General features: G+C 55.8%; 11 protein-coding genes, 3 long non-coding RNA genes and 2 other non-coding genes across 42 annotated transcripts in view; 10 read left to right on the top strand and 6 right to left on the bottom strand.

Moving 5' to 3' along the window:
- The window catches only part of Pwwp3a (PWWP domain containing 3A, DNA repair factor), a 17,528-nt gene extending 5,699 nt beyond the window's left edge, over positions 1-11,829 (top strand). For 4 of the 8 annotated variants that reach the window (XM_087909400.1, XM_087909399.1, XM_087909403.1 and 1 more), the window contains exons 5-14: positions 291-1,076; positions 2,055-2,162; positions 3,871-3,941; positions 5,376-5,452; positions 5,895-5,955; positions 7,150-7,225; positions 7,615-7,845; positions 7,979-8,415; positions 9,528-9,616; positions 11,506-11,829. In XM_087909400.1, coding sequence (XP_087765526.1) covers positions 291-1,076; positions 2,055-2,162; positions 3,871-3,941; positions 5,376-5,452; positions 5,895-5,955; positions 7,150-7,225; positions 7,615-7,845; positions 7,979-8,415; positions 9,528-9,616; positions 11,506-11,563 — 1,994 coding nt within the window. In that variant the 3' untranslated portion in view covers positions 11,564-11,829. Of the gene's footprint in view, positions 1-290; positions 1,077-2,054; positions 2,163-3,870; positions 3,942-5,375; positions 5,453-5,894; positions 5,956-7,149; positions 7,226-7,614; positions 7,846-7,978; positions 8,416-9,121; positions 9,433-9,527; positions 9,617-11,505 lie in introns of those variants that run through there. The other 4 variants (XR_015738633.1, XM_087909404.1, XM_087909405.1 and 1 more) reach the window with 4 other exon arrangements.
- A 3,706-nt stretch (positions 11,830-15,535) lies between these two features.
- Positions 15,536-15,608, bottom strand: Trnaf-gaa (transfer RNA phenylalanine (anticodon GAA)). Its single transcript has one exon. It is a non-coding gene; the product is annotated as a tRNA-Phe (tRNA).
- A 121-nt stretch (positions 15,609-15,729) lies between these two features.
- Trnan-guu (transfer RNA asparagine (anticodon GUU)) lies at positions 15,730-15,803 on the top strand. Its single transcript has one exon. It is a non-coding gene; the product is annotated as a tRNA-Asn (tRNA).
- Positions 15,804-15,925: 122 nt separating this feature from the next.
- On the top strand, positions 15,926-22,283 carry Ndufs7 (NADH:ubiquinone oxidoreductase core subunit S7). 3 transcript variants are annotated; one of them, XM_085692513.2, is made up of 8 exons: positions 15,926-16,067; positions 18,598-18,634; positions 19,170-19,238; positions 19,460-19,583; positions 20,264-20,443; positions 20,514-20,560; positions 21,506-21,594; positions 21,773-22,065. In XM_085692513.2, exons 1-8 carry the CDS (start codon positions 16,049-16,051, stop codon positions 21,919-21,921), a joined length of 714 nt encoding a protein of 237 aa, XP_085548639.2. In that variant the 5' UTR covers positions 15,926-16,048; the 3' UTR covers positions 21,922-22,065. The 3 variants fall into 3 exon arrangements, with proteins under 3 accessions (XP_085548639.2, XP_048315999.2, XP_048316005.2); XM_048460042.3 differs by having other exon boundaries at positions 15,927-16,067; positions 21,776-22,065; XM_048460048.3 differs by lacking the exon at positions 21,773-22,065 and adding an exon at positions 22,122-22,283 and having other exon boundaries at positions 15,945-16,067.
- A 1,417-nt stretch (positions 22,284-23,700) lies between these two features.
- On the bottom strand, positions 23,701-26,293 carry Gamt (guanidinoacetate N-methyltransferase). Of its 2 annotated transcripts, XM_048460056.3 has the most exons (6): positions 25,990-26,208; positions 25,073-25,218; positions 24,911-24,974; positions 24,580-24,647; positions 24,380-24,490; positions 23,701-23,964 (listed from the first exon to the last, which is right to left on the bottom strand). In XM_048460056.3, exons 1-6 carry the CDS (start codon positions 26,168-26,170, stop codon positions 23,824-23,826), a joined length of 711 nt encoding a protein of 236 aa, XP_048316013.1. In that variant the 5' UTR covers positions 26,171-26,208; the 3' UTR covers positions 23,701-23,823. The 2 variants fall into 2 exon arrangements, with proteins under 2 accessions (XP_048316013.1, XP_085548640.1); XM_085692514.2 differs by lacking the exons at positions 23,701-23,964; positions 24,580-24,647 and having other exon boundaries at positions 24,381-24,490; positions 25,990-26,293.
- Positions 26,294-26,767: 474 nt separating this feature from the next.
- On the top strand, positions 26,768-52,655 carry Dazap1 (DAZ associated protein 1). 4 transcript variants are annotated; one of them, XM_087909397.1, is made up of 12 exons: positions 26,768-26,885; positions 38,421-38,461; positions 38,847-39,013; positions 39,222-39,287; positions 42,422-42,532; positions 43,146-43,194; positions 45,775-45,857; positions 47,863-48,016; positions 48,949-48,978; positions 49,126-49,266; positions 49,825-50,001; positions 51,801-52,655. In XM_087909397.1, exons 1-12 carry the CDS (start codon positions 26,881-26,883, stop codon positions 51,971-51,973), a joined length of 1,197 nt encoding a protein of 398 aa, XP_087765523.1. In that variant the 5' UTR covers positions 26,768-26,880; the 3' UTR covers positions 51,974-52,655. The 4 variants fall into 4 exon arrangements, with proteins under 4 accessions (XP_087765523.1, XP_048316037.2, XP_048316042.2 ...); XM_048460080.3 differs by lacking the exon at positions 26,768-26,885 and adding an exon at positions 31,107-31,281; XM_048460085.3 differs by lacking the exon at positions 26,768-26,885 and adding an exon at positions 31,109-31,281 and having other exon boundaries at positions 42,425-42,532.
- A 5,091-nt stretch (positions 52,656-57,746) lies between these two features.
- Rps15 (ribosomal protein S15) lies at positions 57,747-58,540 on the top strand. Its single transcript, XM_085692511.2, has 3 exons — positions 57,747-57,947; positions 58,076-58,310; positions 58,401-58,540. The coding sequence occupies exons 1-3, from the start codon at positions 57,856-57,858 to the stop codon at positions 58,512-58,514; spliced, it is 441 nt and encodes a 146-aa protein (XP_085548637.1). The 5' UTR covers positions 57,747-57,855; the 3' UTR covers positions 58,515-58,540.
- Positions 58,541-59,859: 1,319 nt separating this feature from the next.
- Apc2 (APC regulator of Wnt signaling pathway 2) lies at positions 59,860-80,548 on the top strand. Of its 3 annotated transcripts, none has more exons than XM_048460114.3 (15): positions 59,860-59,963; positions 65,403-65,561; positions 65,677-65,767; positions 65,861-66,041; positions 67,150-67,258; positions 67,362-67,475; positions 67,601-67,678; positions 67,811-67,909; positions 68,360-68,747; positions 69,221-69,316; positions 69,671-69,810; positions 70,263-70,340; positions 70,427-70,543; positions 70,890-71,104; positions 73,668-80,548. In XM_048460114.3, the coding sequence occupies exons 1-15, from the start codon at positions 59,910-59,912 to the stop codon at positions 78,676-78,678; spliced, it is 6,930 nt and encodes a 2,309-aa protein (XP_048316071.2). In that variant the 5' UTR covers positions 59,860-59,909; the 3' UTR covers positions 78,679-80,548. The 3 variants fall into 3 exon arrangements, with proteins under 3 accessions (XP_048316071.2, XP_048316070.2, XP_048316078.2); XM_048460113.3 differs by having other exon boundaries at positions 67,359-67,475; XM_048460121.3 differs by lacking the exon at positions 59,860-59,963 and adding an exon at positions 62,731-62,900 and having other exon boundaries at positions 67,359-67,475.
- C8H19orf25 (chromosome 8 C19orf25 homolog) lies at positions 71,470-82,633 on the bottom strand. Of its 3 annotated transcripts, none has more exons than XM_048460219.3 (3): positions 82,249-82,633; positions 81,629-81,785; positions 71,470-71,929 (listed from the first exon to the last, which is right to left on the bottom strand). In XM_048460219.3, exons 1-3 carry the CDS (start codon positions 82,376-82,378, stop codon positions 71,815-71,817), a joined length of 402 nt encoding a protein of 133 aa, XP_048316176.1. In that variant the 5' UTR covers positions 82,379-82,633; the 3' UTR covers positions 71,470-71,814. The 3 variants fall into 3 exon arrangements, with proteins under 3 accessions (XP_048316176.1, XP_048316184.1, XP_048316192.1); XM_048460227.3 differs by lacking the exon at positions 71,470-71,929 and adding an exon at positions 80,503-81,070 and having other exon boundaries at positions 82,249-82,620; XM_048460235.3 differs by lacking the exon at positions 71,470-71,929 and having other exon boundaries at positions 80,503-81,785; positions 82,249-82,617.
- Positions 82,634-83,485: 852 nt separating this feature from the next.
- On the bottom strand, positions 83,486-91,755 carry Pcsk4 (proprotein convertase subtilisin/kexin type 4). 3 transcript variants are annotated; one of them, XM_048460157.3, is made up of 15 exons: positions 91,444-91,633; positions 91,079-91,183; positions 88,752-88,844; positions 88,543-88,671; positions 88,195-88,271; positions 88,008-88,096; positions 87,634-87,806; positions 87,335-87,547; positions 86,233-86,333; positions 86,053-86,156; positions 85,863-85,980; positions 85,387-85,569; positions 85,121-85,245; positions 84,311-84,384; positions 83,486-84,136 (listed from the first exon to the last, which is right to left on the bottom strand). In XM_048460157.3, exons 1-15 carry the CDS (start codon positions 91,615-91,617, stop codon positions 84,044-84,046), a joined length of 1,851 nt encoding a protein of 616 aa, XP_048316114.1. In that variant the 5' UTR covers positions 91,618-91,633; the 3' UTR covers positions 83,486-84,043. The 3 variants fall into 3 exon arrangements, with proteins under 3 accessions (XP_048316114.1, XP_048316089.3, XP_048316099.1); XM_048460132.3 differs by having other exon boundaries at positions 84,262-84,384; positions 85,863-86,156; positions 91,444-91,755; XM_048460142.3 differs by having other exon boundaries at positions 85,863-86,156.
- On the top strand, positions 86,333-90,559 carry LOC148121255 (uncharacterized). The gene is made up of 2 exons (XR_015738631.1): positions 86,333-87,016; positions 89,506-90,559. It is a non-coding gene; the product is annotated as an uncharacterized LOC148121255 (long non-coding RNA).
- Positions 91,756-92,374: 619 nt separating the features above from the next.
- Positions 92,375-98,961, top strand: Reep6 (receptor accessory protein 6). 2 transcript variants are annotated; one of them, XM_085692510.2, is made up of 6 exons: positions 92,375-92,555; positions 95,587-95,680; positions 95,768-95,906; positions 96,809-96,977; positions 97,439-97,523; positions 97,736-98,961. In XM_085692510.2, exons 1-6 carry the CDS (start codon positions 92,441-92,443, stop codon positions 98,640-98,642), a joined length of 1,509 nt encoding a protein of 502 aa, XP_085548636.1. In that variant the 5' UTR covers positions 92,375-92,440; the 3' UTR covers positions 98,643-98,961. The 2 variants fall into 2 exon arrangements, with proteins under 2 accessions (XP_085548636.1, XP_048316164.1); XM_048460207.3 differs by having other exon boundaries at positions 92,379-92,555; positions 97,439-97,519; positions 97,736-97,913.
- Positions 98,962-100,436: 1,475 nt separating this feature from the next.
- Positions 100,437-109,621, bottom strand: Adamtsl5 (ADAMTS like 5). 5 transcript variants are annotated; one of them, XM_087909392.1, is made up of 14 exons: positions 109,017-109,616; positions 108,334-108,396; positions 108,137-108,221; positions 107,166-107,359; positions 106,981-107,072; positions 106,729-106,789; positions 106,514-106,622; positions 105,449-105,576; positions 104,852-104,963; positions 104,243-104,329; positions 103,991-104,154; positions 103,681-103,879; positions 103,523-103,594; positions 101,793-103,377 (listed from the first exon to the last, which is right to left on the bottom strand). In XM_087909392.1, the coding sequence occupies exons 4-14, from the start codon at positions 107,295-107,297 to the stop codon at positions 103,076-103,078; spliced, it is 1,458 nt and encodes a 485-aa protein (XP_087765518.1). In that variant the 5' UTR covers positions 107,298-107,359; positions 108,137-108,221; positions 108,334-108,396; positions 109,017-109,616; the 3' UTR covers positions 101,793-103,075. The 5 variants fall into 5 exon arrangements, with proteins under 5 accessions (XP_087765520.1, XP_087765518.1, XP_087765517.1 ...); XM_087909394.1 differs by lacking the exons at positions 108,137-108,221; positions 108,334-108,396 and adding an exon at positions 100,437-100,679 and having other exon boundaries at positions 103,322-103,377; XM_087909391.1 differs by lacking the exons at positions 108,137-108,221; positions 108,334-108,396 and having other exon boundaries at positions 109,017-109,613.
- LOC148121254 (uncharacterized) lies at positions 107,237-108,032 on the top strand. Its single transcript, XR_015738632.1, has 2 exons — positions 107,237-107,374; positions 107,646-108,032. It is a non-coding gene; the product is annotated as an uncharacterized LOC148121254 (long non-coding RNA).
- Positions 109,622-117,555: 7,934 nt separating the features above from the next.
- On the top strand, positions 117,556-126,236 carry Plk5 (polo like kinase 5 (inactive)). 3 transcript variants are annotated; one of them, XM_087909389.1, is made up of 16 exons: positions 117,556-117,741; positions 119,800-119,907; positions 120,070-120,186; positions 120,585-120,714; positions 120,797-120,884; positions 120,966-121,061; positions 121,570-121,768; positions 121,852-121,978; positions 122,122-122,198; positions 122,693-122,797; positions 122,909-122,978; positions 123,248-123,325; positions 123,494-123,650; positions 124,721-124,850; positions 124,927-125,037; positions 125,850-126,236. In XM_087909389.1, exons 1-16 carry the CDS (start codon positions 117,634-117,636, stop codon positions 126,039-126,041), a joined length of 1,893 nt encoding a protein of 630 aa, XP_087765515.1. In that variant the 5' UTR covers positions 117,556-117,633; the 3' UTR covers positions 126,042-126,236. The 3 variants fall into 3 exon arrangements, with proteins under 3 accessions (XP_087765515.1, XP_087765514.1, XP_087765516.1); XM_087909388.1 differs by having other exon boundaries at positions 122,678-122,797; XM_087909390.1 differs by lacking the exon at positions 122,693-122,797.
- Positions 126,237-126,922: 686 nt separating this feature from the next.
- LOC146894025 (uncharacterized) lies at positions 126,923-129,677 on the bottom strand. The gene is made up of 2 exons (XR_015002896.2): positions 129,530-129,677; positions 126,923-127,780 (listed from the first exon to the last, which is right to left on the bottom strand). It is a non-coding gene; the product is annotated as an uncharacterized LOC146894025 (long non-coding RNA).
- Positions 129,678-130,696: the final 1,019 nt, after the last annotated feature.

Raw genomic sequence — 130,696 nt, 5'->3', positions numbered from 1 at the left:
ATGTGTTTCTCCACGGTGCTGCTCTGTGCGTGGGGGGTTAAGTAGTCATCCTGTCAGGCGGAGGTCATTCCGAGTGTGTGTGTTCTACAGTCATAGCCCAGAGTGAACATATAGTCACATCCTGGCTTTGTCCTCTTTTTGCGGGGCACACATGGCAGGAGTAGTGCCGGGCCTGCCTGTGGCTCTATAAAGGCACTTGATGTGGTCGTGGAGTCTGCTGCCGCCTGGCTGCAGTGACAAACCCTAGGCACCCGAGTGCACTCTCATTGTGCGGATCTTTGTCTCCACAGCATCTCAGAATGAGGTCGCAGCTACTCCCCTGGAGGAGCTGACCTATCGACGCTCCCTGCGAGTGGCCCTGGATATCTTGAATGAGAGGACAAGTTTGAGTCCTGAAAGCCATGTGACGGAAGAGAAGCCCCACGCAGATGCGGCCTTGTGGGTGCCCAGCGCTCGCTCTCCGTCCTTTTGCAGTGAGGACGGTGACAGTGTGGCTGCTCAGTGCACACCCAGGAGGGAGTGGCTCCCACAAAGTCTGTCGGGGCTGTCTGCAACTGAAGAGGACCACAGGACAGGCCTCACAAAGAATGGAACCCTGAGAGCAGCATTGTCTTCCCTCACTGGAGATGGGTCTCAGGATGGTTCTGGATCCCGACTACACTGTGAACAGGACACTGCCAAGAAGAGGCGGAGGAATTTGGGAGAGAAACCTACCCGGCGCCGCAGAACAGCGTCTTGCCTTTCCAAGGGAGAAAGTGTTGGAGAGAGCGAGGGACAGGCAAACAGCTGTGTGACCCCGGATTCACCTGGGCTACTCGCTCAAGCCTCAGAAGAGGACCCCTGTGCCGGGGTCAAAGGCTGTGACCCGGTTGTGCCATCAGGCAGCAGCAGGCTGCTCCCAGCCTCTGACAGAGGCAGAGGACGCTCCACAAAGAGGCCACGCTTGGATGGAAACCAGAACCCACCCGCTAGGCAGCTGGCAACTGGAACTGTGGGGGCAGCACCCTCCCCTCAGAACTGGCCTGGGGAGAATATGGTGCTGCTCAGGTCTAGTGACAGGGACAAGCCAGAGGAAGGTAACCATGGACAGGGACCCGGGTCTGTCTGTCCCCTGAAGTATAGTGACTTTGTCTTCTCCCACATAGTTCTGTCTTTGTGTCTGAAGAGAGTGGAAGCTCGGGCAGAACTGGGGGTAGCGGTTAGTGACCCGGCAGAGCACCCAAAAGCACATTCGGAGTAAGTGAGGGGTCTGCTGAGGGGATTAGGAGGCCCAGTGTCAGGAGCTGTCTGGGGGTCCTTCTGAGACCTGTGTGTGGCTGCAGCCAGGGGCTGGGCCCGTCTAAACCTGTCTTGACCCACTGAGCTCTGGCAGGGGATTCAGGACTTGTGTGTAGTGGTAGCATGACACTCAGTGGGGTCTTTCACAAAACCACCGTCTGCCTATCCACGGGCTACAGCGAACAGCTGGTCCCCTCCACCATATCTTGGGGAGCAGGAGACTGTCTTATCTTGTTTTCAGTCACCTTTTGGTTCTGGGGGCTCATTCTCTGTGTAGCCACATGTCAGGGTCTCTATCTGAAGTCCCCACATTTTGTTACCGAGGGCTGCGCTTGATAGCCTTTTTTCTTCCTGTTTTTTTCTCTCTCTTTTTTTTTTTTCTTTAACATGGACTTAAGGCTGGCACTTAGAGCTGGAGCCCGGGCCTGGCCAGCAGGACGCCCTTTGTCCCTGGTCCCAGAATTTAAGCAAAACAGGAGGGGTTGGTGATACGGCTTGGCAGATGAGACAGTGACACTAAACTTGGTGACCTGAATTTGCTCTCAGGAGCTCAGAGTGTAGTTGTGATTTCTATGTGTGCTCGTGTGCATGTATGTGCATGCACAGACACACACAAGTACATGTAGAAAAATGTAAAGACAGACAAACACAAATCTGACACAGGGTGCACCCTTGTTGAATTCTGTGTGGCTCCGTCCTTTATCATAGATGGTTCTTTGTCCCTAGCCCTTTTTGTAGGGTGAGGGGTAGCCATCAAGTGGTGTCCCCTGTCTCAGCAGATCCTGTGTCCTCAGAAGAGTTCACAGGGTTCAAGTCCATCCATTCCCTTCTGGAGGAGGAAGAGGAGGAAGAGGAGGAGCCACCCCGGATCCTTCTGTATCACGGTAAGGGTGCTGCACTTGAGAGCAGTGGGCGAGGGTCCCTGCCCTGCGAGGCACTCCATAAAGCCATCTTATTGTTTGGCGCTGGTGGGGTTTTTGTTTTTAGACTGGGTCTCACTGGTAACCTCTAAATAGCCTGGAACTTGATGTGTAGACCTGTCCCTTTCTGGGCATGCCGAGTAAAGACATAGGCTCTTTTGCCCTCAGTTGGGCAGAACCAGCTTTGCCATTTGTCCAGGGACCTGAGTCCATCCTCCCAGAAGTACAACATGAATTGGGTGTGCAGGTCAGGCTGCTGAGTGCACAGGGACGGCTCAGCCTCTCCTGAGTCGGCTGCACATTGGGATGCTGTACTATGTGGCCCGTCAGCAGCCTCCTGAGCAGGTAACGCCTGCAGAATACCAGGGTTCTTAATGAGGACCAACCAGATTTCATCCCCATTTTACCTCCTGTTCCTCTTAGTGCACCTGAGTCCTGGGGCCCAGTTGTTGCTGAGTTCCTGCTGAGTATCTAGGATGGTAGAAGGGCCTGGGTGCTGGTGTGAGCTATGCCTTTAAATCCTCATCTTTGGGTCAATTTGAAGATCAGGGCATACTGGTTGTAGAGAGACCTCAGCTTCCAGACCTTAGCGTCTTTGGCGTCTAGTGTTCTTCCACGGCAGGCTTGAGCTGATGGCTTCCTTAACCCACCAGACCAAGCTCATGACAATTGCCAGTTCCCAGCCAGGGTATTTGAGGTTCTTGAAGCCTCTCCTGGATGAGCTGTGACCTTCCTCAGATCAGAGCCTTGTCACCCCCCCTCCCCCACCCCCCCAGTCCCTGCTGGCCCAGCGAGCCCTTCACAGCTTTGGATTTCATGTCTCCACTCCTGATAGCTTTCCTGACGCTAAAGCTTTAGTGGTCTACACAATCCCTCATCCTGGGTGGGATTCTTTTGTTTGGTTGGTTTTGGTTTTTTTGAGACAGGGTTTCTTTATCTAACAGCTTTGGCTGTCCCGGAACTCAGTTCGTAGACCAGGCTGGCCTTGAATTCACAGAAATCGGCCCTCCTCTGCCTCCCGAGTGCTGGGATTAAAGGTGTGCGCCACCACTGCCTGGCAATCCTGGAATTTTTGGTGAATAGAAAATGTTAAGTTTTATGCAGCAAAGCAGGTGAAGGCAGAGGGATCCCTGCAAGTTGAAGGCCTGTGTGGCCTACACAACACAATCCTGCCTTAAAGAAGAACAGCACAGGGGCGGAGGCAGTGGATCTGAGGTCCAGGCCTGCCTGGTGGACATAGAACCCTGTCTCAAAACCACAGGAGAGAATGACTTTTCTTCCATCTTGTTTTCTGTCTCCAATTCCCGGGAGGCAGTTTATTCCGGGAGCCATGTGATTGTATATCTACACTTGGTGCAGTGCTGTGCCTGGTATGGGTGCAGTCATCCTAATGTCTGCTTTGGGAAACATGTTAGACTTAGAGGTGGAGGTTTGGGGGTCCTACTGCTGGACTCATCTCTTGTCGTTTATCCTGGGGACACACACAGTCATGGCCTCATGGCTCATAATGAGTCTGTAAGCCCTATGTCCCCAACTCTCTGGGTTTCCTGGTAGATGAGGAGGTTAGAGTTGGGTTTAAATGATGCCGTGATGAATGTGGGTTTCTTTTTTTCTGTCTGTGCTGTACTTGTTTAAAGTGTATCTGACTCAGCCTTTTCCTTTTGAACCCTAGAACCACGATCATTTGAAGTAGGGATGCTGGTCTGGCTGAAATACCAAAAATATCCGTTCTGGCCAGCCGTGGTAAGTGTACCTGCCACCTGCTGTGTGCGCCAGGTCCCTTCCCTCAGTTCCCATTCCCCCTACTCAGGTAGTAGTTTGGCTCTGCTAATGCTGGAAGGCTCAAGCACTGATAACTCTGACGTGGTGCACACAGCCCCCTCTAGCCGGGGCCTGGTCATTTAACATGGCGTCTTAAGTGAAATTCATACCACATTTCCTCAGGGAAGCTGATGTGAGCAGCGTGCTCTGCTGAGCTTTGGGAATGGATGCTTCAAGTCTCCTCCATCAGGCCCCTGAATTTAGTTCCTATGATGCCGTGGTATGGTGGTGTGTGCCTGTTAGTCCCTGTACACGGAAGGCAGAGGCAGGAGGATGAGGAGCTCACAGTCCTCAGCTACATAAGAATGTTGGAAGCCGGGCTGGAGAGATGGCTCAGAGGTTAAGAGCACTACCTGCTCTTCTAGAGGTCCTGAGTTCAATTCCCAGCAACCACATGGTGGCTCACAACCATCTGTAATGAGGTCTGGTGCCCTCTTCTGGCCTGCAGACATACACACAGACAGAATATTGTATACATAATAAATAAATAAATATTAAAAAAAAATGTTGGAAGCCAGTGTGGGCTACATGAGATCTGTGTCTAAAATAATAATAGTAATAAAAAAAAGGTGTCTCAGTCCCACTGAAGGTGTGTCATGTGACCAGTGAGCTTGCTCTGCCAAGGACAGCCCTAGGTACAGTCAGGCACGGGCTGTAACCCTCCCTAGGTGGAGACTCCCCCATCATCACCCCTCGCTCTCCTGTCATGGGATGCTATCCTCGCACCTAGCTTTAGTGGTTTATGTCTTGTTTTGGATCTTTTTTTTTTTTTTTGATAAAGGGTTTCTCTGTAGCTTTGGTGCCTGTCCTGGAACTAGCTCTATAGACCAGGCTGGCCTCAAACTCATAGAGATCCGCCTGCGTTTGCCTCCCCTGTGCTGGGATTAAAGGCGTGTGCCACCACCGCCCAATTTGTGTAAGACTAAAAACAAGGTGGGCCAGGTGGGCCGGCTGGGTGGGTAAAGTGCTCACACTACACTAACACTAGGCCTGGGTTTAGCTCTTAGAGCACAGAGCCAGACTCCAGTGTGCCTGCCGTCCTCTGTGGGCTGGAAGGCATTGACAAAGAGACCTTGTTTCAATCAAGGTAGATGGCAAGGACCAGTATTTGAGGTTGTCCTTGGCTTCCATACATGCACTTCTGCACTTGTAACAAAAGATTTACAAACAAGACCCAAATGTAAATCGCTGGGTTCTGCCTCATAACACCACAGAGCCCCAGGAAGCAGTGGGGCCTGAAGCCTGGGTCATGCCACAGCACAAGACTGGCCAGGCCCAGGCCCAGAGGGCCTCAGCAAAGGTGGAAAGCGCCACCTCCACTCCTGGTCATGCTGTGCTGTCCCCATTTGCCTACAGGTTAAGAGTGTCCGGCGGAAAGACAAGAAAGCCAGTGTGCTGTTCATTGAGGGCAACATGAACCCTAAGGGCCGAGGGTTAGTACTCTAATGGTTAGGACCTGGGCAGGGGCAGAGACCTCTGTGGTACCTTGACTGCAGCTTCTGACACAGTCTGGCATCCACCTTGCTATTTGGTGCCTTAGCCAGACAGAGCAGCAGCCACCCCACCCCACCCAACCCTGCCCCGCCCCGCCCCACCCCCACATGCTGCACCACAGAGAGCTTCAGCAGAATATGCTTCTTGATTGAACTGGAGCCTCCCCCTAGGCCTTCTCATAATGACCTCAGTGGCCTCTCAGGCACCTTCTAGAAGGTGACCCTGGACACTTGTGTGACCTGAGGGTGGCTGGTTGGGCTGGGGACCTGGGCCCCCAGTGCCATGGAGGTGTTGCAGTCTAGACCAGGGTTAAGTCTCGGAGGAGGGGGTGCTCCCTGGGATGAGGCTGCCCGTGCTGACCTCGGCCTCTGTTCTGTCAAGAATCACCGTGTCACTTCGAAGGCTCAAGCACTTTGATTGTAAGGAAAAGCACGCACTGCTGGTAGGTGGCGGCCTGTGCTCTGTGTGTGCCCGCACGCCAGCCATTGTGTTGGTGTTGTCACCTTTGTTCTGTGTGCGTGTGTGCATGCTCGTGCCTGTGAGGGTGTGTGATGGTCAGGATGTTCTGTGTGTGTGTGCGTGCGTGTGCATGCTCATGCCTGTGAGGGTGTGTGTGTGTGTGTGTGTGTGTGCACGCTCATGCTTTTGTGAGGGTGTGTGATGGTCAGGATGATCTGTGTGTGTACACGCGCGCGTGTGTGCACGCTCATTCCTGTGAGGGTCAGAGGACAACCCTGGGTGTCGGGCCTTGCCCCATGTTTTCCATTGTTCTGTGTACCCCAGGCTGGCTGGCTCTCAGACTTTGGTGTCTCCCATCCTGTCTCACCATAGGAGTGCTGGCTCACACTCCACTGCCATGTCTGATTTTACATGGGGATTTTAACTTGCCTTCCTGAATGAGCTTTTTCTCCTTGGCCAGGAACACTTACTTTGTTCTATTTACTCAAAGCCCAAAGCCCCGGGCTGTGGGGCGATGGGCTGCACTGGGAGACAGTGGGAACTGTGGGCACAGGTGTGGATGGGTGCTACCTGCTACAGGTGCACACCAGGCCCGGGTCTCCTCACTAACATAGAGTTGGTAACGTACCAGGGTGAGGGCCTGAGTGTGACTCCCAGAGCCCACTTGAAGGGAAAGGCATGGTGATATGTGACTGTCACACCAGCACTGGGGAGACAGAGACTGGGGATCCCTAGGTCTCACCACAGTCTAGCTGAGTCAGGAAGCTCAGTTCAGAGCGAGACTGTCTCAACAGAGACAGAGATCAGTGAGTACAGGATCCGGCCTCCATCTCCGCCTCCACACAAATCTGGGTATGGGATCCAGCATCCCCAAGGTGATGGGGAGGGTTGGGGGGCGGTGCTGGCTAGAAGCTGAGGCAGGAGGATTAGGAGTTCTAGGGCCAGGCTTGGTTATTATATACAAGGCCTGAACTACATGAGACTCAGTCTAGAAAAGACTGAAAAGCCCGATTGTCTGTCGGGTGGCTTGCTGGATGCTTCATCTGAAGGGGCTTGTCTGTCACCCCCCTGAGAGGGCCAGGCTGCTGTGGAGTGGATGAGAGCCCGGGCTGCACAGCACCTGCCCAGGCCTGTGTGGCTGCCGCGGCCACTTGGGCCCTGCTGTTGGGTTTTGTAGGACAGAGCCAAGGAGGACTTCGCCCAAGCCATTGGCTGGTGTGTGTCACTTATCACCGACTACCGTGTGCGGCTGGGTATGTGGGCTGTACCCCAGGGAGCGTGTGGGGGTGTACCATGGTATCTCCTGAGGGCAAGATGGGGGACTGACGTGGATGTGGTCCCAGTCCTACATCCTGTCTTGGCCTGGCTAACCTGTGACGATACTTTTTCTGTGGAAGGTGGGAGCAGGTGCAGCCCTCCTGACTGAAGGCCCAGTTCCTCTGCACAGCACTGCCTCTGTGTGGTGACTTGACCATCCCCTGAGCCCCGGGCAGCTCCTTCCTAGGGCGGTGGACAGACTTAGCACCCCACAGACCTGCCTCAGGGTCAAGCACAACCCAGAAGGCTCCTGAGCAGAAGCCCTGAGCCACAGGACCTGGCAGGGTGCAGGTCTGAGCATGGCCCTTTCCTGTGCCCTCCACAGGCTGCGGCTCCTTCGCTGGATCTTTCTTGGAATATTATGCTGCTGATATAAGTGCGTATAAGTGTTCTTCACCATGGGGTCTGCCTTTGGTCCCCGAGAGGCTCATCCTGAGTCTCCTGTTGTCCTTGGTGCACGCACCAAGGTGCCAGTGCCATCCTGAGCAGAGTTCTGTGACCTCAGCTGCCCTCAGGGATGCTCTGCATCCTTGTCAGGTGGGCAGCTGTGTGCCAGGTGAGGGACTCAGGAGTACTGGGCATCTAACTGGCACACTCAATGGTCCCCAGAATGAGGATTTTCCTCATGGGCATAGAAGCTCTGGAGAGAGGTGAAGGGGACATGAGCTCCTGATGTGTTCCCCTTGCAGGCTACCCTGTGCGCAAGTCCATCCAACAGGATGTCCTGGGGACCAGGTTTCCTCAGCTGGGCAGGGGAGACCGTGAGGAGCCTGCAGGGGACAGCCGGCCAGGACAGTGGCGGCCGTGCAGGAAGGTGCTGCCTGACCGCTCCAGGGCTGCGCGGGACAGAGCAAACCAGAAGCTGGTGGAATACATTGTAAAAGCCAAGGGTGCGGATAGCCACCTGCGGGCTATCCTGCACAGCCGCAAGCCCTCACGCTGGCTGAAGACATTTCTGAGCTCTGCCCAGTATGTGACATGCGTGGAGACATACCTGGAGGATGAGGCACAGCTGGATGAGGTGGTGCAGTACCTGCAGGGCATCTGCCGAGACATGGACGGGGAGGTGCCTGCTCATGGCAGTGGGGACCGCATTCGTTTCATCCTGGACGTGCTGCTGCCTGAGGTGGGCGCCTGGGCCCCTATGCTCAGCACTAACGAGGTTTTGTACTCTGACCCTGGTTAGGGTTTCTGGAAAAGCAGTCGCAGGTCAGTTAGCCGTCAGCCCCTGCCCCCGACAGACCTTCCTGCTCACAGTCGCAGGTCAGTTAGCCGTCAGCCCCTGCCCCCGACAGACCTTCCTGCTCACAGTCATGTGGCCTTATTGCTATGGCTGGGACATAGTCCACATAGAATGGGAAAATAGATGTGTGATGGGGCTGTGTGCTGGCCTCAAACTGGGGCTTCTCCTACCTACCTCGGCCTCCTAAGTACTGGATGACCTCCACACCTGGCCCCTGGAAGTCACCCGTGGCTACTTCAGTGTGTAACTTAAAACTGGGTGACTTTGACTGTCTCAGGGCGTTGTCGGGTGTGACAGCCCCAAGTGGAGGACACTGCTGAGCATGCTTGCTGTAGTCTGGGACACCCCACAAGGAACAGCTTCATGCCCTGTCAGTTCTTAAGGGAAACCTCAGGAAAGACCCTGTCACCAATGTGTGGTTGCACAGGCTTGTCACACAGCTACTGAGGCAGGAGGATGCTGACTGACAGGCCAGCCTAAGCTGCACAGTGAGACCATTTCTTTTTTCCTTCCTTCCTTCCTTCCTTCCTTCCTCCTTCCCTCCCTTCCTCCCTCCCTCCCTTCCTTCCTTCCTTTCTTTTTCCTTCAGTTTTTCCAGATCAGTTTTCTCTGTGTATCTGTCCTGGAACTCACTTTGTAGAGCAGGCTGGCCTTGAACTCAGAGATCCACCTGCCTCTACCTTGCAAGTGCTGAGATTAAAGGAGTGTGTCACCCAGCAGAGACAATTTCAAACAACAAACATGTGTTTGCTGAAACCACAGTGTGACTACTGGTAGCTCCCCAAGGCCCTGACTTCAAAACTGTACACTGAGACAAGGCTGCCCTTGAGCTTGCCATAGAGCTGAAGGTGACCTTGATGCTCCGGCCGACTCAATGTTCCTGGGGGCTGGGCACAGCAGGTTTGTGTGATGGTGCTGGGAATGAAGCCCAGGCCTCATCCGTGCCCGTCTAGTGCTTTGCCCACTGAACCACGGTCCTTCCCATTCTTCCGTAGGCGGTCATCTGCGCCATTTCCGCAGTGGAGCGCGTGGACTACAAGACGGCTGAGCAGAAGTACATCCGGGGCCCTACTCTGAGCTACCGGTAGGCCTCCCTGTCCTGTGCTGTGCTTCCTGCAGCAGCTCAGCTGCTCAGCCTTCTCCACAGGTGGTGCAGGTGCTGTCTGTGTCAGCAAACAGGTGCTGGACAGGGGCAGCAAAGGCCCAGGTCTGCAGGCTGTTCTCTGAGCCAGGCTGGATGCAAGCCAGGGCCCTGCGGCTGGGAGGAGCCTCCTCTGCCTGAGACCTCTATATCTCCTTGTGCAGGGCAATGTGGACTCTGCCCCGCCTGCTCTGGTGCAACTGGTAGTGGGCACAGAGCTAGATTAGATTAAAAGGTAGTATAGCCGTCAGCAGGGCAGCAGGATAAAGATGCCTCTCCTGTTGGCCTGCAGCACTCTTGAGATGTGTGGCCCCAGAGCCTCTAATCCACCTCTGGGCGTGCTGCCAGACCTCAACAGGAGCCACTGCAGTGGGGTCTCTATCCAGAGCCACAAGCCCAGCCCTAGTTTGTTGGGGCCCATTATCCCTAATGATAAGTCGGCATCCCCAGGCCAACAGTGGGCCACCAGAGCAGCCAGGTTAGGTGAGAGTCTGCCCAGGCCAGCAGTGGGCCCCAGAGCAGCCAGGTCAGGTGAGAGTCTGCCCAGGCCAGCAGTGGGCCCCAGAGCAGCCAGGTCAGGTGAGAGTCTGCCCAGGAAGTGTGCAGCTCCTGTCGTTTTCACAGTTCTGACTCTGAGTAACATGGCAGCTGGGGCCTTGGGACTGGCTTTCAAAGATGCTTCCAGTCCCCAGCTTGCAGCAGTCAAAGGTGCCTTAGTTAATACACTAATCCGTTGTTCTCCTGCCAGTGCTGGGAGGTGAGGAGGAGCCTGAGGTCCAGGCCTGGACTGCCCGGCCTAGAGGATGTCTTATTCAGTCAGTACAGTTACCACCAGCGCCTGTGTAAGAAGCTGGGCGTGGTTGTGTATGCAATAGTTTAGCCCTGGAAGGCAGAGACAGGAGGATACCATTTATCAAGGCTGGCAACCTAATCAGCAAGGACCAAGTGCAGTGGGAGACTTCGTTTCCAAAACCCAGATGGAGGGTCAGTGCCTGATGTCTCTCTGGTCTCCATATTGTGAGCATGCGTGCATGCATGTGTGGTGTGTGTGTGTGTGTGTGTGTGTGTGTGTATTTGTGTCTGCTGTGCATGTACTTGGTGAGCAAGGCCTACCACAGCACTGTCTTCTGATGTTCTTAGTATGAGCCCAGGTCTTTGGTGCTACAAGGCTGTGCTTATGCCAATCATGCCCCAAAGAATCCTCTCTTTATTTTTAGATGTGTCTATTTTTATGAATATGGGTGCTTTGCGCGCGCGCGCGCGTGTGTGTGTGTGTGTGTGTGCGTGTGCACGCCTGGTACCTGCGGATGTCGGAAGGGGGCATTGGATCCCCTGGAACTGGAGTTCTGAATGTTTGTGAGCTACCATGTGGGTGCTGGGAACTGAACTTAGGTCCTTGGCAAAATCAGCAAATTGTCCCAACACCTGAGTCATTCCTTCAGCTCCCAAAATAACATTCTTCAGAGTGAGGCAGGAGGATTACTGTAAGGCCAAGGCCAGCCTGGGCTATGTGAGACTTTTATCACACACATTAAAAAAAAAAAAAAGCCAACCTGGGGCTGTTGCTCAATGGAATACTCATAAACTCTTGCTTGAGGCCCTGGGTTTTATCCCAAGCTCACTTGGCAAAGTTGAGGGTTTTTTATGTTTTTTTGTTTTGTTTTGTTTGTTTTGGTTTTTGAGACAGTTTATCTGTTTAGCTTTAATTGTCCTGGGACTTGCTCTATAGACCAGGCTGGCCCTGGACTCAGAGATCTACCTGCCTCTGCCACTTGAGTGCTGGGATTAAAGGATGCTCCACCACTGCTCAGCCCATCTCTTGTTTCTTGAAGGGAAAAGGAAATCTTTGACAATGAACTCCTGGAGGAGAGGAGCCGTCGCCGTCGCTGACGCTGTAACCTCCACAGCCTGCCAGAGGGCTCTGCAAGAATAAGAATGTACTAGAAGCAAGAGGCCCAGAAGTGTGCTGACTTTGAACTGTGGGTCTTGCATCTTCATTACTGAGTCCGGGATGTCAAATGTCGTTGACACCAGAAACCTGCTGGCAGCTACGGACAGAGATATCTGGAAGTTTCTGTGCGTGTATGCGCGTGTGTTTGTTTTTTGTTTGTTTGATTTTAATATTATTGTTTCGTTTATAAATGAGTTTGAATGCACATGTGTCATGGTCACTGCAGTGTGGCCGGCATGTGGGCCTGGGTCCTGTGTTACTTGGAAAGACTGATGGGAACACACAGCTCACAGAGCGTTGACGTGTTTCCCTGATGTGTTCTGCAATCTTTTCTGCCACTCTAGTGTGGCGGGCGAGCAGGAGGTGGGGACCTGCAGCTACTGTCTTTGGGAGGTGGGGACACGTTTGCTCAGTGGCCTCTGTGTGTCCCTGGGAGGGCAGGCTGGTTGGCTGACTCAGCCTCGCACTGAAACCTTGGCAGTGTACTCAGACAGTTGCCACCAGTTTCCAGCATGGCCACCACCCCACCTAGAAACCTCTTTGGGGCTGAGGGATGTGGGGATGGCAGCAAGAAAAGGCAGCTCCCGGTGCGCTGGCCACCACGCTGGATTCCATGGCCTCAGGTGGATGTGTGGAAGCTGTATCCAGCAAGGGCAAGGGCAGAGCCACCGCCTGCACACGCTGCGGGAATGCTCAGCCAGGTACTTCCTGGATATGGGACATATGGGTGTCCTCCACACTGTGGCCACCCCAGGATGAGAGGGGGACATGGGTTTGATGGGGACATGTGAGCCTAGACACCTGCATCTGACGGCACAGTGCTGCCAGGATGGCACAGGACAGCTGGGCTGCCATGGAGACCAACAGCAAGGCAGGACTGTGCAGACCTTGAGGCTCCGAGACTTCCCTCCCATCCTTTGTCAGAGGCTGGGCCAACTGGAAGGGACACTAGATTGAATTATTTTGTCAAATGGCCAAAAGAAATCTAACAGCGACTCCTGTTGGTTTGGGGAAGGGGGCCTGCCCTCTCCATGGGCAGAACTGGCAGGGAGTGGGGAGCCTTTCAGAACTGCAGGAAGTGCCTTTGTATGTTGCCCGGCCTGGCAGTGTCCCAGGATTCTCACTGCCTTGGTCCTGACCTTATGGCCTTACTGTTCTGTCTCAGGTCAGGGTCAGTTGTGTGGTACTGACTGAAGTGCTGCCTGACAGGGTAGCCTGGAGAAAACAACACCCTGGTCACGTCTTGGGTTCTGAGCCCTGGCAGGCGGGGAGAGAGATAGAACCGGTCACAAGCTGGAGAAGGGCCGGCAGTGTTCCCATCCTCTGCACCTAAGGCCCTGTGTCCTGTGGGTTTTGATGGCCTGTGTCTCATCTTGTCCTGTAGCCACATTTTCCTCTGCAGTTGGGGTCTTATACCTCAGGTTTTGACCTAGTTGTCTTAAAGAAGCCAGAGAGGACTCACCCCTGCCTTGCCAGTGCCCCATATCCTTCGTGGCTCCTAAGTGTCCTGTGCTCCGGGCCTTTGACCTTCTGACTCCAGATCTTATTCAGGGCTTCCTAGGCCACATGGAATGGAGGGATGGGCACATTGTTTGCCCCTGCTGTGATGGGGTGTCCTGAGGCCTCTCCTGCTTCAGCACTGTGATGGGGTGTCCTGAGGCCTCTCCTGCTTCAGTACTGTGATGGGGTGTCCTGAGGCCTCTCTGCAGCACTGTGAGGGGGTGTCCTGAGGCCTCTCTGCAGCACTGTGAGGGGGTATCCTGAGGCCTCTCTGCAGCACTGTGATGGGGTGTCCTGAGGCCTCTCTGCAGCACTGTGAGGGGGTGGTTCTGAGGCCACCAATCCCATCCCTAGGCTCCCTGGTGCCAACACCACCTATACTTCAGAGACCACAACCCTATGTCACCTGACACCCAGACCCTACATAATGAAGACTCAAATCCCCTCAAGAAGCGACAGGTGGCCAGCAGATAAAGGCATGGGTGAGGATCCTGACTCTCACACTGGCAAGTGAACTGTGGACCATGATACTATGCCATGCTAAGAGAATGGGAAGTGTCTGTCCTGCGTGGCATTGTCTCCTGACCCCTCTCCATCTGCCAGGCCACCAAGCCTGTTGGTGACAGGAAGCAGATTCCCTCTTGCCTGCAGATCAGGTCAGTAGTGGGCAGTGATCAGAGGCTGAGGACTTGTCAGCGATGAAGATTCTGCTGCCAATAGTTGCTCTGTCTGTCTGTCTTCCTTTCTCTTGAGACTGCTATAACCTCATCTAACCCCGGCACTGCAAAAGGTCCACCTCAGATTACAATCAACATAGGACTGCATGCTGAGTTTCCAGCACCTGTGGAGCCAGCATTGCAAGGGTGCCAGGGCGACAGTGAGGGGCGGCTGTCCAAACAGCCTCCAGTTAGCTGGATCCTTCCTTACCAGGGCACAAGCTGCTGTTGCAGGTTTGGGTGTGGCTCGGGCAGCACCAGACTAGCCTGCAGAATGCCTTAGCTATGGGGCTGGGGGAATCTCATGATATAGTATGGCTCAGCTGGCTGTGGCCTACCTAGGACTTCTCTGAACTCTTTGCAGATGGGCATGGTAGAGTAGAGGCTGGAGGATTACCTTGAAGGCCAGCCTAGGCTACAGAGTGAAGCTCAGACTCAAAAGCAAAAGAACAAAAGAACCTTAAAGATTTTTCTCCAGACTATAACTCTCTCCTGGCCATACCCAGCATTCACACTGCCCCCCCCACACCTCTGCTGGCCATCCCCACCTCTGCCTGCCCTCCCCACAGCTTGCCAGGTGCTGTCACCTAGTAGGAACTCCGTAACTCCTGTGGTTTACCCATTTGTAAACTGGACAGAATTGTGTAAACAGCACATTCCCTGTTAATTTCGGTTTAGTCTTAAGATTTATTGATTTATTTATTGTGTGTGTGTGTGTGTGTGTGTGTGTGTGTGTGTGTGTGTGTGTGTGTAAGTGCGAGGCACATGGTGGTACCAAGGCAGAGGAGAACGTTCAGGAGTCAGGTTCTCTGCTGCCATCTTGTGGAATTAGGCGGTCTAGCTTGGGCTTGGTAGCAAAGTGTTTTTAATCAGCTGAGCCGTCTGCCCACCTCTGGCCTTGAAACTACTGTGTGGCCAAGAACGATCTCCCCTGTGCCAGAGTGCCTGTACCGTGTCCAGGTCGTGGGGTGCCAGAGTGCCGTACCGTGTCCAGGTCGTGGGGTGCAGGAGGTGGTACCCATGGCCTTCCACATGATAGTGGAGAGTGAACTTCATCTTCCTAGATTTGATTCATTTTATGTTATTCATTATTTTTAAAGTTAATTGACTTATTCATTTGTTTAGTTTTTCAAGACAGGGTGTCTCTGTGTAGCCCTGGAACTAGCTCTGTAGAGAGAGGCTGGCTTTGAACTCACGGAGCTCTGCCTTTCTCTGCAGATTCTGAGTGCTGGAATTATTATGATTTTATTTTATTTTATTTTATATATGTGGTGGTTTGGCTGCTTACATACCTGGTTCCTGAAGAGGTCAGAAGAGGCATTAGAGACCCTGGAGCTGGAACTCCAGATGGTTCTTAGCCACCATGTGGTTCTTGCTCCTTTCAAAGAACGAATAGGTTGTCTTTGCTTGCTGAGCCACCTTTTAAAACGTTTGTTATTATTACTATTATCATGATTGTCTTTTTGAGAGGAAGACCTTCCTGCTTCTCTGAAGTGCTGGAACGACAGGCGTGTAATACCTCACCCAGAAATATTTAGATTTTTAACCCTACCAATTTAAAGACTATTATGTTGATCTCCAGCGTCTAAAACAAATTTAAAAATTAAATGTCGGATTGGAAGAATTTAGCATTGTGGGTGAAAATGAAACAAAAATCTCAAAAACACCAGATACATTCAATGACGCAAAATAGATTGCCGAAACCCGGGATCGAACCAGGGACCTTTAGATCTTCAGTCTAACGCTCTCCCAACTGAGCTATTTCGGCACGCTGGACAGGGCCGTTCCTGCCCAGACTCCGCCCCATGTGTAGCTACTGTGCGCAAGCGCACGTCACGGCCCGTGGGCATAGCCTTGTAGGGCTATATTAGAAGCCACTTTTCGGTGCAGTCTCTGTGGCGCAATCGGTTAGCGCGTTCGGCTGTTAACCGAAAGGTTGGTGGTTCGAGCCCACCCAGGGACGCGCACGACCAGACTTTTTTTTTTCCCCCCTGAGACTGAAAATGCCATTATTTTTGTTGCAGTTCACTATCAAAGGAGGTTGGAAGCTCGCAGTGCGCGCGCGCGCGCGATCACAGGCAGTAAAGTAAGCGCGTCGGAACGACTCCGCTTCCGTGTTCAGGTTTCCGTTAGTGCCTATTTGGGCTAAGGACCAGACCCGGAACGCTTTGGAGGACGGACCGCAGAGGTTGTCTGAAGGCCGATACCATGATGGCGGCGCTGGCGGGTGAGTGAGGCCCTGAGCTCCGGATAGCGGGAGAGTCTTGGGCTGCGTGCTGGGCAGTGGGGACCTTGGGGCCCAAGCGCCGCAGTGAGTGACGTTGGCGTCTCAGACACCTGTAGGTCAGGTCTCAGCCTCGGTAATGTCGGGGTCCAGGGTCGGGCCGAATTGCGTTTTGGTCCACTTAACACAGTTCTGTCAGCTGTGAACCTCCTCCTGTTATTGCGGCAGATTATAGTCAGGGCCGTTGAGGCCTGTTTGTCTCCCAACATCTGATTACAGGAGCCCGCTGATGTCCTTGAAACACAGAGAGCTGGACAGGGAGGGGACCCAGAGCGATCAGGCCACAACCCGGGCTCTAACGCCTCCTTCACACCCTGGACAGCCAGTCAGGGCCTCTAGCATTGCAGATGTCTCGGTTTCTTTCTTGAAGCCGCTCTCATTATGTACAGGGATTATCCGCGAATGCAGTCTGGCGTGCTGAGCGACCCTTGATAAGTTTCCCTGAGCAGAACGTCTTAACCCCTAGACGGTGGCACTGTTAACACTAGGAACCGGAGATCTCAGGCGGTCGGGTCTCACTGCACCCGAGTTTTGTTGTTGCTTTGAGACAGGGTTTCATGAAAGCTGCTAGGTTGGCCTCAAACTCACTATGTATCCTGAGGACGAACTTGAAGCCTCCAGCCCTCGAGGGCTGGGTGACCGGCGTGCACCGTGCACCCTCGTGCCTATTTCTGCAGCGCTAGGGAGAGAACTTAAGGGCTTGGTGCCTGCTAGGCAGGGAGTCTGCCAACGGAACTCCAGCGCCAGCCGTTTTGTTTTTGAGACAGAATCTCTCGCCTGTGGGAGGCTGACCTTGAACTCCTGGTCCTCCAGCATCCCCTCCACCCCCAAGTGCTAGGATGACAGATGTGGACTTGAACTTTTTTTGGTTTTGTGGGTTTTTCTTTTTCTTTCCTGCCTTTTTTTGGGGGGGGGGTTGGCTGGTTGGTTTTGGAGACAGGGTTTCTCTGAAGCTGTCCTGGCTGTCCTGGAACTCACTGTAGACCAGGCTGACCGTAACTCATAGAAATCCTCCTGCCTCTGCTTCCTGAGTACTGGGATTAAAGATGTGTGGCACCACGGCCTGGTAGTTTTGTTTTTCTTTAAGATGGGGTCTTTCTGTGTGGCCTAGGATTATATCAAACTAATGTTCTGCCTCCGTCCCCCATGCTGGGTACAGACCTGGGCAGTGTGCCAGGCCCAGCCGTGGCATGGACACGGAGGAGTGGAAGGAATGGGTTCCTGGCTTGACTGCTGCTTCCCGCGCTCACTCAGGACTGGCTGTGCACTTGCCAGTGAACAGTCGATACACCTTATTAGCAATCGCTGTGTTTTCCTACCCACAGTTGGATTTGAAGGAAAAACTAATTTTCGTTAATACTTTAGGGACAGCAAAGATGTTTGCAGTAGAGCATTGTCAGGTACAGCTGTGGTCCTAGTCCTGTGGAAGCTGAGGCACCCAGCCTAGGCTAGACGCTGAGACCCTGCTTTAGAAGAAGGATACTTGGGATCCCTGTGAGTTCTAGGCCAACCTTGTCTCTCTAGGAAGTTCCAGGTCAGCCAAGAATGCATAGTGAGACCCTTTAAAAACAGAAGAAGAAAGAAAGCAGGAAGAGGCAGAGGCCTGGGATGTGACCCAGTATTGAAGCACTCACTGAGCATGTTCAAGGCCCCACGTCTGATTTGCAGCATGACAGCACAGAAGTCTGGTCCAATCCAGGCTTGGTGCTACCTGCTGCAGACCTGGCTGCTCAGAAGGCTCTTGAGGTCAGAGTTCAGAGCTTGCCTGGGCAACACAGAGACCCTGTGGCACTTAAAACCAAAGCCTGATGCTGGCACCCCAACCACTTAGCAGGGCATTTACTTCACTGTTAGTTTATTCAAAGCCTTAAATTTTTCATCTAGGGAAACCAAGGCCGGTGTGTGCCCTCAGACAGGAGTCTAGACCCAGCAGTCATCTTCCTTTGGTCCAAGCAGTAGGCCACAGTCATGACCTTGGAAAATGGTATCACTGAACAAGGTTGAAGTCAGAGTGAGGAGAGCTGAGGCAAGAGGGAAAACAGGGAAAGCAGCTGTCAACCCTAGCCCCAGGTTTAGAGACAGAATATTCCCCAAGTCATTGTGGGGGGCTCCCAGTCCCCCCTTTCCTCACAAAGAGCACCCACTCCTGCTACCTCAGGGCACATCTTAGTGGCCTCTGGAGGGGCTCATGCAAACAGGCCCCATTCCCGGGTGCTGGTGCAAAGGGGCCAGCACATGCCTAGCTTCATCCTCAACGTGCCCCTGGACTGCTGCCCCCGGACTGCATCCTGCTGTGTGGAGATGTAGGGCAGGTTATTCAGAAGCAGCTGGCTGGGGTCCTGGTGTGGAGCGGTGAGGCATGGGAGGCAGAGGGAGGCTTAGTCAAGACTCAGAAAGTGCTGGAGCTCTCCAGGGAAGGGCCATGACCCAGAACTAAGCTGTTGGACCCAAGGTGCTGTGCTTCCCTCCCCAGCTCCTGGTCTCTTCTGTGTGCGGATCCTGGGCCTACGGTGAGTATGCCTGTCTGTCACAGATCCAGCCTGCCGTCAGGGAACAGCACGGAGCTGCAGGGCTTGAAGCCAGGAGGGCTCCTCTGTAGTGTCCAGGGAAGGAACTACTTAGTGAAGGTTTCCCAGCAGGTTTAGGGAGGCTGACCAGGTATCCTCCTCACATGGTGTGTGGGGACTGTCTGGAAGGCCAGCACTGTCCACACACCTGGGGCCCTCATAGCTCACACACTCCTGTCCCAGCAAGGTGTTCTGTGACTGCTTCCCCGGACCTCCGCAGGCTGACTGCCTTGGGACAGGTTAAGGGCTTCAAGCACAGCAGCTCAGGACTCTCCTGGCGAGGACATTTGACAGCCCGTTGACCAGCTGGTGTTCTCAGACACCAAGAGCACAGCACAGGTCACGTCTAAGAGAGCAGGATGGCCCATAGATGAACAAGGGACCGTGGGTGGGCAAGGAAGGCACTTGTGGGTGGGGATAGTGGGAAGGAGCGGCTGCTTGGGTGCTGGTGGCCTTTCACCACTGTCCCTGTTTGCAGGTCCAGCATAGACACAGTGGCCCAGGTTCGCAGAGTCCATCAGAGTGTGGCCACCAAGGGCCCGAGCAGGTAATCCAGGCTTTGGGGAGAGGCCCCAGTGCTGTCTTCCAGGCCCTCCACTGAGGTGCTGCCTACACCCTGCCCCGCCCTATGATCTCGCCTCTCTAGTGTGGCCACTACTCCTTTCCTGTGTGTCCCTCCCTACCGGGAAGCTGCTCTGGCTGGGTCCCAGACAGGGCACTGGGGTCACCTGGCTAACTCTCCGCCATGCTCATGTGTTCTCTCCTTAGCACACAGTCCACTGTGCCCAAGGCTGGAGGTGGAGCTGTGGTTCCCAAGCCCTCCCATCTTCCCAGAAACCGGGCTGAGTATGTGGTGGCCAAGCTGGATGACCTCATCAACTGGGCACGCCGGGTAAGTCTCCTTCTCAAGGGTCCGGCTGCCCGCCCAGCTGTCACTCAGGATGGCTGGATGACTAGGCCTTCATCAGACCTGTCTCTCGAGACAGGCTTTCTCTGTGTGGTCCTGGCTATATAGCATTTTCAAGTATGTGTCTATGCATGCCTGTGCACCACAGCATGTGTGCAAAAGCCAGAGGACAGCTTGTAGGAGCCGGTCCCCTCCTTCTACCATGTAGGTCCCAGGGATCAAATTCAAGCCACGCCTTAACTAGGTCCCACCTCTTAAAGATGATTGGTTAACAAAGCTTGCCCATCCCAGGCTCTCTGACTTCCTGGCAAGTCCTTTACTCATTGAGACATCTCGAGAGCTGATGCAAAGGCCTTTTTAATTTGTGAGACAGGGCACTGTGAGCCCAGACACATCTGCCGGGTCTCAGGTGCAGGCGCAGGGAGGCTGGATCCGCGAGGAGCTTACGCACTAGTGGATAGAGGACAGCCTAGTCCTTGCCAGTCCAGAGATTACAAGAGTGGGTATTCCTGGTGCCCAGCACAGCAGCTTGACTTAGATGCCATCCAGAGTCCTGGGTCTGCAGCAGCCACTAGCCTCATGACTGTCAAGCACTCAGTGTCACCGTGCCCACAGGGTGGAGGGGCAGTGTCCAGGCATGTGACCGACTCTCCCTGCCCTCACAGAGCTCCCTGTGGCCGATGACCTTTGGCCTGGCGTGCTGCGCGGTGGAGATGATGCACATGGCCGCCCCGCGGTACGACATGGACCGCTTTGGCGTGGTGTTCCGTGCCAGTCCGCGGCAGGCCGACGTGATGATTGTAGCTGGCACACTTACCAACAAGATGGCCCCTGCACTCCGCAAGGTACACCTGGTCTCCTTGGTTCCTTCTCCTGCCCAGCCCCCCACAGACACCTGACCTGAATGTCTTTTAGGTGTACGACCAGATGCCTGAGCCTCGCTACGTGGTGTCCATGGGGAGGTGAGTATGTGCTCGCTTGCCTGGGGGATTAGGACCCACTCCGGTACCCCCACTGTCACGGTTCCTCCCAGCTTGACTCTGTAGACTTGAAGCCTCTTCCTCCCATGTCCCGCTCCTCAGCTCCTTCGGCAGCTGTCACTGGCTCATTGTCCTGGCGTGGGACCCAGGGCCGTGCTGTTTTCCAGCCCAGCTGCTTAGCTTGCTTAGGAGGCTGTGGAGTGTTCCCCAGGAATCCCAGCTGTCTGTGACACTAGCTTTAGTTACTCCTGTCTTAAAAAAAGAAGTCACTGGGTGTGGTTCCAGCTTTCTCGAGGCAGAGACAGCCCGCTCATTGAGTTTGAGGCCAGCTTGAACTACATAGTGAGATCCTGCTTCAAAAGATAAAACGTAAAGGGCCACAGCTAGGTTAGAGATTCACCCCAACGTGCAGGAACTGGGTTCCATCTGCAGTGCCAGGTAACACAGTGTGGTGGCGTGTGCCTGTCACCCTCAGGTAACACAGTGTGGTGGCGTGTGCCTGTCACCCTCAGGTAACACAGTGTGGTGGCGTGTGCCTGTCACCCTCAGGTCACACAGTGTGGTGGCGTGTGCCTGTCACCCTCAGGTCACACAGTGTGGTGGCGTGTGCCTGTCACCCTCAGGTAACACAGTGTGGTGGCGTGTGCCTGTCACCCTCAGGTCATCTCCTGTGCAGTGAATCCCATCCTAGACCCCACAGGCCCACCCCAGTCCAGCAGCAGAAATGCTTGGTTGAGGGCACTTTTCCATATGTTCATCATTGCCACTTGCATCCCACATTTCCCACAGAAGGTTCTAGAAGCCCCTTTTACTGATCCCAGTTCTTACCTGTCTGACCCTTGCATTTTCTCCTCTCCTAGGGCCAGGATGAAGGGTGTGGGGTGGGCTGGGTGGACATGCATCTGAACTGCCTCACCCTCTCCCTAGCTGTGCCAATGGTGGGGGCTACTACCACTACTCCTACTCGGTGGTGCGAGGCTGCGACCGTATTGTGCCCGTGGACATCTATGTGCCAGGTGAGGCCAGCCACCCTGCCCCACTCCACCAGACACCGTCTCCTGTGTCCTGGAGGGCAGAAGGATAGATGTGATGTGCATCGTCCTCTGTCCCGGTCCCCCGAGAACACTGAGTGTGCTGGCTTTCCCCTGCTGCCCAGTCTGCCTTACCTCCGTGCTCACTGGCCACTGCCCCCAGCAGGGCCCTCTGGCAGCAGACTGCAGGGCAACAAGGGCCAGCTAAATGGAGGAGGGGGTGCAGCTCCAGGCTGCATTCCTGAGGCCCCTGGCATTGAGACCGGGAATCTCAAGATGCCCCTGGCCCAACCTTCCTGCCCGTCTCCCTGACCCAGTGGTCCAGTTTCTGTGAGTGACTCTTCCTGAGGATCCCGCTGGTCACCAGAGTCACAACCAGGGCCCTTTTCTGTGGGGAGTGGGTGTTGGGAGGCCCAACACAGCAAGGACACTTATCCCTTCAAAGCCAACCCCAGGGCACCCCGAGAGCCCTCCATGTGGGCTCATGGGGTCTCAGTGTGTGTGTCCTTCAGGCTGCCCGCCCACAGCTGAGGCGCTGCTCTACGGCATCCTGCAGCTGCAGCGGAAAATCAAGCGTGAGCAGAAGCTGAAGATCTGGTACCGCAGGTAGAGCCGCCAGGCCGAGCACCACAGCTCCGGAACCCCAGTGTGAATAAACCCACCCTAGTCCTGTGTGTGCTCTGTGTGGACTGTGGCCCAGTGGGAAGGCATCACACTGGGCATGTCCTGTGCCCTCTGTACAGACTGCGGACCCTGAGGGACTGCCATAGGGGAGCAGGAAACTGGTGGCCCCTCGGTCTCAGTGGCTTGTCCGCTCACATCTAAACCTTGGGGCTCAGTCTGCGACTTCTGCCCACTGTGCAGTCACGGCCGCTTCTGAGCAGTAGAAGACATCCCTGGCCTGCCGTCTGCCCTGGGAGGAGGAGACTCGGCTAGATGCCCCCTGTATGAGCATGAGCCTAGGGTCTGTTTTCATGGCTCAGCCTCTGCAATGCAGATCTTCACTCTGTGCCCAGCTCGGTATGTGCCCACTGTGCGACAGCAGTGGCTCTGGGATCTGGCATTTCTCTCTTTAAAAAGAAAGATTCATTTATTATGTATACACTGGTCCTCCAGCCTGGACACCTCCATGCCAGGAGAGGGTACCAGGTCTCATTACAGATGGCTGCGCGTTACCATGTGGTTGCTGGGAATTGAACTCAGGACCTCAGGAAGAGCAGCCAGAGCTCTTAACCTCTGAGCCATCTCTCCAGCCCCAGGATCTGGCATTTCTAGCTGATGGGCTGGGGTGATACCTCTTGGCAACCCAGGACATGGAAGGGGCAGGTGCCTGCCCATCCCAAGGGGAGTTTTTTTTTAATTTATTTATTATGTATACAGTGTTCTGCCTGCACATTAGAAGAGGGCACCAGACCTCATTACAGATGGTTGTGAGCCACCATGTGGTTGCTGGGAATTGAACTCAGGACCTTTGGAAGAGCAGCCAGTGCTCTTAACCTCTAAGCCATCTCTCCAGCCCCCAAGGGGAGTTTTTTGTGTTTTGAGATAGGGTCCCTTTGTGTAGCCCTGGTTGTCCTAGAACTCACTTTATGGACCAGACTGACCTCGAATTCAAGAGATCCGTCTGCCTCTACCTTCCAAGGACTGGCGTTAAAGGTCACCACACCATGCCCTACTCCCAAGTTTTTAAGACAAGACTCTGTTAAGGTTGGGACTCTCCAGGCAGAGGGACAGCTTGCTCCCTGCTGTAAATGCTGAACCTGGCCTTAGTGCTGGGGAAGGGGTTGCGGGGAGGATTTCTTGTGATAAGGGCAGGGTGTGAGCAGAGGGGTCTCTAGGAGCTGGGTATAGGCTACAGGCTGAGGCATTCAATGTCAGACCAGGCAGGGGCTGCAGTGTGGACCTGGTTCGTACATTTGATACCAGAGATTTGCAGAGTAGGGTGTCCCGGCTTGGTGTGGGCTGGGCTTCCTGTTGAAAATGGACAATGGTTAATTGGTCACGTCTGGGCAGGGCAGGGGGCAGCAGTGATGGACAGCTGCATGTCCTGCACCAGGTGTGCCCTCCCCCAGCTCACTGTTGAGCCACCAGTCCTTTTGTTAGAATTTATTTATCCCTGAGCTCTGGAAAGGAGGCTGGGCCAGCAGGTGTCACAGCTGCAGTCAGCCAGGGCACTGCAGAGGATGTGCACCCATTCCAGCCTGGGCCAGTCGCTCAGTGCTTGGTGACCAGGGGAGTGATCATCTCAGGGAAGGCGTAGTAACGGCAGTCTGCTGGCGGCACCAGTGCCATCACCTCTGTGCGAATGTTCTCTCTCCGGAAGCCCGCCTCTTGCAGCGCAGGCACCTGTGTTTCCTGTAGGGAAGGGGCTCAGGTCATCCCCAGAGTGCGTGGGACAGGACGTGGGGGTGGGTGTGACGTAACTTTGGATTCTAGTCCCTGATGAGCATCATTGCACAGACCCACTGCCAGCCTCCAACAAGAGAAGAGACTCCTGGTCCTGTTGGCCCTGGTACAGCCTGCAGGTTCAGGAGAGCATCAATCTCTAAGATAAGCGTGGCCACACAAGTAGAGGGCAGTGGGTAGGGCTGCACCGGCACTGGGGATCCACGGGAAGCTTAAACTAGTGAGGGCTTTCCTCATTTCACAATGGAAAATCGCAGTGCTGCCTGACCCACTGAAGACCTCTGGCCTCTGAGGCTGGAAGAGGTCAACCACAGTCACTTCCAAGGTCACTGCTCCAGGCTTCGGGGCTATCAGGTAGTCGCACCTCAAACATGGTGGTGATGTCCGTGTACTTGGACTTCATGAGTTCCCCCCAGGATGTGAGGTTGCAGTAGGTGAGGATGCCTCCAGGCTTCAGCAAGCGGAAAGCATGGTTCTGCAAATAGAGGCCAGTGGACGGGGTAGGAACTATGGGAAGAGAGGTGTCCCTTGCCCTGCCCACCACTCCTGGCCCCATAGCCCAACCTTTATGAAGTTGAACTGGTGAGTGTGCCAGGTCTCCTCAGACAGTGGGTATGTGTCATATAAGATCCCTGCAGAGAGAACACAGGCCTGGCAGCCTCGCCCACCTCGTCTGACCCGGCCCACAGCTGCCCATTTCTGTCCTCTCTGTAGTCTGTCCCCAGTGCAGAGGACCTCTCCTTACACCACGTGTGTCCTGGGACTCCAGACTCGGGTCCTCATTCTCGACAGCAAGCCCCACCAATCTAATTATGGTGCAATAGCTGCCAAGAAGGGTCTGGGGTCAGCATTTTCCCTGGAGCTTCACCCTTTGCTGGGCTCACAGCTTTCTCACCATCAAAGTGGCCATCCGGCAGTGTAGGCGCCACCTCCTCCCATAGGCCTTTCAAGGGAACAACCTTGGAAAGAAAAGGGACAAGAAAGAAGATTGGGGGTCAAATGGCTCCCCAGGACCACCTAGCCCCGGGGTACTCCCAGTTTGCCACCCCAGTGGTACCTTGTGTGGCTGTTGCAGGGCCCAGGCTTGTAGGCGCTGGAAGACCCCATCATTGCACTCAATAATCCAGTGTTCTTCTATGGGGGCCTGTTGCACCCTGGAGGCCGCAATGGCCATACCAAAGCCCACTTCCAGGACACGACCCCCTGGGAGTACAAAACACAGGAAGGCTGCCTTGGCTGGGGGAGGGAGACATGGGAGTGGGGCCCAGCTGCCAGTCACATGCCTCAAGGACAACCAGCCAGCAGGACTATGTGGGTGGACAGAACAAATTAACACAATGGTGAGGGCCCTGGACAGCTGCCAATCAGAGTGGCTGGCCTGGGAGGCTACAGGACAAGCACAGCTCTTGTCTTGGACCTGGTCCCAGGGATCCCTGAACTCTGAGCCCCTGCCCACACTGCTGTTTGTGCTATGGCCCTTATCTGTGGGGTTAGCAAGAACAGACCTGGAGGCCTGACACCTGCAGCCCCCTTAACCCGTGTTTCATTCATCACCTGACACTAGGTCCCCATCTGCCCGGGGTGAACTTGAGGCTCATTGCCCAGCAGTTCCGGACCACAGGTCCAAGACAGCTGCCTCTCTGCTCAGTTTTCCCAAGCTATTCTTAGCCACAGTCCAGGGAGACTCCCGATCAGCCCCACGCCCCTCCACTCAGTCCCTCAGTTCCACTCAGGGCTGTGATCGGAAGACCCACCCTCCAAGCCAGCCCCGGGGAGTAGAAGTCTCTTCCCTCTGCAGAGAGGAAGTTAACAGTTGGAGGCAGGCGCCTCTTATGTGCGTCCACATTTGGCAACACCCTCCCTTCCCGGCCAAGGTGGTCCCGGGGCAGGCCCAGGTAAGGAAACTGAGGCACGAGCACGCATGGGAACTCCCGCACGCCTGAGCTGCAACCTCAGTTTCCTCGAACAGGGTACCTCTGGAGGCGGCTGTCGCCGCTAGCGCATGCATGTAGGGGGTCTCCCAACGCTCCATCACCGGCTTGCCCAGGATCTGCAGGTGCGTGTCGGACGCATCATAGGCCGCGGGAGCCGCTCGCCACGCGGGGCCGCAGTCCTCGCCGGGCGCGAAGAGCGGGCTGGCAGCGGAGGAGCTCATGGTGAGGTTCTGCACACCAGGCTGAGAGGACAAGGCGGTGGAGCGGCAGGGCTGCAGGAGGCGGGGTGGGGCGGTGCCTGTGAGTCCAGAAGGAGTTCAGTCAAGTCCTGGGACGGGGGCGGGTCCTGAGGCCCTGAGGGTGTCTCGCCAAATGAAGGAGCACGCTGGCGGGGCGAGGCCTACTGGCTAGGGCTGAGCCTGGGGAAGGAGCCCGGCCCAGGGTTGGGGTGGGTGGAGCCATCAGAAGGGGTGAGGCCTTGCTCTGGGAGGTTGTCCCTCCTACTGCCGGTCTGGACCGGGTAGTCCGAACCTGAGGACGAGATGGAACACGCAGGCTCTGCTTTGCGGGGGGGCGGGGGGGCGGGGGGGCGGGGGGGCGGGGGCTGCTGGCTGGAAGAGTAAAGTTCTGTTAGGGGCGGATCTATGGGCTGGGGATGATCTTGCAGTGGTGGACAGGGAATGAGCCCAACCTTTTGCTATGGATGGGGCCTGTGGGCTGGGACAGAATCCAGTCTTCTGTAAGGAATGCAGGCAGGAGCCATACAGGATGGAGCCAGTGCTAGGGCAGAGTCCAGCCTTTTGCTAGGGGCGGGACCAGACCGATGGGGTGGGGTCACCCTTTTGCTAAGTATGAGGGACAGAGCTAAGAAGCGGGTCCAGCGGGCTGAGGCAGTGGTATCCAGCCTTTTGCTACGGATGGGAAAAGAGACATGGGGTAGGTGTTTATGGGATAGGATGAAATGTAGTCTGCTAGTGGCCTGCTTCCACGGGTGGGGTGGGGCCTAGCCTGCTTGGGGCTAGGTAGAACTGTCTGGGCCTACTTTCGGCCGAGGGCTGGGGTTGGAAGCAGGGAGTCTGGCTACTAGGGCTTTTGTCTTGGGGGCTTGGGGGGGGCGGGGTTGGGTGGAGTTCAGTCTTTTGCAAAGTACAGGGCACTGTGATGGGGCGGGGCCTACGGCTCTGGGCGGGGCTTAGTTGTCTTGCCATGAAGTTGGAGACATGAGGGCCGAGGCTTACTTGCTGGGTACAGGCCAGTGCCGTGGAGGGTGTGATATGCCATTAGGTGCACGCCGAGGCTTCTGCAAGAGTGGGCCAACATCCATGGACCCATGGACATTTTGAGCAGGACCTGATTCTGCATTTGCCTAACTGGCTCACGCGGATGCTGTTTACTGTCCAGAGGCCTGTCTGGAGAAGCTGCCAAACTTGCTGATCCCAACATGTCCTCCTAGCTGCTCCTCCATGTTAATTTTTTATTTGTATTTATTTGTTTATTTAGAGATAGGAACTCACGATATAGCCCTGGCTGGCCTGAAGCTTGCTATGTAGACCAGGCTGGCCTCGAACTCACAGAGTTCTGCCTGACTCTTGGTCTGATAAGGTCTAGACATGCATTGGCCTCTCACTGCCCCTCTAATCTGCATTTGCTGCTTACAGGCTCCCTTTTACCCCTAGATCCCTTGGTCTGATCGGGGGTAGCTACATGATGACTTTTCTGAGCAATGCTGGAAGAATGTACAGAATAGTAAAACTATTAACTTTCAGAATGTGTCCGTGGTGTCTGCTGATGCCCTCATTGTACAGACAGGAAAGCTGCTGAGTGGAGATCAGAGCTCCAAGTTAGAAAACCTTGGGAGAGTGGAGATCAGGGCTCCAGGTTAGAATCCCAACAGTCTCAAAAAAAAAAAAGAAAAGAAAAGAAAAGAAAAGAAACCCTGATGATCTGGCCTCTACTTTGTTTTGGGGTTTTGGAGGTTTTGTTTTTGATTTTTGATTTTTTTTTTAATGTGTGCAGGTATTGTGTCTGCATGCCACCGCTGTGCAGTATGTAGGTGTGGGGTCTGTTATTCTGTGCATCCTCTGTGTGCCGTGCCCAGGGAGGTCTGAAAAGGGCACCACACCCCCTGAAGCTCAGTTACTGGCAGTTGGAAGGCCCCAAATGGGTGCTTGGGATCAAACTCTGCCCTCTGGGAGAGCAGCCAGTGCTCTGAGAGGAGAAGAGATGATCTCGCCAGCCCCTGCCTTTTGTTTTTTTAAACAGGTTCTCCTGTGCCTCAGGAGGGCCTTGAGCTCCCACACAGCCAAGCATGGCCAAGGCTGTCCTACCTCCCCAGAGCCAGGATCACCAGTGTGTCCTGCCGTGCCGGTATCTGCAGTGCTCACTCAGAGTCTGGGCTTTGTGCTGCTGGCCAGCAGAGTGCTCTCCCCCACTGCACTGCAGCTCCAGCCCCACACCGGCCTCCACACTCCACTACTGTGAGTGGTCCTTCTGATGACCTCGTGTGGTCTAATTAAAACACGACATGGGAAGCTTTGTAGTGCCAGCACTCCAGACTCTTAGGCTGTGAGCTCCAGTTCAACCAGAGCTACACGGGGAGACTCTGTCTCCAAACAAAAACTTTGGCCTGGTGCGCCTTTAATGATGGGAGACAGAGGCAGGTGGATCTCTGTGAGTTTGAGACCAACCTGGGAGTTCCATCTTTTGCTTCAGTCAGTTTATGGTGTGAGCTGCTGCACCCAGCTCTGGAAATGAATTGTTGTTTGTTTGGTTTGTTTTGTTTATTGATACAGGACCTCACAATGCAGACCAGATCACCCTCAGATCAGGCTGGCCTCGAACTTACAGAGATCTGCCTACTTTCCTACCTACCTTGCTGGGAAGACCCGTGATTCTGGGGATGGAGCCCAGGGCTTAGTGACTACTAGAAGAACTCTCTTCCTGCTGAGCCCTAGCCCCAGTATCTAGTCTCTAAACAATGTATTAGTTTAAAGGGCTCACGCCTGGTCCTTCTAGCCACATCCTGTGCCTTGTGTCCCCCCCAGTCTCCTGTGCTATTCATTCACCCAATCCTCACAGGATGACAATACTCTCTTTTGGACCCAAGGCATCACTCAGCATATGAAAGTGCTTGCCTTTAGGCCTCACAACCCGAGTTCCATCTCTTGCATGTTTTCCTCTGACCTCTACATGTAGGGTCATGGCATGCTTTGAAAAGTCGTGTTTTTTTGTTTTTGGGGGCTTGTTTCATTTTGTTTTTTGAGATTGGGTCGCAGTTTGCAGCTCTGGCCGCCCTGGAGCTGCTGATCAGTGTTGGGGTGACCCGACACCTAGATACCATTCTATTTGTTTGTTTCAAGACAGGATTTCTCTGTGTAGCCCTGGCCATCCTGGAACTCAGAGATCTGCCTGCCTCTGCCTCCCAAGTGCTGAGATTATTAAAGGTGTAATCACCATGCTGTGCTAGCTTCAAATGTTTTAATGTCGGCCTGTGAGTATTTGGGGGCACCTTCATGCACAGGGATAGCTGGCACGGGGGCAGGATAACAAGACAATCTGTTCATGTGGAACTGTGAAGAGTCTATAAGAATATATAGGCGGGGCAGTCATGGTAACATGTCTTTGGTCTCAGCACTCAGAGGCAGGGGCAGGTAGATCTTTGTGAGTTCCAAACTAGCCAGACCTACTTAGTTAAACCTTTTCTTTAAAAAAAAAAAAAAGCCAGGTGTATTGGCACATCCCTTTAATCCCAGCACTAGGGTGGTAGAGACAGGCAGATCTCTGAGTTCAGAATAAGTTGGTCTACAGATCAAGTTCCAGAAAAACCCTGTCTTGCCAAGGGTGGGGGCAGGCAATCTATGGATTGTTAAGAACAGTGACTCAGAGCTCCAACCCCACCTTGTATTAGGGTCCTGCTTCCCCTGCATTTTGCATCCCCCACACAGAGTCAGGCCCTCCTCAAAATTGTTATTACTCTGTTTTGTAATCCAAGAGAAGCTGCCACCTGGGGCCACTCTTTCGTGCCTGGGGTATTTTCCATCTGGGTACTTACAAATTACCATCATCTGGCTTCACAAACAGCACTGTGGGCCATGTGAGGCATTTATTTTTTGATTTTGTTGTTGTTTGAGAATGTTTCATGTAGATCAGGCTGGCCTCAAGCTCACTATGTAGCTGAGAATAACCTTGAATTCCATCTTGCAGACTTGCATTGTCGTGCCTGGTTTATACAGTGCTGGGGATAGAACCCAGGCCTTGGTCAGTCTGAACAGGTGCTCTACAACCTGAACCACCACCACCTCCTTTTGTTTATTTGCTTATTTATTGTATTGTTGTTGTTATTATCATATACATTTTTGAGACAGGGTCTTACTTTGTAAGGCTGGATGCCTTTTCTTCTCATTATAGTCTTTTTGAGGTGGGTATTATTATTACTAGTATTATTATTTACCTTTTTGACATAGGGTCTCACTTTGTAGTAGCTGGACTAGAACTCACTTTGAGTAGAGATAGACTATCCTAATGAGAAGATAACCAACAGACAATAGACAATAGTGAAAGAGTTTGTCTGCCCATGTTAGTGGTACTGGGGGACACTGATATTTTTTCATAGCCAGTGAACTTGGTTAACTTTTACTTTGACCCAATCGGGCCTTAACTGAATGACCTTGGACAGGTGAGTCAGCCTCTGTCACCCTCTGTGTCGTCTTCTGGGAAAAGGGAACACCGGAAAGTGACACATATCTTAACGTGAACGTGCAGCCTGTGTTCTACATCGAGCCCTGAGGGGCGGACACAGACTTTATTTCTCGCAGGCTCCCACGCAAGACCGAGTTTCGCGAGTGGAGAAAAGGGAACCTGCAATTGCGCCTGCCCGCGCCATGCACGCCCCGGCGCGACCGGCACGTGCACCCGCACGCACGCACGTGGCTGGCGCCCTCCGCGCGCCTTCTGAAAGCCAGAGACCGCGGAGGACTACATTTCCCAGAAGGCTTAGAGTCGGGGGCGGAAGCGCGTGGCTCGGCTGTACCTGTGGCGCCGGCGCAGAGCCCTGTATTCTTCCTTCTCAAGCAGGCACGCACGCGCAGCGCGCCCCTGGCTCCGCCCCAGGAGGCCCCGTGCGGGAGCGCGCCCGGGCGTGCGCAGGGCGGCGGCGCGGCGGCGCGGGGACGCGCGGCGACCGTTGGCGCGGAGGGAGGAGGTTCAGCGCCGCCGCCGTTGCGCAGATCCGGGCCGCGGCCGCGGGGAGGGACGAGCGGTGACCTTCCGGAGGAGCGGGGCGCAGCGGGCCGGGACGGGGCGCCATGAACAGCGCGGGCGCCGACGAGATCGGGTGAGGACACGGGGCCGGGCCAGCCTGGGAACGAGGGAGGCCGGAGAGCCGGGGCGGTCGGGCCGGCCGGGCCAGGACTTAAGGGGAGAGCCGGGGTGCCGGGGGGCGCCCCAAAGGCACCCCAGGGATAACTGAAGGGACCCAAGGTGACAACTCACGCGTCAGAAGAACCGTAAATAATAGTGGACGGGTTAGGGGGACCCATAGCATAACTCACCGTACTCAGAGACCCCGAAATAATAATCAGTGTATTGAGGAGCCCTAAGAGGAGCCCTGGAGTCAGAAAAGCATTATAGAATAATTAAGGATGCTAAGAGACCCCCACAGGAGATCCAAGGTGCCAGGGAGACTCCAAAGGTGGACCAGGGTCCTTGGGAACCCAAACATTAAATTCGTGAAGCTGAGGGACCTCCAAAGAGCATATTATAGATCAATGAAACACCGTAGGATAGCTCTGGGGAGTGGGGAATTCTAAAAGATAGATCACAGGTCACGGAGACCCTGTAAAATATATTAAGGATGCTGAGAGACTCCAAAGGATAGATAAGGGGTCAGAGATTTCCCCCCCCCCCCATAAATTAGGTTATGGGTGCTGAGGGGTCCCAAAGTATAGATTATAAGTCAGGGAGATCCCATGGGATAACTAAAGGATACAATAGGGTGCTGGGGATACCTATATAGAACTACAGGGAGGAGGAGAATCATAAAGAATAGGTCAGGATGTTAGGGGGCTTCCTAAGTGAAGCTCTTACGGTCAAGAAGTCTCCAGTGATAATTTTGGAGGTTGTGGGAACCTCCAAATGAGAGTTCTGATATTAGGGAGGCCATCAAATGATAGTTCATTGAACTGATAGACACCAAAGGCTAGGTCAGGTGTTGGAGGGACCTAAGTGGATCATGGGTGTCAGGTAGATCCCCCCCCTCAAGTTCAGGGGGCTGGGGAGCACCAAAGAATAGATTGGGGGTCAGGATGCTGAGGGACCCTACAAAGGAATTAGGGCTCAAGAAGGTCAAGTGAATGGGTGCCAGGAGGCTCCTGTAGAAAAATTTAGGGGACTAAGGGACCCTTCCAAAGGATAGATTGGAGGCAGGGGTCCCCATAAGTTGAGCTATGGAGTTAGATACCAAAGGATAGAAAGGTGCTGAGGGAACCCCAAAAAGGATCCTTGGTGCTATGGGAACCACAAGCCATAATTGCAGTTACGGGGAGATTGCACAGGTTAGCTAAGGAGACTAGGGAGACCGCCAGCAGTAACCACAGGAGAGCCCAGGGGATAGCTAAAGAACTGCGGAGACCTGAAAGGCTTATTCAGGGTGCTGAGAGGCTCTAAAAGATAGCTGGCCAAACTAGGGGATACCAAAATGGACACCCCAAGTCAGGGAGGCACAGAAGGATAGGTAAAGCCACAAAAGGGAAACTGGGGAGGTAAGTGACTCCAAAGGATAGCCCACGGGGGTCTGTGGTACCCTAAAGGGATTCTCCAGTGGGTTAGGGAACTCATAAGAGGGAGACTCTAAACAATGGTTCTGGGGGGTCTGGGAACTCTGAAAGAGAAACTCAAAAGCAAGGAAGACCTCCTCACCCCTGAAACAGCTCAGAAGGCTAGGATACCCAGAACAAGAACTCGGGGTACTAGGGGAGTATGAAGGGAGCTTGAGTCCTGGAAGCCTTAAATTAAATAGTAGCCTGAATGTATGGGGAATCTCACATAGGAGCTTGGGGTCAGGGAAACCCCAAAGAGTAGCTCATAATACACAGGGCTCGATGCAGAGTGCTAGGAGACCCAGAAATAAGACTGAAGGATTAGGGGACCACCAGAGGGAAGCTTTTAGAGCTGTAGAGAACCTGATGTGGGACTCGGGGAGGTCACAGAGGAGTTCAAGGACTAGGGAACCCCAGGTAGGGGCTTTGGTGGACTCTGATATCAGAGTTTGAGGGTTCTAAACAAACGTTGAATTCTAAAGGAACCTGGCCCAGGAGCCTGAGGTCCTTTGGGATCCTGTTTGGTACATCTTGGGTCTCACCAGTAGGCCTTATATGCGCTCCCTGACTGCTTTGTCAGTTTTCTGGCCCAAGGGTCTCTGAGTGGCATCCTGAAGCTCCCCCTACAGGCTCAGGAACTTGGCGGGTTGATGCACATGGTCAGGCATGGTGTGGGTTCATTTTCCTACATGCATAGCTTATGCCACCTGGGTTGCGAGACAGTCTCCCACATTGTACTTTGAGGTGCTCTGGTTCCTCTCAGCCTTCCCTGCGTCATGGTTCCTTCGTGGATTTCTCTGCCTCTGTAGGAAGAGTCTGGCTGTTCTCGGGTAGACTTCCTGGGGAGGTGGTGAGCTGCCTAATGCCCTTGGTGTTGAGTGTGCTTGGCACAGAAGACTTAGGTATAGCCCCTTCTGTGGCTCTTTCCCGGGATCAGAGCTGAAGGAAGGGGCTGCTACACTTGGGCCCCAGTGCAGCATGAGCTGGAGCACTGTGCTGGTGCCTGTGTAGGTTTGCGGCATCCCTGCTCATAGCTTGGACTCTGAAGGGCCTCTGTGGGCCTGGAGGCCATCATCTGCAGGCCTTCCCTGGGACAGCATAGACTTCAGGACATTGTGATGTACTAGACCCTGCTGCGCCACTGCAGCCTTGCACAGACTCACTGGGCAGTAGGGTTATGTGTTTAGACTGGATGAGCCCGGGACTCTGTGGGCCCCCAGGAAGCTACCCAGAGGGCCAGTTTGTGCTTGGTTTTGGTTCTCAGACAGGGTCTCCTTACTAGCTCTGACTGTCCTCAAGTGCACTATTATAGTCCAGGCTGGCTTTGAACCTAAAGAGTTGGACCTGCCTCTGCCTCCTGAGTGCTGGGGGCGGGGTAAAGCCCTGCCACACCCAGCCTTTGTTTATAAGTTTTAAACTTTTGTTTGGATGCTGGGGACCTACCCTAGGGCTTGGATCTGTGAAGAGCCAGATGCTAAAGTTGCAAGTCAGGGTCTCCCAGTGTAGCAGTTGGTTTCTGAGAAAGCATAGCAGGTGGTCATCAGCAGTGGGACACCCAAAGTCCTTGATAGAGCTCCTTTCTGGTAGAGCTATTTTAGATGCATGGTGGTCCTTCTGTGCTTTCCCCTATATACTCTGTCCTGGTTCATTGGCCTGTTCAGCCAATCCATGTAGGTGGGTGGCCGACTGTTGCATTTGGTGGGGCTTCAGCCCTCGTGCATGTGTTTGCTGGGAGCTCTGGGTCCTGGCAGGAGCTCCCATTTTTTCTCAAGGCCACTGCTGGCCAGAACCTGTGATGTAACTGTCCTCTCCCCAGGGGTGGATGGAAGGTAGATAGTGGTTTCTTCTGGAGGTAGCTTCAAGACCACGTCTTGGGAAGCTAGCAAAGGGACTATCCCTGGCGTCACCTCAAAGTTGGGCTTGTCGTGGATTTTTTTTGTTTGTTTTCTGGTCCAGAGCTTTGGCTGGTCTGAAACTTTGTTATGTAGACCAGGCTGGCCAAAGACTCAGAGAAATCCACCTGCCTGTCTTCAGAATTCTGGGATTAAAGGCATGTACCACCATGCCTGTATCTGTCTGTCTGTCTATCTATCTATTTATTTTTGCTTTTTCAAGACAGGGTTTCTCTGGGTAGCCCGGGCTGTTTGTAGAACAAGCTGGCCTCAGACTCACAGAGACCCTCCTGTCTCTTCCTCCTGAGTGAGTGTTATGATCGAAGGCGTGTGGCACCACTCTCAGCCTGTATTTCTTTTCAAGCTGTGTTTGTGTGTGCGTGCACTTTCCAGGTTGTCAGGCATGGTGGCAAGTGCCTTGCTGAGACATCTGATTGGCCCAGAGGGTTGGAATCTCTGAAGGGAGTGTGGACATGGGTCCTGAGTCTGGTTTCTGTATTTCTGTGTTAAGTGCAGGAGGTTGGCCTGCTTGCTAGAGCTATCACAGGTGGTCTAGTGCAGTCTGTTCCCTGAGTGTCAGGCCCATGCCCATGTTAAGGCAGAAGCTCCTACAGTCCCCTGGGGTGGCCCAGGTCACTCTGCTCTTCAGCTCCCACAGTGACAGACCTATGGAGAAAAATCCCTCTGGTAGCTTCAGCATCACGGGAAGAGTGAGAGGCAGGCACACTGGTCATGCTGGAGACAAGGTCTTCACAGGAAGACTTGGGTCTGTGTGTGGCCTGGAGGAGGGGTCTGGCAGAAGGTGGAATGCAGTGTCAGGGCCTGTAAGAGGAAGGGCCCAGCTCATTATTCATGTTGTGGTTGTGTCCCATCTTAAGGCCCCCACTGTGCAGTGTCCCTGCCCTGGGGAAGGAGCTGCCTGGCCCTGAACCCTGGAGGACACCCTCAGACCTCAGCCAGCAACTGCTGTAGGCTAACTGTGGTTGCTCCTTCTGGGACAATTCATTGGAGGGGGTACACTTGCATCGGTCTTGGAGTACTCAGCGAAGATAAATATCTCCTCAGCCTTGGCGCTGTTTCTTGTGGTGGTTTTGGAGGGGGGGGTCCTGTGCCTGCATGGTGCCTGCATGGTCCAAGGTTCTTTAGGTTCGGAAGAGACTGGTGTGAGGGCGGCAGCTGGGGTAACTCTGTTGTCACTTCATTTGCAGGCCTTTGCTCCCTGGCCCCAGGCTGCAGGTATTGTGTTGTGGGTTCCTGCTGTGAGCCTGACTGTGTTTGAGCGATCCTTCTCTCTTCAGAGAGAGTCTCAGGATCACCTGCTTGAGTGGCTGTGGGGAAGGAAGGGATGGGATAGGATGAGCAGACACATGGGATGGGAGGTCGTGCACGGGTGTGTGGGTGTCTGTAACACTGCTATTTCTTTCCAGGGGCTGCCATTGTAGGGGTTGGGGTTTAGGCCATGAGGCAAGTGCATGTGCACTGAGGGCCATCTGGGAGGGTAGGACCACTAGTAGATGTTGTTAGATGAGGCCCCTAGTCACATTCTCATGCCACTCCTGCCAGTGGGGGTCACATGTCCTTGTAGGTGAGCTGGGGAACCAGCCTGAGAAGGCGCAGCAGGGGCACTGCCTGACCATGCGCTGCCAGAAACCTCTAAGGGAAGTAAGTGATGGCTGCAGAATGTGGGGTGCAGGATGCCAACCATGGCAGGATGCCCATAAGTGACAAGTCCACCAGCTCCCCCTGGAGGCACCTTGATCGGTGCTGTCACCCATAGCCTGCCTGGCAGAGTTGTGTGTGGCCTTTGCTGGCCCTTAATCTGCAGTTTGACTTCACCTTCCCTCTACAGCCAGCCTGGGTCTTAGTGGCTGCCTCCCAGGGCTCCGGGGGCTGGCCAGCGGGCCCTCCCAAGGTTCTGGCTTTCCTTCCTTTCTTTCGCTTACTTGATTGAATACTTGCCCTCCATGCCAGGCATAGCGATTGGGTTCAGCCACAAAGGAAGTGAAACCTGCATCCTTGATCCTTCCAGAACCTTTGTGAGTATGGGCCTGTCTCACCTGATGGGCTTTTCTGAGCAAGACATAAAGCACAGGCCAGGAGCCCTGCTTTCCTCAGATATAGCCACACCAGCAGCGGCCCCTCTGGACACCTGCAGCCTGTGGCACTGCAGGGTGTGGATGTGCCCTGCTGCCTGAAGACGAGACAAGAGGGCACCTTACTCCCCACTCCTAGGTGCTATCTACATTTCAGCTATGCTGCTGACATAGCTGGTTTTTCCTTTCTCCGTCTCTTTTTTTCTCTTTTTAAACTTGTCTGCCTTTAATCCCAGCACTTAGGAGGCAGAGGCAGGAGAATCTACAGAGCGAGTTCCAGGACAGCCAGGGCTACACAGAGAGAAACCCTGTCTCCAAAAACAAAACAAACGAACAAACGAATGAACAAAATCTTATTTGGCCTCCAGCTTCTGATTCTTCTGCCACAGCCTCCTGTGCTGGACTTCCATGCCTGTGCTACCACACTTGGCACTCTCCCAGTACTGCAAGGGGGTGCTGGACCCACCTGACCGGTTCCTCTTCCTGGCCCAGTGGCCTCCTGCTTTGTTAGGAAGGCCTGCTGGCAGCCGCTGCTGAGCTTGCTCTGTTTTGGTTTCAGTGGGTATACCTTGCCCTTCCCAGGCTGTGGCCTGAGGAGACACGTGGTTTTATGTTAATGAGACTGGGCCCTGAGCCACCTGCATGATTGCCCAGCCTGGATCCCTTGCAGAGATTTGGTCCTAGAAGGGCAGTGGGCTAGTAGCCTTGCCGCCCTCTTCCACACTGTGAAGTGAGGCCCTGTGTGGTTACTCATCCTTTGCCACGGCTAGTGCCTCTATTATGGGACTTGGCTGTGAACGGTGCTTGGGCCACTTGAGGCTCTCATGTCTCTGGTTTCTAGCCTGGCTGTGGCATTTCCTGCAAGGTGAGCAGAGTTTTTGTTTGTTTGGTTTTTCGAGACAGGGTTTCTCTGTATAACAGCCCTGGCTGTCCTGGAACTCACTCTGTAGACCAGGCTGTATTCCAACTCAGAGATTTGCCTGCCTCTGCCTTGTTTGCTGGGATTAATGGTGTGCGCCACCACCACCTGGCTGAGCAGATTTCTTATGTTTTGGAATGATGGTGGTGCTGGCTCTGTGGTCCCTTCTTGCTTAGGGACTTGCCCCAGGTGTCCTGTCTAGGGTCAGTAAGCAGAGCTACGGGGGCAGACTCTCCTGACTTCTGGACTGGGGAGGGATTGAATGGCTCCTGAGCTCCTAAGTGTCTCAGGTGACACGGTGAGTGCTCTCTGCTGGGGCCATGGGCCATCTGATACAGCTGCTGCTGCTTCGCTCTGAGTGCAGCTGGCATTGGAAACTGGGCCATACAGATGGGGCCACTGCTGAGACTTTGTTACCAACTGTTGTCCATGGCTTCACTGGGCCATGTCCTAGCATCAGTCTTTCTCTAGCTGACTGTTTGTCTTTTGGGCTTATGCTGCAGCTTCTCTCCGGATGTGTCTGCAGAAGCTGCCTGTGGGCGCAGTGGCTCCTTTCCTGGTAGACCGACTCTGGCAGGGCCATTTCTGTGGCAGCAAGGTTATTTCTTGTGTCTGCCATAGTATGGGTGCCAGAAGTCCTCTGCTGAGCTCTGGGACCCACAGGGTGACTGAGCACATCCCTCTGCCTGTGGGCCTGGTGTGGGTAGGACACCCTGAAGGGATCAGCTGACCTGAGCCTCCTCTCCCTGCAGGAAGCTCTTCGTGGGTGGCCTGGACTGGAGCACCACTCAAGGTAGGAGCTGCGGCATCCCAACCACGGACAGTCCTGGCCCTGGTGTCTGTCCCTCAGCAGAGCTTGCTCTACAGTCAGCATGCCTAGGTGGGAGTGCTCTGCTTCTCCAGCCCTGCCCTCTCATGCCCTGCAGTTAGTCCACACCCTTCTAGCACAAGGCAGGATGGCCTGGCATCTTAGTCTGTGCTGTCTTCTTGTACCCTGTGCCCTCTCCCCCAGTAGTTAGTTGCCAAGCAGCTTGGGTGAGACTGGTGCACTCCAAAGGCATGTTTGTGTGTACACATGTGTATGGGTGTATACACACTTGTGTGCATTTTATGTTCATATGTGCTGAGTCTATGCCTGAGCTAGAGACATGTGTGCTTTTGTTCCCGCCTCTGAGCAGAGACTCTGCGCAGCTACTTTTCCCAGTATGGCGAGGTTGTGGATTGTGTCATCATGAAAGATAAAACCACCAACCAATCTCGAGGCTTCGGGTTTGTCAAGTTTAAAGACCCCAATTGTGTGGGGACAGTGCTGGCCAGCAGACCACACACCCTGGACGGCCGGAATGTGAGTGACTTCATGGGTTCTCCCCATCTTTGCCCTCATGTCTGAAGTAGTTGACTGTAGGGTTCAGGCTACTGAAGATTGTGTGTATTAGCAGCCTTGAGGCGACAAGCCCTGGGGTGTGGTGGGTACTTGCAGTAGTGGCCAATGCAATACCCTTTGCAGAAGAATTGACTTCTTGCTCACCTCTCTGGCTTAACATTTCCTACAGATTGACCCGAAGCCATGCACACCTCGGGGGATGCAGCCAGAGCGAACGCGGCCCAAGGAGGGCTGGGTAAGGCTGGGTTGGGCTGGGTGGTTCGGTTCTACTAGAGGATGGTGAGTGGCCACCACCCTCCGCTCTGCCCCCTGACACAAGGGGAATGGGCTTCCAGGGGATGTTGAAGCTTGAGAGCCAAGCACCTTCATCTTGGGCTGGGTACAGATTCTCCACTAGTCCCGCCTAGGAGGGTGGGGTGGCTCATGCCCTTAGCAGCAGGAGCCTGCCGCCTGTGCTCACATGGCTGCGCATCTCAGCATTCCCTCCGTGGCAGCAGACTGCCTTCCCTTCCACGTGGGCCTGCTGGACAGGCAGGAGTCTGTGCGTACACTATGAATGGTTCCTGGGGCCTTTGCAAGTGGCTCACTTGTTTGGTAAGATGGTCTCAGCCTCTCGGGTGCTGGGATATAAGGTGTGAGCTGCCATTCCTCGATAACTTTTGAATTTTATTTGTATTTTTTATATGTGAGTATTTTGTTTATATGTGTGTCTGTGCAATGCTACTTACTGTTTGAGTGCCTGGTGTCCAAGGAGACCAGAAGAGGGTGTCAGATTCCCTAGAACTGGAGTTGTGATAGTTGTGAGTTTCCGTGTGGGTGCTCGGGGTCAGACTCAGGTCCTCTGGGAGAGCAACCAGTGCTCCTACCCACTGAGCCATCTCTCCAGTGCTTTCCTATTAAGGCATTCCCTCTGGCAGGTGGCCTTTTGGCCCCAGGTCCAGGAAGTTTATGACTGCTGACAGCTTCACTCCCTCCTTTTGGTTTTTCAAGACAGGGTTTCTCTGTAGCTTTGGAGCCTGTCCTGGAACTAGCTCTGTAGACCAGGCTAGCCTCCTGCCTCTGCCTCTCGAGTGCTGGGATTAAAGGCATGTACCACCACCACCTGGCTTCCTTTTCTTTTAAGAAAGCCATTTTCCACAAAAGTTCTAAGCCTAGCACAGCTCTGTGCTTGCTAGGCTACAGCTTCTCACACAGAGTCCTCAGCAGGGGTCCTGCTGTGGCACCATTGACTGGCTGGCTCTGCCTTTTGAGGTTCTGGAGGTTGCACACTGAGACTTGTCAATGTGACCTAGCACACTGTGCATACGAGCTTCTTACCTGGGTCAGCCCACTGTCATTAGCACAGTGATATGCTTCCCCAAAGTCCAGTATATCATGTAGCCCAGGCTAGCCGGGAACCAGGATCCTCCTGCTTTAGCTTCCGAATGCTAGGCTGACAGGCCTGTGTGGCCATAGCCAGCTCAGTTTAGTCTCTTTAACTCAAAGTGGTTAGGACCAAGGGGACTGTACGGTTCTCACACATGGGACCACGGGGACTGTGTGGTTCTCATGCATGGGACTGTGGTCAGGAGAGGGAGGTGGGCTTATGTCCTCTGGCTGCTCTAAACTTCCCTAAGTCCCTGTGTCTCCAGGTTCTCACTGCCAGCTGGTAGCCCTGAGACTGCCTTTGAGCTTTTTAACTTTGCTCAAATCCCCATCTGCACTGGGAGTGTAGGCCATTGATGGTCACCTTCTCGCATGTGGAAGGCCCCAGGACCGTCTCACGCACTGGAATTCTCTATCTCCACAGTGTAGGCCGTTTTCATCATCTCCCCCCCTTGTTTGTTTTTTGAGACAAAGTCTCTCAACATAGCCCTGGCTGCCCTGGAACTCACTCTGTAGACCAGGCTGGCCTTGAACTCATAGATCCACCTGCCTCTGAGTCCTTGAGTGCTGGGATTAAAGGCCTGTGCCATCACTGCCTGGCTGTTTTTTGAGACAGGATCCTCTGTAGCTCTGGCTGGCCTGGAACTCACAGGGATTCCCCTTGCTTCAGACATTGCAGTGTTTTTTGTTTGGTTGGTTTGGTTTTGTCTTGTGGTTGCTCTTACTGGTTCTAATTTTAATTTTTTAAAAAAATTTATTTATTATGTTTACAATATTCTTGTCTTCATGTATGCCTGCCTACCAGAAGAGGGCACCAGACCTCATTACAGATGGTTGTGAGCCACCATGTGGTTGCTGGGAATTGAACTCAGGACCTTTGGAAGAGCAGGCTGTGCTCTTAACTACTGAGCCATCTCTCCAGCCCCCCTGGTTCTAATTTTTAAATTACACGCATTTGCTGTGTGTCTGTGGCTGTTCTTGCCACAGTGTGTGTGTAGATGTCAGAGGAGCTCGGAGCTGTTTTTCTGCTCTCGGTGTTATTCTCCAAGACAAAGTGTGTGGTGCCAGAGAAATGGTGCTGTGCCCCAGAGCTGTGTGCAGTTCTAGCAGTGCTCTGCTCTAGCTGAACCAGGCACCGTGTGAGCTGGAGTGGGTGGAGGTGGGAATGGGAGGTACACACTTCTTTTTTAAAAAAATATTTATTTACTGTTCTTATGTATGAGTGCTCTATCTGCATGTATGTTTTCTTGCCAGAAGAAGGCATCATATTTCACTATAGATGGTTGTTATCCACCATGTGGGTGATGGGAATTGAACTCAGGTCCTCTGGGAGAGCAGTCTAGTGCTCTTAACCTCTGAGCCATCTCTCAACCCCCCTCCTTCTTTCCTTTTTCCCTTCCTTCCTTTTTTTTTTTTTTTTTTTAAGACACGGTTTCTCTGTAGCTTTGGAGCCTGTCCTAGAATTAGCTCTTATAGATATACACTTTTAATCCTAGTATTATTGGGAAGCAGAGGCAGGTGGACCTCTTGACTTTACAACAATCAGCCTGCTGCTGTACATTCTATGTATTGAGTGTCAGGTAGACCAGGACTGCATGGCGAGACGCTGTCTCCATAATAACAAGCAAAAGTTGTGCAAGGGACAGCGAATGATCTGCATTTGGGGTCCCAGCTGTGGACAGCCCAAGGCAGCAGAATTACCATGAGTTGAAGGCCAGCCTGGGTTACATAGTGAGACCATCTCAAAAAGAACAAGCCAGGTGGTGGTGGTGCACACCTTTAATCCCAGCACTTGGGAGGCAGAAGCAGGTGGATCTTAGTGAGTTTGAGGCCAGCCTGGTCTACAGAGCGAGTTCCAGAACAACTGGGGCTACACAGAGAAGCCCTGTCTTGAAAAACAAAAACAGACAAAAAAACCCTAGAAAACTATGGAAAGGGTTTTGTGGTGGCTAAGCTGTGGGGAGCAGACCACCACAAGTCACTGACCCTCCTCCTCCTCGACAGCAGAAAGGACCCAGGAGCGACAGCAGCAAATCCAACAAGATCTTTGTGGGGGGCATCCCCCACAACTGCGGTGAGACGGAGCTCAGGGAGTACTTCAAGAAGTTCGGAGTGGTGAGCTCTGCGCGCTGCTCTGGCCATTTCTGGGCACCTCCCCTGCCCCCACCCTTCTCCCCGTCGGTGTGGCCTGGGGCAGTGGGGAGCTAGCTGTGGCTAGGAGGCATGCTGCCTGTGGGGGTCAGGCAGCTGACCCTAGTGAGACCAGATTCCCCTGGACACCTGGACTTATGCCCGCATAGGGTTCTGATGTGGAAACCACTGGCCTCCTGGCACTATTCCACTTGGGATCTCCCAGAGAGACTGGAGCTCCTTGTGTGGCCTTTCCTATGGAGCAGGTGGAGCCCTCTGCTCCCTGTGGGTTTTTGAGCTGCTCTGTGGGGCAGATAAGACTGCAGAAGCCTGAACTGCTGGGCATTATACTGAGATGTGATCAGGCATGACAGCAACCTGGTGTCCCTGAGAATGCTTATTACTCTGGGGTGGTGTGTGTCCATCAGGCAGGGCAGGGCACAGCACAGGAAGACTGCCTGGTGTCTCCCAGCCAGGAGGGACCTGGGCTATGCAACCAGGATCACAGCTGCCTCTCATTTGTCTGGTGCCCTGGGACCTCCTGGAACTGGGGCTGAATAGCTCTGTGGTGCCTGCATCATCCACCCTTTGTCCGCAGGTCACCGAGGTAGTCATGATCTATGATGCAGAGAAGCAGCGGCCTCGAGGTAAGGACTGAACCCGTTCATCCTGACCCATGTCCTCCCCTCAGATGGCAAACTATCTCGCCCTAGACAGGCCAGGGTCGGATGCTACACAGCCAGTGCCATTGGGCCACATGCCAGACAGACAGACTCCATGCTTCCCATTCGTATCCCACTTTGTCCCCACCTCCCTGTGGGCTGTTCTGACCACCTCGCATGACATCAGCACATCTTCTGGTTTGTTCAGAACCAGCTCAGAACATGGGCTTCTCAGCCCTCGTTTGTTCTCGCGGCCCCAGTCTGTGACTGAGCACTGCCTGGCTCACCCTAGACTCAGGCCCTCGCTGCCCACTCACTCCATGCTGGCCAGGGAGCAGGCGACACCTCGTTCCCAGCTCTTCTGTTTCTGTGGCTGTTTGTCCCCCACACTTTTGGTTCAGTGTCCATTTTGGGCCATAGTGCTCCACGGTACAGGCCCTTCACCTCACCCAGCCGTCGCTGCCTCTCACTGTCTGTCCCTCGGCTCACACGGTCTCCATTCACGTCTTCCCTCAGCAAAGGCGCCCATGGCGCCACCACTCGGGAGCATAGTTTGCCATTTGAGCCTCCTCCACTCGTCCAGGACGCACTGCTCACTCGTGTGGTTTAGCTGTTAAGTCTTAGTCTTAATTTACGGTAGACATACATGCTTAATGACGTACGTAGTATCATAGAATACGGTACCGTTAAGTAAGCTGTCTCCTCTCTCTGTGATTGTCTGTGATTAACGATGTCTCTCTAGATCTCTCTCCAGGTGCTAAGTTAAGTCACACAGGTACAGGCCCGCCCGCAGTCAGAGGACGGAGCGGCTTTGCTCCCGTGGGGTGTAAACGAAGTTTCAGTGTGTTTGTCCCGCTGCTGCCTCTGACACAGCGTTGTAGACAGCCTGCCCCGGCTTCTCCCCCACGACCCACGGCCTCTTGCACTGTGCCTGGACCCAGCCAGCCCGGTGGCTTCAGACACTCCGCCGTTTGAGAGAATGTCAACTTTTCAAATGTCTTCATCACTATGTTGTGTTCCAAATGCCGCCTCTGACTTTGTGAAGCCTCGGTGTGCGGGACTCTAAAGGCAGCTCCTAGGTGCTCCCGCCCATGGCTGGCGCAGCTGCCACCGCCCTCCTGCCACCCTCACCTGGCCTGGCCAGACCCAGCTAGTGTTGCTGGCCTGTGCTGGAGGGGCAGCAGGAGCTGGGCCAAGAGCTTTGGGGCTGGCATGTGGGCCTGTGTCCCTGGGGGCTTGGAAGTGTCCCAGTGGGTGGCAGATAGCAGTGGTTGGGTCAGCAGGGCCCTGCAGCACCTCTGTCCTTCTTGGCTTTGCTGGCTCCTCCAGAATCTTGGTGGGGCTCAGTGTTCCTCTTCCTTCCTGTTCCGTGTCTGCTGACTTCAGATAGCAGGCCATCTTGTCCCTGCAGATCTCTTGTCCCCAGCACTCTGTCTGCAGTCTCCTTTACTCTCCTCTGTCCTCTGTCCCTGGTCTCATCTCTTCAGCCTCCAGCTCCTATAGACTTCACCCTTGCCGTTCCATCTGGCTTCTCTCGTGCCCTGACACCATCTGTATAGGACAGCAGGAGCCCTAGCCCCATATGCCCTCCTCTCCCATCTGTCTCTCAGCCACCTTTTCCTGTCTCCCATCTCTTTCCTCCCATGTCCACATAGGGCTATTTCCCAGTTTCATCTGATTAGCTGTGGAGTCCCAAGCCTCTCCTTCCCGGCTCCCTGTCGTGCCCAGGTCCCTAGTCACTCATCCTTCTGCCTCTGCTGTGAAGTTCTCTTGGAGCCTTTGGCACTTCTGTCTTGAGTCTCCCTCACCCTTTGTTCCCCGAGGTCTCTGGGCCTGAGCGCTGCAGGAGATGCTAGCGCCAAAGGCCCATGTCCCTCCTGCCCCTAGCCGGGTGACCGCGCTTGCCCAGACCAACCAAACTTCGTTTATACTGCCACTTTCTTGTGTTTGGGAAATGCTAAATTTTTTTTCCTTTGAAATTTTTTTTCTTTTTCTTTTTTTTTCTTTTTTCTTTTTTTCTTTTTTTCCTTTTTTCTTTTTTTTTAAATGACACCATGCCTCTTGCTGTTGCTGCTGACAGCAGAATTTGACCTGCTGGAACCCGTTGTGGCCTGTATCTTTGTGTATTACCTGTATTACCTATATCGTATGTCGTAGAGGAGTAGGACTGTTAGACACAGGACTCCGCGGCTTAGCCAACAGTGTTGGGTAAGCCTGGCGAGGCGCTGTAGGAACTGCACTCGGTACCGCCTAGAACAGCGGGGGCTGCTGTGAGCACTAGCTGCGAAGCCAATTGCAAACCCCGGGGGAGAAGCTGGGTTTCAGAAAAACCAGAGCACACCACATGTCCCCCATTGCCTCCCAGGCACCCCGATTCCTGTGGCCACACTCAGCCCGGAGAAGAGTGAATGTCACCCGTTGTCCCCAGTCCCTGTGGGCCTTGGCCCCCTGCACACAGGTTTTGTCTGAAACCCAGTCCGACCCCGCGGCCGCCCTGATACTGTTCATCATCCTGTTTTGTGTCACACGCCCTGCTACCTTGATTCACTCTTCGTCGTTGGCTAGGTTTTGGATTTATTACTTTCGAGGACGAACAATCAGTGGACCAGGCTGTCAACATGCATTTTCACGACATCATGGGCAAAAAAGTGTGTAGTTGTAGTTTTATTTTACCTTAAGACCAAGCCAAGCCTTAGGCAATGAGGGGTTTCACTGGAAAGTGGGCACTCCCCAGAGGACATCTGTGGGGCACTGCCCCTGGATGGGGGTGGGGTGGGATAGAGGGCGGGGTCCTGGGAGGTGGGCTGTCTTCAGTGAGACCCTAGTGTTGCCTCAGGCTCGGTTTCCATGACCACTCCTTCAGATGTGGCCCAGCCCCTTGTGTAACAGTGACCTTAATGTGATGAGCAGGGACCTCCACAGGCCGAGGTCCGGCTGGCTCCAAACTGAGCGTACTGAAACATCCTGAAGGATTGGTTTTCTATTGGGTCACTTACTGTGAAACTCCGGGACCAGCCACATGCTCTGATAGCACTTAACCACGTGCAGTCAAGTGACCTTTGGTGTTCCATCTTCATACTGTGTTGCTGCCAGAGTGGGCAGGGCGGACCCAGGACCTCCCGAGATCCCAGGCCTAGAATCTCTCTAGCCGCATGCTCAGGGTTCCATCCAGCCCTCCTGAAGGCTACTCTAGCCACCTTAGCATGCATGATCGCCCTGGCCCTATCTCTGAGACTAGATCCACCTGCCACTCCTGTGGCTGCCTGTGCTAGACCCAAGGACAGAGAGACAGGGACATCTCTTGTTCTGGGACCGTGCAGCAGCCCAGGTTGTGGCCTACAGGCTCTGTTCATCCTGGATAAACACTGATGAGATGGGATAGCCCTGTTCTGACACCCCTGCAATCTCAGTTTAAGCCAGCCTGCAGCCTGGAGGGCATAGTGGCTGGCAGCAGTTCGAGGGGCTGTCTGTGTGACTGTGGTCAAAGGTCCCAGGATAGTTGCGGTTTAGAGAAAGATCAGAGAGGACTGTGCAGTGCCACCCTATCCCCAGGTCCCTTCCCTTAAAGACCCCAGCTGACCTTTGACTGGTCGCTGCAGCCCCTGGCAGACTCCAGGTGCTGGGAGCTGGGCCTGCATGGTGTTTAAACTCCAGACTGAGCAGCTGCAGCCCAAGTTCCTCCAGTCTTGGACACACACTGCTCTGTAAGCGGGACAAGTCCCCAGGGGCTGCGGGGCTCGTTAACTCCGAGCTCTGATCCTGCTCTCACTGCCCCAGCTTAGGGCATCTGCTGCCCACCAAGTTCCCACCACCGGGACCACCTTTGGGTACTGGAAGGGGTGAGGGTGGGGCTGTGCTGAGTGCTCCTTCCTGCCCTAGGACCCTGCCAGAGCCTCTGGGCCCAGCCCTGGTGACAGGCAGCCTGGTAGGGCTGTTGAGTCATCAGTGAGCCCTCAGAAGGGGGTGAGGTCCCCTTGCAGCCTGGCTAAGTAGGTCAGACACCAGCTTCTGCTAGGGTCCCTATCTGCTCTCCCCTGCTGAGCCAGGACTGGGCTGCTGCCAAACACAGTATGAAGGTTGCTTACTGATCCCTATGTCCATTTTATTGCATGTTTGTTGACTTTTTGTTAGCTGTACCGTAAGGCTCTTACATCCATCCCCTCTGACATTCCTCTGAGTTACTGAGATTCTTTAAGCATTAGCCTGGGGAAGGTAAGTCTTTATCTTCCACTAGACATTTTAAATAATTGAATCAAAGCCAGCGTGTTTCTCAGGTATGCAAGGGGGGCGGTGGGTGGAAGGAGACCGCCTCTTGTAAGCGGGGTACCCCTCAGTTCCCTCCTTGGCTGTCTCCCGAGGGTTCTTGGTCTCCTGCTGTTTGCAGTGGGGGGGCACAGGGCATCTTCCAGATGCATTCGCTGTACCTGAGAAACATTTTTTTATACAAAGAAGTTAAAGAGCAAACTTTTTTTTTCTTTTTTTTTTCTTTTTTTTCCTTTTTTTAAAGAAAGAAACCTACTGGCCTAAGTAAGCTTTATATTAAGTACTCACTTTAAGTCGTAAGGTGTTAAGTGTAGTCATAAGTCACCATGGGTATCTGAAGGGCAGGGGTACCACTGTGGCGTCTCCCTAAAGTGTACTTGATTTATTTAGGTGGAGGTTAAACGAGCTGAACCTCGGGACAGCAAAAACCAAGCACCAGGACAGCCAGGAGCCAGCCAATGGGGCAGCCGCGTGGCACCCAGTGCAGCCAACGGCTGGGCAGGCCAGCCCCCCCCCACATGGCAGCAAGGTTATGGCCCACAAGGTAAGGCTGGGGCTCCACTGAGACACAGGCCTGGTTTTGTCCCTGCTAGTGGTGGCTGCCTCCCTGTCTCATAGTGGTGGGACTGGCCCCACCGTGGAAGCTGCTGCCCACGAGCTCAGGCTGCAGGAAGGCTCGAGGGCTGGTAGGCATGTGAGATGGCTGTTGAGTTGTCCTTCGAGGACCATGGGACGTCATTTTGGCCAAGTGTGTCACTACTTCTGCCTAGTTCCTAGCTGGCAGCAATAAACACAGGAGCCTGGCAGTAGCTGCCTGGGGGACCCAAGTCTACAGAAGGACCCCTCCTATTTTCTAGAATTTTCCTATTTGACCTAGGTAGAACATGACACTTTTTCCCTTGGTGCTAGAGGTGAACTCACGTCACAGCTAAATTGTACCAAACCTCTGTCTGGGTGGGTGATGCAGGCCCCTTGCCACCCTGTGTTCTCTCTCCTGAGGGCTCTGCAGGTGGTTCCACCCCTCTACTGCTAAGTGTGTGCAGCCTCCCAGTGCCTGGCCACAGTGCCCATTGGCAATGGTGTGGGGAGGCCTTCGTCCGGAAGACTCTAACTGGTATTGCCTTTGCAAGGATTGGATCAGTGTGTCTGGGTGCTGAACACCAAGGGACTTCGTCTATGGTATTTTCCTTGTTGCTCTTAGAAGAGTAACTTTGAGAAGAATTTGCTCTGGCTGACATTTTGAGGCACAGGGCTACCCTGCCAGAGCAGGCATGGCAATGGGCTGTAAGCCGCGGAGAACCGTGAACCTAGTGTTTGGCTCCATCTCCTTTCTTAATGGGTCAGGACCCCAGCCATGGACGGACTTCCCTCCTTTCTCACTCTGGACAAACTTGTGTGCATGCCTTGGCGTTTTTGGGCAGCACCAAGAGAAATCGCCTTGGCCGACTGACACCTTCTTTTCTGTTTTCTGTCTAGGAATGTGGGTGCCAGCAGGACAGGCCATTGGTGAGTCAAGTGTAAGGGGTCAGGTGCACACTGTAGGATTGTCACTGTGTGTGCACTGGGGACTGGTGCTGGGAGGAGACTGGATTTGACTTGGGTGACTGTGCCAGGCGGCCCACCTGGCCTATCCTCACCCACTCTGTTTTGCAGGTGGCTACGGCCCACCCCCTGCGGGCAGAGGAGCCCCACCCCCGCCCCCACCCTTCACATCCTACATTGTATCTACACCGCCTGGAGGCTTCCCCCCGCCACAGGGCTTCCCACAGGGCTATGGCGCCCCGCCACAATTCAGTGAGTGCTACCCCAGCCGAACAGACCTAGCATGCCAGCTGTCACCCCATCCTGCTGGGTAGAGTGGCCACGCTCTGCATTTGTCTCCCAGGGCTGGCTGAGTTCATGGGAAGTTTCTTGCATGCAGGCTTGGGCCAGTGGTGTCTAGGGACCAGGCAGTCAGTGTGTGATAGAACTCTGGAAAGGAGCTGACCTAGGCCATCCCTGTTATTCCCAGTGGGCACTTGCTAATGAGACCAACAGCCCACATTGCCCCAGGCAGAACAGTTGGCCTGGGGCCAGCTTGCCTGTCCAGCCTCCCTCCTGAGCAGACTGCTGGTATGATCGGCAGCAGCTGTTTTTGTGGTGCTGGGGTGGAGGCTAGGACCTCTGGGAGCTAGGCAGGCATTCAGCAAGGAGCACCCTGGCCCTGGTGATGGCTTGCTCTAGCATCCTGCCTGAGTACTAGTGCTAGTCCCATTCCGCCCTGAGCAGCCCATCTGCCCTGCTGAGATGTCTGCTAGTGTTGTTGGTGGCCACTCGGACCCGTCCTCAGGTCTGCCTTTCCTATCCCTGCAGGTTTTGGCTATGGGCCTCCGCCCCCACCTCCTGATCAGTTCGCCCCTCCAGGGGTCCCTCCTCCACCTGCTACCCCAGGGGCTGCCCCACTGGCCTTCCCGCCACCTCCGTCTCAGGCAGCCCCCGACATGAGCAAACCCCCAACAGCCCAGCCGGACTTCCCCTATGGTCAGTATGGTAAGTGGGTGTGGCCGGCCGCTCCCAGGATGGGCAGGAGCATGAGAGGTGACCAGACGGGACTCTGGGGTGCTGTACTCCATTTTATATCTGGGGGGAGTGGGCTCCCAGAAGTTACCCTGTGCTCTGCCTTCTGTAGCTGTCTTCTGGAAGAGCCTGTCTTTGCTGCAGTCACCAAGAGATATAGGCTAAGAAGTCTCTGGTGTGTGGACAGTCAGGAAGGCCTCACTTGAGTGCCTGCCGTGTGTGCACCTGTGGGTGTGGGGCCCAGCGCCAGAGCCAGCCTTGCCTTGTTCAGGTGGGATGAGTGACCCAGCAGTGGCAGGGAGCGGCCAGGTTCTGCACAGTCATCTTCTTGTGGCACTGGGACCTTCTGGTGGGTGACTCAGGCTACTGTGGAAGGTCGCTTTGACCTGCTTCAACCTGTCGTCACCCCGGTATAGGTGCCCTCAGCTCACCAGGCTTCTGTCCTGTACACAAGTGGTCTTCTACCCTAAGTTTGAATCCATACTCTTACACAGGCTAGGCATGTGTCCCTTGGAGTGACAGCCTCAGACTTAGCTTTGTGTTATGTGTGTGTGCGTGTACCATGGCATGTGTGGGCAGTAGGGGTGCCTTGGAGTTGTTGCTCTTGTCATGTGTTTAGGAATGGAGCTCATATCCATGCTGGGCAGCAAACACCTCCCCAGGGTATAGACCCCCCCTTGGGTTTTTTTTGTTTGTTTTTTGAGATAAGAGTTTCACTTTCACCCTACTAACACGGGTTGGCCTTGAACTCAACCACACCCAGATTCCTGGGGTGTTTTTGGTTTTTTTTTGTTTGTTTGCTGTTTTTTGTTTTGTTTACTTTTGAGACAGGGTCTCAACTAAGTAGCCCGACTGGCCTTAAACTAGAGACATGTACCTGCCTCCCGAGAGCTGGAATTTAAAGTTTGTACCTCTGCTCCTGTTTTTATAGAAGGAAATTTTCTTTTTAAGAATTATTTTATTTGATGTGTATTTGGGTGAGTTTATGTGTACCACTTGCATGCAGAAGTCCTCTGAGGCCAGGAAGAGGCATCCTCTCCTCTGAAAACTGGAATTAGTTGCAGTGAGGACCACGCCTGTGCTCCTGTCAAAATCTTTATCTTTCCGTCCCTGGCTGTGTGTGCTCGGGTCAAGGCCATACAGCTGGCCCCGGGCTGTGCCTGCAGGCTGAGCCTCTGAGCCAGGTCTCCAGGGCTTCAGGTTGCTTTCACTTGCCTGTTGTAGGGAGGTGTGGCCTTCCTCCTACTTCCTCTGTCCCTGGGCATTAACACCAGCCACCCACAGGTCAGAGCCAGTGGTGCTGGGTCCTGCTTGCCGCTGCCCTGGATGGAGTGGCCTGCATGTAGATGGCTTTGCACGCTGGCCACACAGGCAGGAAATGGTGTCATCCCCATTGAGCCAGGAGCTTGGATAAAAGGGTTATTGGGAGGGTAGGCTGGACCCCAAGACTGCGCTGTCCTGTTCTGACACACTGTCTGGGCTGTGGCCTAAGCCTTTTTTTTTTTTTTTCTTTTTTTTTTTTTTCTTGAGACAGGGTTTCTCTGTAGCTTTGGAGCCTGTCCTGGAACCAGGGTGGCCTCAAACTCACAGAGATCCTCTAGCCTCTGCCTCTCGAGTACTGGGAGGTGGTGCCACCATCACCTGGGGGGCCTGAGCATTCTTGAGTTCCCCAGTTCTGACTTCACATGTGGGGTGCATTGGGACAGGGATGCTCTGGAAGAAGCATAGGGCGGGTCTCTGTCCCCTGATCTAAGCAGCCTCTCTCCCTGCAGGTTATGGGCAGGACTTGAGTGGCTTCGGCCAGGGCTTCTCGGACCCCAGCCAGCAGCCACCCTCCTATGGGGGCCCCTCAGTGCCGGGCTCAGGGGGTCCCCCTGCTGGTGGCAGCGGCTTTGGACGCGGGCAGAACCACAACGTGCAGGGCTTCCATCCCTACCGGCGCTAGTGCAGGATCCGGAACTGGTGAACTCGTGACAATCACACACTCGGAGCAAAATAAACGACCACTCGACCTGGGGGGGGGGGCTGCGAAGGCCGCGTCTGGACTGAGGTTTTAAATATATTTCTTTTCTCTGACCCATCAGCACAATAAAAACACGTCACTGGTTCAACAACAGGGTTTAAAAAACGCCTTCAGCTTTAATTCAGAATTTCAGGTTTCTTTTTCTTCTTTTTTTTCTTTTTTCTTTTTTTTTCTTTTTGAGATTATTTTCCTGAGCCTTTTGTTTTACCGTATATTGTAAACTTTTATGTTAAAGAAAAAAATATACATTTACAAATTGTGAGATTTTTAAGAGAAATTTTCTACGATGTATACTGGCTTATTTTTTAATTTAAAGCAGGGTTTGGGTGCGGGAAGCGGGGGCCCTAGCTCCCGCCGGCGCGGGCTGGGGCACGGGCATAGACTACTGCGTGCATTTGGTTTTTTGTTCATTCCTTGCTTTGAGCGGCTTGTGTGGCTGCGGGTGCCACAGGGCCCCTGGCCCAGGTGGCAGTGCTGACGTCACAGGTGGCCTGAGCCCCACACAGGTGGCAGGCATGGCCTTGCTGGAGGTCCCTCAGCCGGGCTCAGGTTCCCATTGACCAGTTTGACCCAGTTTGAATAAAGCAGCGTGTTTGGATCAGAACTTGAGTGGTGTCTGCTGTGTCTGTAACTCTGGCCTGTTTCCCTCTGTCCTGTGCACTTTGGAGGGCCCGTGAGTACCAATTGGCAGGACCTGCCCCACTAAAGGTAAGCTCAGAATGCAGGAAACAGAGTTGGTTACTTGGAGTCCCATTTTTGGCCTTGATGTGACATCCACCACAATTTATTTTGGTGTGGGGAGGGGCTTATACCAAGGTGTGCTTGTGGAGGTCAGAGGGCATGTCAGAGCTCACGGGGTTCTTCCAGCTATGAGAAGTGCCTTACTCTCTGAACCTTTTTACTGGCCCTAAGTTTATCTACCCTTCTGTGTGTGGGTGTCAGTCTGTCCTCTGCATACACTGCACAGTCCCACAGTGGCTGAGAGCCTCCATGTGGGTGTTGAGAATTGAACCCAGGTCCTCTCGAAGTGCACCAGGCACTACATGCTGGGCAGTCTCTCCACACCCTTAAGTACACCTTGAAAAGAAATGTGAACCAGCGGCGGTGGTGGCGCACGCCTTTAATCCTAGCACCTAGGAGACAGAGGCAGGCAGATCGGAGTTCAAAGCCAACCTGGTCCACACTGTGTGAGACCCTGTCTCAAAGGAAATAGGTATGGCTATATAGGAGGTTCCTTGTGTAAAACTTTTAAGACAATTCTGAAGCCATGTCTGAGGCCTCTCAGCAGTAGTGTCCCCCCTCCCCTGGGAACCAAGGACCTAACATTGCCCACACACATACTGAAATGTTGGGAACTCTCCATCATCTCCCTGAGTCCTTGTGAATGTTCTATTGAATAGGGCAAGATAACCCTTCGGTGTTGATACGGTTCCTGGTGTTTTGACTCAGTCCCTGGGAAAGGGGCAAAGTGACCCTCAGATGTTCCCTCTTACCTCACCTGATCTGACATCCGCTCTCCAGCCAATTATTGGTAATAGTCCTTTTGAATAAGCCAATCATAATAGTTGGAGAACAACCCCCAGATACCCCCCTTGTTTCTGTGGCCTCTCGAATACTGAAAGACCCTGTCATGACAGAATTAATACAATCCTCATGCTTTTACATCAACTCTTGGGGCAACTCCTCCTTGGTGATTGGACTTCAGGGTCCAACATTTGGGGCCGGGCAGTGGTGGTGCACACCTTTAATCCCAGCAGGGACAGTCGGATTCCTGTGAGTTCTAGAAAGAAGTTCCTAAGTTAAGAGCAGTTGTCCCTCTTGTAGAGGGACCCAAGTTCAATCCCAGCACCCACATGGTTAGCTCACAACCATCTGTAACTCTCCCTCCGGGGCATCCGGTGCCTTTCGAGTCCTGTGGGTACCGCACACAGGTGGTGTGGAGATGTCTGTACGGCAGGACACCCACACATACCACATATAAGATAAAGATTAAAACTAAGTGGCAGGTGGTCGTGGTGCAGGCCAGTCTGGTCTACAGAGTGAGTTCCAGGACAGCCAGTGAGTTCCAGGACAGCCAGGGCTACACAGAGAAACCCTGTCTCAACAACAAATCTATCTGTGGCTGAAGGGTGGGGGTGGGGGGCTGGAGAGACGGCTCAGTTAAGACTGGCTGCAACCACATGGTGGATCACAGCCATATGAATAAGATCTGGTGCCCTCTTCTGGCCAGCAGGTGTGTATACATTTATACATAATAAATCTTTTTTTTAAAAAAATAAATAAATAAATAAAAGGCAAGGAGAAAGTCAACATACTGTCTTAGCTTCAGCTCCAGGTGATGTAATGTGGCCCCAGGCCAGCATTCCTGTGCACTAACCCATATGCATATACACACACACCCTGTACATAAACCAAAGTAATTAAATATCCAGGAAAGACCCTGTCACAGACTAGTTAAGCAGGGTTTGTGTAAGCTTCCGCACTTTTCTGTGGATACCCGAACCTCGAAACAGGCGCGCGCATTCCTGACTCGAGCCCACGAGAACGGACAATTGTCCTAGGGGTTTGAACAGAGACGACACACACACAAAGAGACCTGGCTCATCTGCCAAAGAGCAAGTGGCAAATGGCAACTTTATTAAATTCAAGTCAGATATTTATACCAGTGGGCAACCAGGATAAAAAAGGCAAGGCCTCCTCCCAACCAGAAGCAGGAGAAGATTAAAGCTTCTCGGCCCCTCGGGCAGGGTCAGCCAGGGGAGGCAGGCTAAGGGCTCACTGCTAAGACCTTGAATACAGGTGGAATCACCATAACAAAGAGAACCAGGTTCTTGCTAAGTTATCCCCTCAAGCCAGAGCTGGTGCAGAGACTCCAGGAAGCCGGAGGTCACATGGCCCTGCGAATCGCCAGGAGAGAAGGGAAGAAACTTTGCTAGCTACAGGTTTGGGCTGCAGGCCCATTTCCAGGGACTCCATGACAACCACCATGTGGACTCCGAACCACACCATGGTTCCTTTGTCATTACTGTCACTGTACCCAGGCTGGCATCTCCCATCCCTGCTTGTTCTTTACACAGGCAGGTGTTTTTGTTCTTGTTTACTGCAGTTAATTGCTCCCTTATGTTAATTGTAGATTTGTTTTGTTTTGTTTTGTTTTTTGAGACGTGGTTTCTTGGAACTCATTCTGTAGACTGGGCTGACTTGGAACTCAAGAGATCGACCTGCTTCTGCCTTTCAAGTGCCGGGATTAAAGGTGTGTGCCACCAAAACTGCTTTAGGCAGGGTCTCAGTGAAACCCAGAACAGGCTGATTTTTCTTTTTTTTTTTTAATATTTATTTATTTATTATGTATACAATATTCTTTCTGTGTGTATGCCCTCAGGCCAGAAGAGGGCACCAGACCCTATTACAGATGGTTGTGAGCCACCATGTGGTTGACTGGGAATTGAACTCAGGACCTTTGGAAGAGCAGGCAATGCTCTTAACCACTGAGCCATCTCTCCAGCCCCCCAGGCTGATTTTTCTAATCAGGCTTGCCAACTTGCTCTGAGGAGTCTGGCTCCACCTCCCCAGGTGGAGCCTCCAAGCCCACACTGAATGTTGCCTTAGCAAGGGCTCTAACCACTAAGGAATCTCCCCTGCCTGACCCTCTGGGATAATGGGTGTGTGCCTCCATCCCCTATTTGTCTTAAGACAGGGTTTCACAGATAGGACGGTGGTGATGTACACCTTTAAATCTGTGTTTGACTGAGAGACCCTGTCCCCCTCCCCCTCCTTAAACTGCCTTCAAACCTGCAGGACTAAGTAGGTGGGACAAAGGGTGTTGGTCGCCCCCAGGGCTAGTTCCCTTTGTTTTGCTAACAGTCCCGCCCATGCACTAAGCACTAAATTTACTTTGGATTTAAGTTTTATTTAAACCTGGAAGTTCTGAGGGAAGCTAGAGTCCTGCTCTCTGTCAAATACATTAGAGTAGGCACCTGAGAGCCTCTCCATTCCCCCGCCCCACTTAAAGACAGGGTGTCTTTCTGTAGCCCTGGCCGTCCTGGAACTCACATAGATCAGTCTGCCTTCTGTATGATGGCATTAAAGGCACGTGCCATCATGCCTGACTGAGGAACAACAATAAAAACAGCCCTCCCTTTTGTAGCTGGGCATGATGGGTGGCACAGACCACTCTAGAGGTGGGAACAGGACGACAAGAAGTGCCAAGGGCAGCTTTCCCAGGGCAGCTAGGTATACACCTGCCAAGACGGGGTCTATAGATCAACAGGAAGGTAGACCCGAGTCTCAGTAGTTTACCCTGAAGCAATACCTGGTCGCAGGAAGAACCAGAAACGGATTACCTGAGCACCACCCAAGAACAGACCATCCAAAGGAAATACCTAATGTTCCAACTACTGTAGATGAGATCATCTGCCAGTACACACTCATCAGGACACCCCTAGACAAATGTCAGCCAATCAGGGGTCCTGAACTTCAGAAACACCTCGCCCCCACCTTTACTACTATAAAAACCTACTCTGAGCTGGGGGCTCTCGGTTTATTCCAATACGCTGGACACACGGAGAGACCGAGTTTGCAAACCTGCATAAAATAAAGGCTCTTTGCTTTTACATACGGGACTCGGTCTTCTTGTTGGTTTTGGGGGAACTTTGAGGATTTGGGCATAACAAAAGGTCACTCTTAGCACCTATCAGTTTTGATGTCAGCCTGAGCTACATGAGACCTGTCAAGTTAGGAGAGTAGGCCCCTGCTCCTCGCATCTATCCCAGCCCACAGGCCTGGTCTGGACTCCAAATCCCAGCAGGCAAGGTCCTGACCCCTCCCTGGAAGTGGAGTCAGGATCACTCCCCAGGGTATTTAAGTGATCCCCCAAAAGAGAAAAGCATAGTCTCCCTTTCTTCCTCCAGGGGGTCGCATTTCCACCGGTCCGAGAGCGCAGATCTCCCATTAAACCTGGATATTTCTTAATTTGACTTATTTTGATTTGACTTGATTGGGAATTTTTGCGTCGGCAGGGAGCTCGCGTTAGGAAATATTCCTAACAAGACCCTGTCCAAAACAGAAAAGAAGTAGGTGGGGAGATGGCTCACTGGGTGACCTGAAGTCAAGTCTCGGGATTTCCGTGGTGGAAAGAGAGAACTCATTCCTCTGCCTTGTCCTCTGACCAGCACAGTCTCTTACACACACACCACACTAGTGAAAACAAACAAAAGCCGGGAGGTGGCGGCGCACACCTTTAAGCCCAGCATTCTAGAGGCAGAGGCAGGCGGATCTCTGAGTTCGAGGACAGCCAGAGCTACACAGAGAAATCCTGCCTTGAAAAAGCAAAATAAACAAATAAATGAAAATGAAAATACAAAGTCAAGCAGAAAGCAGGAGGACCGCTATGAGTTCGAGAGCACCGGGACTCCTTGAGAACATGTGAGAGACAGAGAGGGAAAGAAAGAAAAGAGCGACAGAGACTACAACAAAACAAAAACCCCAAACGGAAGCACACTCCTCTGGCGCAGGCTGGCTGCGCTTTGCCCTCCACACAGCAGGGGGCGACGGAGAGTCTGTGGAAAGCGGAAGCGATCGTGCTGCTGGGGGCGTGGCCTCCCAGCGGAGCTCGCGATAACTGCGCAGACGCAGCCACCGCTTCCTTTTCCGAGTCGCCGTCAAGATGGTGAGTACGCGCTCTCGGCACTCTGGGCCCTCTCGGCGCTCTGGTGTATCCGCCGCCATCCGCCCGGGGACGGGGATCACAGACCTCGGGGGCGCTGATCGGGGTCTCCGGGTCCCGCTAACCCCGACTCGCGCTCATGCAGGCCGAGGTGGAACAGAAGAAGAAGCGGACCTTCCGCAAGTTCACCTACCGCGGCGTGGACCTGGACCAGCTGCTGGACATGTCCTAGTAAGAGGCCTTGGGTAGCTGGGGTGGCGCTGGTTGGCGGGGCTGTCCGGATCCGCTTTGGGGGTGCGCGCTGAGGGTGGACCCCGGGGCCCGGGCTGGCCTTGAGCCACCCCCGTCTCTCCCCACAGTGAGCAGCTCATGCAGCTCTACAGCGCCCGGCAGAGGCGACGCCTCAACCGCGGCCTGCGGCGGAAGCAGCACTCGCTGCTCAAGCGCCTGAGAAAAGCCAAGAAGGAGGCGCCGCCCATGGAGAAGCCCGAGGTGGTGAAGACTCACCTGCGCGACATGATCATCCTGCCCGAGATGGTGGGAAGCATGGTGGGCGTGTACAACGGCAAGACCTTCAACCAAGTGGAGATCAAGGTGAGCGCGCGCGGGTCGGGGGGACTGGGCAGGGGTGGGGCGGCTTCGCCTTCTTTACGCCGCTCACACTCCGCTCGCCCTCACCTGCAGCCGGAGATGATTGGCCACTACCTGGGCGAGTTCTCCATTACCTACAAGCCTGTGAAGCACGGCCGGCCTGGCATCGGTGCCACCCACTCCTCCCGCTTCATCCCCCTCAAGTAGCTGTGGTCAATAAAGACTCATGTTCAGTCCTCGGAGTCTGCTTTCTTCTGGGGCTCCTCGGGGGGGCCGTCGTGCATAGTCCTCCACGGTTCCGGGGCCACATGCATCCTGTCTGCGCTGTGGTCCCGTTGGCTCATCTAAGCTGCCCAGCATTCAGTACTGTCTTGTTGGGCGCAGCACAATGGCAGCAGAGTGAGCAGGAAGGCTGGGGGTGCGTGGGGACCACAAGCGAGTGAGCAGGAACTGAAATGAGTGCAGGGTCTGCTGGGAGCAGCTGTGGGAGGTGGTAGAGGGCCAGTGGTAAGGGCTTGGCTGCTCGACCCGGGAGCCTCCCAGGATCCTGGGATAGCGGGCCTGGGCCACCGCCAGATCCTACACCTCGGGCTGTCGCGCCCATGGGATTCTACAGGTGCTGCAAGAGGAGGGACTGCTTCCCCTGCTGAGCTCTCCTGAGCACTGGTTAAAGGCATACACTGGCCTGCTTGGCAGCAGCCGGCCTCAGTTTACTGGAGAGCTTTGGGGGTGAGAGCCGGCAGAGTAGCTGGAGACTCCAGCTGCCCACCGTGCTGAAATGAGCGACTGCCCACGAAGGCTGAAAGTCTGGGATCCCTGGCAGTGGCCAGTCCGTCTTTACAGCGTTACTTTTCATATCCATTTCTGTCTACATCTGCGCCAGCCCCTCTGCCTGCTATATGTAAACATTTCCCGGCACCTGGATCAAAGGAACAAAACGGCAACCTTGCCTTGGTCTCCCAAGTGTACCACATCTGACCACCTGACTTACCTTTTTTGTTTTTTGAGACAGGGTTTCTTTGTAGCCTGAATATTCAGGAACTCTGTAGAGTAGGCCTCGAACCCCCTGATCAACCTGCCTCCACCACCCAGTGGACTTTTAGCGTTCTTGATTTTTGCTAAGTAGACAAAGACCAGGGGTTCAGGCCTGATTGTTCCGTGTTTACATGATGGGCTCGGCAACTAGGACAGTGTCCCCATTCAGCCAGCCCCCTCCAGGCCCCTCCCACAGCTCTGAGTGGCACTCAACAAATGTTGAATGACTGTCCACACACGGGTGCAAGATGTCCCAGCCACAGGGTGGCGCTTTCTAGCTCACCCCACATCTCAGTTCTTCATGGGCCCCTCCTTTTTAATTACAGTCCTTGGACTGTTTATAATCCTTAGAACCCTCCAGGTAATCAGAAATGCACGTTTTTGCTGTTCGCAAGCGGGTCTCCGATTTACACTGGCATCTTTAGAGTCTCAGGTCACCCCTCCCCTTAGGAGTGACACCCCCGCCCCCCCCTTCACCCTTCTGTGCGCAGGCGCAATATTCCCTGCCTCCCGCCTCCATCCCTGCGGCCAAGGGCGGGGCCCGCGCTGTCCTGCAGCCGCAGCTCCATGGGGCTCTTGGGGCTCCTAAGCCTCCTGCACTCAGCCTTCTTCGGGGACCAGGTAGGGTACAGGGAGTCCTGGTCCGGGACGAGGGTGTGGGTAAAACCAGGTGGGGTCCTGACTACAAACAGCCGTCTCCCGGGGTCAGCGTGAAGACACCCAGGCTAGAGCAAGCCAGCTTGATGAGTCGGGGGTCTTTTCATAGTTGCTCTGGAGATAGTTGCCAAGGAAACCGCCTAGGCATGTGTTTGGGGCTGGGCTCCTCTCCCCTGTGCTGCAGCGACCCCTCCCCCGTCCTGCGCAGGCGCAGACCTTCCTTTTGGGAGCATCCCTCCGCGCAAGAGACCCTCACTCTCCTCTCCCTCCTCCCCTCTAGAGACCAGTGGTTGGGAGACAGGGCTGAAGCTGGGGTACATCGCGCTCAGGGTCCAGCCAGCGCAGAATGCGGGACCCGACCACGCCCTGCAAACTGCTAGGCCTCAGTTTCCCCGTAGACACCACGGAGCTAGGGCCCACCTGCTCAATGTCCATAGATTGACATTCCTAAGATTGTAGTTCCCCCACATAAGGGGAAAATGGGGCAGGATCAAGCTGCCCAAGGTCATATGACTGAGCCAAAGAAGTGCTTAGGCGCTGGGGGTCTGGGGAGTGGCTGTGCCTGCAGCCTGCCCGCTCCCAGGGAAATTGAGGGCCATTAGTGTGCTCCAGCATCTGCTGTCTCTGTCACCCAGCACAGAGCACAAATGAGGAGCAGCGTGTGGTCATCTAGCTGCCCAGTGCCTACTCCACAGCCAGTGGAGCCCACTTGGGGGTGTATGTAGGCTGCTGCATGCCAAGAGGACAGCCGTCAGACTCCGCAGGTCCAGTGACCTCTGCAGTGTTAAGTCGAGGTCCCAGGGTGCATTGAGCCCATTGGAAAGCCTGGGCACAGTGCACTAGGTGCAGGGTCTCCCACATCATGAAGGTCAGGCCTTGGATTCTTGGTGACTGGGGTTGGGGGTTGGATTCCAGAGGCTCTTAGGACTTCAGAGTGCCTGGTAATATGGCGTCCAATTCCATCATAGGCTCATCCAGCAAGGAGGGGACAGGAAAGAGTGAGGAATGTTCCTGTCTGGGGGGTCCCCATAGCCTTCCATGGGCCCAACCCCTCCAGAGGCCTGGCTGCAGCTCGGGTGTGATTGAAGCAGTGTGTTCTTCCTAGCACAAGCCTCAGTGTCTCCATGTGGGAGTGTAAAGGCTCCCCTTCCCCCAGCCTTTGCCTGAGAGGACTTGGCACACTGTGGTGTTCTGGAGAAACTGAACAGTCCCGAGTTATTCTATAAGGACTGCAAGCCAGGCTGGACACCAAGGTCACCCAGGGAGGTGGAGGCAGAATGGAAGTCTAAAAGGCTCTGTGTTCTGTACCCAACCCCACCCTGTTCAACTCTGGGCTGAGTTATGAGGACCCTCCCAGCTCTCCCGGCCTTGATGGCTCGCCCTGGCTGAATCCCGCAAACCCCCCTCCAGTGCTTCACGGACACCGCCATTCCTGGACTTCAAGCTGGCTGATGCAGCATGCCAGGTCCCGCTTCGTCCCTTTTATTTTGGAGACGAGGTCTCACCTTAGCACAGGCTGACCTCGAACGCCATGTAATCTTCCTGCCTCAGCCTCAGTGCTGGGATGACAGACATGAAGAAAGCCTTCCCCACTTCCCCGCCTCCAGCAAGGGCCTCTCTACCATCTCCTCCCAAGCAGCGAGGACACCACTGGTCAGCCAGCTGGAGGTTCCCTTACTGCAGCCGCAGGTCCCTGATAAGCCTTGGGTGGGAACCGTTAGGGTCCCTGCTAACTGCTCCTGTCTGGAAATACTGGAGGGTGAGGGGTTCCCTTGCCTTGCCTGGCATTCCCTGAGATTCCTTCACACCACAGAGGGGCAGAAGTTCTATGGTTTGTGTCCTCAGATGGGAAAATACCGCAGTAGGCCATATAGCCACCTCTCTCAGCATCGACAACGCTTATGCTGTGTGAGTGGGGCTGGCAGCCAGAGGGACTGTCCAGACACCAGGCCTGGGCAGTGTGTGTGTGTGTGTGTACACTCACACATGACGCAGGTGCGGGCAGTCGCAGGGGGTGTGTGATTCCCTGGGAGCTGGGAGCCACCGGACCTGGATGTTGGGAACCGAACTTGTGTTTGCAAGAAGAGTAACATACACTGTTGACTTCTGAGCCATCTTTCCAGCCCCAGGCTCTGCGGTTAGTGCCCAAGGGCGCCCCTTTGGGCATCAGGAGGTCAGAGATAGAGACCTGGGGTGAGATAGAGACAGGGGCAGAGAGACACGGGGAGGAATCGGTCACAGGTCCTGATGCTTCCAGGTGGCGGGGCAGTGAAAGATGCGATTGTCAATCTGTCCCCAGAGTGCCTGTCCATCTCCCAGCCTTCCAAGTCCCAGGTCATTGAGGACCTCAGAGTACTCTGACTTTGTTTGTCCCAAGTCCTTCCTGTCTTGACATCTCCACACCTGGCGGGTTGGGTTGAGTCTTGACCCCAAATTCCCCCAAGATTTTGGAGTAATATTTACCAATTTGATGCTTTGCATGGGGTTTTGGCTTCAGAGCACCCCTTTTCCCTTGATAAGGGGTTTAAGAAATCAATCCCAGTGCTCCCACTCCATCGGCCCCTAAGGAGGCCCGACGCCCCGCGGTCACCACGGGTCCCCGCCCCGGGCTGCTATTGGCTGTTGCCATGGCACCAGCTCGTCTTCCCGCGCCGCCATTGGCTCAAGCACCTGCATCCCGCATCCTCCCCCGCTTGCTCACGGTGGTCTCGCCCAGCGCCGGGAGCGGCAGCACCGCACCGCCTGGGCAGGCCGGGATCGGATCGGGCTTTGTCCCTTCGGAACACCCCCCTTTTCTCGTGCTGCTGAGATCCCCGGAGACCTAGACACCCCAAGTCTGGGTTGCAGGCTTAGCCAAGAGGAGGAAGGAGGCCCCGGGCCTCACAGCTAGCCCAGATGCAAGTAAGCGTGCGTCTTCCCCTGGGCGGAGGGCAGGGGCGCGACCTGCCGCGCCCTGTCAGTACGCAGAATAGGAGCTGAGGGGAGACTGTGTCCGGATGAGGCAGGCATCTCAGTCACTATAGCTAGTCCTACACACACACACACACACACACACACACACACACACACTCATGGGCTCCAACATCCAGATCCGTAGATGATACATAAGGGATGAAGAGGAGAATCAGAGAACAGGATGCTGTGCGTCCCCGGGAGGTCTCTGTGTGCTTCTGGTCTGTTTCTTTACCTCTCTGTAAAGGCTGGGGTGTTGGGATGTCAGGAGTTCAGCGATGAGCCCCCCGGGTGTTTGTCTCCCTCCACACCTGTGTCTCCCCCTCTGAGTCAGGAGACCTGCATCCAGTTACTGCTTGTCTCCCTGTCTGTCCCCTGCCAAGGTGGCCACCTTGGGGTTAGAGGTAGGTGGGACACCTTTCCGTAGTGTATGTAGGGTGGACCCTGAGGATGCGTGCGTGTAGGGTGTTGAGGTTTTTCCGGCAGGCACTGGGGAGCCATGGGAAGCGTCTGAACACCATAAGGATGGAATCCAACAGTGAGCCTCGTAGCTTCCTCTGGAGGGGACTGTGTCTTCCGCAGTAGCAAGCAGGAGAACACCGGCAGGAGTGGCCTGGTGCAAGGGTGAGGGTGGGGTGGATTCAGACGCCAGCTTGGAGGGCTGGTAGCCCTGTGGGGACAGGATAATAAGCGACATGGAGAGGAACCATCAAGTGTGGACCACGAGCGTCCAAATGGGTGGGCATGTGGGACTACACAATTCCTGCAGAGCCTCCTCTCCTCCTCCTGGCTGGGCAAGGCCTGCTGCCTTCTGCTCAAACCCAGGGCTCAGTTAATGTGAGCCTTGATCCGTGGGTAGAATTTGTGTCAAGGTGAAGCCACTTCTGCCTTGGAAACTCCCATTGGCCCTTTGGGGCAGTCAGAGGTAGATCTGCTCTTCAATGGACATGCAGAGACACAGGGAGAGGACAGGTCTGTTTTGCTTGCTTTTAGTTTGGTCTTTTGAGATAGAGTCTTACGTAGCTCAGGCTAACTATGAACTCAATATGTAGCCTAAGCTAGCTAGCCTTGAATTCTTTTTTTGTTTGGTTTTTCGAGACAGGGTTTTTCTGTGTAGTCCTGGCTGTCCTGGAACTTCTCTGTAGACCAGGCTGGCCTTGAACTCAGAGATCCACCTGTCTGTGCCTCCTGAGAGCTGGGATGGAGGTGTGTGCCACCATGCCCAGCTAACTACCTGGACTTCTAAGCATCTCTGTGGGAAGAGTCTGGGTTCTGATTACGCTGTCTGCCTTTCCCATTCTTACCTCACCCCAGCCCTAGACCCAACTTTCTCTCTCCCAGGAACAGCTGAGATTTGGTTCTGTTGTAGGAAGAAGCCAGAAGGCATGGCTGGGCCACAGCCGGTCCTCCAGGCAGGATGGGATAGTGGGAGACTGAGACCCTCAGACATTTGGTGGTTCCCTCCACCCATGCCCTGGGTGACATCAGGGTGGGCAGGGCTTTCCAGAAAAGGAGATATTAGTATGAGATCATGTGTGTTCAGGTGTTCAGGGAGCAAAGGAGGAGGTGTTGCCTAAACAGAGTGGGTGTGGTTGATTTGGGATGGAGCCTTAAGGCTGGCAAGGAGAGGGGGGCTCCCAAGGAGGAGGAGGAGGCAGGAGAAGAGACGAGATGCCATTGGTGGGCCTCAGACAAAGGCGGAGGGAGGGGGCTTTCGCATATGAAGGGAACAAAGACGGAAGGGGGATTGTGGGGGTTCAGGGTGGCTGTGGAGCGAGAGCCAAGCTGAAGGAGGAGGCACTGGCCAGCTGCACAGAGGGCCGAGGCTGGACATTCGGGAGCACAAAGAGCTGGGCTGTGGCCAGGCTGCCGGCTGGGCCAGGAGCAGACTCTGGAGAACCTTTCATGAATGGAGGGAGGGTGGGGTTTCGGGGGGACCGGCCCAGGACTCAAAGTCCTGGGATGACCATGGTGAGTTTGGGTCTATCTCCTGCCCATAGCTCCCTTAGTCAGGGCTCCTCGGCCTTCACAGTGTCTTGGGTGAGCTAATGACCCGTCCTTCCCAGGCAGTCTGCCAGCCTGGGCAATCTGTGCTTTGTTGGGGGATCAGTCCCATCTGCCTGCCTGCCTGCCGTCTGTCTCTCTGTCGGTCTGTCTGTCAGCTTCTCCTGTGTCAGTCTGTGAACCTGATGGCCTCCAGGTGGCCCATCCACCTGCTGACAGATGTCTGTGTGACCCTCTGTCTGTCTGTCAGTGTAGGTGTCCACAAATCTGTCTGTCCACTCATCAGTTAGACTTGGATGTATCAAACAACCCTGTGAGGACTCCTCTGCCTCACACCAGACTACCATTCCTGCTGAGCGCGCCCTGGGGTGGGCGAGAGGGCTGGGCTCAGACCCTGGCCTTTCTGAGGGACACCAGCTCCCACTCTTGTGACCTCCTTGTCCCCAGGCACTGCAGGAGTTGAAGATGACCAGTTCCATGGCATCGTACGAGCAGCTGGTCCGGCAGGTGGAGGCCTTGAAGGCGGAGAACACACACTTAAGGCAGGAGCTGAGGGATAATTCCAGCCACCTTTCCAAGCTGGAGACAGAGACTTCGGGCATGAAGGTGAGGGTCTGTGTGCCGGGCATGGCTCAGAAGCACTGATGATGTCCTGGGAGGCGGAGAGAGGTCCCCGGGGCAGCCATGATGACCACAACCCTATTCGCTACTATGCCCGCAGGAAGTTCTAAAACACCTTCAGGGCAAGCTGGAGCAGGAGGCGCGGGTGCTGGTGTCTTCCGGGCAGACGGAAGTGCTAGAGCAGCTGAAAGGTGAAGTGCAGTACGTTAGGGACTGTCCCGTGGCTAGCGGGGACACAGCGGGAGCGGGTGGCTGACCTTCACCCGCGATGCCCCTCCTTTCAGCTCTTCAGACTGACATCAGTAGCCTCTACAACCTAAAGTTCCAGCCCCCAGCCCTGGACCCGGAGCCTGCCTCCCGAACTCCAGAGGGAAGCCCAGTGCACGGCTCTGGCCCATCCAAGGACAGTTTCGGGGAGCTGAGCCGGGCAACCATTCGCTTGCTGGAGGAACTGGACCAGGAGCGGTGAGAGTGGAAAGGATCCGCCCCCAGGGATCTCTGTCCTATGATTGGCTCATTGCTTGTGGCCCCGCCCCCATTAAGTCACACCCATCTCCAGGCTCTTCCACTCTCATCTCCACTGTATTCCTGTCTGGCTGACCCCAGCAGGAAGACAGAGGATATGGGGACATTTCTGGCAAAGGGAAAGGCTCCTGGCAGACACCCCCCACCCCAGTCGGAGACATACAGGCGTCTCTAGGGACAGAGTCAAATCCAAAGTCAGGGCTCAGAATCAGGCCTAACTCCAGAGATTCTCAAGGAGGCCTTTGTTGATGGAAGGACAGAAGCCCAAACATTCTGGGCCTAGGGCCAGTGGAGGGGGCAGCACTGGAGCCTGGGCTCAGCCCGTCCGGGTTGCATGAGGTCCGCCTGATGGGCAGCGGACAATCAACTCAGCCTAAGTCAGCTATGTGCGACTTCCGGCCTCAGATTTCCACTCCATAAAATGGGAATAGATTTTTGCTGATTGCTTTTTTTTTTTTTTTGGCTCCCCAACCATATTTATTTCTTTGGGAGCACCATGGCTTGTGTGTTGTCGTCAGCGGACACCAGAAGATCCATGGGGACAGACTCAGAGGGCCAGGCTTGGTGACAAATGCCCTACCTATCTAGCTACTTTGCCAGCCAAGAGAGGGATCTTAGCATACGGTCCAGGCTAGTGAGGATCCCCCGGCCCAGCCTCCTGGGTGCTGTGGGGACAGTTAGGCTTCTGGGACCGAGAGCTGGTATGTATGAACCGGAGGAGGTGAGCATTCCAGAGCCCTGTGGCCTCTTGCGGCTTCCTAGAATTCCCTTTATGCTTTGTTTCGTTTTTATCTTTTTATTTATTGAGACAGGATCTCTCTACATAGCCTTGGCTAGCTTGGAAGTAGCTCTTGTGGCCAAGGCTGGCCTTAAACTCACAGAGATCCTCATGCCTCAGCCTCCCAAGGGATTGCTTTTTTGCACTTCCTCTTAGCTTCCCCCTCCCACTCATCCAGTTTCTTCCAGTGCCCACCTCAGAGCTGGGAGTATGGGTGGGGGGTCCTTGCGAATGTCACCTATAAGAAGGTACCCCGCACCCCTACCCCAGATGCTTCCTGCTGAGCGAGATCGAGAAAGAGGAGAAGGAAAAGCTGTGGTATTACTCTCAGCTGCAGGGCCTGTCAAAGCGTTTGGATGAGCTGCCACACGTTGACACGGTGAGACCCCGGGCCACCTAGCGAAGATGGGGGTACAGGGTGTGTGTGACGGGGAGGCTTGCCCCGGATGCGCCTCACCGCAGCCTGTGCCCCCTCCCAGCAGTTCTCGATGCAGATGGATCTCATCCGGCAGCAGCTGGAGTTCGAGGCCCAGCACATTCGCTCGCTGATGGAGGAGCGTTTCGGCACCTCGGACGAGATGGTGCAGCGCGCGCAGGTGCCTGGTGCACACGCAGGCATCAGGGAGTGGAGGGCGTGCTGAATGGGTGGAGGCAGGATCTTTCGGAGGCGGAATCAGCCAAGCAAGCAAGCAAGCTTGCCTTCCCTTTTTCTGGTCTCTAGATCCGTGCTTCGCGCCTTGAGCAGATTGACAAGGAGCTGTTGGAGGCCCAGGACCGGGTGCAGCAGACCGAGCCTCAGGTACCAAGACAAGCGGAGCTAGGGCCAAAGGGGTGATGACTGATGTCTGCCCCCTATTGTGCGCCCTGGAAGGGTTCTGCAGCCTTTGGGCAGTGCAGACTGAACCCCCCAGGCCTCATGCTCTCCCTGCAGGCTCTGCTGGCAGTGAAGCCTGTGTCGGTGGAGGAGGACCAGGAGCCGGAAGTCCCCACGCACCCTGAGGATGGCACCCCTCAGCCTGGCAACAGCAAGGTGAGAAGGAAAAATCCGAGCATGGGCTGCCAGTGGCGTCCGATGAGGGTCCCCAGGCAATCCCGGTTGATGGAGACTCAACCTGGACAGAGGCTCTCTCTCTGTGAGGCGAGAGGTCTTTGTTGTGGGACAGAATGCCACTGTGGAGCCCTGACTGGTCTGGAACTCTGTGTAGACAAGGCTGGTTTTGGTTTCAGACTTAAATCTGCCTGCCTCTGCCTCCTGCTTGCTTGGGTTAAAGTGCCCTGCTTAGTGTCCCTTGGGGGAAGGTCATGTTTTGATGTAATGAGGTCAGAAGACGACTTGCAGGAGTCGGTTCTCCCCTTCCGTCAGATTCGATGGCATGTGCCATTATCTACCGAGCCTCCATACGGGCCCACGGGGAACTGTCAACAGTGATGGAGCACGGTTCCCACCGCCAGTTTGCACTCATCCCATGTTGCCCTGCAGGTGGAGGTGGTGTTCTGGCTTCTATCCATGTTGGCAACACGCGACCAGGAAGATACGGCGCGCACACTGCTGGCCATGTCCAGCTCGCCTGAGAGCTGTGTAGCCATGCGCCGCTCAGGCTGTCTGCCACTGTTACTCCAGATACTTCATGGCGCTGAGACCGGGGCTGGGGGGCATGCGGGGACCCCCGGCGCACCTGGTGCCAAAGATGCACGCATGCGCGCCAACGCAGCCCTGCACAACATTGTTTTCTCCCAGCCGGATCAGGGCCTGGCGCGCAAGGAGATGCGTGTGCTGCACGTGCTGGAGCAGATACGAGCCTACTGTGAGACCTGCTGGGACTGGCTGCAGGCGCGCAACAGCGGGACTGAGGGTGGTGCAGGAGACGGTGAGTGGGAAGCACCTACCTGCTCAGCAGCCAGCTGCGCACCTTCTCAGCTGTGTGAGCTGAACCCAAGGGTCAGTGGGGCAAAGGGACACACAAAATACTCTCTACCCCTGACCACGCCCCCAGCCCCTCACTGGGGATTCTAGGCAGGCACTGTACTGCTGGGACAGGCCACCAGCCCTCCTAATTTATCCAGGCTGGCCTTGAACCTGTGACTCTCCTGTCTTCCCTCGGGGCGGGGCGCTAAAGAAGTCACAGGCCTGTGCTACAGCACAGACCTTCACCGGTCTCTGCTGTGCAGTTATGTAAGCGACAACAGCTCCACAGCCATGAGGTGGACGTCTGTATAGGACACCATTACTCAGCAAGTGTGTGACATTACACAGATTTTGAAGCATTAGAGCGTGGGAGAGGCAAGGGAGAGCTTGGGTATCACTACGGGAATGGGACTCTAACTTCGCCACTGCCCACAGCCCCTGTGCCCATCGAGCCTCAGATCTGCCAGGCTACCTGTGCGGTGATGAAGCTGTCCTTTGATGAGGAATACCGTCGGGCTATGAATGAACTGGGTGAGCTCCCTCCACCCCACCCCTCCTGGGCCTTACACAGCGGTGGACTGACCCCTCTAGGTGCTGTGGTACAGAGCATGGGTTGGACAGTGTGTATGGGGGACCATATAAGAACAGGGAAAGAAGTCTGGCAGTGGTGGCGCACGCCTTTAATCCCAGCCCTTAGGAGGCGGATCTCTGTGAGTTCAAGATCAGCCAGGTCTACAGAGCAAGTTCCAGGAAGCCAGGGCTACACAGAGAAACCCTGTCTTGAAAAACCAAACCAAATAAAACAAAAGACCTGGGAAATTGGTTCATATAGGATGGAGAGACAAGCCCCTCTCTGCCTCACCTGCCTTCCTTCCCCTCCGACAGGGGGGCTGCAGGCTGTGGCGGAGCTACTGCAGGTGGATTACGAGATGCATAAGATGACGCGGGATCCGCTCAACCTTGCCCTGCGCCGCTATGCTGGCATGACTCTCACCAACCTCACCTTCGGAGACGTCGCCAACAAGGTTCTCAGGGGAAGGAGGAGGATGGGTGGGGCTCAGGTGTCCTCTTGGGGCTTTCCCCACCTCACCCCAGCCTGGACGTGGCCCTGAGAGGTGGGAGTCACTTCTGGCATACAGAGGGGCACAGGCTGGCGAGAGTTTCTCTTGGGCTCACCATTTCATCTACATACCCATGAGGAAGGGAAAGAAAGAGCAGGGGAGGGGGCTAGAGAGATGGCTCAGCGGTTAAGAGCACTGCCTGTTCTTCCAAAGGTCCTGAGTTCAATTCCCAGCAAGCACATGGTGGCTCACAACCATCTGTAATGGGGTCTGGTGCCTGGTGCCCTCTTCTGGCCTTCAGGCATACATGCAGAAAGAGTATTGTATACATAATAAATAAAATAAATGAATAAATAGCAGGGGAACCCCTTGCTGCCACTGCTGGGACAGTAACTGTCTCCTGTCAATCCCAACAGGCCACACTGTGTGCCCGTCGAGGCTGCATGGAAGCCATTGTGGCCCAGCTGGCCTCCGAGAGTGAGGAGCTGCATCAGGTACCCGGGGCAGGCTGGGAGTGGGTGACACCCCAGGGTCAAAGTGGGGGGGAAGGTCCTCTGACTGTCCCCGCCACCCTGTCCAGGTCGTGTCCAGTATCCTGCGTAATCTGTCATGGAGGGCCGACATCAACAGCAAGAAGGTGCTGAGGGAAGTCGGCAGCATGACCGCCCTTATGGAGTGTGTGCTGCGGGCCTCCAAGGTGAGCGTGGGTGGCATTGGAGAAGTCAGAGGAAGTCACCACAGCCTCTGTCGTGAGACACAGGCTTGGAATAGGGAGACCCTGGGGGGAATCAGGTAAACTGGATGACTGAGTCTGGGACTCCCAACCTAAAGTTCTGAAACCTCACTGCTGAGCTACCCCAGCCCCTCACTGGGGATTCTAGGCGGGGCTTCACCCTGACCACGCCCCCAGTCCCTCACTGGGGATTCTGGGGGGCTCTTTCACAGAGCTATTTTCAAACATATTATTCATATTACAGATATTCCAGGCTGTCCTGGAACTTGCTTGGCCCCCTCATGTTGACCATCCTTCCCTCCCATCGCAGGAGTCCACCCTGAAGAGCGTGCTTAGTGCTCTGTGGAATCTGTCTGCGCACAGCACAGAGAACAAGGCAGCCATTTGCCAGGTGGATGGAGCACTGGGTTTCCTGGTGAGCACACTCACCTACCGTTGCCAAGGGAACTCCCTGGCAGTCATTGAGAGCGGTGGTGGGATCCTGCGCAATGTGTCAAGCCTCATTGCCACCCGAGAGGACTACAGGTCAGTCTCCGCTATGATTCGCCTGGCTATGCAGAGGGTTGGGGCTAGGGGATGACATGGTGGGAGGGGGGGGCTGCAGGTGGCAGCTGCTACCTCATATGTACCGAGAGGCTCATTTTTGAAGATGTAACACACAATGTCTTAGGACTCTATGGTTCATTCTGATCACTGCCCATCCTTGAGGGCAGAGGCAGAGGCAGGAACCGTGGAGGTGTGCTGCTTACTGCTTGCTCAGCCTGCGTCCTTGTACATCAGGACCACAAGTCCAGGGGTGGCCCCTTCACCTGGGCTGTGTCTAGGCTCATATCCAGTTGACAAAGTGGATTACAAAAAACAGCACAAGAAGATGACACGGGAGGCCTGGCCTGAGGGCGCACGCCTTTAATTCCGGCACCGGGAAGGCAGAGGCAGGGGGTTCTCAGTGAGTTCGAGGCCGGCCTGGGCTACAGCAGTAGCTTCAGGACTACAGTGACAAACTCACCCTAGACTGCTGTTCCCCACTGAGGCAGGGTTTCTGTGTAGCCCTGGCTGTTCTGGAACTCACTCCGTAGACCAGACTAGCCTCAAACTCAGAGATCCACCAGCCTCTGCTTCCCACATGCTGGGACTAAAGGCGTGCGCCAGCCAGCACCCGGCCCTAGACTGGTGCTGGAGAAGTAATTCAGTGGCTAAACCACTGGTTGTTCTTGCAGAGGATCTGTGTTTGGTTCTCAGCAGCTGCAACCATCTGTAACTCCAGCTCCAGAGAATCCTGTGCCCTCTTCTTGCTTCTGTTGGCACCAGACACATGTAGTCAGGGCACAGACAAACATATAGGCAAAACACCTGTACACATAGAATAAAATAAACCGTGTTGTAAGTAATGTTCATAATAGGGGCAAGGCATGCTCCTGAACCCAGCACTTGGGAAGCACAGGCTAGCCGGGACTAACACATGAGATGATTTCTAAAAACAAATAAGAAAGAAAGGAAGAAAGAAAGAAAGAAAGAGAGAGAGAGAGAGAGAGAGAGAGAGAGAAGAAAAGAAACAAAGAAGAGAGGAGAAAGGGTGGGTAGGATGGGGTACTAGGTGCTTCCCAGTAAGAACTCTTAGCTAACCTGGGTTTAGTTCTCAGCATTAGATTGGGCAGCTCACCACCTGTAATTCCAGTTCCAAGGTTCTCTGGCATCGGTGGGGATTGCACACACATGGTGCACGGACTTTCATACAGGCAAAACACCCTTACACATGTGATAAAATCATTAATTAGCCAGGCGGTGGTGGCACACACCTTTAATCCCATCACTCAGGATGCAGAGGTAGGTGGGTCTCTGAAAATTCGAGGCCAGCCTGGTCTACAGAGCTAGTTCCAGGACAGCCAGGGCTACACAGAGAAACCCTGTCTCAAAGACCAAAGGTAAGGGCTGGAGAGGTGGCTCAGTGGTTAAGAGCACTAACTGTTCTTTCATCAGAGGACCTGGGTTCAATTCACAGTACCCACATGGTGGCTCAGTCTGTAACTCCAAGATCTCGGATACCCTCACACATACAGGCAAAACGCCAATGCAAATAAACAAGAAAAAGTAAATAAAAATAAGACCAAATAAGTTTTTAAAGATTTATTTATTTATTATATACACAATATTCTGCCTGCATGTATCCCTGTGGGCCAGAAGAGGGCACCAGATCTCATTACAGATGGTTGTGAGCCACCATGTAGCTGCTGGGAATTGAACTCAGGACCTCTGGAAGAGCAGGCAGTGAGTGCTCTTATCCTCTGGGCCATCTCTCCAGCCCCATAAGCTTTAAAAACAAACAAGCTAAATAAATAACACAGGCATGATGGTACGGGACACATGCCTGTGACCTGACACAGGGAGCTAAATGCGAGGGCAGTGCCAGCTAGCAATCGATTTTAAAGTTCACCTTGGCCTCCTCAGAGCCTTCCTCAAAACAAAACCAAACAACTGAGCATGTCACACAGTGTGGGGCGGCTATGCTTGCGCTACTGCTATTTCATTTTTCTCAAATTCAAACATGCGCCCAATCTAGCAGGTCCATTCTGATGGCAGGCATGACAGGGGTGTGGCTAAGTGTGACTAGCAAGGTGGGCGTAACTAGGCTATCTGCTAGCAACAGAGGTAGATGTGGTCGAGCAGGGGTCTGACAGGCGGGCGTGGGCGTGGGCGTGGCTAGGGCGCAGCAGGCAGAATGGGCGTGGCTAGAGCTCAGCAGGCAAGGTGGGCGTGGCTAGGGCACAGCAGGCAGGGTGGGCGTGGCGGGCCTAGGCGTTTAGCAACACAGATTTGGGACTGGCTTCATCCCAGGCAGGGGTAGACCTGACTTGGTTAAAGGCTCAGAGAGGTAGAAGTGGGTTTAGCGGAGCGAGGGGTGTGTGTGGCCAGGGTGAGCATGGCAGAGCAAGGTGAGCGTGACCGAGCTGGGAGCTGCGCTGGTGACTTCGGGGTATAGCGGATATGGGTTGGATGGCAGCATGACCTGATTTGCAGTGTGGTGTGGATGGTGGGCTCCACAGGGCTGGGGTACCCAAGTCCACCTTCCTTGTGCTCTGGGCTTCCCCAGGCAGGTGCTCCGTGATCACAACTGCCTACAAACACTGCTGCAGCACCTCACGTCACACAGCCTGACCATCGTGAGCAACGCCTGCGGCACACTCTGGAACCTGTCGGCCCGCAGCCCTCGGGACCAGGAGCTGCTGTGGGACCTGGGGGCTGTGGGCATGCTGCGCAACCTCGTGCACTCTAAACACAAGATGATCGCCATGGGCAGTGCTGCCGCTCTGCGGAACCTGCTGGCCCACCGACCAGCCAAGTACCAGGCAGCGGCTACGGCCATCTCCCCGGGCACCTGCGTGCCCAGCCTGTATGTCCGCAAGCAGAGGGCACTGGAAGCTGAGCTGGACACCCGGCGCCTGGCGCATGCGCTGGGCCACTTGGAGAAGCAGGGTCTGCCTGAGGTAGAGACCACTTCAAAGAAGCCCCTGCCACCCCTTCGCCACCTAGACGGGCTGGTGCAGGACTATGCCTCTGACTCTGGCTGCTTTGATGATGACGACGCGCCGTCTCTGGCTGCTGCGGCCACCACAGCCGAGCCCGCCAGCCCAGCGGTGCTGTCTATGTTCCTTGGCGGTCCCTTTCTTCAGGGCCAGGCACTGGCCCGCACTCAACCTGCCCGCCAGGGTGGCCTAGAAGCCGAGAAGGAGGCTGGTGGGGAGGCAGCTGTGGCTGCCAAAGCTAAGGCCAAGCTGGCGTTGGCGGTGGCTCGGATTGACCGACTGGTGGAGGACATCTCTGCCCTGCACACCTCATCAGACGACAGCTTCAGCCTCAGCTCAGGGGACCCTGGGCAGGAGGCACCAAGGGAGGGTCGTGCCCAGTCCTGCTCACCATGCCGGGGCACTGAGGGTGGGCGGCGTGAGGCCAGCAGCCGGGCACATCCTCTGCTGAGGCTCAAGGCGGCCCACACCAGCCTCTCCAACGACAGCCTGAACAGTGGTAGCACAGGTGATGGCTACTGTCCCCGGGAACACATGCGGCCCTGCCCATTGGCTGCATTGGCTGAGCACCACGATGATGCTTTGCGCGGGCAGAATCGGCCCAGCCGGCTGGACCTGGACCTGCCCAGCCGGGCTGAACTGCCTGCCCGGGACACAGCGGCCGCTGATGCCCGCGTGTGTACCATCAAGCTATCCCCAACTTATCAGCATGTGCCACTGCTCGACGGTGCCACTGGGACGGGTATCAGACCCCTCGTTGGACCCGGAGCCTCCCCAGGAGCTCGGAAACAAGCGTGGATACCTGCAGATAGCCTGAGCAAAGTCCCCGAGAAACTGGTGTCCTCTCCGCTGCCCGCGGCTAGCAAGGTGCTGCAGAAGCTGGTGGCACAGGATGGGCCGATGTCACTCTCCCGGTGTAGCTCACTGTCCTCTCTGTCTTCCACTGGCCATGCTGGCCCCAGCCAGGCTGAGAACCTCGATGACAGTGATTCATCCCTGGAGGGGCTGGAGGAGACCGGCCCTGGTGAGGCGGAGCTGGATGAGGCGTGGCAAGCGTCCGGGTCCACCTCTTTGCCCATGTCCATCCCAGCCCCCCGCCGGGGCTGCAGTCGAGGCCTTGGGGTGGAGGATGCAACACCATCCAGTTCATCGGAGAACTGCGTCCAGGAGACACCCTTGGTCCTGAGCCGCTGTAGTTCTGTGAGCTCTCTGGGCAGCTTCGAGAGCCGCTCCATTGCCAGCTCCATCCCCAGTGACCCGTGCAGTGGGCTGGGCAGTGGCACAGTGAGCCCCAGTGAGCTGCCCGACAGCCCCGGGCAGACTATGCCACCGAGTCGCAGCAAGACGCCACCAGCACCTCCTGGCCAGCCTGAGACCAGCCAGTTCAGCCTGCAGTGGGAGAGCTACGTGAAGCGCTTCCTAGACATCGCAGACTGTCGGGAGCGATGCCAACCGCCCTCGGAGCTGGACGCAGGCAGCGTGCGCTTCACGGTGGAGAAGCCCGACGAGAACTTTTCCTGTGCTTCCAGCCTCAGCGCGTTGGCCCTGCACGAGCTGTATGTTCAGCAGGACGTGGAACTGCGCCTGAGGCCACCAGCCTGCCCAGAGCGTGCAGGGGGTGGCGGGGGACACCCTCGGAGGGACGAGGCTGCCTGCCGCATGGACTGCCCAGCACCTGTTGGTTCTCGGGCTCGGTCTGCAGTTGATAAAGAATTGGAGGTACTGCGTGAATGTTTGGGAGCGGCCATGCCCGCCCGGCTCCGCAAGGTGGTCTCTGCCTTAGTGCCTGGCCGCCGCGCACTGCCAGTCCCCGTGTACATGTTAGTGCCGGCCCCGGCTGGGAACGATGACTCTGGCAGTGACTCCGCCGAGGGCACACCTGTCAACTTCTCCAGTGCTGCCTCGCTCAGTGATGAGACCTTACAGGGACCCTCCAGGGACAAGCCGGGAGGGCCTGGAGAAAGGCAGAAACCCACAGGCCGTCCCGGCCCTGCCCGGCAGGTCCGTGGGCACCGACCCAAAGCAACAGGCGCTGGTAAGAGTACAGAGCACACCCGAGGGGCGGGGAGGAACCGGGCACGATTGGAATTACCCCTCAGCAGGCCACAGAGTGCTCGATCCAACAGGGATGGCTCGTGCCAGCCCCGGACCCGTGGGGACGGCGCTCTGCAGTCACTGTGCCTCACAACACCCACAGAGGAAGCCGTGTACTGCTTCTATGACTCTGATGAGGAGCCCCCAGTCACGGCACCACCACCCCGGCAGGCGTCTGCCATCCCACGGGTTCTCAAGCGTGAGAAACCCACAGGCAGGAAGGAGACTCCATCCAGGGCATCAAAGCCTGCCACACCACCTGTGAGGGCTCAGCCCAGACTAATCGTGGATGAGACTCCACCCTGCTATTCCTCAGCTAGCTCCCTCAGTGAGCCTGAGGCCTCTGAACAGCCAGCCAGCCATCCCCGAGGCTGGGAACAGGCAGCCACCAAGGACCCAGGCCTGGGCAGTAAACGGGACAGCTCTCCTAGCCCCAGAGCAGAGGAGGAACTACTGCAGAGGTGTGTCGGCTTAGCCCTGCCCAGGCGCCGAACCCAAGTTCCCGGCTTGCGACGTCGCAAGCCCAGAGGTGCCCGGTCCGAGGTGCCGACCACTGAGATACCCCGGAAATGCCGTGAGGAGGTACCTGGCTCTGATCCAGCCTCTGACTTAGACAGTGTTGAGTGGCAGGCCATCCAAGAGGGTGCGAACTCCATCGTCACGTGGCTGCACCAGGCGGCAGCCAAGGCCAGCCTGGAGCCATCTTCTGAGTCTGACTCCCTCTTGTCTCTGGTGTCCGGGATGTCAGCAGGCTCCACTTTACAGCCCTCGAAACCCAGGAAAATGCGAAACTCTGGGGCGGAGGCTAGGGGTGTCTGGCGTCCAGAGAAACGGGGTGCAACTTCCACCAAGACCAGTGGGAGTCCACGGTGTCCTAGTGGCCCCGAGAAGCCAAAGGGTACCCAGAAAATGATGACAAGGGAGCCAGGAATGCTCCGGGGACGGACGGTGATCTACACAGCCAGCCCAGCCTCCCGGGCTCAGTCCAAAGGAGTTTCCGGCCCTTGTGCCACACCTAAGAAGATGGGAACATCTGGAACCACTCAGCCAGAAACTGCCACCAAAACCCCCAGCCCTGGACAGCAGCGTTCACGGAGCCTCCACCGGCCAGGTAAGATCTCAGAGCTGGCAGCGTTGAGCCAGCCACCAAGGAGTGCGACCCCTCCAGCCCGCCTCGTCAAGACGCCATCCTCAAGCTCCTCACAGACCTCGCCAGCTTCCCAGCCCCTACCCAGGAGGTCTCCTCTGGCCACTCCAACTGTAGGGCCTCTGCCTGGCCCTGGAGGGTCCCCCGTGCCCAAGTCACCGGCCCGGGCCCTTTTGGCTAAGCAACACAAGACCCAGAAGTCACCTGTTCGGATCCCATTCATGCAAAGACCAGTCAAGCGAGGGCCACCACCACTGGCCAGGCCATCCCCAGAGCCTGGACCCAGGGGAAGAACGGGGGCCGAGGGGGCTTCTGGAGTGCGCGGTGGTCGCCTGGGCCTAGTGCGCATAGCCTCAGCCCGCTCCAGTGGCAGTGAGTCCTCAGACCGCTCAGGCTTCCGCAGGCAGCTGACCTTCATCAAGGAATCCCCGGGGCTTCTTCGTCGCCGCAGATCGGAGCTGTCCTCTGCGGACTCCACAGCCTCCACCTCCCAGGCTGCTTCTCCCCGCCGCGGACGGCCTGCGCTCCCTGCTGTCTTCCTCTGCTCCTCTCGCTGTGATGAGTTGCGGGCGTCCCCACGGCAGCCCCTGGCGCCACAGAGAGCTCCGCAGGCCAAGCCAGGTCTTGCTCCACGTGCGCCCAGGCGCACCAGCTCCGAGAGCCCCTCCCGCCTGCCTGTGCGGGCACCTCCCGGGCAGCCTGAGACAGTCAAGCGGTATGCGTCCCTGCCACACATCAGCGTCGCCCGCAGGCCAGATAACGCTGTCTCTGTGCCCACCATCCATGCCAATACCACTCGCCGGGGAAGTGATGGAGAGACCAGGCCACTGCCCAGGGTGGCTGCACCTGGTACCACCTGGCGTCGTATCAAAGATGAAGATGTCCCCCACATCCTTCGTAGCACACTGCCTGCCACTGCCCTGCCCCTCAGGGGTCCATCACCTGAGGACAGCCCTGCTGGGACTCCACAGCGCAAGACCAGTGACGCTGTGGTGCAAACAGAAGATGTTGCCACCCCCAAGACCAACTCCAGCACTTCACCCAGCCTGGAAAGCAGGGACCCCCCTCAGGCTCTGGCCAGCGGCCCTGCGGCTCCATTGGGCAGTGATGTGGACGGGCCAGCCCTCACCAAGCCCCCTGCCTCAGCGCCCTTCACCCACGAGGGCCTGAGTGTGGTCATGGGGGGCTTTCCCACCAGCAGGCATGGGTCCCCCAGCAGGGCTGCACGAGTTCCCCCCTTCAACTATGTGCCCAGCCCTATGGTGGTGGCCACAGCGGCCAGCGACTCTGCCGTGGAGAAAGCCCCTGTTGCCTCTCCAACCAGCCTCCTGGAGTAGTGGGTGTAGGCCAACCTTCTGGAACATTCTCTCTTTGCCCCATGGCCCAGTCTGGGGGCTTGCTCTCCAGATGCCCTGAGTAGGCACAGCTGTGCCCTCAGAGCTCTGTCCAGCTCACATCTCTCTGCACCTTAGAGCCAGCCCTTGCTTCTATGCCTGGGGCTTGAGGGGATCGGCTGTAGACAGGCCACAGGGCACACAGCACCATTTTCTGAGGGACAAGAACTGTAGGCACTACAGTTACAGTTACAGTGTAGGCTGCACCCAGTGGGTGGGCTGGCACGGGCTGTGGTGAGGGTAGTGAGATCCTGGCAGCTGGCGCTACCTCAGCCCTGCACTGCTAAGCCTGTAATTAGTGCTGGGGTAATTGGTTAATGAGGACTCTGCCAGGCGTGTTTGCCTTCCCAGAGGCAGCTGGAGTGCTGGGTGAGGGGCGGAGCCAAGCTGTTCACCAAGCATCCCTTCATCGTGGCTGCGGAGAGATCGCCCAGGGTGACTCTGGGGACCTGCTAACCCCGTGTCCCTTCACTATCACAGAGGAGGGACTAGCTAGTGTCTGCAGGGAGGAGCCTGGTCCTTCCCATGGAAGTGTCAGGGTGTAGGATCCGCATCCCTGGCTCACCCAGTCTGGAATCCAGGTGGGAAGCCTGAACAGGGATCAAGATGGAGGCTGATAAAGACCCGAGGTAGGCAGGCATCTGAGGACCCAGGCTTTGGGTGTGTCTTCCTGCAGAGAGCACCGACAACCTCTCCCCTGTGGACCTGTAACCACGGCCATCGGCAGGAAGTGCTCCCAGAGAAGGACACTGTTCCTTGAGCTGGCCTCAAGCCCCTGCTGAGGGAAGTGGTTTTAAGAAAGGTTCTGGGAAGGACCACAGACGCCGCTGTCCTCCCCACGTCCTTCTTGTGGCGGGGGAGTTGACAGATCCACGATCATCATTGCCATCACACCTGGGTACACTGACAACTAGGGGCACCACTAGGGCCGACTCCACAGTGCTGCTGGTCCAGTCCAGAGATGCCTGGCATTTTCCTGGCTCAGGGCTCCGCCCCTAACCTGTTGGGGACACGCCACAGCAGGAATACCAGGTACCAAGTCTTCAACCCCAGGACCTTGCCTGCTGGACAGGGCTCCGGCAGAGCCCCCAGTCTGGCCTGTGGGGGACTGGCAGGGAGTGGCTAAAGCAGCAAGGTGACTCTGAGACCCCAGCTCATACCCACCATGCACCCTAGGGTGCCCCCGTGGTGGGACACAGCAGGAGACAGATGTCCAGCTGGGGCTGGAGAGGGGGAACCTTATCTGCAGACTGAACCTGTAAACCATGCACTGTGAGACCCCAGGGGGAGCAGAGGCTGGACCATGGTGCCAGCACGCAAGGCCCATCATTCTTCTAGCCTCCTGTCCTGTCGGCCATGTTTGCCTTCTCCACCCCACACAGTGGGGGACACACAAGCTATGGAGCAACATCCAGACCAGGGTAGGTAAGAGCTGGAACAGTGGCTTCTGAAGGGTTAACCAAAGCCAGGGGGCGGGGCTAGTCCGCCTCTGGAGTGTCCTCTGTCCTCCAGGTTGGCAATGGCTACAGGCACCATGAGCTGGAGACCAGTGGTCCACTGGGTGCTTGAACAGGGCAATACGCCCGATTACCTCACCTCCTGTCCTGTCTTTCACACTGTCCGGCGGCCAGTGTCATCCCCCTGCTCACATCTGGCTGGTTTGTCCTCTGCCGCGGCCCCACCTCTGTCCTGTCCTACTGGGTTAATATTCTGTACATACTGACCCCCAACCCCATGTACACAACATGACAGGACACCCAGCCTCGCTTCTGGTTCTCGTTCACATCTTTAATAAAGCAAGCCATTGAGTCGCTCTGGGTTATTAATCTTCAACACGGACTCTGGATGGGGGAGGTCATTCTAGAACTTTCTACTGCAGCCACAAGGCGCTGGCGCATGGGCCTAAGCTCCCTGCAGACAGACACATGCTAGAGCCAAGGTTGAGTCAGGTCAGCCAAACCACACCTGGCCATTTGCTTTTGGCCATCAGCCACTGACCACCTGTGGAGGTGGGGATCCGGGAACCCAGAGAAAACAGTGACCACTAGGAATGGGAATGGCAGGAATAAGTCACAAGCCAAGGCCATTTGGGACATGAGGAGGCATGTGGGGTGGCCAGCGCCTAAGGCGCAAAGGGGCTGAAGTGGACTTGGGCCCCAGTGATCCAGGGTCCAGCTCACGGAAGGCGGGCGTTGAGACCCAGAATGAACTCTCTGATGTTCCAAAAACAAAGCCTGCCCACTCCAGAGCAGCAGGTCGTCAGCAAGGTCAACTGAAGCTCCAGTCCAGAGGGTAATGTCCACCCCAGAAGGGTCCTGTGGGTGCCCAGCTGAGCCTGCAGGACACAGGCCCCCACAGAGATCCGTGCACTGTCACCCTGCCTTTGGGCTCCTCCCGTATTCCTGGACTCCCCAGAATGAAAACCCCCTAGCCAAGTTCCCTCCGCACAAGGGAGATGGGACCAGAGAGCAGGCAAGATGGCAGGACCCAGGAGGACCCGAGCCAGAAGGAGGTAGTCAACCACGGTGAGGCTGGACATACAGGTTCTGGCCTGCTGCAGATGTTGGGGATGGAGACCCTCGCTGCCCAGGCCAACATGAAGCAGGAAGTAGGAGCAGAGGGCTGGCCACTGTGGGGCAGGTTGGTTCTGAGCCCTGACCTCCGCCAAGTCCTAGACGCCACCCAGGCTGATGCCCCCATGAATGAGGCCATGCCCGTAAGTCCCACCCCAACTTTGAGGCCATCAAGGATGGAAGAGGGAACAAGGGCTCAAAGTCTGCCAAGGGAGCCAGTGCTGAGGCAGCAGATGGTGACAAGGGGCCCGGCGCCTTGTCTAGGGGCCCTCCTTGTCTAGGAGGTGGCTGAGGTCACCCGGCTGACATCCTGTTCTAACCTCTCATCAGCCTGCCGAAGGTCCTCGAACTTCTGCCTCAGTGTGTCCCCCGCCTGCTGCAGCCTCTCGTTCATGGCCACATAGGCCCGGCTCTGTTGGTAGAGCTGCTCGAGCCGGGCCTCAGGGTCCTCGGCCCTTGGAGATAGATCTGGGGGTTCTGGAGAGGAGAAACGGTGGTCAGGGGTTGGAAGTCATCCTTGGCTACACAGTGAGTTGGAGCCCTGCATGGGCTACATGAGACCTGTCTAGGCCCTAGAAAATAGTCAGGTCTGACAAAACCCCATGCTTCAGGAGTCACCGAGAGGACAGGACCGTTGCTGTCCCACCCAGGACTGCTTGGGTTCTTGGATTCTAGGGGAATCGCAGAAAACAGCCCCCGCACGTATCGTTTCCTCAGATTTCCACGTAGGAGCCACTGGGGTGGGTTTTTTTTTCCTTTTTCCCTTTGAGACAAGGTTTGAACTCACAGCAATCCTCCCGCCCCTGACTCCTAGGTTGGCTTAAGTCATCAAGCTCGCCGGCCCTTCACCTTTGCTTCTGGTGACGCACTTGACAGAGTCTGAGAGGGTCGCTAACAGAGATCGTCCCTGGGCCCTGGCTGCAGTCAGGTTTGCTCCTACCTTCTGGGGTCAAGGCGGTGAAAACAGGGTCGTTGGGGGGCGCCCCTCGCACGTCCTCCAGGATCTGCTCCACCGTGGGCGGCGCGGGGCGCGTGGGCAGCACCACGCGTTTCTTGCCTTTGGAGCTCATCGTGCAGGCGGAAGAGCGCGCGCTGGCAGCAGGTCCGCTCTCCACTTGGCCTTCCCACCCCGCGAACCTTTATGCACCCGTTACGGCCCTGTGCCGAGGCCCTTTCCTCGTCTCGCCTTCTCCTCTCCCGGGGTCTCAGAGTTTGGTTTAAACCCGGCCTGACTGAACCTCCTAAAACCCCTACTCCAAATCGCCACAACTTCCGCTTCCTGTTTGAGCGCCGCTCCGTTCTTGCACTTCCGGTCCTCTCCAACTCCGCTCCTCGGGAAACACTTCCCCGGTCTTAAAGAGCCCTAGGCCTAGACGTTCCTAAGAGCAGTCTAAAAGGATCAAAGGCTTTCCCTGACCACAAATGGCAAGAGGCGCGAGTGCTGAGCGTGAGTTCGAGTCCCCCTGGCTGGGCAGAAACTAGGAGTCAGTGTCTAACCACTGCCAGGTACACAGTGGGCGCTCAATAAATACTGGGTGGTGCCTATCCACAGGGTAACATGTTCCAGGGACCTTGTTTCCTTGTCCTGAGTGGTAGCGCATGCCTTTAATCCCAGCACTCGGGAGGCAGAGACAGGCGGGTCTCTGAGTTCAAGGCCAGCCTGGTCTACAGAGTGAGTTAATTACTCAGTCTCGAAAACCAGCACCAACAGCAACGAAAGAAAGGAAAGGGAGAAAAGAGCTAGTCCTCTGCTCGTGGCTGTGATATCTCAGCCAGTCGTCTGCTCGTGGCTGTGGTATCTCAGCCAGTCATCTGCTCGTGGCTGTGGTATCTCAGCCAGTCCTCTGCTCGTGGCTGTGGTATCTCAGCCAGTCCTCTGCTCGTGGCTGTGATATCTCAGCCAGTCCTCTGCTCGTGGCTGTGATATCTCAGCTAGTCGTCTGCTCGTGGCTGTGATATCTCAGCTGGTCTGCTCCTAGTCTTCTGCTCGTGGCTGTGCGGAATCTCGGCACTGGGATGGGAGGTGGGCTGTACTTTGGCCCAGGCTCTCTCCTCCCACCGGGGTTCTCTGGGCCTGGAGTAGTCTTTTTACTCCCTTTATTTCTCTTTAGTCCTCCAGGGGCCCTTGTCTTATTTGGGTGACCCTGGGCACCCCTACCCTGAAGGACACCACAAACTTGACATCTATTAACTTTTATTTGCCAACTATGAGGTCAGACATGGGGCTTGTGGACAGTTCTGGACAGGAAGGGACAGAAGGTTAGTGGCTGTGGTTTGACCTCTGTCCACTGCACCCCTTGTCCTGCTCCAAAATGCGTAAGGAGACACCTCTTCCACTGGGAGTAGCCATGCCCACGCAGTGGGCTGCTGCTGATCTGCCAAGGCCTTCTGGGGCAGGGTCCTATTCCAGCCTAGGAGTGGGGCCTAGGGGTACCACCCTCTGTTCTTTGAGTCAGGCATCTCTGGTTTCCCAGCCTTCAGGGTCTCGGGCATTGGGGTGTCTAGCCTAGGGTGGGTGGGCCTTCCTCAAGCCGAGAGGGGTCTCCTGAAGGCCCTGGCCAGCCGGGCCAGCACCATGGCCCAGGACTGGTAGCTGGGATGGCCGCCAGAGGTAGCAGGCCTTGGAGGAGCCCTGGAGCTCGTCCAGCATGAAGGACAGGGGACAGGCAGCATAGCTGCTGGTCAAGCTGCCTCAGCAGGTGTAATAGGAGGGTGACAGTTGACCTGTCTCTCGGTCACTGGCTGCGCTGTGTGGCTGTAGAGCCACCACCACTCTCAGCTAGAGATGAGGCAGAGCCAGGCCAGGATGGTGGAGGAACTGTGGCTTTCTGTATGGGGCAGAAGGGAGACAGGGATGAGGCTGCAGCTGGAGGTACAGTCAGTGCCCACCCGCCCATCCCGGGGCCGCTGCGCCTCCTCCCCCAACAAGTGACCATGCGCTGCGGCCACTCACCCTGGCACAGCCCCTCTGTGTCCCTCTGCACACACGCGCGGCTGGTCACCTGGGGGCCCTGAGGCCGCGCGGTCATGTCCTCGGCCGTCCCATACAACAGCAACGTGTAGTAGAACAGAGTTCCTGGGCAGGGGTCACGGGGGTCACGGTGGGCACCAAGGGGGACAGGCTGTCAGCAGCCTGCCAGGCTCTGTAGCCAGTCTCAGTGGCTCCCACCCAGGGCCCCATGTCAGCTGAGCCTGGCTGCTATCCACCTACTGTGCCAGTGGCTGGAGGCCCTCACTTCCTCAGGACAACTGCACCTACTGTGTGCTAGTATCTGGACTCCCCAGCTTCCCAAGGAATGTGCTAGTGGCCAGACCTCATCATATCCCTCAAGTGGATAATACCTTGTTGTTTACCCCTGGTCAGACCACCCCCGTGATTCTTCCAGGGTTTTGCACACCTACTGTGTACTGATAGCCAGATTTCCCTCCTTTCCTCAGGTGACTGCACCTACTGTGTGCCACTGTGCTCAGACCCCCACCACCATACACTTCCTTCAGGGAACCTTATACCTACTATGCACCAATGGCCAGATCCACACTTCCCCCATGGTAGTACACCTACTGTGTGCCAGTGGCCAGAGCCTCCCTCCCCCATATTGCCCTACTATGTACCGGTGATTGGGATTCAACCATCCTCTAGGTAACAACACCTGCTGTGTGCTAAAGTAACCATTACATGGTCTCTCCAAGAAAACCTCTGGGTTGTGGGACCTGTACCTGTAGGTCAACCAAAACAGAGTCCCCAGCCTGGCAGACACAGCCCGGCAGGCACAGTCCAGCAGGCACAGCCTGGCAGCAGCCCACTCTCTCACCTGTGTTAAAATAGTAGCCCTTGTTCTCCAGACCCAGGGTCCACAGGCCCTGTGGGTCCTCATCCCAATAGTGGGTGGACATGAAGATCCAGTTCTTGTAGCCTTGGCTGCTGATATCCAAGGGTCTGAGGACAAAGGGTGGTACGGGAGAGACAGGAAGGTGGTGGTAACACGTCTCTTCTGAGTCCCACCCGCGTAGGGTACCACCTGCAGGAGGCTAGGCAGGGCTCCACTCGCCCACAGGGTCCCTTGGGAGGATTTCACACCTGATGGCCACGAGCGTGGAGCGCGTGCCCATGGGGCTGGTGAGCGAGATCTCCAGGTCCCCGCGGCGGCTGTAGGAGAGGGACAGCTGGACCTGCACGTGCTCGAGCGAGCGGATGAGGCGGTGCGAGCCGTCGGAGCACGCGGACACGTTCTTCCTCACCAGCATCCGAGGCAGGATGGAGCTGGTAAGGTGAGGACGGTCCTGGGGGCCTGCCGTGGGCCGGGTGGCGCCCGGAGGCGGGTCTGGGTGGGGGGGTCGAAGGACCTGAGGGCACTCTCCTTCTTTAGATGGGTAAACTGAGGCTTTGGGACATTTTTCCTGCCTTGGACTAGGGTGAGGAGGTAGGGGAGGAGGGAGGCTGCAACATCGGGCACGGTTGGACCAGCCTCCTTGGAATGTGGGAGGGGCCTCCCTCCTGTGGGTGTGACTGGGGCTTCCCCTAGTGGGGCAGGGTGGGGGCGGAGCCTTCCTCACGTTGGGGTGTGCACCACCCGAATGGCACATTTCTTCTGTGGCTGCGTGGGCAGCCACACGCGAGCCAGGTCCACCAGCAGCCCTGCGTCCAGCAGCCCGTAGCCGTAGTGGTGGCTCACTGCGCGGGAGGGGTAGCCGTCACTCGCCCTGCATGCACGGCGCCCCGGTCCTCTCCCTGGCCCCGCCGCACCTTGGCGCCCCACGCCGTTGATCCTCCAGTCCTCTGCCTGCAGCTGCGCCGGCCTGGACGCGCGGACCACCAGGTGCTGTAGGTCCCTCCAGGTCAGGAGCGGGCTGGGGGGGCGAGGGCGGGTGAGCCGGGCGCCGCCCGTGGGGGCGGGGCGGTGGGCGGGGCCCCACGGTCACCTACTTGGCCTCCAGAGCCAGAGCGATCATGCCAGCGGCCAGCGGGGCGGAGGCCGAGGTGCCCGTGTGTTTGTCGGTACACTGGTGGTGCAGGTCCGTGGTGACCTGGTGACAGACAACAGAGGGATCTTGAGCCCAGTGCGCGGCCCAGATGGAGGATTTGTTTGGAAGGTACTGGGGACTAAGTTCACAAAGTGCTGAAGATTGAGCTAAGTATGAAGACACCGAGGACTAAGCTCAAAAGGTACTAAAAGCCCCAGCCAGGCCTGGTGATGCAGGTGCTCAAACCCAGCACTTGTGGAGCTGTGGCAGGCGTAGCTGGGACTTCCAGGCTAGCCTGGTTTATGTATGGTGAATACGAATGACTAAGTTTAACAAGTACTGAGGACTGAGCTCAACAATTACTAAGGGCCGAGGTTTAAAACTGCTAAGGACTAGTTTCCAAAACCACCGAGCATTGAGTTCATAATGATACACGGCCCTACATCTCCAAAAAATACCAAAACCAGACCGGCTGTGGTGGCTCACTCCTTTAATCCTAGCCCTTGGGAGGCAAAAGCAGGCAGATCTCTGAGTTCAGGACCAGCCTGGTCTACAGAGCGAGTTCCAAGACCGCCAGGGCTATACACAGAGAAACACCAGTGTTTGACTCGAAAACACCAAGAAAAGAAAAAGTGCCGAATTCTGAGACTTAGTCTCAGCAAGTGCCCGAACCCTGGTACTTGGCCCTGGTTCTTCAATCTGGGGGACAGAAATGCTGAGGCAGGAACCACAATTGCAGACACCAGGTGGGTAGGGGCGAGGTGAGTGACGTGTGGCGTGCGAGACCTGGGATGCAGAGGCACTGGCGCAGATTTTGCCCAGGGAGGCAGAGGAGTTGCTAAGTGGGCCGACATGGTTGCGTCTAGTTTGGAAGGGGATCGGAGGGGCTGTGAGGGTGGGGAGGAGCAGGCCTGTGTGGGCTAGGTCTTGTGGAGTGGGGCTTGCTTTGGGGGGGATTGGTATCAGGTGAGATGGGCCGTCTGCCAGGTTGAAGCCTGGGGGCGGGGTCTGGTGAGGTCTATACGGGGGCGGGGCCTGTGCTGCGGGTTTGGCTGGGTGCTCACGATCTGTGGGTCGGTAGCCACTCCGCTGCTGAAGGTGGTGGTGAACGTGGAGGCGCAGGCCTCGCTGTACCAGGGCACTTGACCCTGCCGCGTGGTGCTGCCCACTGACAGTGTGTGGATGCTGTTGGTGTAGCCGTCACAATTGCAGTTGTCGTAATGGAGGCCACCGTTTCCCGAGGCCCAGATGAACAGTGTACCCAGTCCTTGGCGGCCCTGCGTCGGGAGTGACCCAGGAGAAGTAGTCAGCCCTTCAACCTCAGGGTTGGGGCCCCTCCGCCCACGGTGCGCTCTCTGTGCACCTTGGTCACGCCACGCCTGAAGGCCTCCCGAGTGAGGATGCCTGGTCCGTCCACCGTGCGACCATCATCCTCGGGCCCCCAGCTGGCGCTATAGATGTGTATGTGCTGCGGCTGCAGGCTGAGGGACTGCGCCTCCACGATGTCCGTGATGGTTCCATCCAACATGCGCACGCCTGCACGGGTGGGCGTGGGCCTTGCACCAGCACCAACACTACCTGCCCCACTAGGCCACCTCCCTGCCACCTTTTATTCACCCTCAGCTTGGGGCTTGGTACCGCCCAGCAACCAGTGGTGGGAACCGGGGAGGGGTTGAGAGTGGTGTTCCTCTATTGATCAAGCTTATCCTCAGATCCCCCAGCCTCCACCCCTGGTACCTCCAATTCTGGCGTTGAAAGCCACACCAGCACCACAGAAGCCATTGTTAGCTGTGGCAGACACCTCCCCAGCGCAGCGGGTCCCATGCCTGATTCCAGGGCAAGGAGGAAAGTAGTCAAGTGTCATAGCCCACCGTGGCACTTCTGCCGGCTGAGGGAATCCCTGGTACAGCAGCGCCTAGCTTACCGGTTCTCATCGCTGGGTGTGTAGCGAGGCTGGGGGTCTGGGTCATAGTCATTGAAGTCATAGCTGGCCAGAGGGTCCTGGAGAGCAGGCAGGGAAAGAAAGATGGAAATGAGGTGAGCCTGATTGGATCTGGGGACGGGCCCTGCTGCCCAGACACCTGGAGGGCTCACATAATTATATATACAGTGTTCTGCTTGCACGTAAACCTGCAGGCCAGAAGAGGGCACCAGATCTCATCACAGATGGCTGTGTGTCACCTTGTGGTTGCTGGGAATTGAATTGGGGACCTCTAGGAAGAACAGTCAGTGCTCTTAACCTCTGAGCCAGCTCTCCAGCATAAGTACTTACATAATTAGCCCAGAGGTCTGGGTGGTCCTTCTCAATGCCGTCATCCAAGATGGAGATCACCACTCCCCGGCCGGTCAGTCCCTGGTTCCAAACCTTCAGAATGTTGAGATCTGGCTGTATCTCGTTGTTCTAAAACAGACCAAGATGAACCTGGGGTCAGTGGGGTTCAAGCTGGCCCCCTGTCCACTCAGTCCAGCCCAAGTGCTTACCATGTACCACTGCTTGGAAAACCAGGGGTCCGTGGGCACCACCAAGGAGCGCTTCACCCGCCGCTTCAAAGTCTGTTGCTCAAACCACTGCACCTGCAGAGGGACACGGGTTGTGCTGGATCATCACCACCTCTAGGGCTATGGGAATGTAGGCAGGAGGGCTGTGAGCCTCCATGGAGGTCCTTGCTGAGAGACAGGAATGTTGGCTTGAACTGCTCTTTGGGTGCCCATCAACCTCAAGCTGTGTGATCGGAAACTGCTGAGGCCCAAGGATGCAGCGTGAAGCCACTGGGGACGGGTGTGGGTCTTCTGGTCCCCACCCCACTCCTTCCTGGTTCTAGATCCTTCTTGCTGAGTCCTGCTGGCTCCCTCCTGCGGCACTAGTTTTTGTTTTGAGACAAGGTCGCATGGCTGGCCTGGAAATCACCGTGGAGACTAAGCTGGCCACCTTTGCAATGCCGACGTCACTCCCAACCCAGCAGAACTTTGGAAATCCACCACTTAAACACACTTTCTGGGTCAGGACACCCCGACACCATGACAGTTTCCACTGCCTTCATGTGTCTGTTCTCTTGTTTTTCATTTGTTCTCTCTCTCCCTCCCTCTCCCTCTCTCTCTCCCTGTTCCCTTCTCTCTCCCTCTCTCCCTTTCCCTTCCTCTCTCCCTCTCTCACCCTCTCTCTCCCTCTATCTCTCTCTCTCCCTCTCTCTCTTCCCTCATCCCTCCTCTGTGTGTGCGTATATGTGCACCATAGCCCATGTGGACGCCAGAGAACTATGGGGGCTGGAAGATGGCTCAGCAATGAAGAGCACTGGCCACTCTTGCGGAGGACCGGGGTTCAATCTCCAATGTCTACATGGAGGACCGGGGTTCAATCTCCAATGTCTACATGGTGGCTCACAAGCACCCGGGACAGGTTCCAAGTAGATCTTGTGCCCTCTTCTGACCTCCTCAGCACCTGCATCTGTCCGTGGTACACAGACAAGCAGGAGAAACACTAATACACATTAGTCAAAAGAAATACACATTTAAAACATGTAAATCTTATAAAACCATGGGAGCCAGTTTTGTCTTTCCACTCTGTGGATCTATGTCTGTCTCTGTTTCCTGAGGTAGGGGCTCATGTAGCTAAGGCTGGCCTTGAACTCTCTGTGGCTAGCCTTGAAATCCTGACCCTCTGCCTCCACTTCCCTAGTGCGGGGATGACAGGTGTGAGCTCTCATGCCTGGTTGAAGTGCACTGACTGGGACCCGGGACTGCCTGCTTGTTGAGCAAATGCTCCACCCACTGAGCCTCAGCCCGTCGTGTCCGTGCCCCCCACCCACGCCTGGTCCAGCATCACCATATCTATGGCCCCTCTGGCAGTCAGCCTGCTCCTCACTGAGCGAGGGCCTTAGCATATTCTGCTCTGCCAATACCAGCTCAAGTCCCCTTCTCCTCACACCTCCTTACCTCCTTCTTACTCTCATGAGCCACGTTCTCCTGTCCATCCACCCATCCAACTCATCTCATCTCTTTGCCCTATTCCTCCCATTTGTCTCCATTCTCTTCTGGCCTCTTACAGCTCTTACAGCTAGTTTACAAATGTGTGGCCTTGTTTGAGAAGGAATGTCACTGGGAGGCGGGTGGAAGGCTCTGAAGTGAATTTCCCGGTTAGCTCTCTCTGCCCCCTTTTGTGAATGAGGATGCAGGCTATCAGTCACTGCCCCAGAGTGCCAGCCTGCTTGCTTGCTGCCATGTTCCCCTACATGGTGGGCATAGACTCACCCTCTGATGCTGTAAGCTCTAATAAACTCTTCCTTCTCTAAGCTGCCTTGGTTGTGGCATTTCTGTCACCGCAATAGGACAGTAACTCAGGCAGTTCCTGGTGCTGAAGGTGAGCACATCTTCGGTGTATCTCGTAATCATATATGGCTCACACTGCCACAATTCCGTGCCAGTTCCTTGAATGCCATCTACGGGCTGTTCCCAATGGAGGACTGGCCTAATGTGGATGCTTCCTAGAGAAGCACCTGAAACACCACGGGCTCTGCGCCCAATTCGCCGCACACTCATCCACTCCAGGTTCTTCTCTTGGGCACGGTTCCTTCCCTATATCCTATGGCTTGGAGTGGGAAGGAGCAGCATGAGAAGAGTCTGTCCTTGAGAAGCTGGGCAGGGGCCCTCAGTAAGAGCTCCCCCACAAATGCCGTGTTGTGGTAGGTGCCATGCTACATGACTTCCCCAACCAGGTCCCACTTCACAAACCTACGGGTCACTCATAAAAACGAGAATGACAGAAGGTGGCTTGGTTGGCCTTAGGAGATGGCAAACAGGGGCGCACTCACATTGGGCTCTTTCTTTAGGCGCAGACGGTGGCCCCAGTGTGGGGTCAGGGACTGCTGGGCCACACCCCGGTGTCGTAGATGGAAATACTGGTCGTCAGGGAAGATCTGGGAATGTGATGGACAGAGGCATTGCTGGGACCTGGCTCCTTTGATGGAGTCCCCAAGAATGGCGTGCACTCTCCGGGGCATTATAGGCCTCGATGTGGTGCTCAGATGAGGGTTGCAGGATCCCGAATTGAACACGGAGGGGCATACAGACACGTTCTTCATATCTGGGGAGATCTTGGGAACCTCCCTCCCATATGTCTAGATCTGCGGTCCTTAAGGTCCCCACCCCAGGTCCCATCCATCCAGGTCCCACCCACCTGTCCCAGGTTGACGAAGCCAAATTTACGTGCCAGGCGCTCAGCCTCCTGGTAACCTTTGGTCACCCGCACGGCCCAGCTGCTGACATAGATGGGAGCCCAGGCTGAAGCCCACCCCACAGCCAGGAGGGCCAAAGCCAGACCCAGCCACAGCGCGGTCGGGAAGGGCCGCATAGCGGGGGGCGGGGCGGGGGGCGGGGCCTCAGGAAGCCACCTCATCCCTGACACCATAGCAACCCAGATTCTTTCAGCTCCCAAGGAGCCTTGCGGTTCCCTCTGCCCCCACCCAGGAGGGGTAGGAATATCCCACATGGAGAGACATCCAGACAGACCTAAGCGTTCGTGAGCCTCAGTTTCCCAATTTATACAAGGACAATCCCTCCACCTGGCCTAAGGAGCAGTTGCAAGATCACAGGGGCACCCTCAACCTTTTATTTGGCCCCGCCCACTTTTCTCCACGCCCCTCCTTCGAGAATCAGCCCTGCCTCCGCACATCTTCCAATCAGCATCGTGTGATCCAGTGTAGTCCCCGCCTCCTTTGTGATAAACCCCGCCTTCTGTGGTCTGTCCAATCAGCGCTGTCTTTAGCCGGGTTCCGCCCACCTGTTCCTCATCTAGCTCCACCCACCTCACCGCTCTTCGTCAATAATCTACGACTTGTCCAATCAGTACCGTGCCACTCCCTCTTGACCAATCAACGCACAGGCAGCCTGGGGCCCCGCCCCCTTCGGCCTCCTCATGATCCGGCCGGCCTCCGCCCTGGCCAGAGGGCAATGCGGCGGGGGGAAACGGGGCAGGCCCCACCTCCTTTGTCCGCCTTGCCCTCCTATTGGCCAGAGTCGGGGGCTGGGGGCGGAGCCAGGGCGGGGGCCCGAAAGTAGCGGGCCGGGGGCGGGGCGGGGCGGCGCGCGGGAGTCGAAGGCTGTTCGCCCTCGGCGAAGCCGGTGCGCGAGGCTGCGAGTGTGCTTGAGCGGCCTGCCCCGGGCCCGCCGCTGCCATGGACGGTCTGCGCCAGCGCTTCGAGCGTTTTCTAGAGCAGAAGAACGTTGCCACCGAAGCGCTCGGAGCGCTCGAAGCCAGGACCGGTGTAGAGAAGCGGTATCTCGCCACGGGTGAGCCTCCTGGAGAGGGGTGCAGGTCATGGGTCCCCGATGGGCACATGAGGTCCTGGATTCCATCCCTGGAAAGGGTGCATGGCCGGGATGGGCATCTTGAAGTTTTGGGTCTCCGACGAGTTATGGGAGGTCCTGGGAACTCAGACCTAGCTGTGGTATCTCTAAAAGGTACTCACATCCCGGGTCCCTGAGGACCTCTACAAGGCTGTAAAGACTCAGACCGGGAAGGAGTGTATTTCTCAGGTCTCCGATTGTCCTGGTGAAAGGCCTCATAAGGTTCTAGGCACCCAGACCTGGATTTAGGGTTCCATCCTGCATGGGAAGGGGTGCACAGCTGGGTCTGCAACAGGAAACCAAGATGTCCTGAGACCCCATCCATGGAAGGGGAACATGTTCTGGTTTCCCCATGAGCCCTGTCGTTATCTGGGGACTCTGAGCTGCCTTATTCTAGATTCTGGAGAAGAGGGACTTTAATTTACCTGCCTCTGCTCCAGAGTCTTTGGAAAAGGCTACCCTAGTGTCTCGAAGCACTCTCCAGTGCAGCCTGCGTGCCAGGTCCCAAGTCCCTCCAAGTCTGGTTTTTCCAGTGGTCAACTGGCCCCTATGTGGGTGGAGAAACAAGAATCACCCCTACTCAATCCTCTATGCGTTCCCAGCCCCTTCTTGAATGTTCTCATGGAGAAATGATCCCATACATCTCTGGAACACGAAGACTGACCCAGCACCCCCTCTTTGCCCCAACACAATACCTTTGAGTCAATATTTGTTGAGCTGAGGTACCAGCTGGGATCTGGGGGATGGGGAGTCTGAGGGAGGGACCGTCCAAGCATCCCAATTATAGGTCCGTTCTATTTCCAGGTCCTTTGTGCAGGTGTGGTAAGGGCCCCTGTGTGTCTTCCCAAAGTGATTTTCGTGTGCTCCCTTTGTGTGTCTTTAGAATCCCACAGCCTGAATCACACGACCCTGGGGGTCTGTGTGAAGGGCTGTGTCACAGGTAATGAAGTGCCTTCTCCAGACAGACAGATCCCAGGAGTTCTGTGTGCTCTCACTTCCCCACCAGCTAGAGGGTGGGCCCCGCACCCCAGAGTGTGTACCCTGCACCCCAGAGTGTGTGCCCCGCACCCCAGTGTGTGTGGGACCTGATGGCTGTGCAGGTCTCAGGTACAGGCTGTGACCTCTGTTCTGGCTTTTCACATCATTAGGGAAATTGCATCACAGTACCCTGGGAGGGGGTGGCCAAGAGGGCAACAGCTTGGGTGGCATCAGGAAGGAAACTGAGGCACAGTTGTCCATCACCTCCACATCCCACACCCTCTGCCACCGCCTCCTCTCCCTGCCCTATAGGCTTGGTTCCACGGTTATCTTCCTCCTGCTGAGGTTGCAGTTAAAGAGATTGAGGGGACCAGTACACTGGGACAGTCCTTCCCCCACCAATGCTGGAGACAGGGTGATGTCCCTCTCCTGCTTCAGGACCCTTAGCTAAATAGAGAGAAATCTTAGGTTTCAACTGCCCCAAATGGCCATCCTGTGCCCCCAGGCACTAAATAAAGCAGGCCTTTGGACTCAGGGCAGTGATGGGAAGGTCACCCTGGTCAGCTGGGGCTCCCCTCCTGTCAGTCTCAGATCCCAGGATAAGACCCAGAGCAGGTGGAAGGAGGGGCAGGGACTCTCTGACCTTAGACCCAGAAGCCTGTGTCCCAGCAGATAACAGGCTGGGGGAGGAAGGAGGAGACAGCTCAGTCTCAGCTACCCTGAGGGCAAAGGTCCCTTCCACCCACTCCAGCTCAGCCCCGCCTCTGTCCTTCACTGGACTAGATTAGACCCCAGGTCCCCCCAAGCACTTTTTCACGTGGCCCTTTCTACAGCAAGTGTACAGTGGCAATGGCGTGTGGGAGCCCAGGCTCTTCATTGCTGAAAATGTCTTAGTGGCCAAAAGAAGGTTCCCTACAGTGTGGCCAGGGAGTCAGCGCCAGCTGTACCTGCACGTGGACGATCCAGCCTTGTGCAGAGACCTGGTCAGGTGAAACTGTAGAACAAGGAACCTTGCTTGTTTGGGGGATTTCTAGTGCGTGCGCACAAGAAAGAGAGGCACACAGAGACAGACAGACAGACAGACAGACAGACAGACACACACACACACACACAGAGTTTTCTCCTTCCATCCCATTGTTCCAACAATCAGATTAGGTGTCCCTGATTACTTGGCAGGTGCCTTTACCTGCTGAGCCCTCTTGCTGGCCACTCTCCATTTGCTCTGGAGATGGTGAGTTCGCTGAACATTGATTGTCAGATGACATTCAAGGAGCCTTTCGTCTGTGCTGTCCTCCGCCAAGTGCTGGGGTGACCTATGCACTGCAGCGAGACCATTTTTTTTTCCCCTGCCACAGAGTTTAAACTGATTTTTTGTTTGTTTGTTTGTTTGTTGTTTTTTTTTTTTTTTGCAGTGAGACCATTTTTGTCTTGTTGGTATGCGCTGCGGTCCAAAATCAAGCCATAATGCTTGCACAGAAAGCATTTTACCCACCGCATTACCCCAAACCTTTTTAGGTAGTGGGATCTGAGACGTGGCCTCTCATAGCCCAGGCTGGCACTGACCTCACTAGTAGCCAAGGATGACCTTGTATACTCTATCATCCCAGCATTCCTGAGGCTGAGATAGGAGGAGCCAGAGTTCAAAGCCAGCCTGGGCTACAAAACTAGCAGGCATTCTCAAAAAACAAACAAAAAAAGCAAAAACTTAGCCAACATGGCAGAGTGCGCTTTTCATCCCAGTGCTGAGGTAGAAGCAGGCCGTTCTCCATGAGTTTGAGGTCAGCCAGGGTTGCAGCATGAGACCCTGGCTCAAAGAAGAAGAAAAAATCAAAACTGAGTCTTAGCAGGGAGCTGAACAAGGTCCCTGCCCGCTCTGGGGCACTCCCCATGAGGGAGGTGCAGCAGACATGGGACTGAGGGTGCACTGCCCAGAGTGTCCCCAGGGAGGAGGGGCAGGCTGCATCAGAAGCATTGCTGGCCACACTTGTCTCCTCAGGAGCTCTCGCACTTCTAAGCCTGTATCTTCTGTTCGGCTACGGGGCCTCTCTACTGTGCAATGTCATCGGATTTGTATACCCCGCATATGCTTCGTGAGTGCAGCAGGCAGTCCGCGGGTGGGGGTCTCTGGGGGCTCCTCAGGAGCACCAAAGCAGACATGTGCATTCCCATCTGAGCAGAGTCAAAGCCATCGAGAGCCCAGCCAAGGAAGACGATACTGTGTGGCTAACCTACTGGGTGGTGTACGCCCTGTTCGGCCTGGTCGAGTTCTTCAGCGATCTACTCCTGTTCTGGTTCCCTTTCTACTACGCGGGCAAGGTGGGCAGGCCGTCAGCCCTGACAGGGACCAGCAAAGGAGCGGGACAGGGCCCTGTGTGACAGTGTGGTGTGTCTCCATGTGGGCTAGGGCCCTGTATGTGACAGTGTGGTGTGTCCCATGTGGGCTAGGGCCCTGTGTGTGACAGTGTGGTGTGTCTCCATGTGGGGCAGGGCCCTGTGTGTGACAGTGTGGTGTGTCCCATGTGGGGCAGGGCCCTGTGTGTGACTGTGGTGTGTCCCATGTGGGGCAGGGCCCTGTGTGTGACTGTGGTGTGTCCCATGTGGGGCAGGGCCCTGTGTGTGACAGTGTGGTGTGTCTCCATGTGGGGCAGGGCCCTGTGTGACTGTGGTGTGTCTCCATGTGGGGCAGGGCCCTGTGTGTGACAGTGTGGTGTGTCCTGTGTGGGGCAGGGCCCTGTGTGTGACAGTGTGGTGTGTCCCATGTGGGGCAGGGCCCTGTGTGTGACAGTGTGGTGTGTCTCCATGTGGGGCAGGGCCCTGTGTGACAGTGTGGTGTATCCTGTGTGGGGCAGGGCCCTGTGTGTGACAGTGTGGTGTGTCTCCATGTGGGGCAGGGCCCTGTGTGTGACAGTGTGGTGTGTCCTGTGTGGGGCAGGGCCCTGTGTGTGACAGTGTGGTATGTCCCATGTGGGGCAGGGCCCTGTGTGTGACAGTGTGGTGTGTCTCCATGTGGGGCAGGGCCCTGTGTGTGACAGTGTAGTGTGTCCCATGTGGGGCAGGGCCCTGTGTGTGTGTGACAGTGTGGTGTGTCCTGTGTGGGGCAGGGCCCTGTGTGTGACTGTGGTGCGTCCCCGTGTGGGGCAGGGCCCTGTGTGTGACTGTGGTGCGTCCCCGTGTGGGGCAGGGCCCTGTGTGTAACAGGCTGGTGTATTCCCACGCAGTGCGCCTTCCTGTTATTCTGCATGACTCCGGGACCCTGGAACGGGGCTCTAATACTGTACCATCGCGTCATACGACCACTATTTCTAAAACACCACGTGGCCCTAGACAGCGCCATGAACCAACTCAGCGGAAGAGCGTTGGACATAGCGGCTGGAATAACCCGGGACGGTGTGTATTCAGGGTGGATACTCAGTGAGCTTGATCTGGATCCTGGGTTTGTTTTATGAGACAGAATCTCACTGTGTAGAACAGGCTGGCCTAGAACTCACAGAGCTAGAATTGAAGGTGTGTGCCACCACACATCGCTAGGTCAGTCATTTTGTGGAGTCCAGGCTTGCCTCCAACTCACTAGGTGGCTGAGGGTGACCTCTTGGCCTTCCTGATCTTCGCGTCTTCCTGAGTACTGGGATGACAGGCTAACAGTGTCACCCTGCCCAACTCGCTCCTGGGACTCTGCTGACCCTCTCTCTGCCGTCTGTCCCCATGGCTGGATTCGCCTCTCTGTCTGCCCACCTGTCTCAAGCCTCCTGGCTCTGGCTACACTCCCTATCTTGCATTGCAACCACCCCCTGCTTGGCTCTGCTGCTCTCTTACTGTCTGCCTCTCTCTCCCTGGCTGTCTGGAACCAGTACTGCAGGCCCTGGCACGAGGCCGGGCTCTCGTCACCCCAGCATCAACAGTGGAACCCCCAGCCACTCTGGAACCAGACCGTACGTAACTCTGCAGGAGGGGTTGTGCAGGGGCGTGTGCATTCTGTGTGCATGTGTTTGATTGCACATGCTGCTCTGGGCATGTATTTGCAGGTGCGGATGCACCCTGGGACACAGTATGCCGAATCTGTGCTCAGTGTCTGCAGGGGTGAGCTGCTGACACACTCCCATCAGCCCCTCACCTCCCCTCTCACACTGTCCCTTTCCTCTCCACAGACAAGTCAGATCAGACTCTGCTCCTGAAACACAAGTGAGATCCCCTGGTAGCCTGTGCACAGAGCCCTTGGCCAATGTCAAAGAGCACACAGCCACAACCGAGGCCCAGGCCTCTGACTCCCCCTCCTCAGACTCCCAGACAGAGACCGAACAGCAGCAGCAACGCCGACCCTCGAGCCCAAGCAAGCCAGCAGCAAGTCCATCACGTCCATCACGGGCCACGAATGGGCAGTCCCCATCCCCAGTCAGCCCAGGTTCTGCATCTGCGTCCCGGGGTCAGCTGGCCACAGGCTCTGCTAGTGGCTCCCAGATTCCCAGTAAGGCCCGGGGCCGTCGCAGCCGGGGCAGTGTGTCTTCCAGGCCTGCACAGCGGACCCAGCTACCCAGTACATCCTTGGGGCACTCTCAACCGGCCATACGCTCTGGGGGGCCTTCACAGCCAGGGGGCCGGTCCTCAGGACCTACTCGGACAGCAGGCCGATACCCGGGGAACAACCAGCAGACCTCTCAGGCCTCGGCATCTGCCCAGCCAGCTGGCAGGTCGACAGCAGCTGCATCTGCACCCACCTCCACACAGCGCATCAGCGTCTCCAACCAGGGCTCGCCCAGAGCCCAGTCGCCCAGCACACCCCCTGATCCTAACCAGGCTGGCAGCAAGGCCCCCAGCGAGCCAGGGGATGAGGGTTCCAAGAACAACAAGCAGGAGCAGAAGGTGCAGGCCACAGAGGTGGCCGGCAGCAGCTCCGTGCCCAAGACCGAGCCCGAGTCTGAGCGGCTAGCCCCCTGTCACTCTGAGTCCTCTCTGGAGTACTTGTCCGAGTCCACCACGGAGATCACCTGTAAGTGGCCGAGTTACCAGCTGCGCTGCCCAAGACACTGCTGGCTCTTACAGCACCTGGCATACTAGGGCCACGCCTGGACACCTGCCTGCTGGAACCACTGGAGCACCGTGAGAGCCACACCAGACATCTGCCCTGAGAGCCACAGAAGAAAACTGCCCTACAGACCAAAGCCAAACATCTGCCACAGCGCCAAGTGAAACACCCACTTCTGAGCCCCCACATGTTCAACCTGCCCATGAATTCCGTGCGAAACATCTACCACGGGAGCCCCACATGAGCACATAAAAACATCTGTCAGGGTGCACATGAAACACCACCTGGGGTCCCCGTGTGTACCGTCTGTCCTCCGAAGCACGCAATAAAATCACCGGCTCAGGCTCACAAGCGCGTCAGCTATCAGGAATGAACCCCAACGTTCACGTGTGGTTAGGCCCAGGCAGAAAACCCATGTCCTCTCTTCTTCCCTGAGACAGCGTTTTGGTGTGTTGCCCAGGCTGGCTGGGAACATGTCTGACCTCAGCCACTCAAGTTCTGAGGTCACAGCCATGAACCGCCCTTGCGGGAAAAACATTAGTGTTTGCTCCAGATGAGGGGGTAGCCACAGGCAAGAGACATGCAATCAGCCACTCTGGCTGGGAGTAGAGTTTATTGGGGTTACCTACAGAAGTGGGGGGGTCACCCCAGCCAGGGTGACCAGTTCTCTCCCTGTGGTTCAAAAGACCAGAAAGCTTTCTCAGGGTTTTCTGAGATTTTTAATTTTTTTCTGTGTAGCTTTGGAGCCTTCATGGAACTTATTCTTGTAGAACAGGCTGGCCTTGAACTCACAGAGATCCACCTGCCTCTGCCTCAAGTGCTGGAATTAAAGGCTTGGGCCACCACCGCCCAGCAAAGTTTTAAATTTTTGTCTGTGCGTGAGGTGCTGGCTTGGACAGAGGTGCCAGTTGCAGGTGTGAAACCACCAAGGTGCATGCTGGGAACTGAGCTGGGGTTCAGCTCATGTGGCAACATGACTCCTGGCCCTTCTTTTGGTTTCTGAGCCTCCCTCCTCTGGTTTCTCTTCTAGTGCCCCCTCCTTCCTCCCTGTCCTTTCCTCCCTCCCTCAGGCAGGAATGTCTCAGTATGGACAACATAGCCACACACACAGACCAATCATCCCCTTCATAGACTCAGGGCCAAGTCTGTTTCCTCCTCTCTCTCCCCACAGCTCTGGCACACCTGACACTTGTGCCTAGGCAGTGGAGTGCTGGGCTGTGCACATGGGACCAGTGTGGGACAGGCCAGGTCCAGGCGCACCCTGCAGACAGCCAGTGGTACAGACCGAGACAGTTGGGAACTGAATTTTATTTTTCACAGTCCTCAGATGGAATCCAGGGATTCTGAATATTGGACCACTGCTCCATCCCTAACCACGCCCCCAGCCCCTCACTGGGGGTTCTAGGCGGGGATCCACCCTGACCACGCCCCCAGCCCCTCACTGGGGGTTCTAGGCGGGGCTCCACCCTGACCACGCCCCCAGCCCCTCACTCGGGGTTCTAGGCGGGGCTCCACCCTAACCATGCCTCAAACCCCTCATTTTTGCTGGCCTCTCTACCCCTAGCTCTTCAGTTGGGATATTCAGTAGAAATCACGGTGGGATCAGCCATAAACCGTAATGTATTTGCACACAATACTGTCACCAAGTTGTTCCTGGGGCCGACTTTGTCTTGTGTAACCCAATCTCTCCCTTCCAAGGCTCTGCTAGGGAAGTGTGGCTTCTATGCCTCCAACACAATTTCCAGAAAATGGAACATCTTAGAGCAGTCAAGAGTCACCCCCATCTTGGTGCATTTATGGAGGAGGAGGAAGTAAGAAACTTGGGATATTGGGCTCAATGCATTTATTAGTTCAAGATCATCCTCTGCTACATTGGGAATTTGAGACTAGCCTGGGCTACACGAGACTTTCTCAGAAGTATTGGTTTGGGTGTAGGATCACAGGTCTTTAATCCCAGAACTCAGGAGGCACAGGCAGGAGGACCTGGGTCTGAGCCAGCCTGATCTACATACCAGTTCCAGTCCAGCCAGGACTAACTACGTGGTGAGTTCCAGGCTAGCCTACAAGATCTACAAAAAAAAAAAAAGTAATAAAAATAAATTTCAGCAAATCATTGCAGAAGTAAGACCAAGAAGACTGCTGTGTGCCAGGGGTAATAGGAGCTGGTGTCCAAAGGTCCCAGGGCAGAGGTGCAAAGCCCTGGGGCAGGGTGGGGGAGGGGGACAGGGCCTGGCAAGTTTGAGGAGCAGTGAGAATCAAAAGCCCTTGTCCCTGGAGCAGAGGGAGCAGGGGGGGGGTACCTAGAGTGACTTGGAGATCTTGGCGAGGGCTTGAGCTTCTGCTCTGGATTCTTCCAGGGCAGTCATTAACCCCCCAGCCCCAGGTGATGTGCCCTTGGGCTGCAGCAGCTGGTTTGAAAATGTGATCTGGCTACAGATGTGGCCTGGGTGGGTAGGGGTGTGGGGAGTCCAGCGTGCTCAGAGTTGGGGATGGGGGGGGGCTGCAAAAGGGAACTGGCAATAGCTCCTCCCCTCTGAGGTGGGCCCCACCAACCAGATCAGCCAATGATGAGGCAGTGGGAAGGAGGGGCCTCCTGTCAAGGCCAGAAGCTCGCTTGCTCCTCAACCTGGCCTGTTAATTCTATCCACAGAGGAGCCAGGTATGGGTTAGGACAGGATCAGGGGACACCAGGATCAGCCTCAGCTGCATAATGACTTAGGGTCTAGACTAGGCTAGGTGAGACCTTACTGACTCTTACTGAACTAGGAAGCCATGAGTCTGGCTAAGCCGGCCATCAGCCCCAGGATCCTCTGCACAGCCTTTTCACAGCTGGGGTTTGAACGCAGGTCCTCACACTTGCCAGGCAATCACTCCACAACAATGTCAGGCCCTCCGTCTACTTCTATTTATTATTTATTTTTCAAGATATGGTTTCTCTATAGCTTTAGAGCCTGTCCTAGAACTCGCTCTGCAGACCAGGCTGGCCTCCAACACAGAGATCCACCTGCCTCTGCCTCCTGAGTGCTGAGATTAAAGACGTGCGCCACCACCGCTTGACTGTCTACTTTTTGAGACGGTCTCCTTAAACTTCCCCCTGCCCCGCCCCCGCTGGGATCACAGGCCTGGGCCAGCGAAGGTATCTTCCTGCGGTCTTCATTTTCGTTTACTAATGACTCCCAATGTTTTCAAATTAAAACATCCCCTTTTATTGATTACCACAAAGAGCCAAATTTGAGATGAACGTCGTTTTAGGGGATAGTTCCCTGTCTGTCATTGGAACCAGCAGTCTGGGCAATACTGCAGTACCCAGGGGAACAGCCAGGCCTCACGCTCCTGGCATGCGCCAGTAATACCAGCCACCTATGCCTTTCCTGGGTTTCCCGTGCTGTCATGCGTGCCGGGCTCAGCACCAGGACCCGACTGGAGATGACCCTGCCCTGGACTCTAGAGGTCCCCAAGGCCTACTGGAACTGGCCCATGCAGACCATCTTTCTGCCAGGGAATTCATGGTCCAGCCACCAGGGGGAGCTAGGATCCAACAGATCCCTGTAGACCCCAGCTGCACGCTGTGTGGGATTTGGGAGAGATTCTTGGTGCTCTCTGCCTGGCGCCATAAAAGACTACCACATAACCATTAAACAAAGTGACCCCCTGCTTATCCCATAACAGTACTGCGCCTCCCCAGGACTTGTTGGGTCTCCCGCATACAGTCAGCGCTCAGTAAATGTTCATCGGAGAGCCAAGTGTCCACAGAGAGCTAAAAGATGGGAAAACTGAGGACTTTGGATAGAGGCCAGAGGGGCTCTTGCGGAGGAGCAAGGGTAAAGCTGACAGTCCGCTAACCTCTGGATCCCAGCCAGACCTGGATGGTCACCGAAGACAGGTTAGACCATATGACAGAAACAGGACCCGGAGGGGACGGCCTAAAAGGACACCCCACTAGGGATGGTTTGTTGAGTGGCCGTAGGATAGACACCCATGATGTACAGAAACCTGGAGGGGGGAGGGATTGGAGGTTTATCGATTCTCTTGTGTGTTCCCAGTCTCATATGTCCAGTGCACTGGCAGGGGGTGTCAGGAAAAGATGGGAATGGGTGTGCCTGAGCACAGTGACGGCCACTTTACTGGGGTGTCCCCAAGCCTGTACAGCTGGAAGTGACAGGGAAGGGATTTGTTCCTGTTAAACAAAGTTTAAGTTGTTTAAGTTCTTGTAAAAGTTAAATAGTAATTTTAGAAGGAATGAAGCGGTCCATAAAGTTCTTAGATAGGACGCAGGCAGGCCTTTAATCCTAGCACTGGGGAGGCAGAGGCAGGTGGAACTCTGTGAGTTCGAGGCCGGCCTGGTCTATGCAGCCAAGATTATATACACAGTGAGAACCTGTCTCGAAATAATCCTGGCTGGCGGGAGATTTTCCTGAGTCACTGAGTCAGGGGGACACCTGGTGAGGCTCCGACCTCCGGGAGTTTATACTGGACAGCGCCGGGCAGCCAGGAGAACTCGGCTCTCCTCTGCAGGACTCCAGAGCCGAGCATAGCCAGCGTGGGGCAGCAGTAGCCGGTCCTGTGTACCATCAGGGCTGACCAGTCGCCTGGCAGCCAACAGGTACTCTCGATGGGGAGCCAGTGATGGGCAAGGACAGTGGCCGGGCGCCCACACATACTCTCGAGTGCGCAGCGGAGAGCGGTTTTTGTAGATGAGAAGAATACGCACCTCATAGCGGGTCTCTTGGGCCTGGCGGTGGCGGCCCAGCACGCGTGCCTGAAATACTGCACGAAGGTAACACCGAGGGTCAGGCGGACCCTCAAGACTTTTGGGTCAGCTGAGTGCAATGGAGAGGGTCAGAGCAACTATCTAGGAGAAGTTAAGGGTCCTTGGGGTCAGAAGAAGGAGCCGAAAGGTCAGGGGTCTCACCAAAGTCGCTGCCGCAGAAGTGGAGAAGCCGGTGTGCGCGACCCCGGCTGTCAGGGCAAGGCCCGCAGGGGTCTACGGTGGGGGGGGGGGTGGTGTTGTGAGTGACACAGGCCGGACTTGCTTCCTGCCAGACCCCGCCCCCCCTGTCCCCACCTCACCTGGTGTCAGGGATGCCACCCTGGCAGGAATGGCCTCGGGGACCACAGGGGTCTCCGCAGGTTGAGGCTCCACCTCCCGAGGTTGAGGCTGTCGCAGGGGCCAGCCCAGGGCCTGCGCCTGAGACTGGAAGGGACCATAGCGCTCCCGGGGCAGCCAGAACTCGAAGTGCACTCCTGGGTTGGGCTCCCGCAGCAGCACCTAGAGAGCGGGAGGGCGCGCGGGAGCTGGTGGCTCGCTCTCCCCTCGGACCTCTGCCTCCCCAGTTAACCTACCCCAGTGTCCCGCCTCAAACCGTCCACTCCCGCCCACCTGCAACAACAGCTCCTGGGAGGTGGGTCCGGACGCCTGCAGGGTCTCCTCGGGGCCCACGCCGCGGGTGTAGACCACGCGGGTACCCGCGACCTCGTAGGTGCCAGGTGGGCTGAGCACCCCGTCGCCGTTGATCACGTAGCGGCCGTCGCGTGCCACTAACGCTGCAAGGAACCAGTCAGCCTGCGCTCGCGGAAACTGCCTATCCCCACACCCCAGTTTCCCTCAGTTTCCCCTGATGCTCCACCGTACCCAGGTGGTTGTGGCTGCTCTGGGCCACGCGGATGTGCCTGGCGCCCTCGGGGATCAGAGTCACGTTCCAGTAGCCGGCGAAGGCACCTGGGACAGGCGAGAGGTTGAGGGTGTAATGCGGCAGGATTTTCTGGGATGTTCAGGTGTGCTCAGGGGTGCACAGTAGCGGGTTGCACTGGGACGCACTGGGGTATACAGGGGAGAGATGCTTTGGGGTGCGCAGGGGAGGGATGAGCTGGGCAGCGCAGGAGAGGAATGTTCTAGGGTGCACAGGGAGGGATGAGCTGAGGTGCGCAAGGGAGCGATACGCTGGGGCTCACAGTGAAGAGGTGCACTTTGGGTGAGAGAGTCATGCGAGCAGGGATGGATAGTTGCGGATTAAATGAGAAGCTACGGAGAAGAGGCAGGGAAGGGGTTAAAAGGGCATTTTTTTCGAGAGAGGGTGGGGCGCTTTGACAGAAGCCAATCAGGAGAAGGGCTCGAGGAGCGGGGCCTCCGAATGTCCAATCAACGAGAGCCTTGGCTCCTGGGAGCCCGCCTTGTTAAAGGGACATCTTTCTCAACGATACTCCTCAAGCGCATGCGCTGAGGCGGGACGGGGGTAGTCACCCGCGTCGCGAAACACGCGCTGCACGAAGAGGCACGAGTCGTTGGCGCCACCGCAGAGGCCGCAGCGGTCCTCGACGGCGCCGGAGCCCAGCAGCCCGTCACAGCCGGCGCTCTGCGGGGGCGAGGGCACTGGGTCAGGATGGATGGGGCTGCTGGAAGGGGCGTGATCAAACGAAGCGGGCGTCGCGAGTGGGCGGGGCGAAGGGCGAAGCAGAGGCGGGGCTGAAGAAAGTGCCCGCAGGGACTGAATGTGAGTTAAGCAAAGTGGGTTGGGTCAGGTGGTGGGCGGGGCTTGAATATTAAGGCTGGATCTGAAAGAAGGAAGGACCTAGGCAGAGTCCGGTTAGGAGTGGGTGTGATGGGCTAGGGGGAAAGCCTGTGGGAGGAGCTACGAGCGTGTAACTCGCGGGGTGGGTGGAACCTGGAGCCAAATGGGCGGGGCTTTGAAGGAGCCTGAGCCTGAGGCTTGGGGCCTGGATCTGAGCGATGGGCGGAGTATAGTTTGTAGGGGAAGGAACTGATGTAATTGGCTGGAGGCCGTCTGGGCGGGGTCACACATAAAATAGACGTGGTGGGGCGGGGCCAATGGGTCCTCACCAGACAACGGCCTGCTATGCAGAGGCCCTGGGCCCCCGGGGTGCAAGGGGTGCCATCCAGCACGCGCCCGAAGCTATGGTAGAAGGCATGGCCCTCAGCCAGGCAGTTGAGGTCACACAGGTTGGGTGCTGAGGGCGGGAGGGTTGAGTGAGCCCGGGGCCTCCAACTCATCGCCAGTCCCTACCCGCAGTTCAATGCAGCTTCCCCAGCCCTCACCTCCAGCTTCCTTCCTCCAGGCTCTGTCCCCTTCTATGGCCAACCTCCATCCTCTCCTCTCCAGGCCGTGTACTTTCTTTCTGCCTTTTTTTTTTTTTTTTTTTTTTTGAGACAGGGTCTCTGTACTAGAACTTGTACTAGTCTCTGTACTAGAACTTGCTCTGTAGACCAGGCCAAACTCAGTGATCCACCTGCCTCTGCCTCTCTTGTCCTGGGATTAAGGGCATGCAGGATCACCTCTCGGCCCATAAATTTCCCTACACTGCTTTGTACCGCTTCTCCATACCCCAACCCTCTTCCCTCCTCCTCTTTCAGACCCAATAAAACTGCCTTTAGTAGCCCTGGATTCCGGCTGTACTACCAGCCTGCAGTGTACCTCAGTTTCCCTCTCTGTCATATAAGCCCCTCAGGCTGGCTGGTGGCAGGGGGAGACAAGGCCAACCTAGTCAACGCCTTGGGCGCGGGATAGGGCCCCAAGGGTTGATGAAAGTCTCTCCGTTTTAGGTCGGTGCTATCTCTCTCCAGCACTGCGGTGGCCGAAGCTGCCTGTCTCCCTTCAATCTGGAGGCGTGCTGCCCCGGGCACTTAGTTATATAAGCTGCTATTTTCAGCTCCGTGCGACAACATTTCTTGTTAGTGGGATCAGTCTGAAAACTGTTGGCCTCTGGATAAAACTCTAAACCAATCCACAGCCTGGAGTTCGATCCTGTGTAAAAGGGACCTTTTCTTTCCTCCACCAGCTCCTACATATGCTTCAAAATCCCATCCAGTGCCTGCCTCTCTGAGTATTTCTTAACTCCTTTCAAAGTTCTCTTTTTCTTTTCAACCCCAGGAAGTCAGATTACTCACCCCCGTGGAAGGGCACCCACTGATAGGTCTTCTGGCTGCCCAGGACGGGATGGCCATTGTAGAGAGCACACTGCAGGTCTCGGAAGGGTTTTGCCCCTGGTGGGCAGTCCTGGGAGAGGATATAGACGGGTGGATAAGACCAGTGACACCAAACAGGGTTATTTGGGGTGAGTGTAACAAAGCAAGAGAGATTCAGGGCGGACTCTGGGGTTTACCGGCAGCTGGCACACTCGGTATTCATGGCTGTCTCCCCAGCAAGGTTCCTCCCCGGGAAGTCTGCAAGAAAAGGGTGTTCTGGGTGGAGCAGGACTCCCCCACCCTCTCGGGGACCCCTTCCCATCGCCTGCCCCCACCAGCCCCACCCGCATTCCAGCTGGCTCCGTGGGATTAAAGGGCACACTGCGTGTGTGGGCAGGCAGAGGGCGCGGCCCGGCGGGCGGCAGTGGAGGGAGGGGCTCCCGACTTACCGGACACAAGGGCGGCTGCGCACCGAAACGCCCCGGCCACAAGAGCTGGAACACCTGCTCCAAGACCCCCAGGGCGTCCATTCCCCGGGCCCCTACTTGAGGGCAGAGAGGAGGATCAGCCAGGAGGAGAGCTGGGGTCTGCCGTCCACATTCCTGTGTGCTTCCAGGGCTCCTTCACCCCTTACCTGAGCAGTACCCCTCAAATCACAGCTCAGGAGGGTCCACAGCAAGAGCAGAAGATTCCGGAAGAGGCGGGGTCTGAGGGAGCACAGAAGTCCCAAGAGGCGGTGATCAGCGGGACCAGGGTGGATTGCCATCTCAGCCCTGGCTGGCTGTGTGATCCCCGATGGCAGCTAAACCTCTCTGTGCCCTCTTGTCTCTAAAAAGAAATGAGGTAACAACAGTCCCGCCCCCATTTCCGGAAAGCCTTGAGGGGATTATTGGCTCAGGTCAGGCACTCAGTGGGGACTAGCAACTTTTACATGTTGTTAGTTACTTGTTTTAAAATTAATCTTGTTTTTAGGTGGATGTGACAGCGCACTCCTTTAATCCCAGCAGTTGGGAGGCAGAGGCAGGCAGATCTTTGTGAGTTCCAGGACAGTCAGGACTACACAGAGAAACTGTGTCCTTAAAAACTAAATAACAGAATATATTTTTACTTCTAGTGTGGTGGCCGAAGATGGCAGAAGCATCAACCCCCTTCAAGTTGCGCTGGTTACAGTCATGAGCAGCCTGACAAGGTGCTGGGTACCCAGTGTGGGTTCTCTTAAAGCTCAGGATGAGGTCTTTAACCCTGAACATCTTTCCAACTCTTTGTTTGAGACAGGGTCTCACTGTGTAGTCCAGGCTGGTCTGGGTAGCCTTTAATCCCAGCACTCGGGAGGCAGAGGCAGGTGGATCTCTGTGAGTTCTAGGCCAGCTTGGTCTACAAGAGCGAGTTCCAGGACAATTAGGGCTGTTACACAGACAAACCCTGTCTCGAAAAACCAAAATAAATAATAAAAATAAACAAACAAACAAACAAATAAATAAATACATGGTGTGCCCCACAACTCCTGGCTAGCGTGTTCTGTTCTAGTGCACACAGCTGGTCCCAGTGCCAACGATGCGAGGAATCTTTTAAGGACAGTGTTTAGGTGGTGCGAGTTTCATCTACCTTCCTGGGTGGCCGGGAGCCAACCATTCCCATTCCACAGGCCTCAGTTTCCCTGTCTGTGCAGTGTCCTTGAGTCTCTGAGACCCTGTAGAGGGAGCAGCCAGTAGGGGCTCATTCCTCTCAGCTCTGCCCCTGGGGACCTCTCTGCTCCGGGACACCCTAAGGAGATCCCCTGTGGCGGGCAGAAGAAAGCTGACCTGGCCTCCTTCCAACATCATGGTTTCTTCTGCCAGGAGTGTGGGCTGCGATGCCCAGAGGGTCTGCAGAGAAGGGGAGCGGGCTAGGGCTGAGTAGAGGCCTCAGTTTCCCCATCTACAGGGACTGGATGAAGTCATTCTCAGCCCACGCCCTCCTCGTGATCCGGGCCTGGCAGGACAAATCAGGAGGGACAGGAACCAAGGCCCCGTGAGTCCCTTCTGGGGTCGGGGCCAGCGCTCTGAAGGGCACACAGGAGCTCAAAGTTAGCCCGCACGGTCCATGGACCTGATGAAGGGGAAGGCGGGGGTCCCCCAGCTCGGCTGGAGCCAGGTTCTCCCGGTTTGTCAGCTAGTCTGCAGCTGTCATTCCACCCTTTCGGGCGCCTTGGGGACCGGACCGAGGTGGCTGTAGAAGTTGGAAACCCTGGGGAGTTGCTTCAAGACGCCGCCGGGAGCCATCTCTCTGCCTCTGCGGCCCCAGAGGTTGGGCTGGCCCGGGAAGGGAGAGGCTGGGGAGGGGATTTGGTCATCCCACAACCTCCTCTTGGGGGGCCGCATAGCCACGTCTGTCAGTGCCCTTTCCGGAACAGTACACCCCTCTCCTGCACTGACGGAGCAGTCACTGGGCAAGCCAGTCTTCAGTCTTAGTTCCACCCCAGAGAAAGTGCGACCCCCAAACTTACCGCCATCCTAGGGATCACTGCTTTCCTCCCAAGTAGGGAAAGGAGCCAATTGCATTGTCGCCACACCAGCCGGGGTATTGGCAGGATGAGAAGAGGAATTCACCGGCTGCTCAGATCCCAAGGCAAGGCGTCCAGGCTTCCCTGGGACGCCCCACGGACTGGCGGAAGCAGCGGGGCCCCCGAGGTGCGGGACTGGGAACTCAGTAGGTCCCTCCCACCGGGCCTCCCAGGCGCGCCCAGGCTAGGGTCACCGAGGGCGCAGGCCTGGGGCGCCCTCGTGCGGTAGAAGCCGGCGTTCGGGTTGGGGCTGGAGCTGCGGCAGGGGACTGACCGACAGCCCCGGCGCGTCGTGGTCCAACGTCGGTTCTTGTATCCTGGGTGCCAGTGACCTTGGGAAGTCCAGCTGCGGGGCGGTGCGCGGGGGTTACCGGGTTGCTATTCCTGGCGCCGCACTCAGGGCCGGAGAATGTGCGCGGAGCTGGGGCTTTGAGTGGAATAGTGTGTACCAGGGCAACCTCCCATCCTGAGTACCCGGTCCTGGTCCGCATCACCCCGCAACCAGACTCATCAACCCCGTCCCCATCACACGCTCAACGCAGGCTCCTCGACTCGTCCCAAGCATCCATCCCAGGGACCCCCAACTCGGTCCCCATCACCTGCAATTAGACCTCCCCTCCCTGGTCCCCGTTACCCCCAATTAGACCTCCCCCCGTCCTGAACTCCATCTCCCCTATATAACCAGACTCCGCACCCGAAGCTGGGGAGCATCCCCTCAAGAGGCCCCGCATGCCCGTTGAGGGTGGAAGGACCCTCCCTGTTGCACATTCCCGTGCGCTGCCGTCACCAATGCTCCACCCGGTCCCGCCCTCCAGGCCCGCAGCCAATGCTGCTTCCCTCGCCTGGTTCTGGCCTCTAGTCTTCCGCCTCAGTTTCCCCAGCCAGCTTCTTTTGGATCCTCCAAGGCTTACACCACCCCCAGCTCCTCCATGGCGGCCCCTGGCAGCCGGGTGGGGTGAAGCCTGCAACACTCCTCTGGTCGGTGCTGTGTGGGCTGCGCTGCTCCTGGCCGCTGAACTCGCCTCCTCCAGGAAGCCCACCTGGCTGACCAGGGTCCGGAGCACTTTCCCCTCAGGGCACAGAGCCTGCTGTATACACAGGCTTCAGGGCCCAGCAAGGGCCAGCCATTGGAAACGCCTCAGAGTATAACCACTTAGTGTCATTTTGCAAAGCCACTGTGTGCACAAAACTGAGCTAAGCAGCCAGTCCCAGTGAGGGGAGAAGGCCGCCGGGCCATCACTCCAACTTCTGACGCCATCACCCAGATGAAAAGAGTTAAGGCCTGGCATGGAGTGTTGGGAGGAGCCCCACTGAACAGGGGCCAGAGAGAGGGGTGGCCTAGCTGAGGTCAGCACAAGACTAAGGGTCAGTCCTGAATTCCTGATATGAGAGGAAGGGGCCTCAGTGAAGCAAAGATGAGGACAGTGTTGGGGACGGCCGTTGATGCAGCCGACGCTGAAATTTACAGAGGACATACACAATAGGAAGTATACTCTCCAGGGAGTGCACAGAGTCGGCCCTGAAAGGGAGATGCACATCAGGCATCATGGTCCATGATACATGAAGACAGAAAGCACTATGTCTTGCAGAACATGCATACAGCAGGCCCTGTGCCTGGTATGGCACACACATACAACAGGCATATCCCCTCGCAGGGATAGTATACAGCAGGCACTCTGCTCTGCAGAGTGGCTCTTTCCCCAGAGTCCCTACAACAGTCGCTATACGCGGTAAAGCAGGCGCGCAGCAAAAGCGCCGCGAAAACCGAGCCCCGCAAGGTCATACAGCCGGCACTGATCCCACCAGAGCCTATACAGAAAGTGCCAAGCTCTGCATGCTGTGCACGGAGCAGGCTCTGTGCGACGCCTCGTGCAGTCCCGGATCCGTCCGGTAGAGGGCGCATCAGGGAGCCAGAGCTCCGTTAATTTTGCTGCTGGGGACAGCTCAGCTCCACAGGCCCCACCCAGCTGGGTCCCCATTTCCGAGGCCCTGTCAGGACGGGATGTGGACAGGGGACAGGATTTAGTGCGGCTCTTGGCTATCCGTATGTTCAGGTCACTGAGCTTGCAAACCAAACGCCATCAGCTTGCTTTATGCACTTTAACATTTATCAAGAGGGTACAAGTGGGCGTGGCTGTACAGGAGGATCAGGAGTTTAAGGTCATCCTCAGCTACATAAGATGTTTGAACTAACCTGGGCTACATGAAACTCGGTCTCGGCACAAGACAGGGTTCTGGGGTGGGGCCTTATCTGGCACAGCCACCCCTAAGCGCTTGCAAAACCTGGGAGCGGGGAGACGACATCCCCAACAGAACAGCCAGGAGCGGTTACACACACCTAACATCCAAGAACTGCAGAGGGTCAAAGTCATCGAGTCCCAGGCCAGCCTAGGCTCCAGAGTGAGACGGCCTCAAAACTCATAAAGACGAAAGCTCATGGCGTCCTGTGGGACCAGAACTCTCCTGAGGTCCCTTACCTTACCACCTGGTTCCCAGAATGCTCCCTTCTGCCTCCTGAGTCACTGGGGTCCCATCACCGCGATCCAGACTAGGGCTCTCTGGGGCTCCCAGCTGTGCCATGGCACATGAGGGGGCAGATATATGACCCACACTGTCCAGGTCATCCTGAGCACGGGTGGGATGGGAAAGCTCTGGGCTCCTGTCTTCTTTCTTGGGTGCCCAGTGATGGAGGAAATGTTTTGTTTCTTTTGACTTTTCCTAGTGGCTGCCACTGCGCTCGCGCCTGGTACCTGCTTCATAGTTAATCCAAGAAGTGCAGGGAGCAGGCAGGCAGAGCCAGGGTCTGAGAAATTGGATCCAGCAGGAGCTGAGGTGGGATGCCTAAATTGCTTTCTGTGTTGGCAACATTGTTTCGTGTTTGCTTGTGTGTGTGTGTGTACATTCGTGTGGAGGCTGGAGGTGAACTTCAGGCGTCTTCCTCAATCGCTCTTCCCGTGTCTTTTTCAGACAGGGTCTGTCCCTGGAACTTGCTGATTCACCTAGGCAGCTGGCCAGCAAGACCCGCTGCTCCCGTCTTCACCTCCCCAGCGCTGTGGATCTCATGCAATGTTGTGAGACAGGGTCTCAAGTTGCCCTGGCTGGGCTTGGACTCTCTGTAGTGAAGGATGACCCTGACCCTAAACTACTATGAATCTTCATACCTCCACTTCCACCAGCATGTGCTTCCATACCTGGCTCACTCCTTCCCCATCATCCCCTACACCCCCCTCACCCCCCCACCCCACCCCCATCTATACTGAAACTCAGCTCTTTCCTTGCCATTAGCAAAAAGACCTACACAGACAAAAACAGACCGCTCCAGCAGAAGCCTGGCTAGTTCCAATATCCACACAGCACCCTGCTCAGCAAGGGGAATCGATGTCCCTGCTTAGAGGTCGATGCCACGTCTGGCAGGAGGAAGGATGTGGGGAGGGGCTGGTGCCGCAGGAGTCCCACTTGCTGGTCAGTGGCACCAAGGACACAGGTCCTCTGAGGACACTAACCCTGTCAGCAGGAACATGGATGGCTCAGGCTTTGGGGAGCAGCTCAAGGACAAATCGGACCTTGAAGTTGCACTTGGGGGAAGTCAGCGAGACTTCAGGGCTGGGCAGTGGTGACTCTGGTTCTTAATCCTAGTGCTCGGAAGGCAGAGGCAGGCAGATCTCTGTGAGTTCCAGGCCAGCCAAGGCTACACAGGGAGCTCCTGTCTCGGGAGAGAGAGAGAGAGAGAGAGAGAGAGAGAGAGAGAGAGGAGGTGGGAGAGATGACTCGCAGAGTTTCCTGCTTCTGCAGAGGACTCAGTTTAGTCCCCAGTACCCATGTTGGGCAGCTCTGGGGGAGTCTGGTGGAGGGAAGACTGCAGGAAGCTCTGGGGAATCCAGGGGAGCGACCGCAAGCTCGTGCAACCCATACCCAGACATACGCAGAACTAAAATAAAATAAAAATTCAATAACTATAAAATTTAAAAACAAAGAAAACGTCTGAGTAGACATATCAGGAATAGAGAAATTTTTTTCAAATTTTACTTTATTTTTCTTTTATTTTTTTCATTTTATTTTTTACATGCATTGGTCTTTTGCCTGCATTTATGTCTATGTGAGGGTGTGTCAGATTCTGGATCTGGACTAGCAAACAGAGCTGCCTTGAGGTTGCTGGGAACTGAACCCAGGTCCTCTGGAAGAGCAGCCAGTGCGCTTAACCACTGAGCCATCTCTCACATGCTGTAGCATGTGCTGGAGAGCCTCACTCCTGTTTGTGGCTGTATGATATTCCAGTGTGGGTGAGCACAGTGTGTGTCCGGCATCCATCTGTAGGTTCTGGGTCGTCCTGGAAAGATTTGTGGCATGAGTGCTCTGTGCTCTGTGGAAATGCAAGAGTGTGTGCAAAGGCCCTGGGGTAGGATAGGCTGGGTGTGTGTGCAAAGGCCCTGGGGTAAGAGAGGTGTGTGTGTGTGTGTGTGCAAAGGCCCTGGGGTAGGACAGGCTGAGTGTGTGTGCAAAGGTCCCAGGGTAGGACAGGCTGGATGTGTGTGCAAAGATCCTGGGGTAGGAGAGGTGTGTGTGTGTGTGTGTGTGTGTGTGCAAAGGCCCCAGGTAGGACAGGCTGAGTGTGTGTGCAAAGGCCCCAGGGTAGGACAGGCTGGGTGTGTGTGCAAAGGCTCCCAGATAGGAGAGGTGGGTGTGTGCAAAGACCTTGGGGTAGGAGAGGTGTGTGTGTGTGTGCAAAGGCCCTGGGGTAGGAGAGGTGGGTGTGGGGGGACACAGGGGATGACTCAGTCCAACCCTGAGGGTGCCACCGTGTTGAGACTTTCCTGGCGGTTCTGAATTGGATAGGAAACAGTTGACATCCCGGGCAGAGCCGCTGGCCGGAGGGGATGGATTCAGAGGTAGGTCATCCTTCTGGTCCTTTCTTGATGTGAAACAGTTTCCTCAATTTTCAGTTCCCAGTTGGGTTCCAAACTCAGTGGCCCCGAGGGTTGAGTGGCTCTGCCCAGAGCCCTTGCTTCAGGCTCTGCATGAGGGGCTCAGAATGACACTGGGAGGGATATGAGAGGTTCCTATCAGCCCGCCCCCACCGCCACTGCTGAAGTCACCTTCCTGGGCAGTCAGCGCATGGGGTGTCCCTCTAACGCATGCTCATGCTGGGTCACTTTGCCCAGATCCTGGGAGTTTTGGAGTGCTCGGGATACTCGCTTCATTCCTGCCTCCTCCTGCTTGGGACTCCGAATCTCTGGGGACTTTTCGTGAGTGACTGAGAGCTCACGGGTGCAGCCACGTGGAGCCCAGATAGGAACAGCACACCGTTCCTCAGTCATGCGGTTGGGAGGCCTGGGCCACCTCAGGGACCCACACACCAGCCCTGAGAGTCTCTGGGGAGATGCAGTGGCAGGCAGCAGCCACCCCCTCCACCTGCAGCAGGCGTTTTGAACAAAGCTTCCCAAAACTTCTCCAGAGAGATCTGCTGAGTCCGAAGGGTTGTCTCAGGTCAGCAAAAGCACAGAGACAGGAAGGAACCAGGACCGGGCCTGGAGCACGGCAGGCTCAGGGTGGTCAGGCCTAAAATGCGGGCTGTGGGGGTTCGGTGACAATGTCTAATGTAAAGGCGGCCAGTTTATACCATGCGTGATAGTGCGTGTCTGTCACCTAGAACTCAGGAGGGTTGGGAGTTCAAGGCCACCCTGGACTACACGGGCATTTCTCTTCTTAGCGCATGGCTCACTCACAGGTCTGTGCAACTGCCCCTGCCATTCATATCTAGAACTTTCCTGTTGCCATGCAATAGAAACTCCACCACCCACAAACCCACTTCCTGCCTCTGGATCGACCTCTTCTGGGCACTTCCTGTCCTGGAGAGCCACATTGCATCTGGGTCCACCACTGAGACCATGTCCCTAAGAGCCCTCTGTGCTGTGGGTGTCAGCTCAGTGCTGCTCATGGCTGCACGGTACTCCAGCGTGGGAATGGCCCCACCACGTGTCCGTCCCGTCATGCCTTCGTGGACACTGCTGTGACATCTATGTGTCTCTGTCCATTTTTTTTCTTTGAGTTTTTTGTTGTTACTGGTTTTTAATTTTGTGGGTTTTTTTGTTTTTGTTTTTGTTTTTGTTTTTTGAGACAGGGTTCCTCTGTAGCTTCGGTACCTGTCCTGGAATTCGCTCTGTAGACCATGCTGGCCTTGAACTCAGAGATCCCTCTGCCTCTGCCTTCTTAGTGCAGGGATAAAAGGCATGTGCCACCACCACCCAGCTTCTTTGAGTTTTTGAGTCAGGGTCTTAGTTAGCACAAGTTACCTCTTGAACTCACTCTGTAATCAAAGCTAGCTTGGAACTCGCAATCCTCCTGCCTCAACCCCTGAGCAGCTGGAACCACAACCCTCCTAGCCTTGTAATGAGCGTGAAGCACACACCTGTGTCAAAGTTCACATCTTTTTGTGCACCACCGCACAGTGATCCTGGGGTATAATTTCACTTAGACATTTTCCACCACCCCCAAAGGAGACCCCAAACCCATCCTGCAATTCCTCCACCTCCTAATGTTGTCAGAGGCTTTTCAGGAGAACCGAGAGTGTCTTGGACCAGGCTGAGGTTGGGTATCCCTCCTCAGCGGGGCACAGGCTGGCAGGAGGCCACCCAGCTCCCAGGTGCAGACTCAGCTAGAGACACCCCAGGAGCAGCCAGGGGAGCGGGGAGAGAGCCATCAGCAGATCTGCAGGCTCCAGGGCTCCAGGCCAGGGACTCCGTTCCTTCTATCCCAGGAAGTTTATGTTGTTCTGTGGACTCAGCCATCCACCCAAGCGTTTGTCTCTGCTCCCTGGGGCTGGAAACCAGGAGACAAAAATACAGCTGCCAGCTATAGGAGGTCCACCCCACCTGAAAGCCTTGCTGGAAGACCCTGAGCTTGCGGGAGCCTCCTTGTCTGCCACTTGGGGCGTGAATAGCACACAACTTAGGGACCAGATCCCAGCAGGAAAAAAAAAAAAAAAACCTGGTAACTCTTGTCTTGCACCCCAAACTGCGTTTTAAATTTTGTTATTTTTCCTGTTTGTCTGAGTGTGGACATGAGCAGTCACAGCACATGTGTGGGGGTCCCAGGAATAGAGCTCTGGTTAGAAGTCTTCCGAGGCAAGTGTTTTTACTTGCTGAGCCATCACAAACTCTGCCCCCAACCCTTTTTTCTTCCTCCATGTGCTTGAACCTTGAACCAACTCTTTGTAGCTTTTAAACGTGGCATCATTTTACAGAGGCTAGGCAGCGCTACCTGGGGCACAAGGTAGGTAGTCCACCAACCGCAAGATACTTAGCAAATGCAGTAGGTGTTCAGCCCACGATGGACTGAGTCGACCGGGGAGAGGGAACTGGGTGCCTGGCCACCCCCTCCCCACCCCCATCCACACCAGCTTCCTGTTATCTGGGCTTCTGGGCGACCAGGGACCCTCACCCCAGCTGCAAAGGGGACACCAGTAACTTGGATGAGCCTCTTTCCACAAGATACATGGAGCAACTCCTGAATGCTCCCAGGGGGACATTTAGATGTGAGCACTCGAGGGGTGTTTCTTGTCCCCCTTGGTGGCATGAGCCAGGGAGCCAGGCTAGATTCTAAATCCTGGCTCTGGAAAATTCCATAACCTGAATCCAGCCGCTGGGAGTCAAGCTAATCCCTCCCCATTTATTGTGTTATGTAACATTCGGGGATTAATACTAGAGGCAGATGGCAGGGCTCACAGCCTGCCCTGTGCCTGCCTGGCTTTGGGACTGAGGGGACTCCCAACCAGCACACGGTGGCGGGGCCCAGGGACCCACATTCTTGTGGTGCAGAAGTCGCTGCTTGCAGCCTGAGGGGGGTGTTGGAGGGGAGGGTTGGCTCAGGTGCCGGGTTGTCTGAGGTTCTGAAGAGTCCACAGGCTAGCTTGGTATCTATCAGCCGCATCTAAGCCTCCAACTCCATCTCACTCGGCTATCACAGCCAGTGCCCACCTTCTGCCCCTCATCCTGGTTGCCACGTCTTCCGTGGCACCCCACCCCCACGGCACTCCATTTGTGCCGGTAGCCTTCCAGACCTTTGTCTTTGGTCCCTATGTCACCAAACCTCTCTAGGTTGCCCTCCCTCTGAATCCTGCTGTGACTTTCCAGTGCCCAAGTTGATGAAGTCCCACAGGTCGCTCTCTCTTGTAGGGAGGACCCAGCCAGATGCACTTGCTCCACTAGCCTCAAGTCTTCCATACACCCCAGACAGACTCCTGGGGCGGGCTTCTCTGCAAATAAACCAGCCGACTCCACTGGGCCTCAGTTTCACCGATGGGTGAACCGAGTGCGGTCAACAGGTCCTAGGAGGCGTAGGGATGGGAGCGCGGTAGAACTAAGCCTGGCTCCGGGTTTGCTCCAGAGCACCTGCTGGTGCTGGCAGGATCCCATGGGCGTCCGGGCCCCGCCCCGCCCCGCCCCGCCCCCACTCTCCAATAAGACCCGCTCCAGCGGCTCGCGGGCCCAGAGCAGCAGTGTTGCCGGCAGCAGTGGGTTGCGCAGTCCCCGCGCCCGCTGTGCGCCCAGGCCCAACCCAACAGATGGAGCCCCGGTCACAGCGGCGGCGGCGGAGCCGCCAGCTGGTGGCCGCCTTCCTGCGCGACCCGGGCTCGGGGCGCGTGTACCGGCGCGGGAAACTGATTGGCAAGGTGGGGGTTTCCGCGCGCGCTTACACACACCCGAGTTCAAAACGCGGGAAGGGGGAGAGCTGGAAGGGTCGAGAGCTGGGCGGGAATGCACGCGCGATGATTGGCACCTCCGGTCCCCTGAGTTTGGGGTCTGGGCTGCAGGGCGGATGGCGAGGTGGGAACCGCACTTGGCGTGCTGTCTACGGGCGTGTGCGGGGCGTGTATGCGCCCGCGTTAGCCGGGCACTGAGTATCCCATGGGTGCACAACTGGTGCTCCACACGCAATGGCGAGGCTGTCACTCACGCCCCCCGCCCCCCCCCCCAGCGGTGGGTGCTGAGCAGCGCGTGGGGTCCGTGCCCTGCACCCACTTGCCTACCTGGCTATGGCTGGGGATTGCTCCCTTGGTGGCCGAGGACGCTGGAGGGTGTTGAGCTCTGAGTCTGGGTGTTGTGTCGTGTGTCCAGGGGGTTATTAGGGTGTGCCTGGGTGCTGTGTTTTGTGTCTACGTTCTGTGTTTGAAGGCCTTCATGTGTTAAAGGATGTAGCGTGTGTCTGGGTGAAGCTTGTGGTATGTCTGGGTGTTGTTTTGTATATCTGTACTGGATCACGTGTTGTCATGAGTTTGTTTCTGAGTGTTGTGTGTGTGAGTATTTAGAGTCTGGGTGTTGTGTGTCCAGATAGTTTGTCTATGTGTGTGTTGTGCGTGCGTGTGTCTGGCTGTTGTCAGTCTGGGTGCTGTGTGTGTAGTTGTGTGTGGATGTGCTGTGGGGGTGTCTGATTGGCTGTGTGTAGGCGGTTTGTATATGGGTGCTGTGTGTGGATGATGCCAAGTGGGGGAATGCTGTTTGTAGGTGTGTGTGAAGTTCTGTTTGTGGATGTGTGTCAATGCGGTAAGAGGGCGCTGTGTTTGTAGGTGGAAGTACTGTGTGTGGATGCTGTGTGTGTGTGTGGATGCTGGGGGGGTGCTGTGTGTGTGGATGCTGTGTGTGTGTATGGTGTGTGTGTGTGTGTATGGTGTGTGTGTGTGTATGGTGTGTGGGGGGGGTGCTTTTGTGTGTGGATGCTGTGTGTGTGTGGATGGTGTGTGTGTGTGGATGCTGTGTGTGTGTGAATGCTGTGTGTGTGGATGGTGTGTGTGTGTGTGTGTGTAGGCTGTGTGTGTGTGTGGATGCTGTGTGTGTTGTGGATGCTGTGTGTGTGTGTGTGTGGATGCTGTGTGTGTGTGTGTGTGTGTGTGGATGCTGTGTGTGTAGATACTGTGTGTATGTGGATGCTGTGTATGTGTGGATGCTGTGTGTGTATGGGGATGCTGTGTGTGTGTGTGTGTGTGGATGCTGTGTGTGTGTGGATGCTGTGTATGTGGAAGTTGTGTGTGTGCGGGTGCTGTGTATGTGGATGCTGTGTGTGTGTGGATGCTGTGTGTGTGGATGCTGTGTGTGTGTGGATGCTGTGCGTGTGTGGATGCTGTGTGTGTGGATGCTGTGCGTATGTGGATGCTATGTGTGTGTGGATGCTGTGTGTGTGGATGCTGTGTGTGTGTGTGAATGCTGTGTGTGTGTGAATGCTGTGTGTGTGTGGGTGCTGTGTGTGTGTGTATGCTGTGTGTGTGTATGCTGTGTGTGTGTGTGTGTGTGGATGCTGTGTGTGTAGATACTGTGTGTATGTGGATGCTGTGTATGTGTGGATGCTGTGTGTGTGTGTGGATGCTGTGTGTGTGTGGATGCTGTGCGTGTGTGGATGCTGTGTGTGTGGATGCTGTGCGTATGTGGATGCTATGCGTGTGTGGATGCTGTGTGTGTGGATGCTGTGTGTGTATGGGGATGCTGTGTGTGTGTGTGGATGCTGTGTGTGTGGGTGCTGAGTTTCTGGGTTTCATGGGTTCCTCACTGTCCTGTGCAGCAGAGTTCATGGGCCTCCTGCTTTGACAGAGCCCGTGGGTCTCATCTCTTTGTGTGTGGGGGGGACTGTGGTGTGGGGTGTCTGGGTGTGACAGTAGGGGAGCCTTGGCTGAGTCTGTAGCAGGCCTGTGTCTCTGGGTGTGGTCCACTGTCTGCATCTTGTCTCCTGTCCTCTGCAGGGCGCCTTCAGCCGCTGCTACAAGCTCACGGACATGTCCACCAGCGCGGTGTTCGCCCTCAAGGTGGTGCCAAGGGGCGGGGCGGGGCGGCTGCGCCTGCGCGGGAAGGTGAGACAGTCATCTCACACACACACACACACACACACACACACACACACACACACCTGTCCAAAACCTGTCCCAGGGCTGCCCTGCTTCCCTCCTTGCAAGCGACCCAGGCCTGGGGCCTGTCGCCTGCACCGCAACTCAGGGACCTTCATGGGGACACAGGTGGAGCGTGAGATCGCCCTGCACAGCCGTCTGCGCCATCGCAACATCGTGGCCTTCCACGCACACTTTGCAGACCGCGACCACGTATACATGGTGTTGGAGTACTGCAGCCGCCAGGTAGCCGTGGGCCTGGTGGGTCGGGCAGGGCTTCGTGTGTTGGCTCTGGGTTAGCTAAACCAGGCAGTGTTGAGCTGTGTTGAGCCCCCTGTCGCTTGAGGGGGTGACTGGGGTGAGGCCTGGGTCAGGCCACGCCACTGAGAGCCAGACAGGCCTGTTGTCTGTCCTGTCTGTGTCTCTAGGTCCCCGTAACTACCGGTGTCTCCCTGTGCCCACGCCATGTCCACTTCCTGCCCTCTGTCCACTCACTAGCGTCCCCTGGTCCCCACACATGGCCTCCTGCACCCACCTGGGCCCACAGCCTCAGCCGTGCTCGCCCTGGCCGAGCGGGGTTTCCCTGGGCCCAGGTGTGAGCACAGAATCCGCAGCCCATCTATTGAGTGCCAGGTCCCCCGCAGTCCCTGGCTCACGTGCTGAAAGCGCGGAGGACCCTGACTGAGCCTGAGGTGCGCTATTACCTTCTGGGACTGGTCAGCGGCCTGCGCTACCTGCACCAGCATCGCATCGTGCACAGGGACCTGAAGCCCAGTAAGCACGAGAAAGGGACTTTTGGGGTGCTACGAGAGTGGCGAAGGACTGGGGGGCTATAATGCTCCCATGCCACCCGCAGGTAACTTCTTCCTTAACAAGAACATGGAGGTGAAGATCGGAGACCTGGGGCTGGCTGCCCGGGTGGGGCCCACCGGTCACTGCCACAGGTAAAGGTGGGAGGTTCTGGTGGTCCCGAGTGGGGCCAGGAAGTCCCCGCCTTCCTGAACCTCCCATGGTTCCCCTCCCAGGGTGCTCTGCGGAACCCCAAACTTCCAGGCTCCTGAGGTGGTGTCCCGCAATGGGCACTCCTGCAAGTCTGATATCTGGGCTCTGGGCTGCGTCATGTAAGAGTGAGCCTGACCGGGTCTGGGGGAGACCGGGTGTGGGCAAGGAGAGCGAGCATGGGGGTGGGTGTGTATGCACACACTGGATGTTCGCATGGCACTCCTGGCTCTGAACTCACAGAGATCCCCCTGCCTCTGCTTTCCCAGTGCTGAGAGTAAAGATGCATGCCTCTTCACCCAGTGAGCACCTAGCCCTTAATGTCCAGGCTTGGATTTCTGGTCCCATGCTGGGTGCTGCAGCATGAAAGCCCTGGATGCCATCCCAGACCACGCAAGCCAGGCATGGCAGTGCACACTTGTCATTGCCAGACCGGGGGAGGTGACGCAGGTCACAGGGGAGGTGGACGCAGGTGGGGGGCAGCCAGCTGGAGTGTATCTTGGGCAGGGATGGAGCCAGGGTAGCGGAGTCGGGGTGGGCTGGGCTGGGCTAGGTGTGTAGAGAAAGGTGTGAACTCCCAGAGCCGGGCACTTTGTGACTAACTTCTGCCCCGACTGCCCGGCTGCGCAGGTACACGGTGCTGATGGGCACACCCCCCTTCGCTGCGGCGCCCCTGTCGGAGATGTACCGACGAATTCGGGAAGGCCACTATCTGGAGCCCGCTCACTTGTCTCCCAGCGCCCGCAGCCTCATCGCGCGGCTCCTGGCCCCCGACCCTGCTGAGCGGCCCAGCCTGGATCACTTACTCCAGGATGATTTCTTTACTCAGGTGAGGGGGTGTCCCCCGGGTGAGCCCCTGGGGACCAGGGACCGTCTAGATCCAGGGCTGACCGCAGCTCACTGACTCCCAAGGGCTTCACTCCAGAGCGGCTGCCTCCACATTCCTGCCACAGCCCGCCCGGCTTTGCCTTCCCACCACCGCTGGGCAGATTGTTCCGCAAAGTGGGCCAGCTCCTGCTGACCCAGTGCCGGCCACCTTGTGAGTAGCTGTCCCCTAGCTTGTCACAGCCTCTCACCTGCCTCAGGCCTGCCATCTGTCTCCCTTCCACGGGCGTGACCCAGGTGGGAGAGGATGGCAGGAGCGATTGTCATCATTGTTCTCCAAACCTGTGCTTCCCTCAGGTCCCTTTACCTCAAAAGAGCCTTCAGGTCCTGCAGAAGAAGGGACGGAACCTGACCACGTGGAGTCCAGCAATGAGGTGAGCAGTTCAGTGAGGTCTACAGGGAAGAACTCCTAGTTTCTTGAAGCCCCGGACTTGCATCCTTCCACCTAGAGACCCCAGACCTTGAACCCTGCCAGCTCTGAGTCACACCTCCTCCCCTCACTGGGGATTGAGGCTCCACCCTGACCACGCCCCTAGCCCCTCACTGGGGGTTCTGGGCGGGGCTCCACCATGACCACGCCCCCAGCCCCTCACTGGGGGTTCTGGGCGGGGCTCCACCCTGACCACGCCCCCAGCCCCCTCACTGGGGATTCTAGGCGGGGCTCCACCCTGACCACGCCCCCAGCCCCCTCACTGGGGATTCTAGGCGGGGCTCCACCCTGACCACGCCCCCAGCCCTCACTGGGGATTCTAGGCGGGGCTCCACCCTGACCACGCCCCCAGCCCCCTCACTGGGGATTCTAGGCGGGGCTCCACCCTGACCACGCCCCCAGCCCCCTCATTGGGGGTTCTAGACAAGACTGCTTCAGTTCCAGTCCCAGCTGTCCCTCACCCTCACGTTTGGAGACCACGGGACCCTGCTCACATCAGTTTCACTACATTTGTTGAGTGCTTGCTCCATGACTGTGCAGCAGGCAAGTTTTGTCTGAAAAGGAAGCCTGTTCTGTGTGTAAAGTGGCTCTGGGGGCTCCCTCAGGAACGGGAGGTACATTAACCTCTGCTCTCTCCCAACACCTCTGTCTCAGGACAGGGCTCCTGTCTGTGCTGAGAGTCCAGTACTCCTCACACTCGGGACGCTGCAGACCAGCCTAGCAGGTGAGCAGCAGCGAGCCTCGCCCCGGCATAGGCATATGCCGAGGACTCGGTCGGAATAGGGACGCCCCTGTGTCCTAACGAGGGCGACAGCCGCGCTGGCCTCAGTTTGTCCACCTGTAAAACGTAACAAACACCCGGGATAATCAGGGTTTGATTAACATCTTTTGGGAGGGCAGGTGTGGGGACCCTGCTGATGGGGGGGGAGGGGACCCCCCTCTTTGGTGGATGTTCAGTGCTGTCTGGGCACCTGTGTGACTCTGTCTTAACAGACCCAAAGGGGAGCTTGGCTCTTCAGGTGGAGGCTGCGACCAGGAAAATGCACCTATGCTTGGATGCAGGACCTGTGGGTATGGCAGCCAGAAAAAAGTGGAAGGCTGAGGGGGCCTAGAAGCGCCTAGCCCAGGCCCACCGCATCCGGACCCTAGCCCAGCTCCCCCCCCAGCCCTGCCCCTCCTCATCCTACCCCTCCCAGCCCAGTTCCTGACCCTGGCTCTTTTTTCTCCCCTTCGGCTCAGCTGCACAGGAACCCCCGGGGGAGCAGCGGCCCGTCCTCTGGGCTCCCAAGTGGGTGGATTATTCCCTCAAGTACGGCTTTGGCTACCAACTGTCTGACGGGGGCAGTGGCGTGCTGTTTCGGGATGGCTCCCACATGGCCCTGCGCCCCCAAGGAGGGTAATTGCTGGGACTCCTAGCCCCAGGGAACCAGTTCTACCCGACCACCTGTGTATGGGGTGTCCGCCAGGAGGAGAACTCAGTAACACAAATGAGGGAGTTGGTTTCCTGTTCTTTACCACATGAGGAAAACCAGTTGAGGTGGGAGAGGGGACTGTTGGGTCACTGGGGAAGCCTTGTTCCTGGAGAACAAGATGGTGGCTCAGTAGACAGGAGTGCTCACCTGGCATACACAAGGCCCAGGGTTCCCTCCCCATCAGAGTGTGAACAGGCAGTGGCCCACACCTGTCGTCCCAGCACCTTGAGGTAGAGGTAGGGGGATCAGGAGTTCAGTTGCCATCCTCAGCTACAGAGAAAGTTCAAGGCCAGCCTGGGCTAGTGAGGCTGGGAAGCACAAGGTCTCCAAACACAAAGGAGCTGACATCAGACCGCGTCAGGCTGAGTTTGGCAATATGGAACCGACTCACACTGTGTGTGACAAGAAATGATGGTGTGCCGGATCTCGCGTGCATGAAGAAGCCAGAGGCCCGCACCAGCATTCCTCATGACTCCTCCTCCTATTCCTGACCTAGGAGTTCTCATTTCCCCTAGGCTGGCTGGCCAGTGCGTCCCAGGGATCCTCCTGCCTCCCCTGGGGTTACAGACCTGTGCCACCACACCTGGCTTTTACCTGGGTGCTGGGATTCCCAACTCAGGTTCTCATGCCGAGCCGTCTCCTTGGTCCCGTGACTCGTTTCTGTTTTTCTTTTGGTTGGGGACGGCACCGAGAACTTTGGGGATGTCCTCGGCTACTGAGCCCGCCTCCCAAGCACCACAGTGTTCTTGGTGTGAGAGGCCTCTGGGCTGGCCAGGGTAGTGGCCGTTTCTGTGGAGACAGACGAGGAGCAGACCCTGATGTAGTTGGCCTATGAAAGGTGCTTCTGGGATGGTCAGTGCTCTGACTGACCACCAGCCAGAGTTATATGCAGCACAGTGATGCTTGGGTAGCAATGAGGTTCAGCTACAAGGGAGGACCGCCCCCAAGCATAGGTCATCCAGGACAGAGACTCATTCAGGCCCCTGGTCCCCAGCCATGTCTCCTACCAACCTGACCAAGGGACTCTGTGGACCTTCACCCTGAGGGACGTCCCCAGCCCGCTGCGTGCCAAGCTGGCTGTCCTGAGGCTCTTTGCCTGCTATATGCAGAGGCGTCTGAGGGAGGTGAGGGCCTGGAGTGGGGGAGGAACAGGAGAGGGAGGTGTCCATCCAGAAGACCCTGACCAGCATGTCCCCACAGGAGGGGACTGTGTCCATGGCTGTGGCACCCGCTTCTCCTGACTTCTCTCTGCTGAATTTCATTGCCGATTCCCAGGCACTGGTTATGTTGTTTAGCAATGGGACCGTGCAGGTAAGCGACCAGAACGGCAGGCTTTGACAGCTTTCAGGACACCAGGGACTGTGTGGCCTCTGAAAGAATATGGAATCCAGAGGTCACATCCTGTGTCCTCAGCCCAGTCAGAGCCAGGGAGCAGCCCCCTGCCCTAGGGAATCCTGGGTCTCTGGGCACAGTGAAGTCGAGGGGGCTAGGGCCTGGGATGGAGCCGAGGTGCCCTGAAGAGTCACTGCTGGGGCTCTGCCTGAACCTGGGGCTGCTCTGGGCATAGGGAAACACTAACGATAACAAAGACAGGGGATGTTTGTGATAAGGACACTCGAGAGTTCAAGATCGTCCTTGGCTATATAGAAACTTTGAAACCAACCTTTACCGGGTCGAAGGAAAACAAAAAGAATGAAAGAGACTAAAGGATGGGCAGGCGAGATGGCTAAAGACGCTAAAGGCGCTAACGGCGCTTGCCTCCAAGTCTGACGACCCAAGTGCAATCCCCAGGACCCACACGGCAGACAGGGCCGACCCCAGCATGTTGTCTTCTGACGGTTCCGTGTGTGCCATGACAAACACATGCATAAATACACACAAATAGTAAATTAAAACGTAAGAAGAGAGAATGAGGGGAACGCGTGTGTTACCGGGTTGAGGTGGCTGGGGTGGGGAATCCCCGGTTGAGACCATTTCTGTTGGTTTCATGGAGCCCTTGGCCTCCAGTCTTGACTCTCACAGGTGCAGATCCTGTGCCAGTGTTTGTGCCGATCCCCAGGGTCAGAGCTGGGGCCAGTATGGTCGACTCTGGTCACCTTGATCTTAAAGTCACTCTCTCCCAGGTCAGCCTCAGGACATCCCAAACCCAGCTGGTGCTGAGTGGGGAAGGCGAAGACTTTCTGCTCACCCTCTGGGCGCCGGGGAGGCCCGGTAAGGGCAGCTCCTACTCTTTGGACGTCCTACGGAGTCATGGCTGCACTCCTGCCATGCACCAGCACCTGCGCCACGCACTGCGCCTGCTCCACGGTGTCTAATGAGTCAGAAGGTCTGACTGAACCTCTGCATGTTGGTGCTGGGCTCTGTCTGCTTCTGTCGGCTTCCGCTGTACAGTTGGCGTCCATGGAGGGTGGACACATTGGGGTCTTTATGGTACGACGATTTAAGATAGAATCTTGTTGGGCCCTGTTGGATTTTCATTAAAAAATAAAAATAAAAACATTAAAACAAAACCTGTCGCTATAAGTTGGCGTCTAACTCATTTTGTTTGTTTATTTTAGATTTATTTATTTTCTGTGCATGAATGTTCTGCTTGCATGCAACTCTGGGCATCATGTGAGTGCCTAGTGTCTGTAGAGACCAGCAGAGGGTGTCAGGACCCCACACCACACCTCTGGAACTAGAATTACAGGTGGTTGTGAGTCACCATGTGGGTGCTGAGAATCAAATCTGGCTCCTCTGCCAGAGCAGCAAGTGCCCTCAACTACTGAGCCGTCTCTCCAGCTTTTTGCTGTTCTTGTTAAAAATCAGGGTGACCTGTAGCCCAGGCTGGCCTGGAACTTGTTGTGAAATATTTGTTTAACGATGCAGAGATGTTTTGTCTTTAGCTATGTAAATATGTGCTGCACTTGTTCAATTATGTAAAGATGTGTTGCTGTTTTACCTTGCCTGCCTAAGGCCCATGACTGGTCTAATAAAAAGCTGAACAGCCAGTAGCAAGGGAGGAGGTATAGGCAGAACTTCCATGCAGGCAGAGTAAATAGGAGGAGGAACTTAGGCTCAGGAAGAAAAAAGAGACAGCAGGGGCCAGACAGACAGGGTGGAAGCAGGAGAGCGGACACAGAATGACAGAAAGGTAAAACGTAGATGAAGAGAAACAGGTTAGACTGAGTTAAAAGAACTGATGGGCCGACCGGGCGGTGGTGGTGCACGCCTTTAATCCCAGCACTCGGGAGGCAGAGGCAGGCAGAGCTCTGTGAGTTCGAGGCCAGCCTGGTCTACAAGAGCTAGTTCCAGGACAGGTTCCAAAGCTACAGAGAAACCCTGTCTCGAAAAACAAAAAACAAAAACAAACAAAAAAGAAATGCATGCCTGTTATCTGGCACTTGGCAGGCTAAGGGCACATCTTAGAGCCCTTACTCCCTGGGAGGACCTGAGGGGTGAGGAGAGGGGTAGGGGCACTCTGTTAGACAGGGGCTGAGGCGGGGTTGAGGGAGGGTCGATGGGCGGGGCCGAACGAGGGGCAGGACTGGGGCGGGGCGGGCTGATGGCTGAGGATGCTCCTGATAGATATAGATACGCTGTGGTTTTATTGGAAGAGGGCAGGGAGATCAGCTGTTCTCTGTGGATGTTGGGGGAGAAGGTTGCAAGCGAAGGTGGTGGGTGCTCTGGATATAAAGGTCTTCCTTGGCATAGATTGGAGGAGGAAAGGGATCTGCATGGAGCAGGGTGGGGTTGTCGGGGGCCCTGGGGACGAGAGAGAAAGGAAGTGTGGAAGAGGCGCAGTCAGGAAAGTATCAGTGGAGCTCAGGGAGGTGTCTCCTTTGGTTGACGATTCTTCAGCACAGCTCCGTGAAGACACAGCTGCCAGCTTCCTCCTCATCTACTCCAGCTCTGGAGGCTCCTCTCCCATCAGTTCCCGTCATGGGGTCCCACACTGTGCGGGCTGCCGCCTCCGGTCCTCTCACTAAGCCCAGTGTCCTGGAGGTCCCTCCATGCCATGCTCAGAGTCTCAGTCCTGTTCAGATGCACTGGGATCATCCTCTGTTGGAAAGGTCTAGAAACAAACAAAGGCAAGGATTCTCTGTCTCTACGCCTGTCTCTCTCTCCCTGTGTGTGTGTGTGTGTGTGTGTGTGTGTGTGTGAGTCCCAGCCTGTCTTAGTTAAGGTTCCTATTGTTCTGAAGAAACACAACGTCCATGGCAAGTCTTACAAAGGAAAACGTGTCATTGGGAGGTCTCGTTTACAGTTTCAGAGGTTCGGTCCATTATCGTCATGGTGGGCCATGGCGGCATGGTGGCAGACGTGGTGCTGGCTCCATCTTGATCAGAAAGCAGTGGGAGTGGACTGTTTCACTGGATTGTCCTGAACACATATGAGACTTCAAAGCCCGCCTCCACAGTGACACACTTCCTCCAAAAAGACCCCACCTCCTAACAGTGCCACTCAGTTTGGTACCCATTTTCTTTCGAACCACCACATGGCCACCCCATCTTTTAGGCCAGCACTTACTGTTATGCGCAGATCTACAAAGCCTCCCAAAAACCAACTAGGAGACCGAGTCCCTTACGTAAAAACAAAGAGCCTTTACTCTACTCAAATTCCAACTCTCTGTGTCCAACACAAGGGCGTGATCTGAGGGCCCCGAGCTCAGTTAGGGTGAGGCATTTCTAAGGTTTGGGACCCTGACTGGCTGACAGTGCACAGACAAACACGCAGGCGATACACTTATGCCCACAAAATAAGGATAAACACAGGTTGTGCTGGCACATGCTTGTCATCCCAGCACTCAGGAGGCTGAGGCAGGGGGATCTCTGTGAGCTCAAGGCCAACCTGGTCTACAGAAGGAGTTCCAGGACAGCCAGGGCTACACAGAGAAACCTTGTCTAGAAAAGTCTAAAACCAAAAAACCCCACAAGATCTCTCGCCTCTCCCTGTGGAGGCCCTGGGTTCCTTTGTCAGCTCCGGCCACACTTCTGCCATTCCCGCCATCTCGGTGCCCTGGAGGTGGGGGCAGGAGGATCAGCTTCAGGTACCATAGTGAGTTCTAGGACAGTCTATCTCAGAAAGAGAGCAGGGAGAACGAGGGAGGGAGGAAGCCGGGTCTAGAATGTGCTGGAATCCCAAGAGCTCAGTGCCCAGAAGAATAAAAACCACCTCTTCTGGTTTTGTGTGCCCACCACCAAGGCCCGGTGTAGAGCTCATCGGCCAGGCCTAGATCACATGACCTTACCCTCCACACCCTCCTGGACTAGGTGGTAAATTGACACTGGAATTGACGTCATAACCTCAATTAAAACCTATTCTCCCCCCCCCCCCCGTCCATCCTCCCTCACTCTCTCCTTCCCTTCCAATCTCTCTCTCTCTCTGTCTCTCGTCCTGAAACTTACTCTGTAGACCAGGTTGGCTTGAACTCGCAGAGATCCTCCTGGCTCTGCGTTCTGTATCTGGGATTAAAGGTGTGCACCACCATGCCCGCCAAAATCCATTTCTTTTATTCTTACTTATGTTTATGTGTGAGCGTGTATGTTATCAGCATGCAGTACCAGCAAAGGCCAGGAGGGGGCGCCACCGTCCTGGAGCTGGATTTACAGGCGCTGTAAGTCACTAGGTGGGTGCTGGCTAGGGAGCCCAGGTCCTCAGGACTAGCAGAAACCACTCCTCACCCCAACCACACCTGCGGTCCCACCCCTTTACCCCAGCCACGCCTGAAGCCCCACCCCTCCACCCAGCCACGCCTGCAGCCCCACCCCTCCTCCACCCAGCCACGCCTGCAGCTCCACCCAGCCACGCCTGCAGCCCCTACCTCTTTGAAGGTTTCACCTAGTACCACGGTCCCTGCTGTAAACTCTGTTCCTGAGGACTGGGCTGAGCGAGGAGCCGTCACATCTGACTTTGTGGCTTTTGTGTCTACCCAGAATGCTCGTCTCGGGGTAAGAACGGCACAGAACAGGGTGAGCTTCCCCGAGGGACTGACTGTCTTGCTAAATGACCTACCTAACGTGCATATTCCCATCTGCCCGTGGGCGTCAGCTCGGTAGCGATCTGTGAGAATCTCCCACGCCCTGAGCCCACAATGGTGGTTTATTAAAAATAAACTAACTACAGAATACATCAATTCCTAACCTCCCAGGACGATTTGTTTCTAGGCAGAAAGAACTTCAACAAATGGACTCTTGCCCACTCTTCCGCCCACTGAAACTCTGGAATTTTCGTTGGAGGGGTTAGCAAGGAGATCAAGAAACAAAATTATTGACCCAGGTGCTCTGACACTCGCCTGGTGGGAAGATCGGAAGTTCAAGGTCATACCCAACCACGTCCTGAGTTCCAGGCTGGTCTGGGCTACGTAAAACACTATCTCAAAAACACAAGCAAACAAACAAAAACAATTAAAAAAAAAAACCCTAGGCTGGCAAGATGGTTCAGAGTAAGGGGACACTGAGGCCCTGAGTTTGAGACACACGTGATAGAAAACGCTCACGAGTTGTCTTCTGCCCGCACACTCACACGGAGGCACACAGCAATACTAAATAAATAATGAGCAACTGAGAATGAGAGATGCGGAGGAAAAGACAGCGAAGCTATTAAACCGGACCTGATAACCAATGCCTGGAATGCCAACTCTTAGGAACCCGAGGCAGGAGAATTTCTATGAGTGTTCGACCAGCCTAGGGACAAAATGTGACTCTGTCTCAAAAACAAAACAAAACAAAAAACCGGCCTTTTTTAGTCCAGCAGTAGGGAGGCAGAGGCAGTTGGATCTCTGTGAGTTCAAGGCCAGCCTGGTTGGTCTACTTGAGCTAGTTCCAGGACAGGCTCCAAAGCTACAGAAAAACCCCGTCTCAAGAAACAAACAAACCAAAAAATCGAAAAGCAAATAAAACCTTCATTAAATCTCACCTAACACTGCTTAGATTTGTGTGTCTGAAGAAAATCTTGAGTCTACTAACATGAGGGACTAGAATAGAATGTT

Source organism: Myodes glareolus, chromosome 8 (genome assembly GCF_982192425.1).
Source record: "Myodes glareolus chromosome 8, mMyoGla1.1, whole genome shotgun sequence".
NCBI classification, from domain to species: Eukaryota; Metazoa; Chordata; class Mammalia; order Rodentia; family Cricetidae; genus Myodes; species Myodes glareolus.
The sequence above is the reverse complement of the archived record's forward strand: the minus strand, read 5'-3'. Positions and strand labels throughout refer to the sequence as shown.

What these genes read in the sequence shown, in the direction of transcription:
- Reep6 (XM_085692510.2), top strand. Translation starts at nt 92,441, where the DNA reads ATGGACGGTCTGCGCCAGCGCTTCGAGCGTTTTCTAGAGCAGAAGAAC. An exon ending in CTTTCTACTACGCGGGCAAG is followed by an intron (nt 95,907 to 96,808) that starts GTGGGCAGGCCG and finishes ATTCCCACGCAG; the next exon opens with TGCGCCTTCCTGTTATTCTG. An exon ending in GGCTGGAATAACCCGGGACG is followed by an intron (nt 96,978 to 97,438) that starts GTGTGTATTCAG and finishes GTCTGGAACCAG; the next exon opens with TACTGCAGGCCCTGGCACGA.
- Plk5 (XM_087909388.1), top strand. Translation starts at nt 117,634, where the DNA reads ATGGAGCCCCGGTCACAGCGGCGGCGGCGGAGCCGCCAGCTGGTGGCC. An exon ending in TGCAGAGGCGTCTGAGGGAG is followed by an intron (nt 124,851 to 124,926) that starts GTGAGGGCCTGG and finishes ATGTCCCCACAG; the next exon opens with GAGGGGACTGTGTCCATGGC. An exon ending in TTAGCAATGGGACCGTGCAG is followed by an intron (nt 125,038 to 125,849) that starts GTAAGCGACCAG and finishes ACTCTCTCCCAG; the next exon opens with GTCAGCCTCAGGACATCCCA.
- Gamt (XM_048460056.3), bottom strand. Translation starts at nt 26,170, where the DNA reads ATGAGCTCCTCCGCTGCCAGCCCGCTCTTCGCGCCCGGCGAGGACTGC. An exon ending in GGCGACAGCCGCCTCCAGAG is followed by an intron (nt 25,219 to 25,989) that starts GTACCCTGTTCG and finishes TTGTACTCCCAG; the next exon opens with GGGGTCGTGTCCTGGAAGTG. An exon ending in ACATCACCACCATGTTTGAG is followed by an intron (nt 23,965 to 24,379) that starts GTGCGACTACCT and finishes CCTTCCCTACAG; the next exon opens with GAAACACAGGTGCCTGCGCT.
- Ndufs7 (XM_085692513.2), top strand. An exon ending in TCATCAACTGGGCACGCCGG is followed by an intron (nt 19,584 to 20,263) that starts GTAAGTCTCCTT and finishes CTGCCCTCACAG; the next exon opens with AGCTCCCTGTGGCCGATGAC. An exon ending in CGTGGACATCTATGTGCCAG is followed by an intron (nt 21,595 to 21,772) that starts GTGAGGCCAGCC and finishes CACTGCCCCCAG; the next exon opens with CAGGGCCCTCTGGCAGCAGA.
- Pcsk4 (XM_048460132.3), bottom strand. Translation starts at nt 91,755, where the DNA reads ATGTGGGATATTCCTACCCCTCCTGGGTGGGGGCAGAGGGAACCGCAA. An exon ending in GCCTAAAGAAAGAGCCCAAT is followed by an intron (nt 88,845 to 91,078) that starts GTGAGTGCGCCC and finishes GTCCCTCTGCAG; the next exon opens with GTGCAGTGGTTTGAGCAACA. An exon ending in CACAGAGGGGCTGTGCCAGG is followed by an intron (nt 84,137 to 84,261) that starts GTGAGTGGCCGC and finishes TGCCCCATACAG; the next exon opens with AAAGCCACAGTTCCTCCACC.
- Rps15 (XM_085692511.2), top strand. Translation starts at nt 57,856, where the DNA reads ATGCAGGCCGAGGTGGAACAGAAGAAGAAGCGGACCTTCCGCAAGTTC. An exon ending in CAGCTGCTGGACATGTCCTA is followed by an intron (nt 57,948 to 58,075) that starts GTAAGAGGCCTT and finishes CTCTCCCCACAG; the next exon opens with TGAGCAGCTCATGCAGCTCT. An exon ending in TCAACCAAGTGGAGATCAAG is followed by an intron (nt 58,311 to 58,400) that starts GTGAGCGCGCGC and finishes CCTCACCTGCAG; the next exon opens with CCGGAGATGATTGGCCACTA.
- Apc2 (XM_048460113.3), top strand. Translation starts at nt 59,910, where the DNA reads ATGGGGCTCTTGGGGCTCCTAAGCCTCCTGCACTCAGCCTTCTTCGGG. An exon ending in CAGCCTTCTTCGGGGACCAG is followed by an intron (nt 59,964 to 65,402) that starts GTAGGGTACAGG and finishes CCTTGTCCCCAG; the next exon opens with GCACTGCAGGAGTTGAAGAT. An exon ending in AGAGTGAGGAGCTGCATCAG is followed by an intron (nt 70,341 to 70,426) that starts GTACCCGGGGCA and finishes CACCCTGTCCAG; the next exon opens with GTCGTGTCCAGTATCCTGCG.
- C8H19orf25 (XM_048460219.3), bottom strand. Translation starts at nt 82,378, where the DNA reads ATGAGCTCCAAAGGCAAGAAACGCGTGGTGCTGCCCACGCGCCCCGCG. An exon ending in CACCGCCTTGACCCCAGAAG is followed by an intron (nt 81,786 to 82,248) that starts GTAGGAGCAAAC and finishes TCTCCTCTCCAG; the next exon opens with AACCCCCAGATCTATCTCCA. An exon ending in CTTCGGCAGGCTGATGAGAG is followed by an intron (nt 71,930 to 81,628) that starts GTTAGAACAGGA and finishes CTATGTGTACAG; the next exon opens with GTGTTTTGCCTATATGTTTG.
- Adamtsl5 (XM_087909392.1), bottom strand. Translation starts at nt 107,297, where the DNA reads ATGGCAATCCACCCTGGTCCCGCTGATCACCGCCTCTTGGGACTTCTG. An exon ending in GTGGGTGCCCTTCCACGGGG is followed by an intron (nt 105,577 to 106,513) that starts GTGAGTAATCTG and finishes TCCCGCCCTCAG; the next exon opens with CACCCAACCTGTGTGACCTC. An exon ending in GGTGGCATCCCTGACACCAG is followed by an intron (nt 103,595 to 103,680) that starts GTGAGGTGGGGA and finishes CCCCCACCGTAG; the next exon opens with ACCCCTGCGGGCCTTGCCCT.
- Dazap1 (XM_048460080.3), top strand. Translation starts at nt 31,253, where the DNA reads ATGAACAGCGCGGGCGCCGACGAGATCGG. An exon ending in GCGGGCGCCGACGAGATCGG is followed by an intron (nt 31,282 to 38,420) that starts GTGAGGACACGG and finishes CTCTCCCTGCAG; the next exon opens with GAAGCTCTTCGTGGGTGGCC. An exon ending in ACTTCAAGAAGTTCGGAGTG is followed by an intron (nt 42,533 to 43,145) that starts GTGAGCTCTGCG and finishes CTTTGTCCGCAG; the next exon opens with GTCACCGAGGTAGTCATGAT.